A 144,179-nucleotide genomic window follows, 5' to 3' on the forward strand; every position below is an offset into this window, starting at 1 on the left:
GAAAAAAAAATAATTTTGAGTCCTGGTCTACTTGTGATAAACCTGCAAATTTATTCTTGAAGCAGTACATCCAATATTCACTTTTTGAATAATTCAAATATGAAGATAAAAAATTCAGCGAAGTATAAATTTTATACATAATGTGAAAAGAGAGAATGATATTTCGCCCCAAGGCAGGTAGGTTGTAAGAATTTGTGACTGAATGTATTGTTAATGTACACACATCTCATTAGTCTCCTAGGCATTAGTCAACAACAACTTTGTTTTCATTGTGAAGAATTCCTTCACATGGTCTTATGTCACCTAGGTAAGCCTTTAAAGAAAGTCAATAGAAGACGTAAGAGGAGGGTGAACATTCAAATGAAATACCAAAAGGTATATACCAAGAATTGTTAGACATTAAATCTGTAAATAGCTAGGCTTCTGTGTTGTTGAAATGTATGTGTTTACATGTTTACCAAAAATGAATACTTTGATCCATTTCATAGTTGAGAGTTCAATAGATCAAAGCTAGCTTTGGGTTTCTGAGCTGTTATACGTCTTTGGTGGGATGAATATTTCACAAAGTACCTGGCAACAAATCCCTCAAGTAAAAATCAAATATACAGGTTCTTGTTTATTTTTCAATGAAATGAAATGAAATGAGAGGCTGTTCTAGTTGTCATGGCTACATTGCCTTATTTACACATACGTATCTTCCAAAAGTATATATAAATGTTACTGCATCAAACAGTTACTGCATCAAACAGACTAACGCCTCAATCATGGGTTAGTCCCCTGCCTTTGTTAATCCTGTTTGCCCAAATTGTAGGTTCTTATGTACTCACATCAAATACCACCCTGGTAGATAGAGAAAATGTCAGCCGATACATGTACATTTAAAGTTTTTGGCATGTACTGTAGTATGTTAGATGCAAGCATGGGAAGATTTGACATTCTTCTATGAAATCTTGAAAAATCATACATTTTTGTACCAGTATTGCAGTTTGTATATTTTTAGGCAAGTGACTTGAAAATTGCTTGTTTTCATTTTGAACATTGAAAAATTGTACATTTATTGTGAGAGTGTTGACAATTGTATGTTTCTGTGCGAATGTGCTATTTTCACTGTAAATGTTGAGAAATTGTATATTTTGTGCATATGTTGTAAAATTATACATATTTTAATTATAATTTTTGTGTGTATATATTGTAAAATTAGATATGCATTAAAGAAATTATAATTATAAAATTATAATTTCTTTGTGCATATGTTATAAAATTATACATTTTTTTTCATATATTATAAATAAATATACATATTTTGTGCATTATAAAAATTATAATTTTGTGTGCATGTTTGAAAAATTGCACATTTTATGCAATTTGTTTCAGATCTGTTACAGGTCATAATGTTGAAAACCCTTCCATTTTGTGCCAACATCATAAATATTTTTTTTTTATAATTTTAAACTCAAACTGATTATTATTAAGTATTTTTTCCTCCTTGCTTATATCAATTGTGTTTTCCTTTATTGAAATTAAATGATCAATGATTAAAACTGTTGTAAATAAGAATTATTTTATCTTTAGAATTAAAAAAATAAAATATTAATGTTGCCAGATAATTTCGAAATAAGTATATTAATGTACTGAGGTAATAAAAATGTAGGTGATGTCAAACATAAATAGGACACCTCCAAGATCATAATTTTTCAGAAGGATTAATTATGTTAAGAGGAGAGTAAAAAATGACTACAGTTATTCTGATCCGTCTACTACAGACCTTGATCAAAATAAATAACTGTATTTTACTGTCCTATTTATTCATCAAGCCATGAACAATATATTTTCCATTGATATATTATATTAAAATGATAAATTTCACAAAACCGTTCTGCAACACTAACTCGTAAACAAAATTTTGACTGTTGAAGCCAACTGTAACAAGTCTCCCTATAGTATATACAGTCGAACCTCATTAGTACGAACTCGGTTATAACAAAAAAATGTATGCGACGAACACTAGTCAAAGGTACCGATCTCATGCTATTGTTTGCTATGTAAATCACAATGTTTAGAACAAACTCAATACATGTATAGCGAAAACCCATTTACAACGATCTGGGGGTTTTTTGACACCACCTACAATGAACATTTTACTTTTAAAAAAGTGCTACAAAAAAAAGGAAACTTCAGTGACAACATGTACTTGTAATATTATTATTTAGTATTTCTGCAGTTTATATAATCAGAAAATTTGTGAAAACTTCATGTACTTACTGGTCGGTCTGTACACATGCAGCTTTAAAAATTTCAATGGGGATTTTATTTGACGAAATAATTAGTTTTTCCCAAATGTTAGATTATAGTTGTAAACAAGAAAGGTAGTGAATCTAAAAATGGGGATAGCATACTAACATATTAAGCCCTCATTTATGTCAAGTGGGAAAATCAGCAAATCTTTACACAGCATTTTTTGGAGAAGATATATGACTAATTATTAGTGCTTGAAATGGCATGAATATGTTGGAGTGACTTTTAAGACCTACCATTCATTATAAGTGTAGGACTTTCATAAATGCAATCATACGACATGTAATATCTTTATGAAAACAGTAACAGAGTGTATGTCTTTCATGATAAAACTTAGCATTCTACTAAATCATTGATACAATACACAATGTATATAGCAATAACAGCCTACTTAAGGTGCTAACACCTGCTTGAGTCCCTGACCAATCTATTTTTGATATGATGGATTTCTTAAAATACTCTTTTTTATTTTCTGTGCATGGATTACTTCTTGTTGACTATACTGTCGTAGATTTTTATTTTCTATGATTTTTTTTTTTTTTTTTTTTTGGGGGGGGGGCTGTCATACCAAGCTTATATCTTATTTTGTGTAATTTTAATTTGTAAATTAGAATATTGGTTGTAATTTGATAGCAGTACTAGGTACTGGTTATTTGGTGGTAGTGGTGGTGTGGTGGGGGAAATTAAGGGTCTGTTTCTCTTTTTCTTTGTGGGGAATGGGGTGGGGGACATTTTTGCTTAATATCTCCCCAGAAATCAGCAATCAGGGGTACATGGCTGGCCATATTTTCAAATCAACTTCGTATTATATATTTGGGAGGTTAGTATTTTTTGAATCAATGTGTTTTTCTGAAGCAATTACAGGAAATGTGTTTTATACAAACAAAGGATATTTGATATACATGGTGTATTGTTTTCCTTTTTACAACTATAAAGTTTCCTCACTGCATCTAAGTGAGCTGTTGCTGTATATAATATCTTGATTTTACAGTGTTTTTTTCCTGAGGTTTTGGAACCCAAGTAACAGCAAGAGATAATGGGGTAAAAGTTGCACAGTTTCCCATACAATCTACCATCCAGCAAGCAAATACTCATGGCCTAAGGGTTAAACTACTTGTCTAGCAATTCGTAGACACAAAGGCCCCTTAGGTCACTCGTATTTTCCTTGGCTGCACCAAGAAAAATATTGGGGAATATTAAACATCTAATTATAATGCAATTCACAATTTCTCGTGAAGGAAAGTGTGTGTCATGCTGTCATCTGGACTGTGCTTTGCCACCAACAGCATAATTTGATTGCAATGGAATCTATTTCAGCGAGTTACGTAAGATTTCTTGATGCATCTGTGTGAATCTACTGCATTGTTATATCAATGTCCTTGCTTGAGAAAATTCCCATAATCCCTTGTCTATGGTACGAAATTGACATACAAGAAATTGAAATGTATAACTACACATCTGTGTTGTGAAATCCACAAAAAACATTGACTGTTAATGTAAACTATGGAAATCTTGCAGCCAAAACACATCAAACCTCCTGGGCAAATCAAATTCTATGCAACATATTATCAATCCCATGATGATAAATATTCCATCCATTGCTTAGATGTATATAGTGTATAATTATAAACACATTGTACTTTAAAAGTGTGGGGGCTTTTTTGGGGGTATAATTGTGAGTTGTTATAAAATATGTACAGATAAATAACAAGAAATTTAAATAAAAACCCGATATTGTACATGCTTGAACTGGTGTAAGCTCTTATGTACATTCGTGTATGTATGTGATGAGGTGTGTAAACTAGGCTGGTCACATGGGGTGCCATTTCTTTGGATGAATATTGTAGTTACTAAAATTACTTGGAATGGATTATGAATTAACACTCAACTCAGCTGCTATATCGTTAACTCAGCTGTATTTGGGACTTGGTAGAACAGAAGTTCCTATGTGTAATTATGCTTTAAAATGTGCTTATAGAGGCTGCAATAGATTGTATACTCCCCAGGAAGTTGAGGAATTTATACTATAAGCTTTGAACCATCATGACTGTGTTAATAGTCAACCCAGCTGTATAATTGGGGACCTGTTAGGACAGAAGTTGCAATGTGTATGCTGTAATCCTCTGTGCTTATAGAGGCTGTGGATTAATACTCCCCAGGGAGTTGAGGAATTTATACTACTGCAGGGGGGGGGGGGTAATAAGCCTTGAACCACCACGACTGTCCTTTAGTCAAACCAGCTGTATAATTGGGGACCTGGTGGGACAGAAGTTGCTATGCATGTGTAATATGTTCTACATGTAATCCTATGGGCCATGAGGCTGTAGTGAATTACTCTCCCCAGGGAGTAGAGAATTAGTTAAATGATAAGATTTGAACCATGATTGTTCTTCAGTTAACCTCAGACCACCCGGTGGACAGAGAGTCAACCCAGCTATATGATTGGGGACCTGATATGATATAATGTGTATACATTAATCCTGTGTGTTTATAGAGGTTGCCATATACCGGTAATATATATTGTACTCCACAGGGAGTTGAAGTTTTATAGGACCGTTGCACAACAACGGCATCCATTATGGAAAGAAGCTTTACAGTGCTTTTCCCCAAAGTATGTCAAAGTCATTAGTTAATGATATATTAAAAAAGTAACAGCATGCATACTACTTTAACAGATTCTACCAACTTTCACTGGTTGCTGGCCATGGATTTTTTTTTGCACTTTTACCTTGTGTAGTAGTTACTGTTTATATCCAGAGCCCACACGGTGTAAGTGATGTTTGTGTGTTATCTTTATGGTGTCTATCTCAACATTAAAACCTTGTGATCATGCAGGTTCACTGATCTTGACTCGCTTTGGGGAAAAGCACTGTAATAAATATGTCCTACAGTGCCACTATTATATTTTTTTGATAGATTTACTGAGTGCATGTTTTACTGTGTTGTCTACCTGTGTACTATGTATATACACTACTGCTACTCGTGTTATCAGTATCTGTAAAGTAATTTTCCGATCGCAACCACTCAATTTCTTTATCCACACCACGTACTTCCAATGCAATAGATACATCAATACATGACAATAAGTCAACCTTTTTTGTTCTATTTTGATAGGTACTGAGATTTGTTGATAACCTCAATGTTTTATTTGGCGCTGACATTATACTTTTTGATGGAAATGTCACCTTCAGCATTTTAATGGGTTTTTTTTCATCATGTTAGTTTGTTGAAATGAATTCCCTATAGGATGGGTTGCTATGGAAACACACGTTTCTAGTCCATAGTCACGAATACTACCACATTATCAGATAGTTCTGCCCAAAAGCTGTTCGCATGTCACAATAATTGAAATTTGTTGGTTATGTTATATTGTCGGCGAAGAATTATTCATGACATGCTATCAGGATATGCAAATTCGGTCTAAGAAGGTTATTTTCAGACAAAACTGTTAAACTTTAAAAGTACTGGTTTGAAATTTGGTAGGTACATCTTATGTGTACAAACTTTTAGCTATGTATGAACTGGGGTGGGGGGTGAGGGGGGTTATACTGTATACTTACACATATTGATTAAAATCTATGTAGCCGGGGGGGGGGGGGAGACTATATACGAAAAGTCTTGAGTTCATTTCGGGGTAGTCTAGTTCCTATACGATACGTTATGATTATTACGATCATCTCCACTTTCCTATACGACACGTTACCATCATCATGATCATTACTAGGATCATCCCCACGTGTATGGTACGTCAAAAGTCGAACTCGTAGTATTTGTAACGCGTCACATGGAGATGATAGTAGTAATCGTAACGCCGTGTCTTATAGGAACTAGACTAATTTCGGAGGGGGGGGGGTTGAATTTTTTGGAAGCGCAAAGGCGGGGGGGGGGCAGCAGCGAATTTTTATTATAACCCCCCCCCCCATAAATTCTGACCGCAGCCTAAATATGAATGCCGAGGTCTTACCACAGGGGACTCGAATCAGTTAGTTATGTTTACAAATCAAACAAACAAATAAATAAATAAATAAATAATGACAATCATCAACAATAGAGTAATCACAAATCAGTATCAACAATAATGTTCACTGCATCCACGATAAATATATTAAAGTATAATTAATTGATTTTTAGGTCTGCATAAAAATCAGCGCCCTCAACGGCGTTCACGATTTCATCATATATTTTTACTACTTATGGATAATACACGTATCGACCACTGATTGACATGTACAATGTCTATATATTGTGATTGTCAGTGAATATATTGTGGTTGTCTGGTCGAATAATGATACTACAGTTACAATGAACATATTTATTAGTGCATTCTGAACCTGACCGTAATCAAAATGCCATAATTCAATGAAGACTTCGATGTAGATATAATGTCTACTCTGTCTTGGTAGAATTTTTGGACAAAGTAAATTATAGCTAGGATATCAACAAATGCTCCTCAAATTCTCATATATTACATTGTACTCTTAATGATTACACAATAGTTACACTGCTATCACACTGTCAAAGCCATGACCCTGTGAAATTCTGTTTACAGTACGATAATTTATTCATACACGGAATTTGAATGGCAATGTTAGCATTAAATCGGCCTTCAGTCATTCTAAGGGGCGGGGAGGATTAACACGAGGTCACCATCCCGTTTCAATACCCTATCACAGAAAGTACTGTCTTTGTCGCGTCGTAAGTAGGGGACATCGAAAACATAGCTAGGTATCGTATCTGTGATCGTGACATTTTGCTATAGGCCTATGCATTTTCGGTAAATATTTATAAATTTTATTCAACCCTAAAATGAACAAAATTTTGCTTAGATCAATTAAAACAAAGACAATTTATCCCTTTCCATCAACCACGAATACGTAACCTACAGAGTCTGCATTAAAACGAGAGATGATGTGAACATGTCGGTAACTTTATTTTTGAAAATACTATCTTATGATGAAAGAAACTGATGTACAGTGGAAAACAGAACGTATCGTTGTGTATGATGACATCATTGTCATGTGACCATCAATTCTTCGTCAGCGAAGTTTCAACATATCATTCTTCATTTTCGCCATGTGCAATTTTTTAAAATGATTTTTGTAACCAATATAACGTATATCGCCCAAACAAGTTTTTTCTTGTATAATAACCATAAGGGATACATCAGTAAAAATACCAAAATGGCTCCACATAAACGTATGAAGATGTGCAAAAAGGGATAACATTTTCCTAGCGTCCTCCCAAGACTTTTTACGTAGATTCTGTGAGACTGTCTAGCGGCTCCAAAATCGGCAACACCCATTGTGATGAACGAGAAGGCTGATGCACTGCATGTCCAATCTTCTGCGTGCGCATTGAGAATCGTCCCTACTCCAACCAATGTACCAATAAATATAATATGAGCAACGATAAAGTCAGCTGTGGAGAGAAAATAACAACTTATCAAAATTATATAACATGTCTTACAAAACAGTGGGTAGGGTGGAATAGGGTAGAATGGGGTAGGGTGGGTCGGGGTAGGGTAGGTTAGGTAGGTAGGCAGGCAGGTAGGTAGGAAACTACCCTAAAATCTGCAAGTATGACTGACACCTTGGACCATAATCGAACCCGTTGGATTTGGACAAGAATCATTGATGATAATTATTAATACGATGAAAACGTTACTGTACACGAAACTGTTTGGCCCTAGGCTAGCTTACACCTCATTAGGTGTACGGTCTGCATAATGATTTGGTGAACTATATGCTATGCCATTGAACGTCGAGGACTTTAATACCAACATATATCGAATCTTCCCCTCCGGCAGATGCTTCACAAAAAATGGAATTTTTGTTTGGTGTGTACTATATGAAAACATGCAGCTACGTATGATTCGACAGATCAGACGAAACTTCAGATATAGCCAAATCAAAAATATACTTTTTCCTTCCGAAAACAAGACATCAGAAAATAGGGTTGATAGGTGGTTTTGAATTTTATTTATTTATTTATTTATTTATTTATTTGGTGTAATTGCCAAAAAAACAAGATATTCATTGGTCACAATACTTCAATTTATGATAGTTTGATGGGGTACGTGTAAAAGAAGTCGATGAACACAATTATATGTGAAGTAGATTGTACTGTACAAATGCAACTTACAGGCTGAAAAGACCGGGTTTCTCGGATATACAGTTAGCACTTCATCAACTAAAACCTTTGTGTTTCACATTTCATTTTCAAGTAGTAAATTATCATGGTAAACGAAGCTGTACAAAAAATTAAAATCCAAAATACATACCCATCTGTAGTTTATACGGCAACTTTATATAAGGCGTCGCGTGTGACAAAAATCACAAATTGCTTGACGTGTCGAGGAAAAACACGTGCACTGTAATCAGATCTATGATTGAAGATGATTTTGATTTTTCCCGATTACCAAATTCACTCACGTCAGTCTGTCAAACCCCAAATTGCTAAACATTTGCTGTTATGGACCAAATGCGATGTTATGACAAAGAACTTATTTTAGCTACTTTTCATAGCTCACATACAACTTTTACTTACCAATGTGCCGACAAATTCGCCTTGACCTTATATATCGATATGATTAAACGAGAAAAAAGCGGGTAATCAGCTTCCTACGAAAGCCGTAAAGGGACTGACAGAAGTATAAGTTTTTGACCAAAATCCATATTTTTACACTTAATTTACTTCTCACTGACAAGATCATCATGAGCTGATTTTTTCTTCATCTACACACTCCTAAAAACATCCAAGCAAATTTCAGCACAATCTGCCCACTAGTTTTGAAATTGAAGTTGTTGTTTTTTTACCAAAAAGCCTAATTGCATACCACTGAGGGGATCATCATGAAGAATTTTTCAGTTGCAAATACCTTAAAGTACACCCTCACCAAAGTTCAGATCAATCTGCTCAGTGGTTACGGAGCTTTCACCAAAAATCACATTTTTGACCCAAATTACACACCTGTGGTGTGATCTTTTTTATTTGAACAATTTTCTATCTATTGTGCTAAAAAAATGAACGTCCGCCTAATGCATAAATAATATGTTAATCATCTATGCAATCTCAAAATTAATAAGTTATTTGAAAGGGTAAGGAAGAGCTTACTAGTTTATGCATGATCGAATGTTTGTCCAGTGTGATAATCTCCCAGCAGATGAGAGATAAAGCAAACTGTTAATGTAAGTCTCAGATTTATAAGATTAGGAATGTTTTAATTTAGATGAGAGGGGAAGAATGGACAAGGCGTCTTTATTTAGTCATTAAAGAAAAGAGAGAATTACATACAACCTCAGACTGCTATAGTGGTCTGAGATATAGCTGAGGGCAAAGTAACCAGGGAAAGAAAAAGAGATAGTTTTAAAACTCAATGAGTGAATTGATCAATATCACACACAAAATAAGTTATATTGCACCACAAAAATTGATCATTCAATCGATCAATCGTTCAACCAAATAATAAATCAATCAATCAATAAATCAACCGATCGATCGATCAACAACAACAACAACAACAACAACAACAACAACTCAAACAAAAACAAACAAAAACAAACACAAAAACCCGAAAAATATTTGCTTGTACAAAAATTACATAAATTGAGGCAGATTTCATATAGTTGTCAGGAATTTTTTATTAAATTGCTTTTATTGTTTTAATATAAACAATACAATGTATACCTCAGTGTTGTCATCAAATCTACATTCAGTCTACATCAACAATATATATTTGGTGAGCTACTTGAACATTTTGGTGCAAAACAAAGTTAAATTCATGAATTTAGAATGAACAATATATACGTTTGTACAAAATGTCTGCATACTTAAGGAACGTAGTACGCCATGGCCCACTTCTTTTCAGTTTAAGACCCTAGCTGGTTCACAGACAAGATATAATCTTGCCTTCTGGTAAAAGCTTTTGGAAGTTCAGCTTAATAAAGAGATATCATTTCAGAGGTGTATCTTCTTCAACACTAAATAGACATGGAGTGACAGTGAAGGCAATCCTAGCCTGCAACCATTTCAAGATACTTAAAGGTCAATCAGGAATGATATGAAACAATGTGTTCACATGACACGACTTTGTTACAATCCTTCATACCTCGCCTAGGAGGAAGGGACAAATAATTTTGTACTCCTCAATGTCCCCCAAGTCAGCCAAACCCCATTATATATAGGAAACACAGACTCTATATAATCTATATCACCAAGCTCCCTGATAGTCATTACCTCTACAGAGGATTTTATTTGTGTTGTGTATGTAACATGTACGACGTCAATAGCAACGTTGTGCCATCTAAAAACACCCCCTTTACACAATCACCCCCCCTCCCGGGGGGGGGGTACATATACTAATAACACTCTTAACTATTTTCAAGACAAAAATATTCCAACTTTTGTGGATGTATTGATTGAAATGGTCAATGGAAAAACACTCCTGTGTACTATATATACAGTTTATCCATTACATTAGCTGCACATAATCAGACCAATTATTTTGGGATTGCCTCCTAATACCTAGCCCCAATACCAACCAACTACAGTACCATATAATTGCAATTTTTGAAATGGGAATCTTGAATTAAAAGGATTCAGTGATCATAGTGTTGCAAACTGACATCAGCTAAGTTATCGCAGAACAGACAATAACGGTGAAATTCCTACATATATCATAAATAATTAAGGACTGTTTAGAACTGATTATTATTGTAACCATGGCAACAAAGTAATATTTCACTATCAAGTTATCTGTTTCATTTCAGTATTATTGTCCTAGATTTGAGATGTCGCCATATGTCTCTCTTAAAAGAGATTTCTTTCATCCAGAAAATCATCTTAAATTTCAGAACCATTGTTTTCCCCATGCACTGCAGTTATCTGTCAAAAACAAATCAATGGTAATAGACACTCATGAATTACCATTGCATGAAAAATTTACGAACTAAATGAAAGCTGTAAAACTGATAAAGTTTTATTTTGGGTTGATGACTTCAGACTTTTTGTATTCATGAACAGGAGAGAACGGTATTGATAGGTAATCCAATTTGCTGACGATATAGACTGCAATGAATTAAATATCTTACCAACTAGCTTGCATTCTTCATAATTTATTGTCTAAGGTTGGAGGATATGAATATAATTGTGCATTCCAGGGAGCTTCTGGGATGAATAGAGGCACATTTATGTTTTATTTATTGGGTAAACTCTTCAATAGAATATTTATCTCATTATTTATCATCATGCTACTGTACTTTACATTCATTTTCTAATTTTCTGGTAAGGTTTTAGAATCGTAGAAAAAAGGGGAATTTTGTTAGATTCACATTTTCTATGGACCTGTTCATAAGTTTGATGGAAGAAGAGGATGGTTGGTGTGTTAACATTGGCAGATTTAATCTTTTCATCCCTGGATGGACAAAATCTCTAAGCCAGCACCTTCTCGGCTAAAACTAGTACACACAGTAGCCCTGGATAGCTTGTATACATCTCATTGTTCTTTACCCCCCCCCCCCCCCCCCCATGAATAAGAGGATTATCTGCATGCAGACTGAGTGAGTAATGAATTACATCATAAAGATTTTTACAATTTGAAAATCCTGCAGCAACAGTGTTGGCCCATAGTCATTAAGTTACACTAATGCTGAAATATTGATATTTTCTGTTAGAATGCCGAGATATTTCTTAAGATGTACTTGGAGAATAGTCTGTAAGGTACGTTGTGATGGGGGTGCCCTCACCGGCACATCAGTCAACTCAGTTCAGCAGGCCAGTACGGGTGGAGGTACAAAACATATTTTACAATCGACTCAGAGAGCTGGAATATCCACTGTCTGTAGTAGTGTGGTACCAATTACTGAATATTTGATGCTATACAGGTGACACTATACAACCCTAGTTCTGTAGCAGGGTGGATGGTTGAGTCCATTTGTTAAAAAGCTGCATACCAAATTTCTCAATGCTATAAATGAAATCTGCTAAAAAACCTTGACATAACTAGAACTAGTTCATCTAATATTCAACTTATTTATGTTATTATTGCTCATGAATGTAAATGATTACCTAGAGATAAAATCCTCTCAATACCTCAAAAATACAGAATTTGTTGACAAACTCTACAATTCTTTGGAGCATTTATTTATACTATTTACACTGAATATAGTTTATGAGTACAAAATGCTATACACTTCAGTGTGAAACAGCTGCTATGAATATTCAGTGTTCAACCGTTGAATAACATATTTCTGCTATCTCCCATGATGCAATAGCCCATAGCAAAGACACCCTATAAACGCACACGAGCAACTTGATGTTGCTCAGAAATCGCAAATAATTGTAGGTGATGTAAAATCATGAAATGGCTCTCGAGAACCCATACTTTATGAAAATGTCTATTTTCTGGATTGGTATTCCTCTTTCACTGTAAAGAGAATTTTGATTAAATATACCTACAATTTTAATCAGATTGCTTCAAAATAAGTTGAGAGCGGGGAAGTTTCTCAGTTGCTAGAAATGCAAAATTAAAATTTTTGAAGACAGTAAATAAAATATTGGATAACCGAGTTTATCATTCATCTATGACGTACCGTATGTTACACCTGGTCTACAAACACTTGGTGTTCGTAAGTTAACGTAATAAATTTCTGTATTAGCAAAATTGGAAGACTTGATTAAAAACAATGCTGGAAACATAACATAGTTTTAAAAATTATTTATTTATTAAATAAACAATAAACTACAGCATATAGCACTTGTTTGCGATGAAAATACTGTGACAAATTTGTTGGATACAAGGTCACCCCAAGTAGAGTCCATCTCAAATTCACCAAAATGAATGGTGTGAATCAAGGCTCGGGCGTGTCCTTTTCTTGGCGATGTTCACATATAGTTTGGCAGCTGTTAATCAAGACTGGCACATGTCCTTTTCTTGGCGGTGTTCACATATAGTTTGGCAGCTGTTAATCATTGCTGAGATATTTTCTTTTCTTAGCTGTATTCATGTATGGTTTGAGTCTCCATTCAGTGTCTGCAGTACCAGCATTATCCAGTGTACCAAGTTTAATTTCATATACTGAAATATATAAACCAATAAATAATTGGTTTTCTGTGTGATTTAACTTACATCATGCCAATATATGAGAGAATGTGAATGTTTGGAGTTGCTCAATATTCATGTTTTGGTGACAAATACACTGGAACACACACCATGACGGTAATACTAATGCACATACATCTATGCTGTCACAAGTATGAATGCACACACACACACACACACACACACACACACACACACACACAAAGTATGAATGCACACACACACACACACACACACACACACGCAGCCAGGCAAACAGACAGACAGACAGACAGACAGACAGACACACACACACACACACACACACACACACACACACACACACACAGCCAGCCAGCCAGCCAGCCAGACAAAAAAAAAACCCTGAAATACAGGTTTATACTGAAATTCTGAACCTTAGAAAGTGGCCTGGTTTACTTTAGTATTTGTTTTGTGTTTATCTTAGACGAAAAATAACTTGTCATCACTTATTCATCTCTATATATTTATTTTTAATTCTCTGTATTTCCAATTTACGATTGCAACACATCCAAAGGTACTTTAATTTGTTTAAATGTCAATCACACCTCAGAGTGTTTCATATGATACCTGTTAAAACTCTTCAGGGGATATGTATATTTGAGTGAAAACCTTATAATTCATTCACAAGCCATGCTAATGATTCTACCAACAGTCACTACATTTTTTGTTCCGAAGAAAATACTAGAAAGTATTCATATTATTTCGCCTGTAACCATAGTAACCAAATTCCAAAGAGCTATTGAACCAAAATACACTGCCATAGTAATGGAAAGTCTGCGGGATGTCACTGTCATTGTTGTTGATTTTTTGCACCAAGGGTAAATTACTGTAAACCTAGATATTTTCATGACTAGAAAATTTTGCGATTTTTTTAGTCTTCAGCTAGTTCTCAAAGACTAATTTTTACCAGACTGGCACATTGCGTTCATGTGAAAAAAAAAAGGCATTTTACTCTCTAGCTATTTTTGCATTTTAGTTTTCCAGCACAAATAAGACTTTTAGTGAAAATTTCCATATATTCATTTCTATATTGACAACATGATCTCGTTTGTACATTAGCTGGCGACAAGGAGGTTGAATATTAAATATTAATCTGTCATCTTCTGTAACCAGATATGTTGGCATCAATGAAATGATGTCCTGAGTCATATTTGGAGTATGTCTGTTGCTTTGTCTATTGATACAATAGAATCTGCCATCAAGACAAGATTACAGTTTTTGAAGTACGAGTACAAAATGTTTGTTGAATTATAGAAGTGTATTTTTTTAAGGATGGTGAGTAGGAAAAACCTGCCAGAGTTCTACATGTAATGTATTTTACCAGGGTTCCACGCCAGTATCATAGTTTGTAGATATATGGAAATCTGTGTAAATTTTAGTCGAATTCCCTTCTCTGTTATTATGGTTCCCAAATCTTTGTACAAAAAACTAAACCTGTATGAATGTTGTAGGTGGTTTACAGACTATGCCTTAGTTTATGGTGCTTCATGCATACACAATTCTGGACAACAACAGGGTATACAATTTTTGAAATTTTGACTAAATCATAATATCTGTAAGTACACTTATTATAACAAGCCAGAAGATTTCAAGTCATGTTGGGATTTTGGTTATTACAACTTCACATCACACCTAGCCCTGATACACCCTAACGTATTTTAACTAGTTTATGAAGCATTGGCCAGAAAGCACACATTTTTATTTTTGGTTTTTAAATTTACCCGCTGTGATATGATGCAAACACCTTCATCATGTGATTGGAACCAACAAGGAGAACATAGCAGTACCCATGTAAATGTGATTAACATATTATGAACATAACATCGCTGTGAAATTGTAATCTAATATTCCATATTCCGGTTACTGAATATGTGACCATTTCTCTTGGGTAACCACCACAAGAGGGCACACCAGATTTGGCAAAGTGCGGGCTAAATTTTGTGTCATGGCCACTGGCTGCATGGCAGTGCATGGCAGAGTGAATGAAATGTGTATGTGAAAGAACGGTGTGTGTTCTTATTAAAAAGAGCATTAGAATGGTTAGGCATGTATTATAATATGTATCATAACGGAACTGCAATAAAATTTGTAGAATTTTATGATTTGACAATACTCACATTTCATTTCAAACCTCGGTCCCACTTCTTGTAATTCGATATCTTTACCATTCTCTGTTTTCTTGTAAGTGTGGTGTCTGTTGTTCAAAAATACACTGAATGTTATCAATGGCATAAAAATAATGTGAATACTTTCAAAATTGTCATAGTTTGCTGTAGTCTTTAACCATACACATCATTTACGGAACATTAGTGAATATTTGGCAATATTTGATCAGGGATATTTTAAAAAGTTGACTACTACAGTGTTACAGCCTGTAGATTGGTAGGTAAGATTATATCTACCCAGAATCCCAACTCAAAATATCATGTTAAATATATAGAGATTTCAGATGATATCTATGCAAATTTAATCAGATTCCTCTCTCTGTAACTGAAGTTTACAAGTTATATAGAGATTTTGGATGATATCTATGTAAATTTTATCAGATTCCTCCCTCTGATTGCAGTTTAAAAAGATATATAGAGATCTCAGATGATATCTATGCAATATTATCAGATTCCTCTCTCTGTAACTGAAGTTTACAAGTTATATACAGATCTCAGATGATATCTATGCAAATTTAATCAGATTCCTCTCTCTGTAACTGAAGTTTACGAGTTATAGAGATCTCAGATGATATCTATGCAAATTTAATCAGATTCCTCTCTCTGTAACTGAAGTTTACAAGTTATATAGAGATCTCAGATGGTATGTATGCAAATATAATCAGATTCCTCCTTCTGTTTCCAAACCCATACATTATCACAACAAATAGACACTACTGGTATTCTGTAAAACATAAGCTTTACTAAAGTAACCGTGGTGAGAGACTATGCTAGAATTAATTCAAATTTATCATATTCCTGTAAAGCCACAGTAGCTATATGATTTCACTACATGTACTTTCCATTAAATTTTTACCTTGTTGAAAAAAAATAAAAATCTTTCCTGGAAACAGTTCAATCCTTCTGATCAGCTGAACTGCTTCTTTATTACTATGTACACTAGCTTGATGTCCATATGTAAACTGTCATGTAGCATGTATAGACCTGATTTCTTATTTATCAACAAATTATAAATGTGTGGGATGTTATGCATAATTCAGCGAGTACAAAAAATAACTACTGAGGTAAGTGGAAAATAAGAATATAAAAGAATGAATGAATTTAATTTCTGATAAAAAATCTACAAATATTTTCTTGCACAACATATAGTCAAAGATCATCCCTGGCTAACAGTGAAATGTACAAAAACTATCAACACACCTGAATGAAATGTGATCATCTTGATTGGCAAATGTAATCACTCTTTTACTTTCGTCCTTTGGAACAGGAAATAAATACCTCAAAATATTTTTAACCTGGAAAATGAAACCAGAAAAGTGTATTACAATTGTTATGTAAGTTATGTAAAGCTGAGCTAATGGCTATGAAAAAGGTAGACACACTGGTGGTTTTTATAAAAAAAAATTGACCAGTGATCCTGATGAATGGCGCCCTCACACAACAAATATACATGTACATACGTCTTCTGTTTTTTTTCTGCATTCTTGACCAGGACACTGCAGTGAAAAATACTACATGTAGTACGTCTTTGTGGGTGCTACCTTAAAGGAACAACGGATATTTCAGTCTGCAGTACATTGGATTCAATTATTTTGTAACACTTTCTACATACTAAATATTGTCTGAAATAAATGAAAACAATTGTAAGATTTTGTTTCATGTTCAAATTACCTACCCTTTCCCCTAATTTGGAATTAAAATGGTGGAATATAAGATGTGGATAGGCTTCTGACATGGTTCCTACATTTGGTATGTCATGTCTCATGACAGTATTAGACAAAGTGAAGTAAGCTGTGGGTCCATACGGTAAGTGACAAACTATCATACCATCTGAAATCAAATACAAGTCACAGATTATGATATCTTTCTCAGTTCTGTATGGAATATGGCTGACATCTGCATTACTACAACAGTGAGCGAATAAAGGGAGAGATCAATAGTTCAATGGCAAACAAAAAACTAAATTTCTTTTTTTTTAAGTTGGGGAGTGGTGGGGGTGTTGAACCTTTTAGGTCGTATCCGACAAAAATGATTTTACTTGTAATAGAATCTGTTTTGTACCTCTGGTACACCTGGTCGCGCTTAGGCAGCACCACTGTTGTTAGTGCTCGTATCGTGTCCTTTATTTTTCGTTACTGTGTTCTTTTTTTGCGTACGTGGTTTGGTGTTCGTCTTCGTGAATGTATCAACGTCCGTGCACTGTGACTTTTTCGCACTAATTTTGTACAGTTTTGTGTAAATTGGTGATTTTCGTCGTCCTGGCGTACACGTTCGTCAAGGTTCTACTGGGAAGGACTTCAATTCAGAATGGTTTCATTTGCATATTCAAGGAGCAAGCTGACAAACATTCTTACATCCTTATTGAATAAGCCTGTAATGAATCGTTTGAATGTCACCACCTGGCAGAGACTGAAAGAATTGAAATTGTGTAGAGTGCGGCCTACGAAAAGAGGAATTCCAGCAGGTAAACCAAAACAATATCCCATCCCTGTAAGAATCACCAGGCGGAATGTACACAAGAGGTCACCCCATAATAACGTGTACGACGCTCAAAGGATTATTATTACACCTGAACGTGTACCTGAGAAAAAGTTGATTAGATCCTTGCCGAACTTTCTACTTTGCAATGCAAGATCACTGGTTAGGAAGGTTGATGAACTACAGACTGTGTGCAATATGAATAGTGTTCAGATAGCGGCCGTGACAGAAACCTGGTTTACACATGAAAACAGCGACAGTACAGTATCAATGGATAACTATCGCCTCTTTCGAAGGGATCGATCTAACCAACGAGGTGGCGGGGTAGCTTTATATGTTAATGAGTCTTTGAACCCTAGGCCATTAAATAATCATATTGACGGTGTGGAATCCATCTGGTGCACTGTACGCCCGCCATGGTTGCCCAGAGGTCTGAGTCAATTGCTGATTGGATGCGTTTACCATCCACCTGGTAATGACGAAAAACCATTGACTAGTCATATCATTAATGCTATTGACACGGTTACATCTAAATCACCCGAATCGGGTGTCATTGTCCTTGGAGATTTTAATAGGATGAACATTAAACCAATTGCGATTAATTGCAATTTAAAGCAAGTGGTCAAGATCCCTACACGAAATGATGTTACATTAGACCTGATTGTTACTAATTTGCAACAATTATATAACTCTCCCAAATCAATCGGTCCACTGTGTTCCTCAGATCATGCAATGGTTCTCTGGCAAACGGCTCGTGCCCCACTCATCCCAGCTGAATCAATCACAACTCGTTCATTTAAAGACTCCTGTAAACGTGAATTCGCCCAATGGTTAATGAATCAGGACTGGCAGAATGTCTACAGTTGTCAATCTTGCGAGGGAAAGACATCAGTTTTCCTGTCAGCTATTTCAAATGCAATCAATAAGTATTTTCCCCTCAAAGTAGTGAAAGTTCACAGATCAGATAAACCCTTTATGAGCAGCCAAATTAAACGCATGATCAAAAACCGTCAAACAGCATTCAATAGACAAAATTTACCCTTGTATAAATTCTGGAGGAACAAAGTGAAACGAGCGATTCATCTTAGCAGGAAAAGTTACTACTCAAGAAAATTAGAGAGTTGTAAGGTTGGAGACAGCAGACAGTGGTGGAATGAAGTCAACAAACTATGTGGTCGGAACAAATCTAGAAATGTACCAGAACTAGAAATAGGGGAAGATCGCTTGCATGGTACAGTGTTAGCTAATGCCATTAATAGTCACTTTGTTAACATCACTAAGGACTATGTTCCCCTCAACCTTTCTGGTTGTGTGCAGGATCTTCCTGAGGATGACGCTCTTCCTATTGTTACCTATCAAGGTCTTGTTAAACTGCTGAAACGTCTTCCTTCAAACAAAGCTGGGGGACCCGACCATATTTCAAACAAACTCTTGAGTGAATTCGCAGAGGAATTTGCACAACCTCTAGTTGATATTTTTAATGCGTCATTCCGAGAAGGTGTTGTACCACAACAGTTTAAGGATGCTACGGTTGTACCGCTAGCGAAAACATCAAACCTGCTGTCTCTTGACGATTTCCGCCCCATTTCCTTGACGAGTAGCATTGCCAAGGTAATGGAAAGTTTGATCGAAAAGTGGCTGAAACGAGAGATTGTTGGTAAAATAGATACAAAGCAATTTGCATGTACCAAAAAGTCTTCTTCTACACTTGCCCTTGTAGACATGGTTCAAAGCTGGATTGAACAACTCGAAAGCCATGGTAAAATGGTTAGAATCTGCTTTCTAGATTTTAGTAAAGCATTTGATAAGATTGACCATAACATTTTAATAGCCAAACTTATACAACTTGGCATTAATAGCAAAATTGTGAATTGGGTGGCGCATTTTTTATCTGGGCGTCGACAACAAGTTAAAATAGGGAATTTTCTATCCAGTTGGAAAGGAATTCGGGCAGGTGTCCCACAGGGAACTAAACTCGGGCCCATTCTTTTCACAATCATGATTAATGATATTCAAGAATGTATAGAATGCTCACATTTTGTATTCATGGATGACACCACTCTATCTGAGTGTTTCAATCGAAGTTCGTCTTCATCTGCTATGCAGTTACAATTAGACATGGTGAACAACTGGTCACATATTAATAACATGAAATTAAACCCCAAGAAATGTAAAGAAATGGTTATGTGTTTCGCAAAAAGTGTTACTGATCCCCAGCCCCTCATGCTCGATGGTATTTCCTTGTCATCAGTTGAAAATTTTAAATGCCTTGGAATCACTATTAATAATCAGTTAAAGTGGGAAAACCACGTTAATGAAATTGTTACCAAAGCTTCCATGAGATTACATATTCTACGGATATTATGTCGGTTCGGTGCTAGCGTAGAAGACCTCAAGCTCATTTATGTATCCTTAGTTCGTTCAACTCTTGAATACTCATGTGTTGTGTGGCAGGGGGGTCTAACAGAAAAGTTAAAGACGCAAATTGAGCGTATTCAGAAACGGGCCTTGCGGATAATATATCCTTTTTACAGTTACAATGAATCACTGTCCTTGTTGAATCTCGATTCACTTGAATCTAGGCGGAAACAAATCTGTCAAAAATTTGCTAAGGATGTAATCCAGTCCAACCACAAACTCAACTATCACATCCCAACTCCAAGTAATCATAACTATGCAACCAGAAATCGTAACCGTGTGAATTTTTCATTTCGCACAAAACGCAAAGAATGTAGTCCGATAGTGTACTGTGTAAATTTGTTTCGCAATAGGTAAAGTGTTTACTACATGCTTTTCCTTGCATTCTCGTGTTTTGTGTATTTCATCTGTAAATTGTGTTTTGGAGTTCTGTGTCAATTTTATGCTGTTGTAGTTTTACCATGTGAGAGATTCCTTTTTAAATTGGTTTTGTGTATTTCTGTAATTTGTGTTTTGGGTTCTGTGTAAATTTTATGCTGTTGTGGTTTTACCTTGTAGAGATTCCTTTTTAAATTGGATTCAATTGTATATTTGGTTTTTTTTGTAACTCAGTGTAATTTGGCCTTTTGGCCACAATGGCTGGGATTAATAAACCATTATTATTATTAAATACAAATAATGTAAAGTCGAGAAATGGAAGAATTTTCGCTATAGTAAATGCATGCCACTACAATACTTGTTAGGAACAAGGGCTTTGTATTCATAGTACTACATACCACTACATACCCACTGAATTTAACTGTGCTGTCTGAAACAATTATCAGTTTGGCCAAGTTAGTGGGGGTGGGGGTGGGGGGTGGGTGGGTGTGTCTAGAGGCCTGACTCAAAGAAATTAGTTTTTATCCTACATTGAACTATTGATCTCACTTCTAAATGCCCTTAAAGTGAAATAAAAACTTGAAAGTCTGTTCCCCTTAAAGATAAATAGTTCTAACCACTGTACATAGCATCAATATGACTGTAATTGTTATGACCAGTCACATGAGGGCAATATAACATTATCATCACTTTACATGTAACAATTTGACAGCATTGTGCTTATCTAGATTGTGAGTTTCTTCCTGTCATGTATTTCTTCACTTCCGATGGAAAAAGTGTACTCAAATAACCCATTTCAACATTCCATATATGGGGAGGTATGTAGACAAGAATTGACAGTCAAGTCATGTCCTTCAACTGTTTCAAACGTGTAAAAGCAGATGTGAATCGATAAATTTCTTGACACATATTGTACTTATCAACCAGATATTTAGGTTCACACTGAAGCCACATTTTCCACCATGCATGGAATTTGACTTGTTACCTGCTGATCTCTTATGTTCATGAAGAATAATAAGATGTGACATCATTTGGTTTCCTTACCTGGTGATCCCCTATGTTCATGAAGAATAATAAGATCTGTGACATCATTGGCACGACAGGCTTGTACAATTTGGGTCATTTCATAATTACCACGGTTCATCCTTTGGGCTGTTGGCAATATTAATTTCATTTCCTGAATGGGGCAAAAAATTGGATGATAAAATAAGTAAACATTTATCCAATGAATGAATGAATAAATAAATAAATAAATGAGAGTGAGTCAGTGAATGAATGAAATAACGTCATCAATAAAGGATCACAGACAGTTTTCAAAAAAGTAAGACGCAAGAATTAAGTAATTTACGTCATGACTTGTGCAGATAGTTGTATGTTTGCTGTCTACTGGTCTAGTAGAAGGAAAATAAATATAGCTGTTGCAAAATATCTTACAAGACAACTTTTTCAAATTGTATGCCACAGGAAAGGAAAGGCTGAAAACACTATAATGTGTGTAAATGCAGATATTTCCAGGCATAATTTTCTATCCAGGATGAGACATTAACCACACTCTGTAAATAAGATTACAGTATGAATGGACCTTTACAATTTCCAGTACATGTCCTTTCAGTTCAAAGTATAACATAAATAACACTTCAAAGTATTTATTCAGTTTAAGGACAAGTTTTGGAACATTTACCATATCATCATGCTGCATCATGATTTTATCAATTATATCATCTCTGAAATTTTCAAACGAATCCTAGCTAGGGCTGAAGGTAGTGACATATCTCACAGGCTAATTTAGGCATTCTTGCAAACCAGAGCTGTTATTTCTCCCGCAAACTTCGAAATAACGAGACTCTGGCATGGACGGTGCCGTAAAAGAGGCCGTGGTTTACGACGATGAATTTAGGGAATTTACCAACAAATGTTTTTTTTCAGACTACATACCTTTGAAAACTGTTTAAGTTTAGAGCTTGGATCTCTTGATGTTGTCACCATAATCTTTGGATCTTCAACACCTGCCCATCTGTATTCGTCATCCACATGGGAAGTAACTGCAGTACAATAGAATACATCAACATATCATTATCTTATAATAAGATTCAGTGAAAATATACTGTTCTGACCAACTTCCGAAACCATAATATGAAACAGAATTTTGTTCATAAATATTGCTGTAACCCTGGTTCCATATTTGTAACCAGGAGTCAAATATATTTGCAAAAAAACACTGGAGAACACATATTATATAATCAGTTGAAGTATGCAGAGTTGGAATCTGAGTTCATGAGACTTACTAAGTTTACCAATACATTTATTCATTGGCATTTAATAATTTGTTTTGATTTCCTTAGAGTCTAAATTGTAAGTTATTTTGTTACCTCCTTCTCCACCTTCATCATCATAGTCTAATGTCTTCTGTATACTCAAAGCTTCTTTCCTCAAATCAGTTGGTAGTGCTTTGTCACCTGAAAAGACACAATGCACGAAGAAAATGTTTTACTTTTCTAGTTACAAATTGTTCTTTGCTTTCTATCAATTTGTTGGATTTTAATAATTACAACAGTAGTAAATTGAAAATATAAAGCAAATGTATATATATATGGACACATGTGGAAGACCCAGAGATTGGTATAGGGAATTCTGCAATAACGTTTGATGCAATGTGATAATGGTACATATTCAAAAGTTGTCCCTAATAGTACACTTTTTTTCAATTTTTACAAGGACTTAATGAATTAAGAGTGTGCTCTGTTTTCAAATTATCCTTGGCTGAAAGAATGATGACAGAGAAATTTTTCGGAAAATTGACCATGCTTCAAAACAATACCATCAACCCATCATCTACTGCTTTAAGTGTCATATGAATAGTTCATTTCACAAACTTTGTGAAAAGCATACACACTTTCAAGTGCTTCTCTGATTTTTCTTTTCCTATCAGCTGTCTGCCTTGCTTGGTCTTCAAGAGATTTTCTGTACAAGTACTCTCTTCGAAGTCTGGCTTGTCTTCTCAACTGGAGAAAATAAACGCATTTTGATTTTGAAACATTTGAATGATTGAATAATAAAAACATTACAGTGTATAATAGTAATGGCAATAAAGAGACTTTATAAAGCACTCCAGGTATTAACAAAAAACAAATTACAGAAATAGAAGTCAAAGTTTGACAAAAGGATTAATGTCAACAGAAAAAGGTTGACTCAGAGAAGAAAGAAATGTAAAGAAATGAGGTTTGAGAGCAGACCAGAAAGATGACTTAGTGTCCAGATGACTATGATTGTAGAAAAGTTTGTTCCAAGTTGAAGGAGCAGTGTAAGAGAATGACCACTCATTCATTGAACTTCTTTGTAACAAGACGAAGACGGGTATCGAAAGAGGACCGATGCAGATGTTGTCTAGGGGAGCATACAACTGAAAAAGATATAAGATGATTCGATACCACGTTGGCATCCAGACTAATGTAATGATAAGTCTAATTCGTGCAATATATATTTGGCACACACAATTTTGATAAATGACCCACAGCTGTGAAGATCCAACTAATGTTGTTGATTTGTTGATGTCTGTTATATTTGCAATAACATAGTCTTATATTTTCAATGCCGTGAAAAAGAGTTAAAATCAACGAGTAAAAAATATAATTATCATGGGACTCATGCTCCTTCATCACGTTACTTTTTGGTCGTGGGTGCTATGGTCAAGTGAAGTTGACTGGAATTGTAATGAAGACTAGACACGTGTTGGATGTTGTCGCAATCTACAACAGTGACCACTGTGCAAGGGGACATGGGTATCATTCTCGAAAAGAAGAAAATGGACCATACTGAACGTTTTCGAAATAAAACACATCTGACACGAGTGAAGTATCCGTCAGTGGACAAAATCGTGGGTTAGTAGTGATCAAAAAATGAAAACACACATGTACTCACCATCTTGATTCTGTCTCTGATATACGCATGTGCCGTGACCTTAAAAGTTAAACTTGATCTGATTGGACAATGTTTTCACAAGGGGTCACCTTTAACCAATCGTAGAAGGTCTTTCATGAGGATAAATTCAGACGTCATGCTTTCGTTCAGGTTGTAAGTTTTCTGTTAGTGTGTACTTGGACAACAAAACAACAAAATGGTGAGTAAACTAACAATTTCTGTCGTAATATCTCATATTAGGTTCTTCAGGAATCCTCTAAAGACAAGTTGATATATCTGACTTTACCAGGTATTCGTGTTATCGGGACATTTTTATAACGACGTTAGCTCAAGATGTAAATTGTAATCTACATACAATGTCAATGACAATGGGATACATGTCACTTGAAAGCACGTTTACATATACTTTAAAATATGAAAGAAGTATGTAATGTCCATCTATATATTCGTAGTTGAAGAATCAACGTCCAGGCATTATCGTTCAACTCACCCCGGTTTTTCATTTTTCATGAGTTTAACATGCACACATAAGTTATCCCACACCATAATATTATGTACATACAAACACACACACATACACACACATATTCAGGAGGCATAACTGTTGTTTTGGCAAACACTAAATTCCATCAATTTATTTCCTCCCTTTTTAAGGCGAGAAATGCAGAGAAGGCAATGTAAGTATGATCATGAAACTATAAACATGTCCTTTCCAGACATTTCAAATAAGTTTATGGTTACATCAGTTGATTCCTACAATAGTTACACTGATAGTAGACTTAATAACAATAAAACATGAAATATATTACTGTAGATGTTGTTAGCATGGTTCTCCAGTAACACATACATGCCACCATAAAGGACAATGCAGTTACTAGAGACCTCCCCAATTTTTACACTTGAGTGTAGTGAAATAATTGTAATTTGACTTTTGGATGGTTTCCTCAAGAGTGTTCAATCTTTGTTTAAGGAGAAAACTGTTTTGGATTTAAAACTAGATTTTAAGCTTTTCATATATGTGTAGATGGAGAGAGGGGGCAAATGCTTTGATAAGATCTTTTATAGATCCAGACGATAAGTAAACTGAACAATCCATTGTTGTTTGTGCTAAACTAGCTTGTGCATGTTGTGGTCACATAAATCGAAAATAATGATGAATCTTTCACTGTAGACAATTCTCTGGTTGGGATGTTTGTTTTGAAAATAATCTCAGCAGGTGGGAAGAGCAATTCTCATTTTAATACTACAATACCATTTTACCTCATGCTAGAGGGTCAAAATAGAACAAGAAGGTTGACTCATTGTCACACATGCCTATAGTAATGCATGTGAAGTGCATGGAGTGGAAGTTATAGTGTCAACAAAGAAATTGAATGTTCATTATTTTTATGATGCAACTAGGTAGTAATATACCGTGACTATTTCAGGTACCGAGAATTAATGTACATTTTGTATATGTATCATCTTTATCATTTATTCTGATCATCACTACACAGGACCACATTGGCACGTTTTCGTGCAGCACAACTAGCCGATGTAAAAGTGAGAGAAAGGAGGCCTTACTTGGCATCAGAATGTGAAGATCTCCATAAAGCAGAGAAATGGAGAAGACAAATTATCGGTGAAGTGTCCAGAAAAGTAGCACAAATACAAAATGGTAGGTTACCGGTAAATTGCTAGTGTAAAAATACAAATCTACAATTAAAATGGAGATCAAATAACATTTATGTAAATTTCCATATGGAAAAAATATTGAAGGTTTTCAAGATAACTGCTAGGCACTGACAAGTTCAATACTGTGACTACACATTGAAATCAGAACTATTTGGATTGCTGGAAAACTGCAAATACTAGTATCAACCCAGTAGCAATCTTGTTAAAATCTGAAAATCTGAAATTGTCTCGATTTCTTTTGCATATAGTTGTTTGTTTTCTGCCGATGTGGTTTTTTAGTTGAGGATCCATCAGTACAGTTGTGATGTGCAACTGTGAACAGTGCCCTCTCTTGTCAGTTCGATTCTATTATTATTGAATAACTTTCATGTTGTTGCCAGTATTATTTATACATGTTGTTTTCCCTACAGCTGGTCTTGGTGAATTCAAAATCAGAGATTTAAATGATGAAATCAACAAACTACTTCGAGAGAAGAGACACTGGGAGAACAGGATAGTGGAGTTAGGGGGACCAGACTATACAGTAAGTTTTAATTTGGTACACTTGGCACACAATATTATAATATGAATTGTACTTTTGTGATGATTGTATTTCAATGTCAAGGTCATTCTATTTTATGGGATACCAGTAATGGGAAATCATTTTTTTTCAGATCTAAAGTAGTTTAACTTAAAACCATTCACCTTCTTCAGCCACAAGTCCATGTATAAGATAATGGCTGTAGCAGGATTAGGGTTAAAATGTCTCATCATAGATCCTCCACCAAGAAGGAGGGTCTATGTTGGTGGAGGGTCTATGGTCTCATGCATGAAAGGATTAACAGAGTTTTTTCACTGACACATCACTGGGCAGTGGCTTAGACATTGTAATGTGAAGGACTGTTTTGTATCATACAAACTTGAATCCATGGGCAATAGCTAACAGTTTTAAATATTTAAGTTTATATACTCGTACAATTATGAAGATTTTGGTTTCCTCTCATAACACACTATGACTGGTAGATACCTACTCTATGTCTCCTATAAATTACCAGAAACGATAAAGTAATAAAAGAACATGGGTTGCTTGCCCTTCACTCTGGGAAGAAGCCTCCTGATCATGCTAATTATGCAAATTATTATGCACATAGAAATTCCCTTTATGTTGTTATCTTTGAAGAACACTGCATATAATGCTGATGTCAAATATTTTCATTTTGTGCAGAGCTTTTAAGCAAAGTATAATAACATTTGTTGTAAACAGCGTCATCTATCATAGAGTGAACAAGATTGACAATTTGCAGTCAAAAGCACTAAGTTTATCAGATTACGTTTTGTGTATTGGTTAAATTTCTAGAGTATATTATCAGGGTTTGTTTAAATTGTGCATTTTATAATTGATTTTATTACACAGAAAATTGGTCCCAAGATGTTGGATCATGAAGGAAAGGAAGTACCGGGGAACAGAGGTTACAAGTACTTTGGAGCAGCCAGAGATTTACCAGGTGTTAGAGAACTTTTTGAACAAGAACGTAAGTCAGATTTACCAGGTGTTAGAGAACTTTTTCTTTTAAATGTGTCAGAGAACTTTTTGAACAAGAATGTAAGTGAGATTTAACTGGTGTTAAAGAACATTTTGAACAAGAATGTAAGAGAAACTGAAATAGTGCATTCACATTTGGAAGAGTATCATATCCTCCAACTCTCAAAAAAGACATCATTTTTTCAAATGCTTCCAGCAGATGTTGTAGTTATTAAATTATTTAAGATGCTTAAACTATTCAGAAGGTGTTTGTTCCTTAAACATCCTTTGATGTGTATTTGTTATCATTTTCAACAGCTCCAGCCCCTCCAAGGAAAACAAGAGGAGAATTGATGAAGAATATTGATGCAGATTACTATGGTTACAGGGATGAAGATGATGGCGTTTTAGTACCACTGGAATTAGATTATGAGAAACAATGTAAGTAACGCCGTTTACAGGATGTACCCACATTGTAAGAATTCAAAACCAACATGAATTCACATCCGGAGTAATAAAATTGTCCTCTGTGTATATGACCATAACATGTGTACAAAGACAAGAATACTAGTGATTAATAATAATGATAATAATAATAATAATGATAAAGCAAATTTATAATGTGCCTGTCCTCCATTGGGGGAAGGGGGGCGGGAGGGGGGTATGAAATGACATGACACATGTTAGGATTTTTTCCATATGAATAGTATGCTTTATCTTTTAAAATGGACACCTACAAGAATATCTTTTAGGTTCAGAAATAACATCATCAAATGAAATGTGGGACTCATTGTATTTGTGCTAAATTACGCCATCTTTTGTTTTGAAAGAGTGGTTATCTTAAAGTAAGATGATCTTGTTGTTATTGCTGTTTGCAAAGTATGAATTGAAATAAGTTTGTCTCTGATCTGATAAGTCACATGTTGCCTGTCTTAACAGTAATTGCAGAAAGAGTAGCAGAGTGGAAAGAACACAAAGAGGCGGCGTTGTCAGGGGATACAATATCAAAAGATGAAGAAGACGAGGAAGAAGACATTTATGCAGTAGAACCAGAGTATGATGTAAGTATATTTATACTGGTATTTAGATTGCTATGTCTGGGTTGCTAGTCAGTAACATGTGCACTATCAATTGTTCTGGACTCGTGTTATTAAAACCTATCCACTCACAATATTATCAACATCCAATATCCAGTATCCAATATCTGTAGTAGTTATACATTAGATTATTAAGTCATCAATAAAACATAACCTAAAGTCACAGAATAGTAACTCTGATGGTGAAACAAAAACTACTGTCAATGTTAGATTGCTTATTATAGGTCCTATGTATTGTCATTTGGAGTCATGATGGTCAAATGGGTAGAGTGGCTGGCTTGGAATCTGCAGGTTGCAGGATCGAGCTCCATCTCTGCTATTTGTTTCTGAATTGCTAAAGTCCTTGGGCAAGATTTGAACCACGATTGTGCTCCAGCCAACCCAGCTGTATAATTGGGAACCTGATAGGATAGAGGTTGTAATGTGAATGCTTTAATCATAAGTGCTTTTGGAGGTTAAATGAACTGTATGCTTCGTAGGGAGTTGAAGTATAATGGGCTGTTTTGCCATTATAGATCCATGCCTGATGCATTATAAAAACACATTGCATTTAATTTATGATTATTATTATAATTTATTGCAGTCTGACGATGAAGGTAGAGAAAGAATGGAGACTGAGGAAGGTCAACCCAGATATGTAGCTCATGTACCCGTCCCAACACAACAAGAGGTAAGTATGGTATATGTATCTAACACACTGTGTAACTCGTGTACCCGTCCCATCACAACAAGAGGTAAGTATGGGATATGTATCTAACACAAAGTGTAACACATTTACCCGTCCCAACACAACAAGAGGTAAGAATGGTAGATGTGTCTAATACACTGTGTAACTCGTGTACCCGTCCCAACACAACAAGAGGTAAGAAGGGTATATGTGTCTAATACACTGTGTAACTCGTGTACCCGTCCCAACACAACAAGAGGTAAGAAGGGTATATGTGTCTAATTCACTGTGTAACTCATGTACCCGTCCCAACACAACAAGAGGTAAGAATGGTATATGTATCTAATACACTGTGTAACTCGTGTACCCGTCCTATCACAACAAGAGGTAAGAAGGGTAGATGTGTCTGTTACAGCATGTGTGCATAGTCAGGTATTGAAACAACATTTCTTCTATCATTGTATCTTTTTTTTAAATCATTAATGATGACCTGTTTATTTGCATTCAATGAAAAGCATTTTTTTCATAATAAAATACTTCCTATGTTGAACTAGGAGGGAAGTATGCATGCAATAATAGCGTTTCTGTAAGCAACTTGGCACAGGAGTTTTCATTTGGATGTGTTTTGACATGTATTTATATATCATATTATTAATGTAGAGCATGGTGCTTGTTGCGTTTCGATCGTCTCTGTTTAAATGATCTGTTCTTTCATTCCACAGGTTGAAGAAGCTTTACTTAGGAGGAAAAAGATGGAACTATTAGGAAAATATGCCAGTGAAAGTTTGATGCAACAAAGTGATGAAGCCAAGACGTTAATGGGACTTTGAACTTTTCAAATCATCAGTGATCCAGTATATGTATATACATTATATTAATTTGTATATCTATATATTGGTATACACTGTGATGTTTAAGATCAGGACAACAACACATACTGCTTCCTTTCTGGATAAATTTGCATCAGAGAGCTATGTGCTGTTTCTTTGCAGCCAACACTGGTATAAAGTGTAGAAGAAACAGGCACATTGCGTGGGACATTTGTTGTGAATATTATTTTAGGAGATTGTACTACATTTGTATATTATTAATATTATACACAGAGGAAGAAGTTATTTCTTAAATGTCTATGTTTCAAAACCAGAAATGACAGAAGCAAAGAAAGGAAAGGCAAGGAAATATTACAGTTGTAAGAATTGGTTGAGAAGCATGTAGTATTGTATGATCTGTGACAATTTATGTTTGTCATCGTTATGGAGAGATTTCATAGTTACCACAGGGTTCTCTCGTGAAAACTGTCAGCGGTCTTCGAAAATAATGACCGGATTTCTAGAAACGCAACAAATTTGTAAGGCTAGAATCCATTCGTACACTAGCCTATAGTTGTATTGAGAGCTAAAGTATCGCAGCTGTTTGATTAGCAAAGAATGTTATCAGAACTATGTATCTGGACTTTTCTGTTCACTGCCAAGGAACAAATGCCTTTTCCAGAACTAAGTTGGAATACTTTTCTACAGAAATTTGTGAATATTATTATTTTTTTTTTTAAAGTGTAACTGAACAGTCAGTATTATTGATAATGAGTATGTTGGCAGATACAGAATTAGTTTTGATGAAAATAAGATGACAAAATCCAAATTGAAGAAAGGACAAGACTTTGTTCAATCAAGTCTTGGATAGATAAATACAAATCTTTTTAAAGGAAAGAATTTTTTTTACAGTTTTTCTCAAAGAACAAGAAATAATAAACTCTGAAGGTTTGGATAGACACACTAGTCTGCCAAGGAGTGTACAGTTTTTCTCAAGTACATGTACTTATATACTAGTCTTCCTTGTAATTTGTTATTTCCACCAAGTGGGTGTTGGACGGCTGTTGTGTGTTCACCCCATTTGTATGTTTGTTTGTCTGTATGTATGTATGTACCGTATGTATGTATGTATGTATGTATGTATGTATGTATGTGTGTGTGTGTGTGTGTGTGTGTGTGTGTGTGTGTATGTATGTATGTATGTATGTATGTATGTATGTATGTATGTATGTATGTCTTCTACATTTGTGGAATCTTTGGCTGATGTTTCAAAACACTCCAACATGGCATGGTGTGTTGCTAATGCTCTGGCATCACTGAAATGTACTTCTCGAAGTTCTGTTAAATCACTTTTATTACCTGGAATTATGGAATAGATAGAAGACTTTTTGTAAGCATTAATTTTAGAATCACGAGTGAATCAAATAATCTAGAAAGTATTATTCATTTCTAGGTTTGTACAGCGCATTCATGGATGGATGGACGAATGAACAGAAGAGTGGGTTGATGTATGTATGTATGTATGTATGTATGTATGTATGTATGTAAGTATGTATGTATGTATGTATGTATGTATGTATGTATGTATGTATGTATGTATGTATGTATGTATGTATGTATGTATGTATGTATGTATGTATGTATGTATGTATGTATGTATGTATGTATGTATGTATGTATGTATGTATGTATGTACGTACGTATGTCTGTCTGTCTGTCTGATAGCAGCATATATTTAAAAAATCGTGGATGGATTTAGAGGAATATTTGTTTAAAAATTGCCTATCAGTCATGGACCAATTGATTAGATCTTTGTGGAAATCCAGTGCAGGATCTGAATCTTGGATGCTATGACATTCCTAGCATTACACTCTGGAATGCCTTTTCTGGGTTTTTGAATAGTCTAACTGGTTTTTTAGTAGAAGTACCAAGTGTTGGTGGAAGTATGTGTTCTACACAATGCCCCCTTACATGTATTGTATTATGAAGGTCACTGAATAAACAACCTTAAAGAAAACCTTGATCCATTGAAGTACCTGTATATGTGCAGTTCACGGTAGTTTATATAAAACTTTTAAAAAAAGGTTACCTTCCGATTGTACAAGTTTGGACAAATTTATATCTGTGTTCACATGAATTGGACTCTCCTGAAACTAGCCTGAATTGTTAAATATTTGAGTGTGTTTGACTCCCAGTCTTGTAATGTTCAACTAGTAAATCTAAGGCCACCCCACCCTATAGGCAGTGAACTAATGTAATGCCACAGGTAGGAGGCCTTAGTGTAAATGATTTTATTATCAAATCATAATTTAGTGTATGTGATTTTTTAATATGATGTCCATTTAAAATGTCTTTGCTATGATCTCCTAATTCAGGAGAAAATTCTGGTACTCATTATTTCTAGTTCCAAGAAGTTTGTCCTCAGTATGTAATGTAAACTGTACAACCTTTTCATCCATGAGTTGTGTAATTTTTTTTTTGCCATACATTTCATAGAATGTTAGCAAAACTTACAAAAGGGGAATTGATGAAGTATAAACAAGACATTTTGACTTTTGTATGTAATCTATAACATCAAAAAGCATTTCCAGTAAGATTTCCTTGGGGTCCCCACACCTTTGAAATCATAAGATCATGACTCAAATTGAAACAAACCAAATACAAGCACAAACTTTTACATTTAAGGTGAGATAGGTTTATGTGGGTTTTTTTGTAGAAAAATAATATTATGTTTGGCAATTATCTATCTTCAATAACAGGTGAGGTGGCCTACAGGAAATCTTTTCCACATTTTCTTGTACTACTGTATCACTTTGTATTTTAGTTGTGACATTGTTCCTATGATGTCATAACCTTTTGATCTTCACATTTATTTTGTAAATATTGCAGATATTAATTTTGATATTTTGAATTATCAGTAATAGTAGTAGAAGTGAGAAAAGAAGCTTCATGGGCATATATTTTTTTGGACATCAGATTTTCATGATAGAATTAAGTCTATGCATTTCAACTATTTGATTAAAATCTAATGTAGGAATATGGCTAGATTCCTTTATATCCTTTGTGTACTGTCGTGTGTTTTTTATTTTGTTGTTGTGGGAGTGATCACCTGTAGGTAGAGGAGATAGCGCCCTCAAAGGCAAATAAAATGCATATGACAATATACCAAGAAAATACAGGAATCAAGGCATATGCCTGCAGTAGATTTTAATATGATTTTATATTTTACATGCACTTACCTAATCCTGTACATTGATTGATATGGAAGTAGATTATAAAAATTGTATGGAAACAAAGTGTGGTCACTGTTCCTTTGTTTGTGATAGCGAATCTGAATCTTATAACAAGTATAACGCTAACTACCGTCATCAAGTAATCACTGAAACTTACAACTTTGTCATCAGCTTTACAAAAAAGCTTCACTGTTATCAGATACTGGACAAGCCTCAAGTCACAAAACTTTAGTCTCAGTTTATCAGCTGAACCTAAATCTACACTGTTATCAGGTGAGAAGTCATAGAATGACAGGCTACAGTTATCAGCTGCTCTCATTTCAGCAATGTGATCATTTCAGCGAACAGCAGAATTGTTGAGACATCAGTCCAAATAGCCAAGAATACATGTAAACAGTTTTCACACTGGTTCATAACAATGCAAAGGATGGTGTCAAATTTTATCTTAAAAAGGATTGACTCTGTCTGTACACCATGACGAGCGCCCTCACACATCGGTCAACCCCTCCCACGACGTATCTTGCAGTCTATGTTATGATAGGTTGTAAGTATTAAGAAAAGTTACTTACATAGAATCTTATTGACTGCACATAATTAACACACTTAGATCATTCCAAAATAGAGGGTATAGGACTTTAGTGCACACATCTTGTTGGGATAGCAAAATTCCATGTCCACTCTTGTCTATGATTTTCTACCAAAGAAGACATGGATCACTCTGGCACTGGTTCACTGACCTGTTTGTTTTTGATTTTCAACATGGTGTGAATTGATAAAAGTTTTAGATTAGATTATAGATGAAGCGCCCTTGTCCACATTTCAGTAATATTTAAATTAGTTTATGATGTACCAATTCTATCTCAAATTTTATAAATAGAAATTACAGAGATTGTCATGGTGTATTTGTAGAATCTCAAAACTAAACCCAAACCCTGTTCTACTATTTAGTGCTACAACCATGTTGTACAGCTATACATTGAGAACTACTATGGAAGTGTATGACTACATCATATTTTGAGAATGAATGTTCATGAACTCTGGGTTCATACTTTATAGTACAAATGAAAATTTCTACTCACAGAGTCAAAATATTCTTGGAAGTGAATCTCAAATTTTCACTGACATCTCATCAGCATTGTCAGGGATGTACTACAATACAATATAATATATATATATATATATATATATATATATATATATATATATATATATATATATATATATATATATATATATATATATATATATATATATATATATATATATCATATTTGTTTGCAGTTCCTTAGATTGATTGATTGATTGATTGATTGGTTGGTTGGTTGGTTGGTTGATTGATTGATTGATTGATTGATTGATTGATTGATTGATTGATTGATTGATTGATTGGAGTTCAAGAAAGACAAGTCAACATTTAATAAAAACTTCCTGACATTTCATCTATTCACAGTCAGCCTTTACTAAGAGCTGAAATAGTCAAAGGAAAAATGAAGTACTATAAGCTACTTGTGCCATGTACAGTTGACTGGTACTAGTTTGCTCAACAAACCAAGTGATTGATTGATTGATTGATTGATTGATTGATTGATCGCTTGATCAGTATATTTCAACTAAAGGTGGCCAAATTTGTCAGCTGAAACTTTTTAAATACTTTTTTCTCTTCAACTATATCATTGAAAAATATTCCAATGCGATTAATTTTTTATTATTATTTAGAACCGCTTGACTTGTATGACCTTGAATATTGTAAACAAATTTTAGATAGAGCACGTGAGGTGGAACATGTCACGTGGACCCCATTCAGTGTGTCAGACGTTGCATCTGCATTGCATTGCACTGGTATTGTTTACATGTATTTCCCTTCATCCAGACGGTCTTTGCTTTTGTATTTAATGTTAATTCTGAAGGGTGATGTGACGTCACTGTAGCAGTACGCGGAGCAGATGTATCACGTGGTTACAAAAAGCACTCTGATTGGTCACGCCCACTTCTAGAATATTATACCGGCGGTGTGTGTCACGTAACACATAACGAAACTTGAAATGGCGACCGTTTCGACTTCTGGTCGCTGTATTTACCGGCGTTTTTCGTCGTTTTTCATCTCTCAAAATGACATATTTGTTAGATCTATAAGGAGGAAAACCACAGGATCTCAGGTGAGTAAATCGATGGTCAGATAGGCAGTGGTAAGCTAACCGGCAAAAAGATGACGAAACCCATCGACGTGTGTGTATTACTATGGTGTATACTGTGTATACGATCTAGCGATCTATTGTCGTTCGAACAGCTGATTTTCAAAGCCAACGTAAACAGACATTCGTGTCGATTATGTTCTTTTTATGTAGTCAATCGAATGCAAAGAACTGTCAAGTAGTATACTAAAGTTTTGTTTTTCGAAACGGTAAATTGGGTTTTTCTGGATCGGAAATTTCCGCCTAAATGGATGGACAAGGATCAAGGATGTAGACGTTCATATGCATAACAATCCCCTTGCGATTATCAATGTAACTGTGTGCCAGTGTCATGCAAATCCGACCTTCAGATGTGTTAAATACGTTAGCCTAATATAGAAACACTTGTGATATCTGGCAGCTCAAAGACTTGTAAAATAATAATGTACATTAAGTTGAGAAAATTGAAACTTTAAAATGGCATGCGACTCAGCCAACTGCCCATGACGTCAGACACCCTCCTCGCATTCAAAGCATTGAGAGATCTTACATCTTACAAAAGGTTGTTTATCTCCAGTTGGACAATCCCCTTTCTGTTTTTCCTGGCAAATTTACAATATAAGCAGCAAAGGTCTGGTCACCTTGCTTGTTGATTTCAGATTTGTGTACAAAACTACAGTGGTTTATGTTCTTCAAAATAAAAGTGGTACATTTGCATAAACTTGAACTATGACAAAGCCAGACTATCAATGCACATGTGTATGTTCTTTGACTCTCATACCAAAACGTTCAAAATCACTAATACATTGTTTTCCTATAAACAGAAGGGTCATATTTTTTTTCAAATGTAATAAATCTACTTAAGCACCAGTCTGCGGTGTCTAATATGGAATTAATATTAAAAAAAATACTTATTTGTAGATAAGGCCTTATAAAAAAAAAATTGTGATTCCGGTTATGCTCAATGTTAGAATAGGTAGGGTATGTAGGTTTTTTATTTTATTTTATAATTTTTTTTTTTCTGTGTGAGTGTCTAGTTCAGGTTTTTCATTGTTTTCAAAATAGTCTCCGTGTTGTTTACTAGTATTTCTTCCTATCAGATGTACAGCCATTACAGATTGGAAGAACAGTTTTATATTGTCTTTTTAGGTCAATGTCAGTTTCCACATCCACTATTTCTCATGAGACTTCCCAGTTTTTGCAATTTTTTTTTTCTTGAATACGTAAAATTTTTTTAGGGTCGGCAGTAAAAAGCTAGGTGGGGGTGGGTAACTGGAACCAAACCATTATTTTCTTAGGCCTAAGTGTAAATACATATTGTCAATTTAAAATGAAGGCAGACAGAAAAATCTGATATTTGAAAAGTTGATGAGCTTTGTTTGTGTCTGTTAGATTCTATGGAAAACAAATTGGTTTTATGCTTAAAGTGGCACAAGCTGAGTTTATAAGCTTTTTACTCAAGTGAAAATACTTAAATAATTACCTTGATTAAAGTATTTTAAAATGATTTTAATGTCAGTCCATGCTTTCTATAACATTACAATTGTCTTCTTGTGTTGTTAAAACAGTTGATTGCATAGTAAGGATTTCTTGAAATTTTTTTTATACGTATTATAAATTACGTCATCGGATTCTTTGCAAATTATATCTGGATACCAGGTTTGAGTTCAATTAATTGCCAGAGGTGGCTATAAGTATGCTTCAGTAAGATTCAATACTGCAAGTACCTTTTACATATGCAGCACGGACTACGCCCCAAACACAGTTTATGCCCCTTTAAACATGTCTTCTAGATAGTTTTTGTAACTTATCCACATTCAAACAATGGATCTCATTACTGCATATGAATTCTATACCTTTTTTTTGTGTATTATTTTTAAGACGCTGTCATTTTGAACATTGAGAGAAAAATACCTAAACTGACAACTTTAAGTATGTTTTGTGTTGATTTCCAAGTGCATCTTGTATCTTGTAGGGTTTCGCAAAACACATCACAAAAAATATCAGCTCAGGGAGGTCTTTAAATACACAGCCAAATTTTGGCATATTGTTTGACATCGATGGTGTTCTTATGAGAGGGAAACAAGTTCTACCAGAGGCTATAAAATCATTCAAGATACTAACCGATGCCCAGGGACAATTCAGGGTACCAGTAGTTTTTGTGACTAATGCAGGCAATTCATTACGACAAGAGAAAGCCAGGCAGTTGACAGAAAATCTTGGCGTTGAAGTAAGTACTTTTAATTAGTAATCTCTTTTTGTTGAATTGCAACTATTTCCAAATAACTGCTCTCAGGATTTTATGTCCACTTTCAAAAGGTTTTCATCTGACCCAGTAAACAGTCACCATGTCTTTAACTACAATCATGAATTATTCATGAATCGGTATATTAATCTGCATATTAATGAGGTCTACTTTCTGTAAAAGGTCAAACCATTTATGGTGTCTGTGGTCAAACTAGCTGCAATAATTGTAGCGTTTTGCTGTGGTTTGAGGGTTTTTTTGTCTGTTTTGGCGACTTTTTAAGTTTTGGTGTTTAACCCCCACCTTAGCAAAACCGCAGCAAAATGCTACAATTACTACAGCTGTGGTCAAACTGACATTTACAGACAGATAACAATTTGCCTGGCTGACTGATGGTCAGACATAATTATTGGAATGCATTGTAACCTTGTACTAGATTGCCAACAATCAAACTCTTGTTGGAGGACAAAAATAAAAGCCTAGAGAAGAATGCACACAAAAGATCATGCATCAAGTTCTACTGACATTTGCATGACATAGAGCCTGTCTTGAAAGCAGTGGCATTCAAATTTATGTCATCGACACATGAATCAGGTCTTAAAATCCTTGTCCTCACTAAACAAAAACCCACTTCCATTATAATAACGACAAAACGTCTCATGCTCTACTTGTCAGTGATGCTTATGAACTAAAAACTTTAAAAAGTCTGTTCTATCACATTTTGAAAAACAATTCCAGTATTCTTTTGATCAGAACAAAAGATTTGATGTTGCTTTTACATGTAATACAATACCAATTACTTTCAGTTTGTTTTGCCTGTTGTTACATAATAGCCTGCTTGGTGATTACATGTAAATCTCAGTTATGTAAAGCACTAAGCAGCATATAGCAGCACACCCAAATAAATATATGAAGTCCTTTTTGGCAAATATTATAGCTACATTTGTAAAATGATGTATGTTTGGTGGTTCACTCATGGGACATTGCGTTTTTGACACAGAGCTGGACATACTTCAACTCTAGACTAACAATAATGAGACAAAATAAACACAGCAGGATCCTTTGCTCAATCACATTGAACACTGATAAGCATTGCTATTCTTCCATAGTGCAGTAAAAAACAGACTTCTAATGAAAACATTACACATGGACTTGATAATTTTAATTCTTTATTTTCTGATATGTGATAATCAACATTTCAACTTGACTACTTCTGCATCCCCAGGGCCATTGTGCCTGCAGACACTTATGGAATTGTTTATTTTGCATTTGAAGTTGTCTGAGGGTGTGTATTATGTAAATGAGTGAAACACCAAGCCTACATCATTTTAGCTGTAAACTTTAAATGGTGTATCACAATGCTCTTTTAGTATGTAGCAGCATTTTCTGAATTGTTTAAAAAATATTTGTCATAAAATACTTATACGTATTATAATGAGCATTGTCTCTTTCATTAGGTTTACACAGAAAGTGACAGGTGTCCTATTTGCAACTGTCATTTTAAAGGTACACGATTCAGTCCCAGGTTCTCACTTACTATTAGTGGAGCCATAAGAATTAGATAGACTCACTCATTTGATTAGGACCAGCTTTTCTTTATAGCTGTACCAGACAACTGTTTCTTTCTCACCTGAATCATGAAAGTTGAATACAAATCTGAACTATATCTTGTCCGTTTACAGTACTTACTGAATGTCTAACTCCGACAACTCTCGGCTTAGTTACGATATTTGTAATCAACCCCAAACTGTAACTTTAAGCTTATCAAGTGAGTGATTTTCAAACGGGTAATATTAATAACTTGCTAGGGAAAGCCGGATAATCGTGTGGATACAAGAGATTGCGAAATAACAAAAGAGTGAAACTCGGCTGTTAGCAGAATTCAAATCTAATATGAAAGCTTGATGTGGTTTTAAAGGTATTCTAATTATGTATGCCTTATATCTAATAGGTGAATAGTTGAAAATTAAGTATTTTAAATTATTCAAAAAATGACACACAAACTGCTTATTTTTAATGTATTCTTGTACTATACATGTTAACCGCATACCTTGCATACCTCCAATTATAGCAACACCCGGTACTATCTGAGGTACATTCAGTCAATTGGTTACCAAACAATATCATTTGAATAGCTGTACTCACAATATATCTATAATTAAACTCATTAGTAGTATAATCAATTTTAGACAGAAGAAAATATAATTACATTATCAGTAAACATAGTACTGGTAGTCCAAATCAATATGAATGAAATAAATCATATTTTCTGATGATGAATCTCACTGGAAGTTGATGTAATTCTATCCTATACCAGTAGCATATTTGACAGTCCAACTTTAATTCTCTCTGTGGTAGTACATATACAATGTACATTGTGTTAATGAATAAACACAAAACTATGTTCACACTGTTGACCAAATTTTATATGTACTGAATGAATACCTTTTATCTTTCCTGTAAACAAAAGAAATTAATATGAATACCTTTTATCTTTCCTGTAAACAAAAGAAATTAATATGAATACCTTTTATCTTTCCTGTAAACAAAAGAAATTAATTTCAAAATAAATGTAATTATTATCATGATATAAGTAAAGGAAATGAAATAATACAATGAGGCACGTTTCGCATTGAGTTGCATTTCCTACTAATACCATGGCTATACCCTTGTGGTGATGACATAGTGATATACATTATACCTCTCCATTCTTATCTCATATTCACATTCAAACCAGGTCACAGTGGTTGGTTGTCAGGGGCAACATGATATTAGCCAGTAAGCTTTCACCAATTTGCACTCTTCCTATATCATACAGTGAATTTCAAAGTCTTGCTATGTAGATCAATGTAGTATGTAGTATTTATGTTTACATCAAACCATACAACCTATAAATATAATTTGATGTCATCAGGTGACATTTTACATGTGATGAGTATGACTACGTCTATTTCAATACATAAAATGTAGGCTTAGAGTACTAATACTACAGCTGTTCAGAATGTTTCCTGTATTGGTAACAGCTTTGTTTTGCAAATAACACCAACAGACTGGTTTGTGTTTACATCTATATAAGGCATTATACTGCCATGCTGTGTGGAAATAAACACATACAAGTATTAGTTTTGTATATTTTAGCAGTATTAAATATAAAGTAAAAAAATAATAAAAAAAAATAATAGCAATAACATAAATGTACCATGATGATCACTGGTACTTTGCCCCTTGGTTATTCATGTTGTTGCTGTTTGTTAACTAAGATGGGATTGGAATGAGTTTCTTTCTTTATACGTATGTACACGTACATACATATATACATACACACACACATACACACACACATACGTACGTATGTATGTACGTACGTACGTACGTACATGTACGTACATACGTTCGTATGTACATAAGGTCATTTTTGGTAGATTTCTCAAGAATTTTGTGACTCATTTAGTCACACCATTTTCTGTTTAATAATTGAAGATATTTCTATTTTTACCCTTTAATAGATATCAGCAGAACAAGTGGTCATGTCACACAGTCCTTTGAAGATGTTTGAACAGTTCCATGACAAACACGTACTTGTATCAGGGCAAGGTCCAGTCACAGATATAGCAAAATTGTATCCTTTTTTTTTTAAAACAAATTTTGTTTTTTGTTGTTATTTATTACGCAAAAACTCATATCAAATATCAGTCATGTGAATTGTTAGTGTCCTTGTTTACGTTTACGATAAATATGAACTTTTGGACCGTAGGAAAACAATGTCAGAACTTGTTTCATCAGACAGAAAGAAATAGATTAGTGTTTGAGGGTGAATGGATTTCAACCCTTGACACTCTAATCTGTTGTGGTATCTTGACATTTTGTATGCAAAACCACAAAGTGATTTTATGTACAATATCTTGCACATACTTGATATACACACAACTGTGTTGTGCTATGATGCAATGGATTGCATGGTTTTAAAGTAACTTAACCCCCAATTCAACTATATCTGAAGCTAGAGTCAACACATAGTTTGTTAAGAAACACAGTAAATATATTTTATTGATAGCCTAGAATCTAAGTGTATTCTCATGCGGTATTTTAGATTCTATGCTAATGTATTGAAGATTGATCTTGTAATTGAACTATAGGTAGAATTTAATGCAAACACACAGTGACAAGACAGGAGATAACATTGATATGTTATAGTTGTAGTCAGGTACCAATAGCTGTGTGCTTATTATTACCATGTACATCCAATAGACCTGTGTAAAGTCCATGTGTGTATGTGTGTGTGTTGTGTTTATTTGAAAGATGTCAAAAGAGAAAGGTAAAAGGAGTGAGAGATGACACAGACAGACAGACAGACAGATGCAGAGACAGCCAGACTGACAGACAGACAGACAGACAGACAGATAGACATATAGACAGACACAGACAGACTTAAGGCAGAGAATATCAACACAAATTGATATACATAATATCCATCATGGTAATTTTAATAATACAACCGTATTGTTTATAACAATATGAAATAACAACATGCTGTATATTTCAATCTTAACCATATTGTACATGCTGTATATTCCTTAACCATATTGTACAGTTTAGGTTTTACAAATATCACAACGATAGACGAGCTTAGAGAAAACTTTCCACTCCTTGATATGGTTGATCACAGAAGAAGGAAATTTGATGTGAGTATACAATGCTGGTGTTCATTTCTTTGTTTGTGACTCATCTTAGTTATAAGATATACATGCAACCCCTCCCTTACCCCATTCCCCCTAACCCTCATCATTCCCCCCCCCCCCCCCCCAAAAAAAAAAAATGGCAATAACATAAATGTACCATGATGATCACCGGTACTTTGCCCTTTGGTTATTCATCTTGTTACTGTTTGTTAACGCAGATGGGATTGGAATGAGTTTCTTTCTTTGTGTATTTTGAGGTGAAATTAAGAAACCATGTCTTTATATACAGTCGTCTAACAGTACAAAGTTAAACTAAACCTATGGAGGATTTATAGCTTTAGGAAAGTTTGATATCATCTTATACAGACATAGACTGAAATATTAGACTGTGTCTGCTTATGTAACCGCAAGTTGAAGTTTGTGGTTTATACAAATGTGGTAGTCTAGAAGATATCAATCCGTCAATTCTCTTTGATCTCCACACCTCTCCAAGTCTAATCAAATGGATGACAATCTAGTTTGTCCACATACTGACAAAAGTGTGAACAGTGCATGTCAGTAGAAGTCCATCACACGCTGACAGGGTGCTTGTAATTGGGTAATTCATTATGTTTAATAAATTATGTTTACATTATAACACCACCTGCAAGTTTGAATGTAAGTCGCGTGTGGATGCATGGACTCGTCAGGCTCCAATTAGATTAAAATACAGCTGTTGTTCTACATACCATACATCCATTTGACTAGATGGAGAGAGAGAAAGAGAGATCAAAGAAATTTGAAAGTGTGGATAGCTTCTAGACTACATAAGTAGAAACAAGAATGGATCTTTCAATCTAAAACAGACATACATGTAGATAGATTGGATGAACAGAGTTACTACAAACATGTAAATATTATGTGTTGTCATGGGAACGTTACTTTTTGTGACCCCAAAGAAAACAACTTCATATTAAAAGCTAAATGTATTGTACTGATCAAGTCATTGTATAGAGAGTCCAAGGTGAGGTCCCTGAAGGTTTTATAGTCTGGAACTTTTATTGTCAGATTTCAACCACACTCGGCTATATTGTATATATTCAATGACAAACAGGTTGATTCAGATGGAGCTGGTTTGGCTTTCAAGACTTTTTTCCCCCCAATCTCTAAAAATTATGACAAAGAAGTATAGTCCAGTAACTATATTTGTGGTTGTTTTGTATGATCTCTCTCACCATATATAGTCAAATGGACAAATTCTGCCAAAATGTAGCTAAATCTCCTGCTGGGGAAAGGGTGAACAGCGCTTGTCAGTAGTAATCTATCACACATTAACAGGCGGTTGTAATTGGTTACCTTGTGTTATTCTGTTCAGTTTACTACAAATTCAACCTTCAATTTGAAAGTAAGTCACGCGAGGACACGATAATGTCATCACGTTTAATATCAATGCTCTAAAAGCATTAAACTACTGCTGTTGGTGGTGGTTAGAACAGAATGCTGTGCTAGAGAAATCCGTTGGACTATACGGTGGAGAGAGATCATAGAAAATAAACACAAGTATAGTTACTAGACTAGAGAAGTAATGTCTTGTGTGCATGTACACACAAGTGTGATCAGTTATGGAATGAAGTGAAAGGGTAGAAATAGTGTGAAAGTAGAAATATGATTAACGTTTCCATTGATTTTTCACTAGACTATTCCTTTCAATTTTAATGTTTACCATAGCCATTGGAAACTCTCTCTTTCACGTCTATTTTCAATCTGATTAAAATCTGATGTGATGATAGCAGCTAGATGTCTTCATTTACCTCTATTTCCATTCGCTTTTTGTTGTTTGTTTTGTTCCGGGTGATCACCACATCAGCGTTTAATCAGATTGGTCCGATTCAGTTGAGTAAATATCTAGTACAATAGAGTATGTTTATTCAAATTTAGAACGTCTTACTGGTATGTGAAAATATTGAGTTAGAATAGCCACTCCGTTTCAGTTTGATCTATTTTCTGCCATAGGAATTACGTATGGAAATTGATAATATTAATAGGGAGGTTCAGCTGATGTACATGTAAGCATCTTTAAATGTTGGTTTTGAATGTTGCTATAGCTTGAACCATGGAGGTATTAAGGCCTCAGCCCCTTTATACCATGGTTGAACTATACCATTATTTCTAGCCTCTCTTTGTCACAAAGTTTGTATCTACACTACACTATTGTGACAACTGTGAGGGAGGTCATTAACCTGTCTGTCCCAGTCACAGTTTTACAACTTGTAGATCAGGTGTTGTAATACTGATTCACTAGCTTTTGTCTTTGCCTCTCTCTTACAAAGTATCTCTGTATTGTTATAGGGGTCATTGACCACTTGAACTGTCTCACTTTTGGATCACTTGTGGTTACATCAGCTGTCTTGTCTTATTTGTCCAAGGTTATTTGCATGACAATGAAGATCAGACAGTATGTCAATAATATGCCCTGTAAATAAATTAGATAAATAAATTCAAAATTTGAATTTTTTTGGCCAAACTGCAGAGATCGGGATTGAATAAAAAATAGGAAGCCATTATCATTAGTATCTGCTATTCTGAAAATAATTAGCTAGGCAGTGGCATAATCAATTATTATTAATTATGCATGTTACACAATGAAATTAAAATCTGATGTGGTGAAAGCTGTTAGATGTCGTAATTTACCTTTATTTCCATTGCTTTGTGTTGTTTGTTTTGTTCCGGGTGATTGGTGGCATCACCCAGAACAAAACAAACAACACAAAACTATATTGAAATAGAGGTAAATAAAGACATCTAGTCGCTTTCACCACATCAGATTTTAATCAGATTGGCATGTTACAATATCACGTTTTTTGTGATCAATTTCATGAAAATATTTGCAGTTAATTGCAAATTCCCATAAGTTGAAAAAACATGTACAAAATATTTCCACATATCAAATCTGTACAACAAGTATTCACGGTTTTTCTGAAAAAGTCTGCACATAACATTTTATGAAGAGAGAAGACTATAGACATTATTAGTCAAGTTACAAATTAATTCCAGGGCAGTGTGCCCTTTAACATGACGTGCCACTGATGCACACTAGTTGTCTAGTTCCTATATGGTATCCTTACGATTTACACCTCCACTCACATGGTTTAGTTAGAGACCATTTTGGCATCCAGACGATGCACACAATTTCTAGTGATGCACCAAAATTTGGTGTTCCCCTATCTCATACTTAGTGGTGACTCACAAGAAATCCCATTTTTATCACATTTTGACTCACAACAACAAAATTTGGCTATAATTGCATTAGAGGGCACAGAGGTTAGATAGATAAAAAAAAACCAGTTAAAAGTCTTTAGTTTGTTTATATAGCACTTCAAGATTTAAGCATTTAAGTTAGTGTTGTAAGATTTATTGAAGCACTTGGAGGCAGACAACAGTTTCCTGCTCTATCTCATGTCGTGTACAGAAATGTACCACTACCAAGTACTGCTATAGAAAAAAATGAAAAAATTTGATTAAATTCAAACAAGTTTATAATGTAACAAAATCAAACTTTATTGAAACCTTTCACATCTGGCATTATGTTATCATTTCTAGACATCAAATATTTCAAGCAGACATTTCTAAGTACCACTTAACATTTGCTTAGATTTCATGCCATGACAGTGAGACACTGTATGTGTTGTTACCAGGAATGACAAATATTGCATCATCTGTTCCTCCTTGGAAAACACAGTTTATCTCTGTGTGAACTTTGTATCAGTGAACTATGGTGTCTCAGTGTGTGGTTTGTTGAAAGTGAGGTAGTTTACAATTTAATGGTCAATGACAATGTGACTCAGCATTTTTTTATCAAACTGACCGACTACTTAGTCTAGATGCTACCAGTGGGATCACATCATGTCTTGAGAAGTCATCAGATTGGATAGCACTAGACTAACATTACTAATTAACTGTATGGGAGGAAATTAAAATCAGTACTTGTAGGTTTACATAGAATGTGTCTTCTATTTATACCCACTATACAAGCAAAAGTAAAAGTGAGGTTTGTCATAAACATGTGATGTGTGGTGGATTCCTGTTACTGATTTCTTTGGAACTACTACTTTAGATTTTTTATGTGTATTTGTTAAAGTTGATGGTACCAGTAGTATATCACATAGAGAACTTCTGTTCTATTCTGTTCTGTTCTATTCCATTCCACTCCATTCCATTCCATTGAACTCTGAGTTTAAATGTCAGGGGTTAACATTAATTGGGGTGGGGTGGGGGTCACAGATCAATGAACTCTGACTAAATGCCAAGGGTCAACAGAGTAATGGGGGGGGGGGGTACTGCTCAGTGAACTCTGACTAAATGGGGGTGTTATAGATCAATGAATTCTGAGTTTAAATGTCAGGTGTTAACAGCATTATTTCTACATGTGTGGCTGTGTATGTATGTGTCTGTCTGTCTGTCTGTTTGTCTGGTCTGTCTGGTCTGTCTGTCTGTCTGTCTGTCTGTTTGTCTGTATTCTACCCACGTAATGACCAAGATATATTTTCTTTCATCTCTTCCAGCCAAATATTTTGAGGTCACACTTTCCCAAACTAGAGGCTGTAGTGTTATTTGGTGAGCCAGTCAGGTGGGAAACCAGTCTACAGTTGATACTAGATTGTCTACTAACGAATGGTCAGCCATCAACAAACTGTAGTATGGTTCCCAATCCCCATTTACCAGTACTCGCATGTAATATGGATTTACTATGGATGGCAGAGGCTGCTATGCCAAGGTGAGTCATCAAAGTAATTGATTCATATCATAATCAAGTGGATCAGTTTATACAAATGCAGAACTCTGTACTCCCAATCTATTAGACAAGTATTTTATCTTAAGGATCTCAACCAGATTGTCACCCCCCACCCCTCACCCCCACCCCTTCAAATTAACAGGAGCCAAGACAAGGTTGAATTTATCTTTAGCTGTGTTTCTTTACGCTTAGAGGACCAAGATATTCATTTTGACAAAACTCTAGTACACTTTGCAGCCGGCCTCTCTGAATTATAAATATTGACAGATTAGACTGATACAGGCCTACTGTACACTGGGGTGAGGCATTATGGGAAATAAACAATGGTAGGAGCTTCACATTTCTTGAAAAAAATGGCCACACAACTTTGGTGGAACAACAATGAAGTGCCTAACATTGTTTACTGATTTTAGCTCCCCTATCTACTTCACCAGATACAATATATTCAGAAATATATACATTCCAAATGTCAGGTGTTAATAATTTCAACTACATTATACTACTTATGTGTTCTGTGTATTTGAGATTCACCTAAGTCTTTCCATGGGTAAAAACAAAATAGTAGTTCTAGAAGAAATAGGTGATATTGATGCTTTTTCCCCCCATTTAAACATTCATGTTTATCATTGTATTCACACAGGATGGGTCATGGTTCATTTCTATTATGTCTGGAAACTCTTTACAAGGTGAGTGTACAATCACGCTATGAAACTTAAGACATATTTTTTATTTCCCCATTCTTTGGCTAATTTTGACAGCTGTTGTTTAACCTCGAAATGGTACTGTGTAGTGTATAGAGATCACTGTATTTACCAATAAGCTGCCGTCAACCACTGCCATGTGGTATCAACCAATTAGTTTGTAGGAGAACATCATAGAAACAGTAGCCTACATCTGTAGTCTTGAGGGGTGGCTGACATTGTTTCAACAATTTGAAGATCTTTGATTTTTGAATTTCATGTGCCATCAAGTCTACACACAGTGTTCCCTTTTGATTAAGCAGCACTCGAGTACACCTGCCACCCCTTGAGACTACCAGTACGCTAAAAAACAAGAGACAGTTTAGAGTATATATCTCCATGATTTATTTAGTGAGTTGCTGCAAACACCTCAGTAGATACATGTAGATATACAGTTGGTGGCGGCCCTCTCATGAAGAGATAGCCAACGAGGGCAGAATGACAGCTGATAAGAGCAGAACAACGCAGTGTGTCTTACTCAGTTGAGAACCTCTAAGGTGTTGATCAGCCATGATTGACATCGCCTTCATAATAGCTCCACAGTCTGTATGCCACAACTACTCAGTCCAGAAAGTATGATGTAAGTTGTTCTAACTTCACTCTTTCTATGTTTTGCTCTAGAAAATTACAGGTCTTCCGATGAAGTACACCGTGTTGACAGGAAAGCCAAGTGAAATAACATATCATCACTCTGAACACATAGCTGCACAGGTTGCCAATAATATGGGACTAGAGAGTCCACTCAGAACGCTATACGTAATAGGGTAAGCTGACCTTTAATCTTTGACCTTTCAACTTTGTTGTATGTTTCATGATACATCACAATTCAATCCATTTCTGAACTATGAAACTAAAAATTAAAAAGAGTAAAAAAAACACCATATTATTAGACCTTGTATAATATGAAGATAAAACTGTCTATACATTCAAATGCAAAGAGTACTTTTTTATAATCGAAGCCTCTAGCAGATCCATTGGCAGTGACAAAGAAAGTTGCTTGAATATATTAGTTTGAGGCAGATACATTTAAAATACACATCTTAAAGATTTGAACATTCTAATATATTGCCTTTCATTGTCCAACCACATTTGAGGTGGTGGGGGGCTTTGGCAGTTGGGGATGTTGTATATTGTCACACATAATTACGCTGTAAAAAAAAAGTTACACTATTTCTTTGAGTCAAAATGGTCTACTATTTGTTTTGTCCTCCACTAGAGGATGTTATTTCTTTGATAAGAAGTCACTCTAGGAACATCCAGGAAAGTACGGATTTTCTTGTTTACTTCCACAGGGACAATCCGATGACAGACATCTACGGTGCTAACCTGTACAACCAATATCTAGCCAGCAAACCAATTAACATGTTGAAATCAACCTCAGCCAAGACAAAACTTACAGCAGCACACGGAAAAGAACAGACCACCTACCTCTCCACCGTCACTAGCCACATAGGAGATGTCTCAGTAGATCACACCTTTGAGAAGTGTGCCGAGAGTATGGAATCGGTACTCGTATGTACGGGCGTTTATTGTGAACAGAGAAATCAACATATGGATGGTGTTGATCATGGACACAGGGATTTCCCGTACTTAGATGAGTTGACTAGACCATCACTCATAGCAGACAATGTCTATGAGGCAATCAAGGCAATATATAGCAGGGAGGAATTTAAATAAGGAATGCTATAGTTGGCATTAGGTGGTCAGATAGCAATAGTTCTGTTGCCATGTAGTTTTAAGATGTATTGCGTGTCTCCCTGCCCCCTGACAACATGTATTTTGTGCATGTTTTGTGCTAGACTGACATATTCATTGTTATTTGCATTCACATTTGTGTTCACATTACAGTCACGTACACTTTGTGTCCACATTGCGGTCGCGTATGCTTTGTGTCCACATTACAGTCATGTATGCTTTGTGTCCACATAACAGTCACATACACTTTGTGTTCACATTACAGTCGCGTACACTTTGTGTCCACATTGCAGTGGCGTACGCTTTGTGTCCACATTGCAGTGGCGTACGCTTTGTGTCCACATTGCAGTGGCGTACGCTTTGTGTCCACATTATACTCGCGTGCGCTTTGTGTCCACATTGTTGTCACTTATGCTGAAATGTGTCCACGTTGTTGCTGCTTACGCTTTGTGTAAGCAACAGTGATGTGGAGTGCCAACAACAATAAATAGTTCAGTCTAGTTTTGTGTATACTACGGGGGTGGAGGTGGGGGTGGGGGATCATTGTCATTTGTCTACCCCAGTTCTATGTAGAAAAAATGCTTCATTGATGGCATTTAGTTATTCTTCCATGAAACACCACATACTTTAAAGGCCAGTATGTCTTTCCATAATTTAAAAATGAATATTATATTTCAAACGTAATCAATGATGAAGGGAGCCACAGTGTAACCACAGAAATGATGCCCAATCACGCTATGCATCTTTGAACTGAAAAGTCAACTATAGTGCTAACGAGTAATGTATTCTCCTCAGAAATCAATGATAGAGAAGTAGGACTTTTAAGTTAAGAAAAAAAACATGTGCTGTCATTTTTATTTGCTCCTTTTTGGTTTGAAGAAACCACAGGGCATTATCACACTATGCTATGATTGCCTTGAGTGAACCCTGGTTAAGTACTGTAACAGGGTTATTTTAGACATGGGTGTACATATACAGCCTAGAGATTTCTCGTTGGTTATCAATTCCAATGCCTAGAGTTACATCTTTTTCTGGCACAGTTTTCTGTGTGATTTTCTGTTGTAAACATTACTACAGCCATTTTAAATATTTTCAGGAGGGGGGGGGGGGGTGTAGTATATTGCATAAAAAAGGGTCATTCCACCTGCAGTGAGGGTCATTTGAAAGCCAATGATAAGTCTCTAGGCTAGTGTATGTGTGGATGGGTACCTGTTGTCATTTCAGATACACAAGGCACAAAAAAAATAGAATCATAGATTTAAATTCAGAACATAATATTTATTTCTATTACTAAATTATGAGTAAATGTGAACAGGTGTATCTATACACTTTATGTGAAGAGATGCAATTTCTGTGTAATTTCTGATTTTAGAGAGAGGGTGGGTGGGTGTGGGGAGGGGTCATACTTACAAGGAGACATTGGGATTCCTTTCCTTTAATTGGATGCAAATATAATATTTTGTTTCAAAGAATGATGAAAAGGTGATATGATTTGGTTCAAGTTGTGGGGATTATGTCATAATGTGTGGATTTTATAAAAATAGAAATGACATTCTGGGTGGAAGTTTGGCTCTTCAATATGAACAATTATGTTATGTAACTTCAAAACAAGTGTAACCTTACACTTTTGGCTGCAATATCTTGGAAATCTAATGTCTTAATTCCTCTGACTTTGTAAACCAATTTCGTTTCCTTGGTCTGATGCTGATCAGACTAGGCATTAAATATGATTGCATATCACTTTCATGCAGGTCAGGAGCCTCACTTTCAGTATGAGGAGCCTGACTTTCATGTTTGTGAGGAGCCTCACTTTCAGTATGTCAGGAGCCTCACTTTCAGTATGTCAGGAGCCTCACTTTCATGTATGTCAGGAGTCTCACTTTCATGTATGACAAGAGCCTCACTATCATACCATGACACCGTGAATAAAAAAGTTTGTGATCAATGAGGTAGACTGCCTATGGTGCTGGATCTATAACTGCATTAGCTCTCATAATATACTACATAATTATACTACATGAGTTAGCCTAGTTACAGATCAGTGCTGTGGGCGGGCTAGCTAACGGATCGCAAACAGTTTTTATATTGAACTCACCCCATGTCACATAATGACATTACTATCATAGCAAAAGTTGGGTTGTTATTCTATGAGACAACCAATTGCACAATATCCTGTCAACCAATTATGTAGAGTAATCTGAAATATCTCCCCCAAGGTACGTGCAAATACTAACAGTAGGATATTTTTAACGTTATTCGATTATCTGCACTTTGACCTCTGTTTGTTAGAGGATGAAATATCACTTTTAGTTTTAAAATATGCATAAATTAATATTTATAAGATTACCACAAAGATTTTATGTTGAGGTGTAAACAATAGCAATAATTTAATCTGCAACAAAAAAAAAAGTGGAAGAAAATGATCTCAAGAAATCAGGTTGTAAAATTAAAAGTTTTTAACATTCCAAGATTTATGAAAATCTGTACTTTAACTATTAACAGGTTTCACTTTTTTGTTTTTGAATTTGTGACAAATTTACTTTCAGTCATAAAGTGCAAATGGTGATTTAAAGTTTCAGTTCTTTGTTTTTACCTCAATTTGTGTTGTGCCTGGATGATTTACAGTGTCAGAGTTTGATTGGTTGTATGACTGTGAATATCACTGTGATGAGCTGTGATTGGCTTTCACCTTTTTCTATTTGAATATTTCCCATAATTCCTTGTATATTAAAAGGTCAAAGGTTACAAAGCAAATTAATTAATTCAGCTGGACTTGTGAGATTAAGAGTGATAATAGCACTTTTTATGTATGTTATTTATTTTTTTAATTTATGTTTTTATTTTAATTTAATATTGAGTAATGTATAAACACAAGGAATTATGTGAAATATCAAAGATAGCAGCAGCTGAGTGAACAATTGTACAGATTATATATTGTGACACCAATAGTCTATTTTTTAGATTGTAAATGAAAGAACAATAGATATAGCCAGCTGTGCTGAGTGTTACTACAGTGTTGTTCTCTCACAGTACAACACTGTTGCGTTACACTCACCATACCAGTATATAGGTAGTCTGTTTACTGCGCTGTCGAGATACATCGTTAGTTGGTCGTACCTCCTAGCCCTCGTATTCTCTGCTTTATCGTGATTACATTGTCAAGGCTGATAATAACGAATTGAAAATTTTCACCTAACAGCATGATCGATCACAGTGTGTAGTTCCTTTAACCATGAAAACCAGTCAAACTATCCTTATTCAAATGAGTCAGTAACTAAATACACTCATTACACTACAGACGGCAAACCATGCAGTGGACATTTCATGTAAATTTAACCCTGGGGGTGCTCAAGACAAATGGAGAAGAATACAAGGGCTAGGAGGTACGACCAGCTAAAGATATATATCTTGACAGTGTAGTAAACAGGCTGGTAATTTAGCCAAGAAAGCTAGCAAACATTTCATACAAATAAAGTGAATTGTAATATTTCTAATCTAAAGAGCTATGTCATGCTGTCAAAACTAGTCTGTACAAGCAGTACTGCAATGTTGTCTTGAAATGAAGGCATGATATTTGCTATGACATACCATGTACCAAAAAGAAAAGAAAAACTTGCCAGTTTGCGTGCAATTCTAGTTTTCATCATGTACATGATGTATATACAATATAGTGTCACTGACTCCAGCCTATGATGACATTTTGCACCAGCAGTAGTTCTGGGTTGGGAAGTTATGTATTGATAGAATTTGCATAGCCATATCACACCGTTGAGGGCGCTAATCATGGATGTAGAGAACTTGTCAAGGAAAGTGTTTGCTATATGGAAAGTAATCATGTAATCTGATTCTACTGAATGACACTGAATAAATTATATACTATCTTACAATCAATAACCTTGTGGCATTTGTTCTCATACAGCAAATCATTTTACATGAAATGTATGTTGTCATAGGCTCCGTACAGTCCCTACAAATCACCAATACAATAGATGGACAATTTCTGCTTTGACTAAATATCAATTGTGGGTAGTGTCTCAAAAGTAAATATGTATATTTGGATACAGTAACCTACAGCTTGCATCAATATAGTAATGTGACAAGTAAGTACATAGTAAGGATAGAGATAACATTTCTGAGACTATACATATATAAATATATAAATTGCTATTATACTGCTATTATATATAATTACCTTCATGTATCATGTAAGTGACTCAATCCATATACAACAAAGTAGAACAGGCAGAATATGTGGAAGATCTCTCCTGTCCCATATACTGTGTAAGGTGTACGCCATGTTGGGGCGCCCTCACACATCAGTCAACCCCCTTTATAGAGCATGCATGATGTCACAACGAATTTTTCTACTACCCCATCAGCTAGCTGCCACATGTTGACAATGTAAATACTTTACAACATACACGTGTCATAGTATCAATGTGTGAGGAATATAATTACTATTACTCATGAATTAGTCTGTAAGATTATAAAGATATGACATGTTGTGCCACTCCTATCAACCAGCACCCAAGACTGACTAGGCTTAATAACAACACAATGTATCTTAGTGTATATCGTGAATATAATTTTTTGGAAATTTTTATTTCTAAAATTCTTTTATTTATACATTTTAATGATAACACTCCTTTATCATATAATTGGATCACCTTTTACTTCCTTTTTTTTTTCATTTTTTTTCCTTCAATTTTTTACCTAATATTCTTTGGCAACTGTTTGGTATTTATGTCCACATTTTTTTTTCTTTTTTTTGCAATTAATAGGATAAACCCCCTATTCTGTTGGCAATGGATTGATCTAAGTCCATAATCGCTTCTGGAGACTGAACCAAAGTCAAGGGAACAGGGGTAGAGTTGATAAAAAATCACAGAAAATTCTGATTCAATAACCACAACAGCCCCAATATCCGTAAACTTCACTTGTCGCTTGCTGAGACAGTGTCAGTGATTCTTCTCCTGAATCCAAGATATTTCCTCCTCCATGTCTCTTCATCAACACCTTGGCCAGAATCTTAAAAGTTCCTTCTACATTCGTGGAATCTTTGGCAGATGTTTCTATACAATCTAGCATATCATACTGTTTCACTGTTTGCTTTGCTTTGGCAATATGTATTTGTCGTTGATGACTTAAGTCACTCTTATTCCCTGAAAACGTAAAAAATATATTTTAAGATAAAAACAACAACAAAGAAACACAGTAAGTAAACAGTACAGGTTTGAACTAAAAACAAAAGTTACCCATTTAGCACATATACACCATAAGAGGGCGCCTTACATTTGCCATATCAAGTAGCCAAGCAGCCAAACAAGTCACTGAGTTATGCCAGAGCCCTGAAACTAGCTAGACCATCGTAGTCGAGTTATATTACAGCAATGTTCGACCAACTGTATCTCTTAGTCTGTCTCAAGCTGTGCTATCAGTGTATCAGTGGGGTCTTAAAGGAATACATGGGTTTTTTGTTCAAAACCAATGCTTGCAATATCCTGTATAGGTCTGCTAGATACCTGCCCAAAAGTCGTTCGTTTCCAATTCCAGCATATATCATGTTGTTCTCTGGCAAATAGTATTTAAATCAAGCTTGACTATCAAGTCTCTGGGCGAAATCTATCACCATGATTACAAATTCTTACCTATAAGTAATACTAAAGGGTCTCCACCACGCGATTTTTCACCAATATTATTTTTGACTTCGTCTAACCATACAGGTATACTATCAAAAGTCTTTTTTCTTGTGATGTCGTATGTTATAATAACACCATGTGTGTCGTTATAGTAGCTGCGAGTCATTGCACGGAATCTCTCCTGTCCTGCTGTGTCCCATACCTGTAACTGTATAATATAATTACGTTCATTAACAAAGTCACTTGTGAGCTAACATTCTATGCAAAATAAAGTTATTATATATTTACGAATATTAAAAAAAAAAAACGTCTGAGGTCTTTCTGCGTAAACACCGCTTACGGTATTTTTTGAATATTCGTAAATCATTATTTTGTGGTTCATTCGCTGGGTGTGTCGAATTACAGACGTAGCTATAGAACACGCAGACAAACGCAGTTTTTAATGTGAAGCTGGAGTATATACTCACCACAGCCCCCCCCCCACACACACACATCCACCCACCCACCCACCCCAACCCTCCGAGAACACGTCTCGCTTAATTAAAGGATCCTTTTCTCGATTTTGGAGGATATTGCCGTAAGTTCTTGAAGAACATACAACACTTCAAGTTCCCAAAGCTATTATCCCCAGGGTCCACAAATAACGCGATAGCCCACACTTGATCTGTATGATTTTTAAGAAAAAATATATAGCGAATAATCTATATTTCTTATTCACTATATATATATTTTTTTAAATCATACAGATTGATTCGAGTGCCTATGTGATAGCCCATACTTCACAGCCATGCCGTGACCACGTCGGTCACTTCCGGGTTACGAAGTATGCCACAGTGCACAGATTGTTCGTGTTGTACAGATATGACAAGATAAGACGTGGTTCTTATGAACACATCATTCACTTACCTTGACTTTCTTACCACCAAGACACAATGTCTTTACTGTAAAATCGACACCGATTGTGTTCTGCTGCTTTTCAAGAAACTTTCCTGATTTGAAACGTTTCACGATAGACGATTTACCAACGTCCATATCTCCTATCAGAATTATTTTGAAAAGGAAGTCATACGCCGTGTCGTCTGTTTTGTCTCGCTGATGTGAAGACATGTCTGAAATCCCGATGACTTTACTGAATACTTCAGAACATATGCACAACCGCGACCAATACTACAGTAACACTATAGCTTCTCTCGGTCGGCGTAACCATTTTGCATGACGTCATGACTCATGATCAGTTCGGGTTTCCCCTTACTACGTGCAACACTCAGAATAGATACAGTAAACAAAACACAGCAGACTTCGCATGTATTTTGAATGAAATGTACTATTTATTTGAAACATGAATACTCAGTTCTTCTATGGTCACATAGCAACCGATTTCTTTATTTTATTGTTTTCCTGTGATTTTCCATTTCTTAATTGTATAAGGGACTGGTCAGTTTCTTCAGCCTGGGGGGGGGGGGGCAGTGGATTCTTAAATTGGGCCGACAACAAGTCACTGACCCCCTATCTGTAAAACCAAAAACAGGCTGACCCCCCCCCCCCCCTATCACTTAATTCTATATATAAACATGATGACCCCCGCCCCCCATATATATAATATTCACATGACAGGTATTTGTTGATCATGACTCAGTGTGGACTGCTTGACTGTCTTGCATCTACTTTATAAGATCCCGGGTTAGCACTAATTATAATTATTGACTACACAGGGTAAATATATTCCAAAAGGAGTTTAATAGCATGTTGACAGTGAAAGGTATTGGAAAGCTTGAGCAGGGAATATGTATATATCTTTTATGGGGAGGGGTCCTAGGAGGGTCTCCCCTAGAAGCCCTGGAGGTTTTTTTACTCTGAAAAGTCAATTTTGAGACTATTCACTGAGACCCTTTCAGACAATAATTTCCAGGCTTCGTGCCAACCTTATTTTGTGCTTCCCATGTGGATCTGCACTCTGCATGCCATTGGCTGCACAAACACGAGAAAAAAGAAGACCGAGGCAGGGTGATTCAAACTCACCAGAAAAAAAAAATTTGGCCTTAAAATAGGTTTACAATGAGCGCGGAGTTCACAAACAGGTGAAATAATTATCATCGTTTCAATTTCGTCAAATATGGACTTATCATTTTCAAATTTCACACACTGATGCGCAGATGAATAAAAAGAAATCGTGTCTTTTTAGATTTTCGATTAGAAGTTTAGGAAGTATTATATTGACCTCGATCCTCGAACCGTCTCCTTTTTACCCTTGTTCATTTCCGATTTCTCTCGATAACAAACTACCGCTGTTTGTTGCAAGGCTTGTACATAATCATTTATCTAGCTCTGTATCTCAGGATATAAATACACTCTCATATATTTATCAAGTGTAATAATCTATAATTTATACCCAAATGTGTGTGGTCAAAATATGGAAAATAGACCAAGCTTCGCCTAGCCTACGAAGAAAATTTCGCGACAATGTATCAATAATAGTGACCTATACATTGACCTCTACACGTGGTGGGACAGAAGGAAGTTTACAACACGCACATGCCATATCCCGGGTATGTAGGGGATCACGAAAGCTCGCTCGAGGATGGCAAGCTTTCCTGTGCTGAGAATAGGAGGCGTGGCGGGCATTTAAACAACATTTTTGACAACTAACTTTCATTGGGACTTGACGAATCACAGATATAGAGCTAAATTTCTTGCATAAATCCTTACGGAAGGTATTCAGTTTAAATCTGGTATTAGTTGAAAGTTTGAAGTTGAAACATCATTTAGCATTTTATATGTTTTCCGTCGCTACATTGTCCCGATGGTCGATGTAAAAACTCCAGTCCCTGAACTCTAGTAAAATTGAGCATTCAACACTGATAACATCACCATTTACCGGCCCTAACAAAGTGATAACAGTACTCTTTTATAAAAGGCTCCCAAACCTTATTCTGTTGTCGGCATTCTGCTCTCCCACGATGGTGTGTACACTTGTTTGGTTTCGCTAGGGGTCCTGCTTGCATAAGGCGTAAGTCGTCCCTTGCGAGCGTGCACCGTCTGCAAGCAGAACTAATGGGGGTCTACGAGTTTCCGACACGTATCCATTCCCAATGGAACCCACGGCCATTATACATCCCTGTACCAGTATAGTGATGTCCAGCCAATTTAAAATTAATGAATTTATAGTTTATTTTTCAGTAGATGTATTCAACCAAAAAATAGATTATTTTTCATGTCTCGCCAACTATACTATAATATTAGTCACTAGTTACACTGACTCGAGTGAGTGTTTACGTATAGTAACCCTGCACTGCTGCAGTTGAAATTCCAACAAATTATGCAAGTTGAATAAAAAACTATTTACGCCATGAAAGAAGTATCCATGGTAACATTACTATAAAGTTTCAATGAGGGGTTCTATTTTTGTACCTAAAATCAATAAATACAATCTAGTAGCATACATTGTAGCTTTTGGTTCCAGCGCCACTAATATGCAGAGCTCGAGGTACATATACTGGATGTCGTGTTCAGTGGATATATATAACTTTGCATTAATTAATATTATTTCCTTATTTTCATCATTTCATTACTAGTATTTTTTGAATCATTACCTGGTCAGTTTAGCATCTACAATGTACCTGTATTGTTTAGGGTAGTGTAAAATATATTCATGACACACCCCCTAACTCATAATGTGTATCCATAATGCATTCATAAAACTGAATTAGGTGATAACAAAAAATCTTAAATTATGAGATTATGTAATTTAAGAACATACTTTTAAAAAAACCACCTACTTGTACCTGCACACAAATATAGTTCAATATTTTTGTGTTTCATATACCCATGGAATGAACTTCACCTATTCTTGGGAACTTAAGGGGCGAGATCAATTATTCAAATGTCGGATAAAAAAACTAAATTCCTTTAGTTTTGGGGTAGGGGAGTTTGACCCATTTTAGTTCTCTTCCAACAAAATCGATTTTGCTTTCAAGTGAAATTATTTTGTTTTGCACCCCAAAAATATTGTGCTCACGCTACCCATTCGCCACTAAAGGGTCAAATGGCGAATGTTTTTCAAAATTCTCACCAACCGAGAGTCAATGGCCGTTTCCCTGACTTTACCATACGTTTATACATTGTAACTGTAGGTTTGTTTAAGTTTGCTCTTGAAGGATCGATGCTGTATTTTGACAATGAAAAATACTTAAAATGGTTATAGTAAAATTGGTATTCAACGCTCTAAGTCTCATTTATACTTCCTTGATTACCGCCAGTTGCTTTTTTTTAAATCGGACACAGTCATGGTTAAATGAGTACTTGCTAAATAGCTAGTCATACATTTCACTGAATCAGCAGTTTAATGTCAAAAAACCGGTGATGCTCTATTAACTACAACAACCCCGCTTTTCACTTTTCTGTTTTGAATTAGAAGACGTATAGTCCAATGAATAGTATCTTCCGTGCCTCTTCTTCAGTTCTGTCGCCATCTTGATAAATGCTTCTTCTACATTTGTGGAATCTTTGGCTGATGTTTCAAAACACTCCAACATGGCATGGTGTGTTGCTAATGCTCTGGCATCACTGAAATGTACTTCTCGAAGTTCTGTTAAATCACTTTTATTACCTGGAATTATGGAATAGATAGAAGACTTTTTGTAAGCATTAATTTTAGAATCGCGAGTGAATCAAATAATCTAGAAAGTATTATTCATTTCTAGGTTTGTACAGCGCATTCATGGATGGATGGACGAATGAACAGAAGAGTGGGTTGATGTATGTATGTATGTATGTATGTATGTATGTATGTATGTATGTATGTGTGTGTGTGTGTGTGTGTACGTACGTACGTACGTACGTACGTATGTATGTATGTATGTATGTATGTATGTATGTATGTATGTATGTATGTACGTACGTACGTATGTATGTACGTATGTATGTATGTATGTATGTATGTATGTATGTATGTATGTATGTATGTATGTGTGTGTGTGTGTGTGTGTGTGTACGTACGTACGTACGTACGTACGTACGTATGTATGTATGTATGTATGTATGTATGTATGTATGTATGTATGTATGTATGTATGTATGTATGTATGTGTGTGTGTGTGTGTGTGTGTGTGTGTGTGTGTGTGTGTGTGTGTGTGTGTGTGTGTGTGTGTGTGTGTGTGTGTGTGTGTGTGTGTATGTATGTATGTATGTATGTATGTATGTATGTATGTATGTATGTATGTATGTATGTATGTATGTATGTATGTATGTGTGTGTGTGTGTGTGTGTGTGTGTGTGTGTATGTATGTATGTATGTATGTATGTATGTATGTATGTATGTGCGTCTGATCTGCTTGTGTGTATGTCTATGTATAAATGTATGTATGTATGTGTGTGTTTGTATCGTGTTTATTATTGTTATCATAACATTATAACCAATATCAATAATGCATTTAATATCAAGTAGAAATGAAAACAAAATGTTTGTAATGAACTTGAGATGTATTTGTAAATCATTTCATAGATATCAATAAAGATTTCAGTGTCATAGAATAATATTTAAATGTATCAGCAGTATATAGGCCTCCATTCCCAGCTAAGAATGAATACTGTACCCTAAGTGGAGGAAAGCACGTTGTCAATAGAATAGAAGCCATCTTGATCAGTTGTCCAGCTACGTCACATTTCCACCCCAAAATCTAGGTAAATATTCATTATTGACTTTATTGATACTAGCGATCGGTGAGCACTATTACTAAGGCTACTGATTACCAAGATCAGTTTTGATACAACGGACTTTACAATTACTTTTTGTGGTGAATAGAATCCATGTGTTACCACATAGTAAATGCATGTTTCTTATATCTGTTCTCTACAGTTTACCAGGAGGAGAATAAAGTTCGTGAAGTAAACGAAAAGTAGGGCTGGTGTCTTTCTGAGTAAGCAAATAAGGGTAGAGCTCGCATCACCAATCTAGGCTGTCTTGTCGACCCCTTTCATCCAAGATCCGGTGTCGTCATGGGTCATATACTTCTTTGTTGGCTAGGTCTACCTAATTTCAATAAGGTAGATGGTCATGCCAACAATAACATGGCTTTTAAAGGTTTTTCCTGTGCATTCTGACAGAGAAGCTTTTTTTCTTTAAGTCTACTTTTCTCTCTGTATGTAATTCTCTCTTTATTGACTTATTAAAAACACCTTGTCCATTCTTCTCCTCTTATCTAAATAAAAACACCCCTAATCTTGTAAATGGCAAAGAGATCACTTACACTAACAGTTTGCTTTATCTCTTATCTTCTGAGAGATTGTCACACTCATTTATGCATTAACTAGAGAGCTCTACTTCCCACTAGTGTGTGCATAATTGACTTTTTGTCTGGTGTGATAATCTCCCAGAAGATTAGACATAAAGCAAACTTTTGCGTAACTGATCCATGCTAATTATGAGATTAGGATTGTTTTAATTTAGATAGGAGAAGAATGAACAAGATGTCTTTATTTAGTCAATAAAGAGAGAATTATGTACAACTGAAAGAGAGAAAAGTAGCCAAGGAAATAAGAAAAAGGTTTATATCACCAAAAAAATGAGCCAATTGATCAATATCACACACACAAAATGACGTTATATTGCACCACAAAAATTGATCATTCAATCGATCAATCATTCAATCAAATAATATATCTATCAATCAATCAATCAATCAATCAATCAATCAATCAATCAATCAATCAATCGATCAATCAATCAATCAATCAATCAATCAATCAATCGATCGATCAATCAATCAATCGATCGATCGATCGATCGATCGATCAATCGATCGATCGATCAATCAATTACATGCTCGCTGGCCCCTGTGGTTATCCCAAAAATCTTGCCAAACTGTCCCTATTTACTCATTTGAGACCAATTCCTTTCCCACATCACAACTGACAATTGATTCACTACACTCTTGTCAGCAGCGATATGATTGATGTGTTTTGATGTTACCCAAATATAACTAACCTTAACACAAACGCTGATTCTAACCGATGTGGCAGCACTGGGATGGGGAACCCATGGCAGAGATGGGATACCAAAATGACAAAACAATGCAAAGCTAGACAATACAATTAGTCAAAGTGAAAACGTGGTCCTCCCCTAATCCCGTTTTCTAAAACTTGGCTCTCCCCCGACAATCGATTTGTAAAAAGTGACCCCGCTTGTAATTACTGAAGGCTCCCTAGCCATAACAAATTTATATATTATATACTAGTAAGAGTTCTGCAAGCCCTGGAGTGATAGAGGATGTTAAAGCCTCGAGGTTCTTTCTTTTTAAATCAAGAATTTTGTTCTCACCTATGAGCATCTGTACCACATTTTCACCTGCATACTTTGTAACATCTTCAATCCATCTTGGTACATTATCAAACGTCGTTTTCTTGGTGATATCATATACTACAATAACACCATTTGCACTTCGGTAGTAGTTACGTAGCATGGAACGAAATCTTTCTAATCCCGCTGTGTCCCATACTTGCAACTTAACAGAGATAAAAAAAAATGTCAGAAATATTATGATAACTATCGCGTTGTTCGGGAGGGATAGAGACGGGAGTCAAATACTGAAACAGATACTGAAACCTGGAATCATCACTAAAAACCTGTGAACTACCGACTGAAATATGTTCATTCGAATAAACTCTATCCTAAGGGAATTCATTACAGTCGTTTAAAGCATGGTAAAGTTAGACCGACATAGTTAATTAGTAGTACCCCTGATATGAATTCGTCTTGCTCTGAGATCGACGAACAACCTTATAGCAACAACATACCATGAATATAGTATCTCATACGCGATAGCTTTTCACTACCGACAATTACAGTTTTTATGGCAATACGGACAACTCGCCATTTTTGATTAAAAGAACCTGTTAAGAATGAAAAAAAATGTTCAGGGTTGGGTTATCAGAAACACAGTTCATTTATTATTTGGCCTCAAAGTGGTCCTCTATAGTCGTATTTCCATCATAATAACATCTTAAGTGTTCATAAGATGTTGACATATCAAGACACCATGGTGTTCTTACCTTGACAGGTTTATCTTCAATACATAGTGTTTTCAAGGTGAAATCGATACCAATTGTGGTACGTTGTCTCCGAAAGTTTCCCGCTTCGAATCGATGTATAATCGACGTTTTGCCGACTGACGCATCACCCACAAGAACAATCTTAAAGTAGAACTGGGCTTGGTTATCGTTTTCACGCCGACAATTCGACGACATGTTCATGATGTTTTATCCTTTAATTTGCAAATTTAGAAACGTAAGGTAAACCACAATACTTAATATTTAGGTGTAGTAATGTTACCCCCCCCCCCTCCCCCCAAAAAACGCATACAAAAAAACAAAAAATAAAAACGCGAGTAAAATGTTGTAGTAGCATATAGAAAGTAACTGCATGCATTGAATAGATTATTGACGCACACAACCTTTTACCAAGCAAAACCATAGCGGTTTTACTTGTGCACCAATACGACCTCAAAGTCCATATCCATTATCATACAATATATATATATATATACATATATAAATATGAAATTACATGAAAAATAACTTGCGACATACTCAAACCACTCTATAGCGATGTATGCCCAGCACGTCGTGGAGTATACTAACCAGTGGAGTATAATAACATCGATATATGTGTACACAACATGCAGTTGCCCCTACGAACATCAGAAACTATTGACCTTAGGGACCGGGCAGTTCTTCGGTCGGGGGTGGATTTGTGGGGGTCACCATGTTTTTGAAATTAGCGGGGGGGGGGGGTCATGCTAGTTTGAAAATTGTGGATCGGGGAGATCATTGTGTTTTGGATTGTGATGGAAGAAGAAAATCCTATTCTACAATGGAATTTAGCCTTGTCTGAAATGTGGTACATGTAAATATTTGTTCTTGTCCCTGTTTCTTCAATGAGTTCTTTAATATTACTTATTAATTCAATCATAACTATACATATACATGTATTACCTAGCTACCACACTAGTTACAGAACATGTTACATGTCCAGTAAATGCTTGGCTGTTTCACAATCAGTGCTTCACTTTATATTGCACTTTGGGGCAAAAGTGAACTTGAAGGTTTCGTAATTGCTAGTTTATAAAAGACGTTAATCTAGATTGTTCTACTCGTCAGTATGAACTTGTCAGAAGGGATTAATACACTTTCTATTTTGGACACTACATGTTATTGACACTACAATTCACCACATCTCATCAGATTCCAGTTTCTATTATATACTAGGTATGCCCACCTAAAGTTCTCTAACATACCAGTGACTTTACTATACATGCAATATTAATGCCCCTATACCTTTGTTACGGGCCCATTTTTATGTGACATGGGAAACTCAACCACATTTAAATCAGAGGCACCACCAACCTTTTTACTGTCATAAAAGAATTAAACTTTTCTTAAATATTTTCACCCTATTCTAATTTGAGATAATTGTATTTTAAAGATGTGAAATGTTTGCCAAGATAGTCCAAAATTGCCTTAAATTCCAAATTTCCCCTACCAATGATACTACCATTAGATGTGCTGACCTATACTATAATGATGCCATTAAACTTTTTAAGAACATATGTCAACCCTATATGTAAGTTATAAAGAATAGTTTCTGATACTTGATGGTGCTGTCTTGTAAAGTACGGATAAAGTTATTGCTTGAAAGGGTCTGAATAGCCTAAATATTGGCTTTACAGTACAAATCCTCCAGGGCATCTAGAGGGAGACCCCCTCGGACCCCCCCCCACGTGAGGTAGACATATCCCAGTCTCAAGCTCTTCCCCTACCTCTTACTGTGAAGACGCTACGAAACTATATTTCAAAAGTATTTTAACCCTATGTAGTTGCTTTTTACATGTTGGTGCTCTCTTGTAAAGCTTGGAAATTATTTTCTGAAAATGTCTGAATGGTCTCAATATTGACTTTTCAGAGTTAAAAACGGCCTTGGCTTCTAGGGGAGACCCCTAGGACCCCCATGAGAGATGCACATATTCCCTTCCCAAACATTCCCCGACTTTTCACTGTCAAGATGCTATTAAATTCCTTTTGGAATATATTTTCCCTGTAGTCACTAACATAATTATGATACTGCTAACTCGGGATCTTATAAAGTAGTTGCAAGACAGTCAAGCAGTCCACACTGAGTCACGATCAAAAAATACCTGTCATGTGAATATTATATATGGGGTGGGGGGGGGGTCATCATGTTTTAGAACTAAGTGATAGGGGGATCAACCTGTTTTTGGTTTTACAAATAGGGAGGGTCAGTGACTTTTTGTCGGCCCGATTTAAGAATCCACCGCCCCCCCCCCCCCTCGGCGGGAGAAACTGACCGGTCCCTTAATAGACAAGCGGGTGGGTTTCACAACCTATTACTTATTGATATTCTAATCTAATGGCAAAAAAAGATTCCCGCCAATCGAATGCCTTTTTAAGTAGATCACAGGTTATAACCCGTGAGCAAATTTTCTTTCTTTCTTTCTTTAGACGTTTATATCATAGTACAGTGTACTGTACTGATTACCATTTGAAAAAAACAACATTCCTAAGTTAACGGACATATAGTGGCCTATACAATCAGTTCACTCAGGTAATTATGTCAAATATGTAATGGCAGTTTGTCATCAACCTGGGACAATCATATGGGACTCCCAGTTTCGCCAAAACCTAACCTAGGACCGCGACTGTTCCCTAGTTGCAATCTGAGACTACAATCCAAGTTCCAATCTAGTAGAACTGTACGTGTCCCACGCAGCTGTTTTAGCCTACTTGGAGTTGTTTCACTTCTGTATGAACAAATATGTATGTTTCTGATAAACAACGTTTCTTGGTGGTGCCTTTTTGTGTATGTGCATGTGCATGTGCATGTGTGTGTGTGTGTGTGCGTGTGCGTGCGTGCGCACGCATGTGCATGCGTTTGCTTGTATGTATGTATGTATGTATGTATGTATGTATGTATGTATGTATGTATGTACGTATGTGTGTGTGTGTGTGTGTGTGTGTGTGTGTATGTATGTATGTATGTATGTATGTATGTATGTAGGTAGGTAGGTAGGTGTATATGTATATGTTACCAAAGATGTCAAGGGAAAACAACTTCCTATGAACGACAAGGGTGCAACGTCCATGGAGGATTTGTGACCATGGCAGTCTTCAAAATACCAAGTTTGGAACCGTGAGAAGAAAACAATATACCAAACTGTAGACGACTGACTGTGAAGTCATAAAAGATATGGGTGTTTGAGACACACACAATCCTTGTTTGAGACACACACTATCCTTGTCATAATAGCGGTCGGTACGAAACGCAGGTACAGGCCAGGTCAGACGAGGCCACGTATCGATTGAAGATTTTTTTTTATATTCACATTCAGATCCGTCATTATATTTAATGTAGATTTACAATTAGTTGTCAGCTCTACAATTACAATTTTCACATAGATTTCATACTCATTCTTGTACGTACTGGGTGCTTTCAAGAGTAAAAACGTTTTGCAGGCACTTTTTATCTTGTTGCACATGAAAGACAAAAAGATGGCAGACACTCATACAGGGAAAGTTGTCGCATGTTGTGCATTTTGTGCAGTTTCAGTATTTATTGATTACACTGAACGATTTGCCCAACAAAAATGCACCATCATTGCAATATATTTGGGACAAGAATGTACAAATTGGCTAAATGAAGTGACAATTGTTCGTTCAAGAAAATAAACGTCTTGAGATATTAATGCAAGTGCGTCATCCCCAAAGATAAATAACGATCTAGCGGGTGACTCTGTTTCACATTGGAAATCTGTCACCCTAACTCAGAGTAAACCTTTGAAGCCAATTTTCAAGCACTCCATGGCTTTCAGTAATGTGAATGGTTTGAAATTTTATGAGACGAATAGGCTTCTGCATGACCTTATTTTCAAAAAAACATTCACAGTGGGAGGGGATACTCTTCTGTCACACCCTACCCACTAGTGATTATGGGGGTGGGGGGGGTGCTCTTTCTGCCCGAAAAAACCTGCTAGCTAAGTATCACCAACCAAGCATAGGTTATGCAGCCTGATATGAGACACATCTCATAATATTAAAAGCCCACATTTACTTGTAAAGAAATATATTATTGTTATGAATGGACACTGTCGAATTCCAACTGTTATTAATATAGTGTACCATAGAATTGTACATCAGTTCTCCACAATGCAGGAATCGGGGTAGGGACAGGGTATCATAGAATTTCACATAATTCTGCAAATATGTGTAGTCTGGGGGGGGGGGGTGCCTACCGAGAGGGGCGCTACGAAATTTATTGGGTTCATCTTTTTGGATGGGGGATAAAATAGTTTTTTTGAGAGCAAAGGGTGGGGCTACGAAAAAAATCTAACTAAGATATTTTCTTCTCAGCCCATTCCCCCCCCGTCGTAAATTCTGCTCGTTCCCTGAGAAGTGAGTTGATAACAATTCATATTTTAGTTCACAAGTAGATAGGCTATTACCATTACAGTGTAATTTGCCCCAAAAACCTGAAAGAATTGAATTGAATTTTAGACACGCAACCTAGCAGTCGAAGTAGCTCCATTATTTTTATTTTTGTCAAATAACATTTACAGGATGTGGGCAAGGTGAACCTCAAATGTTGCATTAGTTGAGCATTGCCTAGAAACAGTTCAACTATGCTATAATTAATAATAACCATAGCGGTGAAGTGTTTGTTGTTCTTGGTTAATATCACCTATAAACCTGGTTAAGAACATCACTGCAAACATATATTCCATCATAATTAGCTTATGGCTTCAAAATAAAATTTCTTCCTTCTATGTTCACTATTATGGTTATCATTCTTTACGATAATAACTTTTTTCCAAATTACCAAAAACAAAACAAAAACAAAACAACCCAACAGCTTTGTAGCACAACTGTAAAGTTTGTGATAATTTAAGGAAAAAATGTTTATCCACATGCTAATCTATCCTTGTTACCCATAGCAATATGCACATCATTTTAGTATTGTACATGTTATGTAGACTTTAGTTTTTTGGGCCTACATACATGCAGTAGATTTTGAGATATCGTGTCCACAGACACATACACACACACACACACACACACACACACACACACACATGCAGACAAAAACATAACATAACCTCCCCTTACGGGAAGTAAAAATAGAAAATGATTCATATCAACTTGACATGAGCAAATCTGACTAGACTCCCTCAAAGGCACATGCACACCAAATATCAAAGCAATCTGACCATCACTTTCGGAGAAGAAGTCAAAAATACCATTTTTGACCAAATATAAAAAAAGAATCGCTAAAACTGGAAAATTATTCATATCAACTTGGCATTAAGAAATCTGAATAGCCGTCCCAAAAAGAATAAAAGTATGCAGACCAAATGACCACCGGTTTCGGAGAAGTCAAAACAATTTGCTAAATATAGAAAATGACTCATATCATCTTAGCATGAACAAACCTGACACCAAATATTAAAGCATTCTGATTGTCCATTTCGTAGAAGAAGATGGACAACATTAATTAGTATGCATAATTGGTAGTTTTTAGTAATTAGGCTACATTTTAAATTCAACATAATTTGGTACATGCGTTAACCATAACAAACACACATGTTTTGTATAGTTTGTTGATGTGGCATATAGAAATAATTTGCATAAGTAATGATCTTTAGACTATATCCTAGGAATGCAAACTTCAAATTCCATAAAATTTAAAGCATGTTGACATAGTGTTTAGTTTTTAATGATTTGTGTATTTGCACAATTAATTATTTTCGGTTATTAGGCTGTATCTTTAGAATGCATACTTCAAATTCAATTTAATTCATTAAACATAACAAGATGCATGTGTTATAATGCTTGTTGATGTAACTTACAGTTTGAGTAATTTGCATAATTAATGAGCTTTTATAATTAGGCTATATCTTAAGAATGTAATGTTCAAATGCAAAATAACTTGGTACATACATCAACCATAACAAAGCACACATACCCTTCAAAGGCTGTTGGCATATATTTTAGTTTTAAGGACTAATTTGCATAATTATAGATTTTCGGTAATTAGGCTATATCTTAAGAATGCAACCGTCACATTTCATTTAACTTGGTACATACATCAACCCTTACAATTCACACGTATTTGATTTACTTTTTGTGTGGTTTTTCAACGTGATGTTTAATTTGCATAAATAATCATTTTTGATAATTAGGTAATATCTTTAGAGTGCAAGCTTTAACTTTCGGATCATTAAGTATATGCATTGATGGTAAGGAATTGTGTGTGTCATGATGTGTCCTTTAAAGCTTCTTGGTGTAGCTTATAATTTTAATGGTTAATTTGCATAATTAATGATTTTATTTAATAAGGCAATCTGTTAACTATGCAAGCTCCAAAATTAATACAGTTTCATATAATTTATTTTCCAATTAAGGGATACATCGTGTATAATAGCTATAGCTCAGAATGTTGCATTCTAACAATGCCTAGGACCAATCTATGATTCTGCCCTTATGGTAATCTGGTTGTTGTTTATGACGATTCGATGTCTACATCTTCGATCGTGAGTTCACGAGTTCGACAAATGTCAAAAACTAATATACATGTATTAACTACAACAACCCCGATTTCCCCTTTTCTGGTTTGAATTCAAAGAGTTACCAGACGTATTGCCAAATGCGTTGCATTTTCCATGCTTCTCGGTGAGTTCTGTCGCCATCTTGATAAATGCTTCTTCTACATTTGTGGAATCTTTGGCTGATGTTTCAAAACACTCCAACATGGCATGGTGTGTTGCTAATGCTCTGGCATCACTGAAATGTACTTCTCGAAGTTCTGTTAAATCACTTTTATTACCTGAAAAAAAATCACAAATAATATTTGTTTATATGATAGCTAAGAATGATTCCTGCTAAATTTGTAAACAGGGTTCTCGACAACTTGATATCGTCACTATAATATGCAAACGACCTGGTCCTCCCGTAAATATCAATTAATAAAAGAAATGTGCATGTAGCGCCAAAATCCAACATGACGTAACTGTTCTATGGCGCTGAACAGGAACAAGTATAGTAGATCGTAGTAAAGTTAGAAAGTGGCATAATGTTCCATAAGAGGGATACTGCTCGCGAGAACGCACACTCACCATATGGCTTTGTATTACAACGGGGTACATGAAGTAGGCTTTTGTTGTTTGAGCCTCAGACGACTAAAAGAATTATTTAGTGGTCCGAAGTGAACGAGTTGCGGGCCGGGTTTACTGTTAATCAAGTCAACCATCACGATATGTAAAGCAACAAGATTGGTGTTATTGAAAGCCTTGTTGTTAATCAATAGCACTTTGTATTGCATCCTGTACTGGACAGGTATACGTAGTCAGTGAAGAGCAAAATATGTTATCTGTTTTCTGTGTACGTGACACAATCCTAGCTGCTGTATTTTGGGCATGTTGAAGAGGGATAATATATACTACGGACTGCTGTATCATTTACAATGTACTAAAGTCGTCTGTGTCAGATTATTGTCGATGTTGTGCAGATTTTTGGTTTATTAGGTAGTACTACGTAAGTTTTGTATACTGAACGATGTTTTCATACGCGGTAACAGCTTCAATGATTAATTGAACATTGCATTTGGTGACAACGCGAGTTATAGAACCTGGTGAAGACATGCTATGTGATCAGTGTCTATTCAATATTCATGGATCAGTAAACACGAAAAAAGTTATCCAAACAAACACGGGGAAAATGGTACTCAATCAATGTTCTGTCATGCCAGCGGCTGTGCCTCATATCAATCTGACACTTCAAGGAAAGTGGGCAAAACAGTTTTAAAGGTTACACGACCTTTCTATTTGTCCACGTAATATAAAAACGTCAAACTGCATTTATCGTGTGTGCAATCCATAACGAATTTACTTGACAGGAGGAAATGTAGAACACGCTTTGTTTCACAACATTTCAAAATGTGCTACATGCCACATACCTACAAGCATCTGCAACACATTTTCACCTGTATACTTTGTAACATCTTCAATCCACCTCGGTACATTATCGAACGTTTTTTTCTTTGTGATATCATAGACTATGAAAACACCATTGGCACTCCGGTAATAACTCCGGGCTATGCTGCGGAATCTATCTAAACCCGCTGTGTCCCAAACCTGTAACTACAAACAAAACAACGGAAAGTTGTGATCAAGTTGTCATGAATTTATAATTACCGTGTTTGGGTTCAGACATGACGCTGTTTATACATGTCGCCAAACACCTAGTTAGAGACAATTTTATTGCAGTAGTTGACATGGGCGTCAAGACAATAATTTAGACGCGCTTTTAAAACTTTACGCCATCTCGTTTCAATAGGTATTGCTATCATTTTTCCTGAGAATAAGAGAGTTTAGTGATAAGGACATCATATTTTAGATAAGACGGAAGAATGTCATGACTCTACATGTTTAGTATTTTAAAAGGTAGCGTGACTGGAAAACAATTGTAGTCAAGGCGTCCTTGATAATAATAATAATAATAATAGTTTTATTTCGAGAGCAAGCTCACAAACAAAATAAATTGCACGAACAACATAAAAAACAGACACAAAAAGACTAATTTACAGTACACATTTAAAAACATTCAATAAAGAATCTTCTCCAAAATTTACTATTAAAAATGACAAAATCTGACAACGATGCAGCAATTAAAATATTATTACTCTCTTTAAGTCTAAAATAAAATTCAGATTTCAGAATACGCTGCTTATTTTCAAAAGTCATAATGAAACTACGAACAAACATGTTAGAAATACTAACACGCCTCTTTATACCAAGTAAAATTCTAAAAGCATTATTGTACGCAACTCGTACATCATTAAAACACTTACTGGTATAAACTCTCCAAATATGCGAACAATACATTGACGAACAATAAGCTTGAAATAAAATACATTTAACAGAATATGAACAATTCCAAAAATTACGAATAAGAGAGTTAGCCTTGGCATAAAATGATCTCATTTGACGTCTGATATCGTCATTGTCATTACCGTCAGAATTAAAAATAACACCTAAATACGAATGCTTGTTTACAAATGGGAGCACTGTATTGTTAAGCTTCACCTGAGGAATGTTCGAAATATTACATCTTGGTGGCATAATAGACAGGCATTTAGTCTTCTTGGGATTGAAGATAATATCGTGCTTCATAGCATATTTACAACACGTTTTTACAAGACTGTTGAGACATTTAACTGACGGACATATCAAAACAATATCATCAGCATACACGAGATGGTTAATACATTTACCTCCAAGGTGACAGCCAATCTTAGTCCCAGTTAGCGAGCTACTTAAACTATCTATATACTAGTACACTGTAAAATGACGAGGCGATAGAATGCCACCTTGTCTAACACCATTACTTATAGGAAATTGCTCAGACAAGACGGATCCCCATCTGATACAAAATCGTTGATGCTGATACCAATAAACTAAAATTCTGACGATGAAAATAGGTACATTTCTGTCAAGCAATTTACGAAAAAGTGTCCAGTGCTTCACTCGATCAAAAGCCTTAGTGGCATCTAAAAAACACAGAAACACTGGCGTATTGTGACGGTTATAAAAGTCAATAATTTCTTTAAGTAAAAAGACACACATGTCGGTAGAGTGTCTTTCTTTAAACCCAAATTGGTAATCAGTGGTGCTAAGAGAATTATCACATTTACGGAGTATCATAATTTCATATAGTTTCGAGATGACGGTAGCAATGGCGATAGGACGGTAATTACTTGCGTCGGTGACATCACCAGTTTTGTTTTTAACAATAGGCACTAAAATAGTGTCCAACATACGAGTCGGTAAATAACCATGAACGTGAGCAGCTGTAAACAAACATGAAAGCAAGATATGAAGGCGACCATTAGCATATTTAATTTGTTAAGCGGCAATACCATCTGGCCCTACTGCTTTCCCATTGGCCAAACTGTTCACACATTTACAAATATCGTCTGGTGTGACAATCAGATATACCATTCCGAACATAACGTTCGTTACTGTTGTTGGCCACAGATGACAAAAGACTGGCAAAATGATCACGCCACATATCTGCAATGTTATGGTGACCATTACAGACGCCTACAGATGACGATAAGGGAGAAGACTTTTTGTTTCTACTGACAGTCTTCCAAAACTGTTTGCTGTTACCATTAGAGAGGTTTCTAGCCAGAGCATCAGCTTTCATTTTATTCTCATTGACATTCCAAATTTTCATGTATTATTAGTGATTTCGACTTCTGGCTCTGGCATTGGGGTGAGGCAGTGAACTCCTGGCCCTGGCCTTGGGGTGAAACCGTCTGGCAGGACCAGGGGTGAAACCGCCAGGGCCTTGATAAATAAAGTCTATGGCAGTCTATACCGCATATATCGTCTTGTATGCAGTTGATCATTCCACTATAAGTGCTGTTGAGATTTGATAAAGTAATCGTTGCTTTTATCTTTTAATGTCATTCACGAAGTCTAAGAGTCTCTTTACATGTAGTGTACAAGGGGTCCAAAGTAAATTCATTATATTTGCTGGCGTGTGCTTGTTTGTCTGTCTGTCTGTCTGTCTGTCTGTCTGTCTGTCTGTCTGTCTGTCTGTCTGTCTGTCTGTCTGTCTGTCTGTCTGTCTGTCTGTCTGTGTGTGTGTGTGTGTGTGTGTGTGTGTGTGTGTGTGTGTGTGTGTGTGTGTGTGTGCGTGCGTGCGTGCGTGCGTGCCTGCGTGTGTGTTTTAAGAACTCATGTCACCTATACCGGTACGACATTCCCTGGAGTTTGTCTATATTTCACGTTAGATATGCATATGCTTTAAATAGTATCGTGCTTTTTCTGTCATATTGTTTGAATCTTTTTGAATTTTTCTGGAATGCTGGGTTTAAAGAGATACAGATAGATTGATATCTGACTCTTAGTCTTGGTCTATGCCACATGTTTGCGACGCTATTGCAAATTTATTCCCGTTCCTTCGTCCATCACAGGCAGGCCTAGCTGTCTATTTCAGATGGGTGACTTCAGACACTGTTTTGTATTTCGCTAAACAGATGTATATATGCTATTTTGCTAAGTTCATCGTGAGGTCACCTGGGGCAGTGACCTGTTTAACCCCACCTTGAGTCAGACGTGTTCAAGCGTAGGTTATTGCCTATTGGTTATATCATGGAGGGTGGTACTTCCATGGTTATATAGTGACCTTTTTAAAGCGTCAATATTTATATAGTGTTCCCTTACACAGTGATCTTAAATGGGAATCAGCTATACAAATCTAGGTATGACATCATTTGGTGTAAAACGTACAGCGAGGTCGTGATTACATACTAGTGTAATAGTTTGGGTTTGGGTTTCGATATACATTATGTAAGTCAGCTGCCGGGGTCAGTTCATTCCCGACCAGTACGGTCCTACATAGCAGCATGCCACGGTGTGTTTGCCGATTTAATATTTGAAGACTTAACACCAAAACAGAAATCATTGTCTTACCTTAACTGTTTTATTACCAATACATACTATTTTCACAGTAAAATCAATACCGATTGTACTACGTTGACTGGCGAATGTTCCTGATTCGAAATGCTGTACAATTGAGGTCTTGCCCACTGAAGTGTCACCCACAAGGACGATTTTGAAAAAGAAGTCCGCATGGTCTGTGGCCATGGCATCGGGAAAATATGACGACATACCAGACTCTCGCTCTATAACCCTTTAACGCGGAAACCACCAAATGGATTATGTAGTTGCCAACGTGACACCAGTTTCAGCTAACAAGTTAAACATCGGATATTTCCAAGTTAAAAGGCAGGTTTGGTATACATGTACACTTATACACGGTCTAATAATAGTTGATGTACAGTGGTCAATATCAATTATCGAGAGAAGCCCTAATATGGCAAACCTTGTGGACGTACTTTCTCTTTGTTTTTACGAACCGTCGACTGAAAGAGTTCCTCCAGGTATAGACAGGTATGACGTTTTGTTAGGGGTCGGGTTGCTTTATATTCATGTATTCATTTGACCACAGTGAAGAAATACAACAATACATGTACAACTGTATTCACAAATTGATTGAACAAAGAGACTAGACTAGAAACGGGTCTAGAGGACTTCTTTCGGTTTTGTAAGTTGACAGGTTGTTGTCAATCTCAAGTACAGGTGCTGTCATTTTTCATTCTAACCTCTATTGACTCAGCACAAAAGACTGTGATGTAGGTTTGGACACCATCTTTGGTACTTTTGAACATTCCTTGTCCGCCGTAGATATATTACTTGGATCTGCCACCATCAAAATCTTTACCCGTACTATGCTCGATCGAATTCTTGCCAGTTTGCCAAATCTTTTCTATTCACATCAGATCAATACAAAGTCGTCCCGTATTTACTTTTTTTTGTCAATGTTTTATAGTAAGTTTAGTATTTAGTAGAACAGTAAGCCTAGTAACTGTAAACTTTGAACTTTGTGCGGTATAGATACTGTTAGTGTGCTGTATAAGTTTATACTTTCCTGTAGACGGTTTTTGTGTATAAATTTATTGTGGTCTATATTACTTTACCTTTCACCTTTGAATATCTTTGTTATCATCGATCCGTAGAGTTGTATGTCGGGGTCACAGGTCAGGCTAGCCTAGTTGCAAGCTATTCCCTGGCTTCCCACGATACTGTCCTTCTCTCCGTAATATAAGATACAGGTAGTGTAGTGCGTAAACAGAAGTCTTTTGGTTACCATTCCATTTCTTTTACGATTGGCTAAATAAACATTTATTTATTTATTTATTTATTTTAAAAAGGCAAATACGTACTTACTTTAACAATTTAGTATCAAGTCCAGGATCTTCAAGTTGAATCTTCAAGTTGACACTAGTCAAGTATGTGTTGGCCTCGAGATTTCTATTTTGCGCTAAATGAAAACATATTTACTAACAACTAAGAAAATAAATATCACCATCGAAAAAATAAAAATTGACCAAAATCCTATAATGGGGTCGTGTTTACTGGTCTAGTAGTATATGTATGCAGCCACAATGTTTTGAGTATCTATGGATTTCGTTGATTTCCACAATACTCCTTATATCCCGGTTATAAGTGACTACTTACTCAAATCAAGTGTAATTAGTACTTCAAATTTATCTACGAATATTTATCAAAATGTGAGGGTTTATTCTTGAGAAAAAGTAAATACTGGGTAGACGAGAAACATACTTAGTAGATAAGAAATGGTGATGGTTGTGACCATGCATGGTCGTTGTCATGGCATCATATTGTTGTGTTGTCATCGTCACTACCAGGGGTCATAGCTGGGTTCATAGGGTTTTCGCTATATCTCATCATTTTGTAGGGACCCCCCTCGTTAAGAGAACAAATTTACGTATCGAAAAAGAAGTTACATTCCACACTATCCTTTCTTTTGTATCAAATTTGGGCCTGTGATGGCCTTAGCCTGTATAAGATACACCTTGGTGGGGCGACCTCACACATCGGTCAACCCCGGCCTTTCATCAGAGTAGGCCGGTGAGGGCGGACGATAATGGATCTTTTTTTGAGGCACAAGTCGAGTTTATAAAGTTGACAGTCTTCTATGAAATTACAACTTCCTTCTGGCATTGTTAGAACAGTTGATTGCCTACTAAGAATCCTTAGACATTTTTATACGTATGAAAAATGACGTCATTGGATCCTTTATGAGTTATATCTTCATATCAGGTTTGTGTTCAGTCAGTTGCAAATGGTGGTTAATATGCGTCAGAAAGTAGACTACTACGAATGACCAAGTTCGCAGCATAAATCTCCCCAAAAAACGTAATATAAATTCTTTCCGTCAAGATATGCCTTGTCAGTCAAGTAAAAAACAAAAATCTAATTTAAGGTTATTTAAAAACGTTTATTTATGAAAAGAACCAAGAGACCCTAAAAACGCCATCACTTCAAGCCAATACGTTGAATATTCAAATGAGTGCTCAACGCTAGAACAATTTCTTTGAAATATACAGCCAAATGTAAACTGAATGCCTTCCGAAAACTGAATGCCTTCCGTAAACTGAATGCCTTCCGTAAAGACAAAACACAAAACTGTTCATTAGTATCTCCCTTCATTATCACAATTTGAAATTCTCAACTACCATACATGGTATATCCCAATTGGCAAATATTATCAATTATGCAAATAACTCATTGAGATGAAAAGTACACCTTATATTACACATGCTCTTTGTTTTGTTAACTATGTGTGTACAAATTTATTAATATTACACGACATTTGGAGATACAAAAATGTAATCATTTGTGCAAATGACGCATTAAAATATACAAAAACTTTGTTAGAATGTACTGTATCTTTGTTATAATCAGTGTATGTTCCACATTATCTGAAGTTTGAAGCTTGCATTCTTTACGTATGGCCTAATATTTAGTAATAACCAACAACTATTAATTATGCAAACATGTAAAGCCACATCAATATGCTTTGTAGGATAACTGCACTTTGTCATCATCAATGCATGCATCAAATTTTATTTCATTTCAAGATGTTACTTAAGATATTGCCCAATTACTGAAAATCATTAATTATGCAAATTGCGCATTCAAGCTAAAAGCTACATCAACAGGCTTTGTAATTGTATATTTGCAGTTATCTTATTATCAATGTGTGTACCACATTCTATGAAATTTGAAGGTTGCTGGTTAGTCAAATTACCGAACATCTTTAATTATGCAACTGAAGCCAAAAGTTACGTCAACGTGCTATTATAGGACACATCCGTTTTATCATCAATGCATAATTACACCATATTATATATGGGATTTGAAGCATGCATTCTTCAGATATTGCCTAATTACATTTATGTAAATGTATCATTAATATTCATGGTATGTATACCAAAATCTAACAAGTTATAGCCCAGAAATATGTGTGCACCAAATTTATTTTGCCTTGAGTCAGGGAATGATGAAAAGGCATACATACATACATACATACATACATACATACATACATACATACATACATACATACATACATACATACATACATACATGAGCAGACAGATAGACAGACAGACAGACAGACAGAGGGACAGACAGACAGACAGACAGACAGACAGACAGACAGACAGACATATCCCCATAGCATAGAATAACATTCCCTTATGGAACGTAAACAAATCCTGGACTATGTGCAATGATTTCTAAATCTGTGAAAAGTAGGAAACGCCGAAAACAGTTGAAAATGAAAGTTATGCAGTAGTACCGCAAAGTCTGACAAGATAAATTGATAAAAAAACACTATATGTGCTAACCGTCTTGAGTACTATACACCAGATCCATATAGTGGTCTGTTGTAGTACTGGCTATTGACATGGAGATTAACATGGAGAGTTCTCTAGGGTAACATGACCACTTGATCGACTCTGGAATCACAGATCTGTGAAGACACAATTTATGTATATGTACTCGGGGCCGTGAAAAATAGTATAAGTGAAGTATTTCTAGATTTATAAGAAACGTTGACTGGCACCAACAGACTGAGGTATTCTTTGTAGTATTAAAGTAGAATATTCACCGTCAAAAATAATTTTAGAAGTGACGTTTAAAACTCTCCCTCTTTATGGCAACGCTAATTGACCGATCGCCCTGAGCACTGTAGCCACGCCCCCCTTAGTTACCGTTGCTACTACGACAACTTCGCACGTTTTGCATGGTTTGTCGTAGGTAAAACATGGCGTCCAACGTGGCGATCGCTGAAAAATGCTATTCATAATTTGAGAGTTCTTTATCGTTCCACTGCCACCAAGGCAAAGATGATGTATCACAGGCTTTCCTACGGTCGACACATCGATGGAAACAATTTATTTTAGTTCGGGTAGTGTCAGTTCATCAAATTTTATCGAAGTCTGAGAAACCACATGGCAGATGCATGTTGAATAAGATTTTACATCATAGCCGTCCCCGTTCCTGTACAACTGGGTACGTATTTATTTATTTCACTGATGTTTTCATTGATTTTCACATTTCATAGCAATACTTTTTGTTTTATAATAAATTCCACTAGGTGACCGTGATAAATCATCAGATGAGAAGTAAACTAATATGATTCACCGTTGCATCGCTACGATATAGAATATTATGAATAACAAGTTTGTTATTGACGAAAAATGGTTTGATTTGTATCTTCAATGGTATTACATAACAATCACACGTCTATTCCATCAATACAAATAAATGCAAAAAGTAGAAACAGCACAATTTATAGCATTTTACGGTATGAGAGGTCACTTGTTTGACTTGCAGGATACGATGTATCAAAAAGTTGAAATAAGCGTCCTGGCCTGCACGGTATGTAATTTGTTGATGTACGTGCAGTGTAGAGGCGTATAGTAGGCAAACTGAAGGGGAAAAAACACCCTTGAATTCACAATTTTAAATGTCAGTCGTGCCGACCGTTATAACTGCAAACCTCAACGATTTTCTGAAATAACAGTCGCCATCAATTAACTATTCACTGCACACGACAACGCAAGTCAACTACAACGTACCATATATCATTTCTATTCTAAATTCTATTTCTTTCACAAGCATTGCAGTTGCACAGTGAAAAAAAAGAAACTCATATTAGACTTGAAAAAATAGACACTCGTTTAAGTTTACCTCAAACTGTAGTTATTTTGCAGATTATTTACTGTCTGATACTCTCAGAGTATCAATTTCTGATAATCATAATCATAACAATAACTTATGGTAATAAAAAAAAACGTTCTTTTCTTTCTGAAGTCCAGTGGATCAACAAATACTTCCTAATTTTATGTTAATTTTTTTTCTAGTTGTATATTTATTTCAAACTTGCCTAGTCAGTGTTAACTTTGTGGCACTGAACAAGGTGTAGCTCTCCAAAAATGGATATTTCTTTGTCTGGCATTTACAAGCAATCATCCATTACTGGCACCCCACACTGACAAAAGTGAACCAATATGAACTGTGAAGCCAGTGAAGCCCAGATATTTTTTTTTAAATGGCAAATATAGAGACGCAAAAAATAAATTCCTAGACCATAGAATTTGTAAAGTTCGTTTGCATTCAACTACACAATAGTAATTGACATTTTTTTTACAATCTCTGATTTATTACACAAGGAAAAGAACTTGAAACTCACAATTCATGAAGTGATTTAATTATCCAACACCAAATACAAAATCTCCTTAAAATGACAATAACAAGTCCAATGTGTGTTTGTCTTTGATAATGTCTTGTAATATTTATAAACAGAAAATAAAATCCAAAGGAATTGTTACTATTGATTGTCATGAAATAAGGTGTAGCAAAGTATGATAGGAGTTTTCATGTAGCTTGTAGAATATTTTTGATACATAAGCCATGTTATCCATCAGCTGCAAAATTCCTAACTTTAAATCAGAGACACTACAAGATCTCCTTTTTAATTCATAGTCAGAGGATTTCAAATGTTAAGACATTTTCATGTGGTTACTTTATCACTCTGCAAACCAACATCCACTAGAAACCACTCCTGAAATTACAAGAAAGGAGATGACATTATTATTCATGTTTCATGTATATTTTTGTTTTATTTTACAGGAAGAACTTCTGTATCTAATATTCAAGGCATCAATCGACTGCAACATTGTTTGTGGAGATGTTGTTTCTAAAAAATATGAGTTGACTGTTGTCAAGTTGCTATGACAGCAATGGGTAGCTATGCTGAGATCACCATTAGGTGTTAGATGGATTATCAACACACAAGTCATCAAAGGAATATGAATAAAGGAAATGTATATGCATCAACTTAGAACACTAAGTCTTCTGAAAATATTGAAAACAATCGTTCTTTTTTTATTTTCAACATTTCATAGTGTCACAACAGTGAGATGTACATTATTATGTCTATGATGCATGACACACGAATATAAATTAATTACTTGTAATAAAATTTCCTGACAATCTGAATGAAGTACCATTTTTCATTTGTTTTGACATGATATTACTTTTAAACTGTTACTACAAAGGGTTATATAGTAACAAATGTAGTAATGTTGTTTCACTATATAAAAACATTCTTTTCGCTTTAATTTCTGGTAAAGGTCACCTTACTTTTACATGACTAAATTATTACACTAAATGGGAAATAAGGTACCAGTTGTACACATTAAAATAGGCCACTACTGTACAAGTATAAATACTTTCCCCATATACAAATCATCTTTGTTTTTTGTTTATTTACTTACATTTGTTTATTCATTTATTTTGGGGGTTGCTCTTGCAGAAGATATTTATCACATTTCTTGCTTTTATTATTTCAATAAAAAATTTACTGAAAATGAAATGGATCAGATGCACAAGTAGTGATGTAAAATATTTCAACAATATAACTAATTTTGAGCCATGTCAGTGGTATTTACAAATTCTGATATCTAATTGCAATCTTGTTGCTTGACATTTTTGTTTTGTATCTGGATTCACTAAAGCAAACAGGAAATACACCTAGAGATAAAAGACCTCTTATTCCATCTAAAAGAAATTTGATAACTTCTTTGTCAAAGTGGTAATAGTATAAAACAGTCAAAAATAAAAAAAATGGTAGTTACTAAAATGCATATATAGCCTATGTAGGCCCAACAATATTACATATACTTTCACCATTAAGATATATCACATTATGATAAAAATTCAGTTATTGATGTGATTCCTGAAACCAAAGAGTACATAATGGGGAGTAATGAATATAATTATAAAATATAAACAATAAATAAAAACATGCAGGTCACCCTGTGTGTCAATCCCGTCAAAAGGTCACAGATTGAAATGACGACTTTCTTTCAAAGGGCTGTATACCGATATTACGGGAAGGCCAGTATAAAAAATGAAGAAATGGTGTTCATTGATGTTACCAAACTATGTCCCTGCACATTTACAGTGAAATTTCATTTGATTAATCGTGTTTGCCTGTCAAACCATGGATGGATGTAGTACGGCTCAAACACAGGCCGAACCATTCACTGCATGCACTCGTACTCAGAAATACAAGTTTGACTGTCGACAATGGATTTTTGCGGGCCAAACTTGAGAGAGGAATTTTTAGCATTAGATGTGAAAATATACATGAAGTCTTTAGTTGAGTATAAAATTTGACACACAGAAAGCACGGGGTACACCGCCAATAACTGCGTATGGCATGGGTATCACTATGACACCATGACATTGCACGTACATGCACGTCTGTACGCCCATGGTACGCCAGAAACTACGGCAATATCGTATGCGGTATGGCCAACATTTAATTTGGCCGCCACCATGACCGACAAGATAAAGCACTAATCATAGGCAATTTTGGGCTGAAAAAAATCTAATTATATGAATAGATCGGTGAAATAGTTTGACTCACAGTAATATCAACATACATACCTCAGAAAATGCACGTAAATTGCCGTAATGGCGGTCCATCTTCTTGATCGTGTAGGTCAACATTGCATTGTCGATATTTTTTCGGCTTCAGAAAGTGTAAAAATAATATTCAACCTCTCTATCCTTCGGGATAGTGATCATTTATATTATACAGATCCCATGACTAGTATTTTACGATAATTTTAATGTTTGTAAGCAAATATTATATACGAGAACCGATCGTAAGGTCAAGGCCCTTGCATTCAATACACGCTGAGAACCTACGACAGATTGCTTTGTTTGTCGTAGGCTGTGACACGTGCAAGTGCACATGGCGGAATTACGCTCTTTGATTGGTCAATAGAATCTGTCAATCAATCTCGGCGATCGGTCAATTACCCCCCCCCCCCTCCACCCCACTTCCGTTGCGTCAGCTGAAAAAAATGTGCTCCGATTTGCAAGAATGTTCCTCACCCTTTAGAAGGTTGGAAGACAGATAATGCTGTGATTGACATGTCCATTCATAAAGAAGAACGACATTTGTCCGAAAAGTAAGCTTTTCCAAAGATAATTTTTAGACCGTCTACAGAACTACATCTCTACTCCAAGTCTGGTCATGGCAGCATTGACGTATTTCCATAACAACAAGAGAGGTATTCTTCGGTCATTCATTGCAGTTGAAGCACACATCAAACATTCTCACGAAACCAGAGCTGTTATTTCTTCCACGACACTGCAAAACAACGAACCTCTTGGCGGTGCGTCTTGGGCCGTGGCTGAAGAGGCTGTGGTTTACGACGGTGATGTTAAATTGCAGTCTCCACTTCTGACATCCACTGAATCACGTGACCCAGAAACAGACAATAGAACTGCGCCGAATATATATATATATATATATATATATATATATATATATATATATATATATATATATATATATATATATATATATATATATATATATATATATATATATATATATATATATATATATATATATCCAGGATATAATGGCTTGAATTGTGCTTATTTATTTGCAGCATCCCTGACTTCGTGTATCCCCACCAGAATTTGCCGAAACCCTAACCGTCCCTTTCCCTGAGTGTGACAGACTGCCTTGTTCATGTCTCTTCTTGAGTTCTGTTGCCATTTTGACAAACGCTTCCATTACATTTGTGGATTTTTTGGCCGATGTTTCAAGACAAGCACACATATCATGGTATCTAGCTAATGCCTCGGCATCTCTGAAATCTACTTCTCGATCTGGTAAATCACTTTTATTTCCTGGAAATAAAGAAAACAAGCCTAATAGATACTAAATCGAAACTGAATTTTTTATCTCAGTACATTAGTCTATTTTGGTCTGCACATCTAGAAAATACGAAAAATAGAGTCTTCCACGCTTGGAACTGTATCTTTGTCTTTGCAACATATAAGCTTAATGATGGTTATATAAGCACACACACACACACACACATATATATATATAAATATGTTGCAAAGAATATATATATATATATATATATATATATATATATATATATATATATATATATATATATATATATATATATATATATATATATATATATATATATATATATATTAATGTTGCAATACCATATCATTATTGTTCTTACCTATAAGCATTAGTACAATATGTTCACCAGCATACTTCTTTACGTCATCAATCCATTCTGGTAAATTATCAAATGTTTTCCTTTTTGTGATATCATAGGCAACAACAACACCGTTGGCATTGTTGTAATAGCTCTGTGTTATTGTACGGTATCTTTCTTGCCCTGCCGTGTCCCATACTTGTAACTGCAAATAAGTCATGAATTAAAACAAGGTATGTTAGTTTTTCTTAGGGCACGTTGTGAATTAGCCTGTAAGCTTAAGGTACGCCGTGCACGCCGTGACACATGAGAGAGAGGCCGGTGATATGAGGGCGGAACGTCACGTATATATATCTTACAGTCTAGTTGTGAATCGGAATCGGGCAATCTCGAAAACCATTACATCTTTCTTCTGTGATTGCATTGAAAAATCAACGGTGCCGCAAGAGAGGGTGTGATATACGACGATGTGAATCTGAATAGCCTACGTGTGTAGTTTACATAGTTCATGCATGCATTCCAAACACATATTATTAGTCCCACCATGGAGGTGTAAGCTTATACCTCCATGGTCCCGCTAGCTGTTTGTGACTGAATATTTCAGAGCAGGAAATTGAGTACAAAATCGGCTTGAACCTTCGACCATAGTGACAGTCACACCTCAGCAGGCAATGTTCAATGTTTGATGGGATTGTGTTTTCCAGTATAGAGAGGTGAATGTTTGTTTACTATGAAACCATCACAGGCACTTGTTACCCGAGATATGTTTTGAAATGTAGGCCTATACATATTTTTGATATATTTGGCCGATAATATGTGAAAGGGGTAAAATAACACGGGTTTCTAGGGTTAGTCCACACATCCGTAATATATATTTGTATATTAATATTTTATTAGGCCTATATTCGGAAACCATATTTCAGGTAACAGTGTCAGGTAACATAAATGGTGCAAGTATATGTGGAACCAATCTCGTGTACACTACGAACTACTTCTAATAATAGATATATAAATTACCCCCTAAATAATATTTTACACCAATAATGATGTCAGTACTAGTGTATAGTAATATTTTTTCGAAGTCATAATCTTGACAATAAAACAGTTTCATATTTTACTCGTCGTGACATGACTGGGTACGGATGAAAGTGTACGTGTTTGTGACCCTTGAACTATATACCCTTAAATTTGCATATGACATGACATGACATCCACTTCCTATGTATCATTGTTCTGTGTAATCAATATTGGTAAACCGATAGAAGCCGGGGATAGAAGACACATTTGTAAAATCATAGTGTAGGTCGCAGTATGATGTGTTTACCACACAGCATCTATTAATTAATGTCGCTGCCAGGCTACAGTGTTCGAAAGGCTAAGGTCCAATGTTAAATTACAATGTATAACTTCCATACACAAACAGGCCGTGTCCCACCCATCATTTCCGCCATTCATACGTAGTACGTGAATGGTGATCCTTGTAGCTGAGTTTATAGTGTCTGTCTACGAGACCCTATGTAGAAATTAAATTATATATACTCACCTTAACCTTTTTGTCGTCAATACTCAGTGTTTTCACAATAAAATCAACACCAATTGTACTTTGTTGTCTTTCAAATCTCCCCGATTCGAAACGTTGTACCACTGACGATTTACCAACAGTGGCATCGCCCACTATAATAACTTTGAAAGAGAAATCGGTCGGTTCACCCATTCCAAAGTCACAATATGAAGACATTGTCAATTGAAAGAGTCTAAAATACTATGTTGGTGTCTGTAAATATTACAGTTATTACATTATCATCACCATTTTGGTCTGCGTAGTGGAGAATGACGACACTGCTATACCTGTCTTAATTATAACGTGACGATAAAAGAACTCCCAGGTTGGCAGGCGAATGTTAACGAGGTCATTCTGACCTTTGAACCGTAAGTAATCGTCACATAAACACGGACAGTTCCGTTCCCACAAACCACCACGTATGGCAGAGTATGACGTTCAATGATGTGAAAACGTGACGATATCGATAGAGTGAAAGCAACTCAGTGCGAGTACATACATAAATGGATCGGATACGTTGTTGGTGTGCGCTGACCTTGTCAATGATGTGACACAGGGGATATGACCCACAGGCACTTGTTTCGAATTCCCGCGATATGTTTCAGAATACGATAAAATATCGATAATATATCGAGATACCTGGCCGTTATGATTATGAACGGGGGTAAAATAACACAGGTTTCTAGGATCGCTTAAGTTCATAAACACTGGCACTTGTTTCCCGAGATACGTTTCAGAATACAATGAAATATCGATATATAACATCAAGTAGCTGCAATAATTGTAGCTTTGTTTTTATTTACAATACTTTTTATTATTTTTTAAATTTCATGCCCCCCCCCCCTCCGAAATGAACCCAAGAATTTTAATAGCCACCCCCTCCCGGCTACACATATTTTCATCTGTAATTATACAGTCACCCCCCCCCCCTTTCAGATATGTACAGTGTGGTACTTTACATTAAACTAAAAGTGGAAATCAACTTCAGTGTTCATACACAGCAATGAGAGATTTCTTTACAAATATATATGGGCTTTGCGAAAAAGGTCTCACAGTCACATTGGGCTGTAACCTATACTTGGAAAGATTTGGTCAGCTGGGTTTTCTCTTTCAATGACATAAAATTTCAAACCATACACATTAGCGAAAGCCATATAGTACATGAAAATTGTTTGTATGGCTATATTACCTACACTTTAACTTACCTCTTGATATATTCAGAGATATTTTGGCAGACACACACATTTGTTTGGCTATTGAGTGCTCTTTAATTTGGTTCAAATCATGAGCAAAATATTTTGCCCCCCTTTCAGATCATCAGAATTTTCATGCCGCCCCTTTAAACCCTCAAATTTTGTTCATGCCCCCTCCCATTTCTCCCCCACCCCTCCGTAAATTCTAACACCTGCCTTATTTCGTTATGCTTTTTATTTTCTTACGGGGTTTGCCAATTAAAAACTAGCGGATGACCGATAGCGACGGAGTGAAACTGCTACAGTACTGCATCTCAAATATTGAGATATTGCGGTACTTGGCCGATGATATATGAAACGGGTAAAACTTGGATTTCTAGATCGCGTAAGTCCACACACAGCGAAATATACACGACGTGTGGACTGTACGCGATCCTAGAAACTCATGTTATTTTACCCCTTTCATAAATTATTGACCAAGTATCTCAATATTATCGATATTTACTGTAAATTGTATTCTGAAAAATATCTCGGGAAACAAGTGCCTGTGTCCACACGCCGTGAAATTTCGGTATGTGGAGTATTTTACCTCTTTCATATTATCGGCCAAGTACCACAATGTTATCGATATATATCGTATTCCAAACTAAAACATATCTAGGGAAACAAGTGTCTGTGATGTAACCCCTCTGTCAAGTCATGTCGTACACATGACTTGACGTTTCATGCTTCCTTTTCTGTTCCATGGTTCGAGTCCAATGAAGTAATAATAATACATCATCTGTCATGTGATTCCACTATCAGACGGAAGCAGTACTTGGTCTACTACAGCTTTCAATATTAGACTGTTCTGTATATTGAATGTCAGTTTCCCATCTATTCCCAAGAAGCGTGTTCCAAACAAACAAACAAACAAACAAACAGACAGACAGACAGACAGACAGACAGACAGACAGACAATTAAATAAACAACCACGGGGAGGTAAATAAAAAAATGAACGGAGAAAACAAACAATAATCAATATACATAGATTAATGAATAATGTTTATATACTTGAAATATAATATATACCAAATTGTGTTGATGGACACCCGTATATATATCTTTATGGTATCTTGAATATTTTGTTTGTTTGTTTGTTTATTTATTTATTTTTTATTTATTTATTTATTTATTTATTTATTTATTCATTTATTTATTTATTCAATATGGGTTCAATATGGAGATAACCTAGAGAATGATACAACATTCTGTTATTTGGTTATATGCAATGTCACACACACACACACACCTGATAAGTTTAAGAATTGTTTCTGCTAGGTTGTCTTAATTAGTGTAACATTTGTATGAATATTGCAAATTAGTTGAAATCTACAGCATTTGCTAACAAGTCTTTACTGATTGCTATAAACTAATAACTCGCACGAGCGTTATCCTCTTATCTAAAACAACACATCGTCAGTAGTAAGTTACCCCCTCCCCTCCATACAACAATGAACACCATGGGACTTCACTCTTTAACATGACAAGAGACAAGCTATGCCCTCTTAATACAGTTAAATACGACAACAGTATAATTCAAGGAGCAAAGAATAATCATCACTCTAGACAGTGTACAAAAAGGTCTGCTCTGTCACAATTAATCTCACACTATTACCAGATAAACTATACTTCTTGCTTACATCAAACTTCAAATATGGAAATAAGGTTACATACATTATAGGGAGAGAGTTACTCTCCCTAAAAAATAGTAAAATTATACCAATGTTTTCAGTTCAGACTAAAAAGTTAATATGGATAAGTTGGCCAATAAAACAAAGTTTTTACACAATGCCATAACATTAGTATTAACTGTCCAGTAATCATTAATGTTATATATAAATATATATATATAAATATATATATATATATATATATATATATATATATATATATATATATATATATATATATATATATATATATATATATATATATATATTTATACATCATCATCATGATGTATATATATATATATATATACCACTGCGGTATAGAGCACTGTCTTATAGCAGATTGATACTCACCGAGTTATATATATATATATATATATATATATATATATATATATATATATATATATATATATATATATATATATATATATATATATATATATATATATATATATATATATATATATATATATATATATTCATGTGTTTATATACTTAATTCAAGGAAGCCATACCTCAGAGTTCCACGCTTTAGCAATCTTCAGATGGCTAAGATAGTTTGTCAAGGTCGATTTGTTCATGTAGGAAGTTGGTTAATTCATAGCATAACAAAATAGATCTTTACAAAATAATTTCACAGTCTGAAGATCGCAAACGCATGAAACTTGTGAGTTACGGCTCAGGCCTTCCTGTAACTTCTTGGATTAAGTCTATATGCTCTGCTACTGATATTGCATTGAGCACTGCCCTCTCCATTCAGTGAAACATCTTTATTAATATATATACATATTAATGTGTAAAGTGTTTCTGGCTATAAAGACATTTAGCTCAGACTTTGCCGAGCGGCATCAGTAGGTCCAATCCATAATACTAATAATCACTTATGTCCAGTCAAGTAACCCAAATGGTAATTGCAGGGCCACTCGGTAAAGTTTGAGTAAAATGTCTTAATCAGAAACACTTTACTCTTCATTAAACATGTTCTGCTTAGCGTACGTGTGTATATATATGTACAGCATATATATTTTACATATACTAAACATATATATATATATATATATATATATATATATATATATATATATATATATATATATATATATATATATATATATATATATATATATATATATATATATATATATATATATATATATATATATATATATAGTTTTGGTAGTACTGGAACTCTTTCTTGGGTGTAACTCGGAGTTTCACGCATATTGCGATCATCAGACACAGAGTGTCTGATGATCGCAATATGCGTGAAACTCCGAGTTACACCCAAGAAAGAGTTCCAGTACTACCAAAACTATTACGCTCTGCCACTGCGGTATAGAGCACTGTCTTATAGCAGATTGATACTCACCGAGTTATATATATATATATATATATATATATATATATATATATATATATATATATATATATATATATATATATATATATATATATATATATATATAGTTTTGGTAGTACTGGAACTCTTTCTTGGTTGTAACTCGCATTGTGCGATCATCAGACTCCGAGTTACACCCAAGAAAGAGTTCCAGTACTACCAAAACTATTACGCTCTGCCACTGCGGTATAGAGCACTGTCTTATAGCAGATTGATACTCACCGAGTTATATATATATATATATATATATATATATATATATATATATATATATATATATATATATATATATATATATATATATATATATATATATATATATATATATATATATATATATATATATATATATATATATATATATATATATATATATATATATAGTTTTGGTAGTACTGGAACTCTTTCTTGGTTGTAACTCGCATTGTGCGATCATCAGACTCCGAGTTACAACCAAGAAAGAGTTCCAGTACTACCAAAACTATTACGCTCTGCCACTGCGGTATAGAGCACTGTCTTAGCAGATTGATACTCACCGAGTTATATATATATATATACATACAGGATAATAGATATAAGAACACAAAGTTTGTAACTTGTTCTTGGCGATGGGGATCTTCAAGTCACACATGTATCTCCTACTACAGTCAAGCACCAATTCTTTGTTATCCCATCATAAACACAGAAAGTTAAATATTTTGTACTTAAATATCTTTATTACCTTGTTAAGTTTCTAAAAGAAGTTACATGGTCATATTTAGGACTAAAACCAAACAGTGAACTGAAATAAAAAGTATACATACATACATACAGTAAACAAATCTTGTCCAATCTATTTGCTGAATATTTGAAAGTATTTATATACTCAGAAATAAATAATCTCTCTGCTGACAAAATAAAATGTCACATCTTCAAGTAATCATATTTTCATGTGCAGTATACAGACTGTCTCAGATTGCCCAATAAACTCAGGAAACAAGATTTTTGTTAAGGTACAGAAAACCCCTATCTTTCCCTAAAATTGCAAATTCACAAAATGTTTCCCTAAGCCGCAGCATGCACCCTCATGTCATTTTACACCTTTTTGATAGTACTATCTAGTTAAGCGTAAAAAAAAATATTGTTTAGTTCCGATTACATTCAATTTTAAAATAGGTTGGGGTAGATTTTTTATTTTATTTTTATTATATTTTTTCATGCGTGAGTTTCTACTTCAGGTTTTCTATTGTTTTCCAAATGATCTATGTGTTGTTTATTTCTTCCTATCAGATGTACAGATTGGAAGAATAGTTTTATATAGTCTTTTTAAGTTGATGTCAGTTTCTGCTCAAACTATTTCTTGCAAGACTTCATGATTTTTGCGATTTTATTATTATTTTTCTCCAATATGTAAAAAAACGCTTAGGGTCGGCGTGAAAATCTAGGTGGGTCGGGTAACCGGAATCAAACAACTTTTTTTATTTGGCCTTAGTAAAGGTTTCTTGTGATACTAGTAAATAAAATGTTTTAAGATCTTCAAATGGCATTTTATTCACAGCTACTTTCTGTTTTTCAAATTTTTTTTAATGTTTACATGGAAAGAATTTCTATTTATTTTGATGATTTGAAAAATGCAAGCATTCAAGTTAGTATAAAATTGGAATTCATGAAATAATTACTGTGCTATTCCTACCCATAAAATATTTCTCAAGCCTCATGAGCATATGTGACAAGCTAAGACAGTCCCTTTGGCAGTACAAAACACATTAAAATGGCTGACTTTAATAAAAAATACACTGCCAAACTTAAGAGTGAAATAACATCATAAAAAGAAACATTAGAAGTACTTGTGCTATCTTTTCTCACATTACATCTCAAAGCAGTATGGGAAGATTGTGTTTAAAAATTATTCACAGAATCTACATTTGTAGAAAATAGTCCGACTCTCCTGTGCTTTTTGATGTTGGCTGTTGTCTTCAAGTATATTGCAAACATTTTGATAAAAACATCGTAAATGTGCATTTAAACTCAAAAGCTTAATGAATAGCAGTCTAGCATTGACAAAACATTCCATTTGCAAGTACACAGCAGCAAACAGTTCAAATTAACAAGATACTTGTGCTAATATATATTTTAAGAAAATGTTGATGTTTCTATGTGGTATACTTTGGACGTGTACTCCTTACACACTTTGCTCCTGCATTATTCACTTTGTGACTACTGACTCAAACATGAAAACAAATACTACATTGTTACTTGGACATTATTAATAATATTGTTATGATTAGTGCATCTGGGGTTAAAGTTATTCAAGACAGAATTCAAATCATGGAATGGGAATATGTGATTTGGGAGGGAGTTTGTGTCACTTAGGCAGATACTAAAAAGTTGGGATAAATGCATGTAATATATATGAAACAGGCAAGACCTAACCAATTTTGATTCATGGTTCAACATATTGCGACAATAATTTTAGTTTGTGTTTATCTTATATAACCAAAAGGCTCAAATACCAGGGTATTAAAGAATAATTTCAGTTTTACTTGATATTTATGAGTTGGTGAAGTTTTGCTTTCTTCTCAGGGTGGGTACCTTAATCTAGTTGGGGCAGAGGATATATATGCTAGTGAGTGTGGTAGGTAAACAAGATAAGTTATCCACTTTCTGGTGCTATTTTATGCTACCACACTAGTTCTATATATGACACTGGTAATCAAGCCTTTCGTTTAATAAGATAGATGCAAACTAAATCTATTATTCTGTTCTGTGACCCTGTGATCAACATAGTGTAAACATCGGAAGTCCCAAAACAGCACCGCAAGTTCATCGAACTACTAGTTTTCAGAGACACCTCCCTGCTGAGACTATAATTAAACCAATATCCATTCAATAGCTTATCACCATTGTATCTACACCTTGCAACAATAGTTTTAGTTGGTGTCTATCTTAGAAAACCAAAGGCTCAACTACCAGGGTAATAATATCAACACAATTCTTATCTTAAACAGTTTCCCTGCATCTAACTTCCTGACTTTGATTCATATGTAAAAAAGGTATAGTCACAATGACTATCGCAAATGCTTGTCTGGTTCAGCTAGTCAATTAATCTGCTTGAAATGGTAAAATAATCCTATAATGATCGCATCTCCTTAAAGTAATTTGCATTCTTTAACCAACTGGCTACATGCCTCTAACTACTTACAACTCATTTTACTTTTGGGCCAAAAATAAGAAAAAATCAGCAGGTTTTATCTACCAACTGATATTGTTTATTTCATGGCTACATTAAGCTATGTATGACGTCACCCCCATCCCCCCCATTCCCAAGTGGTATGAACTATTTTGAAAATAAACCATTAACAACAGAAATTTGTGAAGCAAAATATGAATATAGTGAGTAAAATTACATAAAAAATAATTTAATTTGAGAGTTATAAGTATAATCTATAGGAATAAATAATAAAATAATGAAGTACAAGTAGGTAGCCTGAGTGATTTGGTCAAATAACGTCATGATTACGAAAGTAAACAACAGCTTTACAGAAACATAAAGTGACAATCAAAATAATCATCTTTAGAAATACATTTCAAATGTCAGAGAAAACCACCAATTGTAAAATTGAACAATTTCAGATAAAATAAACGGTAAAGTAAAATAGAATGCAACTCACAATTCACAAATACCAAGCAATACACAACTGCGACTCACAAATTTCAAGTGAAGGTTTACATTTGCTCTTGTACTTTTATGCCAAACAGTATCTTTTTGGAATACATTTCTTGACCTCTGCAAAGCTCTGAATCTAAAATCTACCGTAAATATGAGCACCGATTTGTTACAATATATACACATCAGTAGTACTTGTAATGCAAGTCTAAATATAACCCTACACTTGCTGCTTCTTGGAAAACAGGAAATAAACTGGGGTCTGAGCATACTTGGACAGAAAAGGATTGTATGTTGCTACCCTATTAAATGTTAGTGGTTAGAAAATATGCTAGGTTGCCACTTTGATAATGGTAGTAGACATCAAGTATTTCTAATTTGTAATAGCTGTTAGCAATATCGCCTTTCTCAATTGGGATAAACAAGATAAATGTTAAAATTTTCCATTCCAATTGAGATAATTATCACAAATGGGAAGATTTTATTATTGGGATAAATTGCCTTTGAACTCTCTGGTGCACGTAACTATGACATGGCACATGTAGAAACAGGTATGTATGCATTCTACTCTCAACAGGGCCCACAAAATAGTCAGGGGTCAGACATAGGTTGTCCAGGGCGATTTACGGTACATGCATTTGAAGAGTATTTTATCTGAAATAATTGTCATAAGTCCTATCCGTTTATCCTGATCTGGATAAAACAATAGTACCTGTCAATAATTTAATTCAAAACTGTTTATCCCGACTGGGATAAATATGACAAGGAACCTTTTAAGTTTTGATCTCGATTGGGAAATGTGGGATATATGGGTATTGAAAATATTTCAGTAACACTTGGGTCAGTGTTGCTGTCATGGAATTGCTATTTTTAATGCTACAGTTATCAAGCCATAATTCCACATATATACATCATATGTTTGAATTGACATGACAATGACTTCTCTGGTCAGTTTATGTCACAACAAAAGTTGATGTCTTTATTTCTGTAGCACCAGACTTACATGATTTAATTCTGGTGCCACAGAGATGAAAAAAAAAGACATTTTAATCATCTTCTGATTTCCTAAATATAATGATCAGGGCTAACATGTGTTAAAACATCACATTAACAGGACTTGTACAGGTTAAGATTTCTGTAGATACAATTAATTAGTATAACTAGCATGTGGTAAATTTCAGTATAATATCAGTATAAACATATGCTATTTTGTGCAGTTTCCTGAATTATCAGTAACACAGCTTGCACATATTAAATTTCTTTGAATATCAGCTTGTACAATGCATTATCATATCATGTCTTTGAAATTAGTCCAGAAATAGTCACGGCATCAGGGTAGTATGTGCCACTACTCATCTTAGACTTAAAGAGAGTGATCATACCCCCTTTACTTGCCAATAACATTTCCCAAGGATGAATACAAGAAACCATTGGGAGAGTATAATATCTTAATACCTGTATGTGGAAGAAAATGTTACCCTTGTTAAGTTAAACAGCATGAAGAAATTCATGTTTGATACACAAAGACTGGAAAATGAAAAACAGTGTGTGAATGGCAAGTTGGTAAATATACAGAGTAAATGACTATAGCGACCCTGGAGTGATGTGCAAGGGTTTGGGGTATACTATCACAGAAATGACTGCTTTCAATCTTTTTTGTATCACATCACAATACGGTCAGACTCAAGAAGATATAACTTGTATAAGACAATAAGTGAACTTCAAACTCCAGTGTTACCATTATGCCATGCAGAAGTTGCAACATTTGTATACAGTATATGTTAAATAAAGTGATGAAAACCCAATAACCAAATAAGAAATGGAAGTATCTATATCCTACCAAGTCATTACGCCTGCTACACTACACTTGCTACTTTACAACTTCTAATGGCACATACTAGGGTGCCTGTTTTTAAAAAAATTGTCACCCTCGTCAAACCAGAAATCGGAAAGGTTACAGCAGAATACCAATCCAGCAGCACTTCTCTCTGAACACACATCTACACCACCCCAGAAAGACTTTACTTCTTGTAAATGACATCACCCTGCAACAACTTCATCATAAAATTTGTAAGACGATCCTCTATGAAATAATTATTGTTCAATTTTGAAATGCCTTGTAAAGAAGTCAATTCTTGGTACATATTGTAAATTGACAGATTTTTAAAATTTTTAAAGTTAATTATGAATGCTGAGTAATTTGGCTAGTAATGGGTGACAGGTTTGTTGCACTGAAGCACAATATATACATGTAGATGTGGTGTTATTAGAACACAAAAACAGTCTCTGCTACTGACACTTTAATGTCATTGCCACTTTTATCAGAAAGTGACTTCATTGCTAATGACACTACAACACTGTGCCAGAATTTTAAACTGACCTTGTTTGCCAACGGTTTACCAACTAAACTTTAACGGTTACAACATCAACTATCACATCAACGGTCATACCCTGTATAGTGTTTTGAAAGATGTAGGACATGAAAATGTTTCATAATACAATACGGACCAAATATTACTAAAGTATGGATCCTGTACTATACCCTACATCAGTATGTTAGAAGACTCAAGTGATGTATACATGTAATTCTTTTTTCTTATTTTGGTAATATCAAATTGAGATTTCTATAGTATTCACATTTACAGCATTTTGTCAGGTAATCTTAAACAGAGCATGACTGAATTCAGGAACTGCGAGTGATACAATACATATCTGCAAGTTATTCCTTTCTCACTTTAGATGGGGTATTGATGCATATCTTTTGAGTAACTTCCATAGAAAGGAATAAAACATTGAGTCTGTTCCTTCATTTTTAGGTATCGCATGGTCAGGTCAAGAAAACCAGAAACTTCTACTCTTGACCTTAACAGTTTCATAATAATCCTCATAGATACATGTACTTACATATATACACTGTGAAAAACTGTCACAACATCTGAAGAGTACTTGGTGTTGTTAGCCACTCTGTAACAATGTGACAGCAACGCAGGTACACTTCAGTCATTGTGACTAATGCATGAACATAACTTCAAACCTCATTCCTGACACACATGTAATGAATCAGTCCATCAAGTTAACAACTGCTGGACTGACTCACAATCTGGGAAACAAAGGCTTGAAAAGTACACAAATGAGTCTCTAACTTAACTACAACATCCCCAACTTCCGTCAACTCGTTTTGAATCTAGTGAAATTTTAGGTGACTCGTCTCCTGCTTCTAGTGAGTTGCCTCCTCCGTGCCTCTTCTTGAGTTCTTTTGCCATCTTGATAAATGCTTCTTCTACATTTGTGGAATCTTTGGCTGATGTTTCAAAACACTCCAACATGGCATGGTGTGTTGCTAATGCTCTGGCATCACTGAAATGTACTTCACGAAGTTCTGTTAAATCACTTTTATTACCTGGAAATAAAGAAAAAATTCATATATCAGATGATGTATGATAAAATAAGAATGAACAACTCACAACTCAATCTTTGATCTTCAAAACACATCCATATTATATACTACAGTAGATTACAGATACATGTATATACATGTACATTTGTATGTAGTCCATAGACTTGTCTTTGTACAATGTACGCTCTAAAAAAGCTCACTACACCAAGTTAGAACCATCACAACAAGTCTCTCGGCTAAGATATATATCACATGTTATTTTTTAATGGGCATGTACAATGTCTATTTTGTGGAATTAGAGTTTATTACTATGGTCATTCATTTAGTTTACTTAGCAACATGAAGCATTCACATGAACAATATGTTGACATAAACACACAACAGAAGAATGGTATTTACACTGATGCTCAAAGAGCGCTATTGATCGAAAATCATAGTCTATTTAAGTCAGGAAGTGCTGTTATGTGCAGTGTTACACTAAACTTTAAAGCTTTATATGATAATAATGCAGGCATATAAAACATAGTTTTGTATCTCTACTGCTATACCCCCAGGCAATCCTACTAACTATTAAAGTGACCACACGTCATATAGTGCCAAAGCTCTGTTGAGGGCTTGCTGTGCACAGATGTCTACTTTTGTTCAGCAACTTTCCACGCACAGATCCGATATATTACGGTCACATAAGACTATCCGTTGTACAATTATTTCTGTAATTAACACATTTGTTTTGGTGAATATATCATCATAGTCTTTTAGATAAGCCAATGAAGATATTTCAAGACATCCTTGATACTGCATATATAACAAAATCTATAACAAAACCTCCCTTTGAAATGTTGACGTATTTATAGGATCTCAGCATCTGACAGAAATACACTTATGAATGCATGATACATAGCCAATTATGTTGTTGGACATTGGATTCTTGGCTTAAAGTAGATGTGAGGGGTCATATGTCATTGCTTGCATATACATTTAGTTCATTCCATAGTTACACAGAACACTAATCTACTTATGAACACAGAAATCTAAAATATGTGACAAACAAGGTGCCAGGTTTATAATAGTTTCATTTTGTAGAGAAAACAACATGTAAAAGCTATACCATTACAGACTTGAGATTCAGAATGTGAAACATCCCTCTAAAAATCTGATTACAAAATCAAATATTAGTACAATTCTTCCATAAAATCATATCAAATAGTACAAAATACTAAATTTTCATTATGGGGGATTTATTTTCACTTTGTGCTCATAGTTACCATGCACACCTTCCCAAATTAGGAAAACTAGGCCTTGTCAAAGCAGCTAACTTTTCTTTTATGTGAATATTAATTTGTTGAATATATTGTACAAATGTACATGATGTCAAGGCAAACTATACTTATAAGATACTTGTATTACTTCTAAAGATAGATGGGAGTTCTCTTGATTGGACTCCTGGTAATTACTAACCAGACTGAACTTCTGTGCAAACATTGGTATGCATTAATGTTTTCATATATACATGTATGTATGACTATGATGTAAAAATGCTGCCGTCAGAGTGAAGTCTACGATGTAACTAAACATATTTAGCTTTTGGGTCTTGGTTAAAACTACAGTTCAGGATTCTCAAAAGGTGTGTAGAGAGAAGTGTGTTCTACCCAATGTTTTCTTGAGAACAATAGGAAACCATTTTCATAAATGATATTTGTTCGAAATGTAAATTTATCATTCCTGTATTGTTATTTTAAAGGGAGAACCCTGGAGTAGTGATACAAGAACCCTGGAGTAGTGATAAGTTACAGTACTATTGATCAAAACATGCCAAAATCTACATGTATTATCCCTGAAGCTTTTTGAGAAGTTGAAATATAAAAATATTCATGTACAATTTAGTATAATGTAATAGCAGTTAGGATTGATTTCCAAAAGAGATATGAAAGTGGGTATTTCTTTTGAGGTATCTTTTTTTGCAAGATTATATATTTCAATGTTTGCCATATGACAGGTGTTCTTAAATTGACACAATTAATGCACATGTGTGTTATGACAATTTTAAACATATGTCATGTGGCACACTATTAAAATACTGACAGCATTTCCTTCTAAAATAGAAATTCCACACATAGGTTATTTATAGGCAAGTGATCATGGCTATTCATCTGTGTTGCTCTGTTTTTGTACATGTATGACCAATGGTTCAAATAATTATGTTTCATTTCTACCGAAGTTTCTCAACATGTTGAGTAGTCAGGTCAAGTCATGCAAATATAAAATCTGACAGTAGAATCTTAACAGTTACCATCAGTATCAAGCAAACCATGATGTACATTGTACATGTTAACTGTGAGAAGTTGTATCTTAGACCACAGATACTGTTACTGTAGTGCTATGATACTATGCTCCTGGTATATGTGTGTGTCTGTGTGTGTGTGTGTGTGTGTGTGTGTGTGTGTGTGTATGTGTGCGTGTGTGTGTGTGTGGGGGGGGTTATTGGGTTAGTTTTGATGACAGACTAAAGACATACATTTACATCTTTCAAAACTATGATTTTGATTTGGTATTAAAACTAACTACAAGATGCTATCAGTAGGCTGCAGCAAACCTTTCATAGTATTCCTCTCACGGAAACAATAACAGGGTTGTGGGAAATTCAGATATATTTATATAAATTAGTCATTCTACAAGAAATGTACATACGATCGATAGTACTACTTACCTATAAGCATCTGTATGACATTTGAACCTGCATATTTCTTGACATCTTCAATCCACCTGGGTACATTATTAAAAGTTTCTTTCTTGGTAATATCATATGCTATAATAACACCATTTGCACTGCGGTAGTAACTCTGTGTTATTGTGCGGAATCTTTCTTGTCCTGCTGTGTCCCATACTTGTAACTGTACAAACAAGAAAAGAAACATATTTCACATGATGGATACAATATGGTAAAAGGAACACACTTTACATGTACATACAATGTATGATTTATACTTCAACAGTAAGATCAGAGTTACTTTGAATTCAATATCCATGGTGGATGGACTGCAAACTTCTTTACTTGCTCTGTCTCGTAACATTAATTGAATAATGTCATAGATTCATGATTGCAGGAGGTCAAGAACAGTACTACAGTAACACTTCATGTATATAAAGGCCTGTACTGCACAGAACCTGATGTACATGTACATGTATCTTGGTGTGACTGTTCGGTCTATCACAACCTTTCATGATTTGAAGTGTCATGTATACATGTATTGGCTAGATGACAAAGATTTGGCCCTAGATTAGACCATTGGTGGTATGAGATGCTCTTTGAGTTGATATAACATCCCTCATCAAGGACAAGCGTAGATTGATTTCAGACTGCAGTCACACACTTCATGTTTACATAGGGCATCCATCTCTCATGCCTATGAGTCATACAACAGGTAAGCCAAGAAATTACATAAACTATTTTTATATATATGCAAGGTGGACAAACACAACATTCCAATGAATCACAACCCACACCATAGAAACATACTGCTCATTTCATGAAGAAAAGATTTCAGTGATCCAAAATCAAATGCACTTTCATCTTGTCACCAAACCATTATTTAACAATGAGTCTCTATACTGAACTAACAAGGTCTATATCATATCTCCAAGTCCAACAACACACACAAGCCTCGGAGTCATTGGACTATTATACGAAATGTACTAACTGACCAATCACTGTTTTATTGAGACTTTGACAGTCACACACACTAAGCACAACAACTACAGAACAGTGTCCACTTGTACATTGTATTGTCAGTATACAAATCTGCTGATCTCCACCATTCTTCACACTTACCCCTAACTCCCAAGTTTGGAAACAAATGTATATATCTATTGTTTGGGCAGTACACTTTCAATATTTTAGAGTCTACGTATGCAAGAACCAGTATTGGTGCTTGTACGTCTATGATACAGATACATGTAGTCACTTTATTCTGCTAAATAGTCCATTTAAATTAGCACCCCTATTCCACACAAGGTAAATCTAATTGTGATCTGATAGCAGTTACATCACTTTTATTTGTAAATTCTGGCGTCTATTTGCATGGAGTGAAAATAGATGATTGTAGAGCTATCAACAACTACTAGTAGGACATTGCCTACAAATGTTTTCAATCATGAATGGTTAACAGAGCATAAACAAAACATTCTCTACAATAGTTTGGTATAACAATTTGACATGAGTTGTACCATTTAATTTAACTGTACATTTATCACTCCATGCAATGTATGTTTTCTGTTGAAATTAAGAATGAGAAATCTAACAAGTGAAATAATAATGGAACGTTCTTATATTCAGATTAATACTAGACAACTGTTTCATTTAATAGTTGTGTTCTTGTATCGACAATATTACCAGTCATGTTTCCATTGACTTGAGGAACAAATTCGTCAGAATTTCTTTGAAATTGATTCATTATTATCCATAAAACAGTAGAGCATTATACCTAAAAGTACAAGCAGGTAAATTCTTCATGTCAATGGAATGCACTTCCGTGATTACAAATACAAAGGTGTTCAACGAACATCATTTGACCGACCACTTCCGGGTTATTCCACCACACATATGCTATATAGTGTTTGTTTATGTTAATTCTCACAAAGTTCTTATTTTTTAGTTTCTACCATTCAAAGAGACAGACAGCAGACAGCTAAAATAACCAGAATAGTGGTCTTACCTTCACTCGCTTGTTGTCAATGTGTAACGTTTTCATCGTAAAATCGACACCGATTGTGCTGTGTTGTTTTTCGAGAAACGTTCCCGATTTGAAACGTTGTACGACACATGTTTTACCGACTCCTGCATCACCTATGAGCACTATTTTGAAAAGAAAGTCAAAAGAATCGTCCGTTTCAACTTGGTGGTACGCAGACATGCCTTGGGTTTCTAAATTTGGGTGAAATTCGTCAAATGTGAGGAAATACGAATGTAGACCTTCGGAGTTTGAATGATGTCATCCACGTCACTGCGCACACTCAGATGATACAACGAAAGGTATGACGGGATAACACTGAACCACGTAAAAAACCACTGCACTGTGCCACATGTACATCATGACGAAGTGCAGTATCTGACGTAATTTTGAATTTTTTTCCACATGCAAACATGCTGACAGTGATATGATTATAATAACTGGCCAGTGTATGCGTTTGGGCCATATTTTTTTTATTTCATTTTTAAGCTTATTGAAAAATCTCTTGTTTTTTGTTCGTTGATTAGTAAATCAATATTCATGTTTCCTTCTCTATCACTGTAAAATGCATTCAGAAAGGGTATTAAACTGAATGTTTACTATACCATGAAGGAAGGTAAAGTTTAAAGGCTATGTCAAACTTGCAGAGTACTTGTACTTTTTCTTGTCTTTTTTTATGAGTGTAAGCTGAATATATAAGCTTATGTAGGCCCACTCTTTCTGTTTGTCTTGAACTCTTTAATTTTTTAAAATATAAATATGATATAGATCTCCAGTAAAACAGTATACATTATCATTGAATATATATATATATATATTGTTTGACAGAACTGGAGACCCACCGATGAAGAGGAGCTCAGTCTCTTCGAAATATTTGGGTTAGAATTGTATGGTTCATGAAATTATTATATATATATATATATATATATATATATATATATATATATATATATATATATATATATATATATATATATATATATATATTATTTATTTATTTATTTATTGCATCCCTTTCGTATCAGTGGTTCACTAAGATTGTTAGGAGCAGCACTAAGAAAAAATTAAAATACATACACTACTAAAAAGACGAGTAAAAACATAAACAGGAATAAACAACAAAATAAACCAAAGTGAGGTAAGAAGATTGATAAAACGAAAATAAAAATTTATGCTTCAAATGTTAGTTGTCAGAAAATCTAACTGCTAAACTATTCTATATTAGTTTTTACAAAATCTTTTCTGTTGTCAATAAGGTATTGTTTGACTAGTCTATCTATTTGTTCACTCATTGTAGTGTTTCGTATTATCTAATAAATAGAGTAGTTCTTTCCCTTGTTTAAAATTTTGATATAAGTTCAACTCTTTATTGTTGAGTAATAGTTCTTCTGTCCCTTTCATTATTAATTAAGATCCGTCGTTGGGTAGAATGGCTTTCACATATTAAAAGAAAGTGTTCAAGTGTCTCATCAGCTTTTCCACAACAAGGACATGTACAATCATCATTACAACTTTCCCATTTTCTCTTTTTCATATGCAAGACCGAGAGAATATGATCTCAATTGTGACCCTTTAAAATTTCAAAAAAAAGATTTAAGATACTCTTCTGGTTCTAAAGTTGCTTTAAATTTACGGTAATGGGTCAGACTAGATTTTTTTGTCATGTTTTCTTTCCATTTGAGCCCATCATCATTAAATATGAAATGTTTGATTTTATTCTCTGAAAGAGTTTGAATTTGGTTTTTATCAATATTAAGTTCTATCAATACATTATTTACAGTTTTCGGCCAATTCCAGGACAGTTTTGTCATATTTCTTTCAGATTCTTCACTAATGGAATTTATGTATAAATTATTAGTATTGGTCAAAGTTTATATCCGTAAATTTCCAGTTTTATTAAAACAATATTGATGAACAATTTTTGTATTCATAAACATTTTGCATTCATCAAAGTCACCTTGCATCTAGTGATGACATTTGTCTTTAAAGTCCAATCCGTGTAATCAAAACCAAGCAGAGCAAGGGGGATATGTAGTGCCAGTACCCTTAGTATCCTTAAAACTAAATAATCAACAAGGGAAGTGAGATATCTTCTTGAAGGCAGAATTCGAACGATTTCTCTATCATGGTTTGAAAAAAAAAACATTCTTTTGCTGACACTACTTTATTTTTAGTGGCGTGCATTTACTATATCAAAAATTCTCCCTTTTCTCAATTTGACATTTTTCAAAGAAATATTTGCATTTAGGGGTACAAAACATCCGTTAAAAGTGAATCGATTTTGTATGATCATGAGATATCATGAGAACTAAAATGGCTCAACCCCCCTCCCCATAAAAGAATTTCGTTTTTATCCTATATTGAACTATTTGATCTCGCCCCTAAGGAACCGGTCAGTTTCTCCAGCCTGGGGGAAGGGGGGGGGGGCGGTTTATTCTTAAATCGGGCCGACAAAAAGTCACTGACACCCCTATCTGTAAAACCAAAAAGAGGCTGACCCCCCCCCCCCCATCACTTAATTCTAAAACATGATGACACCCCCCACATATATATATATAATATCCACATGACAGGTATTTTTTTTATCTTGACTCAGTGTGGAGTGCTTGACTATCTTGCATCTACTTTATAAGATCCCGGGTTAGCACTATCATAATTATAATTATTGACTACACAGGGTAAATATATTCCAAAAGGAGTTTAATAGCACCTTGACAGTGAAAGGTATGGGAAAGCTTGAGCAGGGAATATGTATATCTCTTATGGGGGGTCCTAGGGGGTCTGCCCCTAGAGCCCAGGACGTTTTAACTCTGAAAAGTAAATTTTGAGACTATTCAGACATTTTCAGAAAATAATTTTCAAGCTTTACAAGACAGCACCAACATGTAAAAAAGCAACTACATAGGGTTGAAATACTTTTGAAATATAATTTGATAGCATCTTGACAGTAAGAGGGGAAGAGCTTGAGACTGAGATATGTCCACCTCGTGTGGGGGGTCTGAGGGGGTCTCCCTCTAGAACCCTAGAGGATTTTTACTCTTAAAGCCAATATTTAGGCTATTCAGACCCTTTCAAGCAATAACTTAATCCATGATTTACAAGACAGCAAGTATCAGAAACTATTCTTTATAACTTACATAGTGTTGAAATATGTTCTTAAAAAGCTAAATGGCGTCATTATATACATGTACATGTAGTAAAGGTCAGCACATCTATAATGGTAGTATCATTGGTGGGGGAGAGTTGGAGATTAAGGCAATTTTAGACTATCTTGAGAAACATTTCACATCTTTAAAAGACAATATCATCTCAAATTAGAATAGGGTGATAATATTTAAGAAAAGTTTAATACCATTATGAATGTAAAAAGGTTGTTGGTGCATCTGATTGTTGGTTGAAGGCATGAGTGACCTCTGGGGTGAGGGAGTCCTTCGGATTTTCCCCCTGGCAGATCTGGACTTTCTTGCTTCTATTAAGGCAATGTTTAGGTCGTTCATAGCCTTTGAGGTAATATTTCCAAGCTTCGAAAAGCTAACGTAAATGTAAGTTTTACATTAGTTTCCCATATCACATAAAAATGGGTCCGTAACATTAGTATAGGGGCATTAATATTACATGTATAGTAAAGTCAGCGGTATGTTAGAAAACTTTAGGTGGTCATACCTAGTGTATAATAGAAACTGGAATCTGATGAGATGTGGTGATTTGTAATGTCAAAAAAACATGTACTGTCCAAAATAGAAAGTGTATTAATCCCTTCTGACAAGTTCATACTGACGAGTAGAACAATTTAGATTAACTTCTTTTATAAACTATCTATGAAGATTACCATTACGAAACCTTCAAGTTCACTTTTGCCCCAAAGTGCAATATAAGTGAAGCATGGTTTCTACATGTTGTATTCCAGATTGAGTCGGGAATGCTATTCCAGACCTTAGTGGCAGCGTATTGTACTGTGCAATGGCCTGCTTTGTGTTTGATTCTTGGTATTGCTAAATCTTCCCTATCACTTTGGCGTGTACCATAATTAATTATGAGCGATCGATGTCAAGAAGTTATGAAATGTTCTCGGTAGTCTACAATGCAAGGTGTCGTGTACAAAAAGTGCAAGTTGTACTTTATGCTGTTTGTATATGTCTAAAATACCAAGTTTTCTAAAGAGTGGTGGAGTATGTGCTGTCCAATTGCTAAAGGTCATGATGTGAACCAACTTCTTTTGAATCAGAAGAATGTCATTTCAATATTTAGGCTGTGCGTTGCTCCATACTTGTCTGTGCCCTTACCTCCAAACAAAATGGAGGGGGGGTGGGGGCAAATGAAGGGTGTGAAGTAGCTAAATGGTTCAAAATTGAACAGTTACGGGGCAAAAAGCTAGATCTAGCACGTAATCGGTTTTTGTCATTTGAAGTGCTAGATCTAGCACTTCGTCAGTTTTCGCCGAAATGCTAGATCTTGCACTTCGCCAGAAAGCAACGAAGTGCGGGACTGTAAACAACGAAGCGCCTCCAACGGCTGGATATAACGTAGTCGTTCGCATCGATAAACGTCACATACTAATACATGCGTCATGTCAGTAGTGTTCCCATGTCCGTGTCTAACATGTCTCGCCGAGTGTCCAGATATATGTGTTTATTTCCATACATTTCTGTTGTTATTTGGTGTGCTAACTCGATAGTTTCTGTGCCCATGTCGGAGTAGAGTTGTTTTTGTAGTATGTATTGTGTATTTCACAACATCTCACATTCCATAATGCAATCTTTTGTGTCGACAATGGCGGTGCCCTCGTCTCTTGTCAAATGATCGACTTGGTGGTAATTTGTCTATTGTTTGAACGGGTTTTGATACCTATTCTTTCGGCACGCGTAATGTTCTGTATGGTATTACGGAATGGGGTGTTTACAATGGCGAGTTTTATCACCTCTAAGTAGTTCTCTGGGGTTTTTTTTATTTGTTATTGTTGCTGTCTGTTATATGTGATTTTTGCTTGAAAGGACGTTTATTTCTCATTATGTATCAGAGTCTCATTTTGGAAATAAATGCAGAAGTAGTCGCCTATCTTGCATGACGGGATGTATTTCAATCATTTGCCTTGTGCTATTATTTCTGTTAGGGAGTGTCCAGATTTTACTTCCAGGGGGACCCCGGAGGATTTCCCTTTTTCCTTGTGTATTGTTTTCATGCCCCCCTACAAAAGCTTGGTAAAAATTGATGCCCCCCCCCTGCAAGTTCTTGATTTTTTTCCATGCTCCCATAGACTTACACACACACATACACAAACACACTATGTATACACAATGTACATATGTATGTATGTATGTATGTGTGTGTGTGTGTGTGTGCGTGCGTGCGCGCGCGCGTGCGTGCGTGCGTGCGTGCGTGCGTGCGTGCGTGCATGCATGCATGTATGTATGTATATTATATCATTAGAAAGGAAATTTTCTAAGCTTCCCAAATATATATTGGATAATACAGTCCGTGCTTGCATGTGTCATATGGAAGACAATGTGTTACCCCTACCCTCAACCTTTCGACGCCATTCTGTGACGCACATGTAATTTGAAATCGAGGCCAAACAGGTAGTGCATCCCAAAATTTTCACTGTTAACATTTTGTTTCTCATTCAGTAGACTCCAATGAACAAAAAATACCTATGTTGGAGGTTTGTGGGGGGGGGGGGGTGCACGGTAACCCCCTCTGGCCCATGGACTATATGTATGTATGTATGTATGTATGTATGTATGTATGTATGTATGTATGTATGTATGTATGTACAGAGAAAATAAAAAAGCTGTTCAACATCTCAATTTGTTTTCGGTGATGGGCAATACATTGTATATTCTCATGCGGCCTTCACATATCAGTAAAATGGCTGCTATATTACTATACACACTTTGTTTTAATATTATTTAAGGGTGTTTCTTTATATTTTCTAAATACACGTGACCTAGTCTAATTCCTATATGTATGTATGCATTACAATTTACTATGATCATCTCCTCTCAGATGATGGTAGCAATAGTAACAGTTACACGTACATATAGGAACTAAGTTACATTTAACCATGTACATTTGAGTCAATCCCAAATTATATAATATCTTATACAGTGGTTTACTTGGCTCTGATGATGCATACATGAGTGAATTAGATTAAACTAAGCTGTTGCATATCCAACTAGCACTAAAGGAATGAGCAAAATTTATGACAATGGGAAGGGGGCTGAGAAGTCATTGGGCCATCAAAATTCTGATAGTCTGAAATTGTGATTTGTGGAACCAAATTATTGCATATCCACAATATATCTTTCAGCTTTGCCACAGCAAACTCCACTTTATAGTGAAGTGGACTCTTGAACATTCTAACAGGCTGTCGTTGAATTAGCAAACCAGAGACCATACATATCAAAATACACACATCTACACCTCGCCTTAATAGACAAGTCACCAACAAACATTCATCATTGTTGAGTGCAGTGTCAAGAATTCGTAATTACTGTGTTTGGGTTCAGACATGACACTGTCGCCAAACTCGATAGAAATGTGGGTGATCGTGTATATATGTCTCCATAAATAAAAATCGAATGGAACAATTCCCATCCCAACAAATTAAAAAGTAAAAAGCTACAATTACTCATCACAGAGAGTTTAGATAAAATATATGGGTTAGTTCTATTACATTTCGTCCAACTCTACAAATATAGAACGTTGAACGGAAATTCTCCTTTATAGACTCTCAAATCGAATGAGAAAACAATGGCTAAAACTATACACATTTAGAAAAAAATATGCATAGATTTTAGAATACATGCATTTTATGCAATTTTATGGAATTTTAGATTTTGTTATTTTGCCCATTTTTTGGCGATTTCTAGCTTTTTGGAAATACTATGATTCCCTTTTTGAATTCGTTGCAATGTAGTCTATTCACATGCAAAGCTTCGTCTGGAATATATGGTTACACTGAAACTCTCATTACTCATTCGTTACTTAACATATATCCGGACTTAAAACTCCTTAGTGAACGTTGGATTTTTTGGTGACAGCTGATGGTATTATCACCAAAAAGTAAACATTTTTAATTCGTTTGTGCATACACCTATCACATAGGCACACAGCTACTTCCAGTGCAGAATATTAAATATACGTAGCGCAAATATAGTAGACTTATTTATTGATTCGCATAACAATATTGATCGCTGTCGTGTTATCTGGCCACCATGATGCCGTCTTCACAGAATAGGATAGGTTCAAAAGGGAAATATATTCTATTCATAGTAATCGTGGTGTTTGTCTTATATGTTGCATTGGAAAGCACGGTAAGTACACAAACTTTTATTTAGCCATTGTATCCATTAGGGTAAGAAAGCTTGTACTCGCAGTCTTTACTTTCAACAGAAGCTATTTACCCTACCCACAGGCTGAAACAGAACATCATCAGTCTCGATAAAGTATTGCAAGTTCCTTTTAAACATGTGTATGTATATATATATATATATATATATATATATATATATATATATATATATATATATATATATATATATATATATATATATATATATATATATATATAACTCGGTGAGTATCAATCTGCTAAGACAGTGCTCTATACCGCAGTGGCAGAGCGTAATAGTTTTGGTAGTACTGGAACTCTTTCTTGGTTGTAACTCGGAGTTTTACGCATTGTGCGATCATCAGACAACTCTGTCTGATGATCGCACAATGCAAAGTTGTCTGATGATCGCACAATGCGTGAAACTCCGAGTTACAACCAAGAAAGAGTTCCAGTACTACCATAACTATATATATAACTATATATATATATATATATATATATATATATATATATATATATATATATATATATATATATATATATATATATATATGCTCATTACTTGAGTTTACACTCTTTGTTTCCATATATCACTCAGTAAGCACAACATCAACAATTTTCACGTACTTATGTTACAAACACATACATGGTATAGTGTTGAGCAGAGAAAGCGTTGGTTTATTTAACAAATAGCCAACATTCATAGACATTTCTTATCCATATCGAAACTTTACAACTAATTTTTACAATGTTAATATCATTCCTTCCAGACAATGACAAGGAGTGTAGTGTCTCATACACAAGGTGTCAAACCACCAGTACAAAAGTTTGCAGACTCATCTGCCCAAACGAAACAAGGCTTACATGTTTTTAGGGAGAAAGAGCCAGTCTCTAGCGACGACATATTTCCGTACATAAATTATAGTCACTTTGGGATGGACTGGATTAGCATCATTAAGGAATTTGAGTGGTCTTACAGTAACTTGAATCGGGGTGACACCGTTAAAAAAGAATTAAATCCATTTGAAGCAGAAATCGACTCCTTTGGGTTAACTTCACTCTCCAAATCAAAGTAAGAAAAATTTCCTTTTTTGTATTTTAAGTTTGCTTCATGACTACGACAACTTGTTCGATACACCTGAATATACTAATTTCTATAATTTTTAAGTTGTTATCTTCTGTGTCTGTGATATGAATTATGAGATTGCCTTAATGTTGGAGAGATGGTGAATGAAGTGTATATTTAGTGCCATATTATCAAGCCATAAAGACAAATAAAATTTTGAACTAGCGAGAATTGATTTCATAATGTTTTCAAATTATGGTGTTCTATTATCCTACGATTCTATCTATTAAATTTGTCTGTCTGTCTGTCTGTCTGTCTGTCTGTCTGTCTGTCTGTCTGTCGGTCGGAAGGTCGGTCGGAAGGTCGGTCGGAAGGTCGGTCGGTCAGTCAGTCAGTCAGTCAGTGCTTGTCTGTCTGTCTATGTGCATGTATGTATGTATGTATGTATGTATGTATGTATGTATGTCTGTCTGTCTGTCTGTCGTCTTTCTTTCTTTCTTTCTTTCTTTCTTTCTTTCTTTCTTACTTTTTCTTTCTTTCTTTCTTTATTTCTTTCTTACTTTCTTTCTTTCTTTCTTTCTTTCTTTCTTTCTTTCTTTCTTTCTTTCTTTCTTTCTTTCTTTCTTTCTTTCTTTCTTTCTTTCTTTCTTTCTTTCTTTCTTTCTTTCTTTCTTTCTTTCTGTTAGTAGATCCTATCCTGAAATGTCACCATTTTGTACTTCAGGTTATCACTAGTACAAGACAACGCCTTCAGAAAGGGTGATTACATTCAAGTCATCATGGAAGCCTATGATGAGTATGGTAATAGACGCTTACGTGGAGGAGACTTTCTACAAGGCTTGATGACCAATGAAAAGCTTGGTACAAGAACTGGAGGGAGGGTATTTGATTATGGGAATGGCACCTATAGTATATATTTCTATGCTGCGTGGAAAGGGGATGCAACCATAGCCATCCATTTAGTACGCCATCGAGAGGCCATCTTATACCAAACGTTTTTAAATACCTTTGAAAACAAGCGTCTCGGGTTCCAGGCAAAATTCACTAATGGTGAACTAGCAGAAATAAGAGATTGTACTATAACTAATGGACTCGGAATTTGGAAGGATAAATGTGGTTTTGTCAGTCCTTCGTCTTTAGGGAAAACAGCCTTTATTTGCGAAAAGCCCGAGAAATTGTCGTGTGAGGACTTAAAGAGCACCACTCATAACCTCGGTGACATGGTAATTAATACAGCAAGGGATACCGAGGGAATGTCGTATCTTTTCGAAGGGTAAGTACAGTCGTAGTGAACAGAATATTTCGAATAACAACTCTTATTGTCGAATACTGTTAAGCACGAGATAGTTACAACTGATAATATATCAAGTCAATATTGCAGTAAAAAATAATAAGACCAGGAATAAAATAAAACGGTACAATGGGCAACCTAGCCATTAAATTGGGTAAAAGGATGAATTGTACCCCTTTCTAGACATAGTGGACAGATGCGTTGCAACAATAGCCCTTATCTAAAATTAGGGTCAGCATGGACATTTTACACCTAATACATCATCTAAATGTTGTAGTAAATATTTACTGCTAACGTATTAAAATCGACCAGTTAATACTGTTAAAATAGATGGAAAATGGTAAACCTAAATGATCAGAGATAACCTTAAGGTGACCATAACCTTACTGGAAAAATCATAAACCTGAGATGCACCAAGATGTCCCAGTTATTATGTCAATCGTCCTCTTTTGACCTCTCCTAAACTGCTTTGAATAACTCATTCAGATGTTAATATAATGATATTACCTTAAAATATATAATCGTTATTATTTACCTTATATTCATCTAATACATATACAGCTCTACTAACTCCAATGTGGGAATACTAGGCAACTGCTAGGACAATAAAAGTGACGCAAGTTGCCACCAAACATTAGGAACGTTAGCTGTGTCGCAAACTTTGGTTCTGTTAGAGCAAATTTGACATGCAAATGTATAATTTTGTGTGTTTTGAATTGCTTTAAAGTGCTTTTACCTAGTAAGTGAACCTACAACCCAAATTACAGTTTGACCCTATATACAACTTTGGGAAAGTATTCAGCCTTTCCCTGTGTGACATTTTTAACTGGTGTTTTGAAGTTGAAGATGCATGTTCTTGAAATATGAACGCCACTCCACGAAATAAATGCATTTTCATAAACTCTGAGTCCTAGATGAATGGTCAATTGACAAAAGACGCCAAATTAAAACTATTTTTGCATCTAATGTTCTATCAGTAGTACACTATTGCATCACGAGTCTTAGGTGACATGAATATGTTTCAGATAAAGGGAAAATATTTCTGACTTCTATTAGCTTTATTACTTTCAGATGTATGTTTTAATAGCGTATTTCCCGTTTTGGGGCTTGTTATGCTAGAAAGGATCATATAATATGGGCATTAGCTTCATGAAACCCGCTTGTTTATCTTCAAGTATTATTTTGTTACATTTGCAACTCAGTTGGCCATTTGATGTTTGGCCTTTGTATGTTATTTAACTTTATTTGTAAACGAGTAAATACTGAACACATCCATCACGGGTAATAAGCAACTAATTTAATCATGTGTTTGATTTCATTGAATTTCTTTACACAGAGAAAAACAAAAATCTGCGATTGGAAATCCAATTAAAATTAAAATTAAAGGTAAGCATATCGATTGTTCCTAAAATGTACACAATAAGAATTTCCAAAATGGTGAATAAGTATATGGAGAATGGTGTACAAATATGTAAGGAATAGTTGATTATAATATTTACATGCACATATCCATGCAAAGCTATTTCAAAGCAATGTGAAAGATCTGCAGTATGTATTGCTTTAACCAACCATTGTCTTCAATCAATCATATTTCGATTAGCTAATAATAAACATTTATCTTGACTATTAAATGTATTTGTAATTTGTAATAACTATACATTGTTTATTACTATATATTGTAAATACATTGATGCCCAGAACTGGTCAACGTACATAAATGAAAGCCCAAAACTCCGAACATATTGTACTTTTAAAGTCAGTATTTACGACAGAGAGTTATCTTATAAATTTAGATGAACCACACCTTCGTAATATTCTCTGGAGATGCCGTCTCTCAGCATATAACTTGCAGCCTCGGACTGAAACAGGTAGACACAATAACACACACACACACACACACACACACACACACACACACAGAAGATTTTGTAATTACTGTAAAACATCAGTTGAAGACGAATTTCACTTTTTACTCTGTTGCCCACTTTATTCAGACATTAGACAAAAATTCATTCCATTGTATTACGGTAACCAGCCACATCTTGATAAGCGTACAAGACTTATGAAAACCACCGATATTCAGACAAATATTTCACTTGACGAGACACCTTGATTTTTATGTTGATCACATTCCTTTATTATTTCATCCCAGATTCTAATGTGACACCAAAACCTCCGACATGTGGACCTGACCTACCGGTTCCACTGTCCAGTGGTTATTGGAAGGACAACCTGACCTTTGTACCTTTAATGTGTCGCAGTCAACAATGGCAGAAAGAAGACATGGAAAAGTGTCTATTGGGAAAAGAAGTATATATGTATGGAGATTCAACCGTTGGCCAAATTGAATCATGTTTGAGGGCTCTTAACGTTCTACCATCTGAGTTATTACAAAGGCAGTACCTTTTTCTCAGGGGTGGCTCTCCTATACAGTATGTTGAGGGTATGTTTTTTGAAGGTGATTACATAGATAGAATAAGAAATTGCACTGCTGTTACCCCCGTGGTTGTGATGAATTTCTGTTTCCATTTTGGTTCCTGGACAACAAGAACTTATTTGGATAGAATCTTTGGAGCGAAATATGCCATTCTCCGACTTTTCAAACGATGCCCAGAATCTATTGTCATGATTAAATTAGCACACCCACGAGATAACGCTGACAGTGTACAGAAAGTTCATAGCTCTAACTACAGATTTCATGACATGAACAGAATGATCCGTCGGGTCTTTGGTGGCATTGGTGTCAGCTTCTTGGACATCTGGGATCTGGTATCGTCCCATATCTCCGAAAATCAGGTCCACATGCCTGGCCCCGTAATAATGCAAGAACTTCATCTCATGTTATCGTACATTTGCCCAGAAATGGTGAAGAAATTGTCATACTGAAAGACCATTGTCTGAAATTAGTCGTATTTTCGTCACCCGATATGGGAGTCATATCTTGTTGGTAGGATGCATGATTGCCTCTATGTAACTTTAATTAACTGTCAGTAAAAGACAGCTAAACTTACTGTCACAACCCATTATTTCTTTCCTTCTGTTTGGTACTGAAAATCACATTAACATTCAATCTTAATTACAAATCAAAATAAACCGTCTCAATTATAACTTAGTGGATTTTATGCTCTCCGGGGATTTGTCTTGTCTCAAATCGATGCGTGGGTGGTTATTGGCAAATGGCATTCAATCAAGTATAATGTTTAGGTAACAAGAAGTATTGCGAACCATTAAATGTTGCTGTAGTAATATATGTAGGCAACGAGGGCTTTGTATTCACAGTAATATATTCTACTGCATACAGATTTGAAATTGACTGGGCTCTCAGAAACAAATATCAATTTTGTCCAATTAAGGTGGGGGGGGGGGGGGTCTGAGGCCTAACTGAAAGAACTAACTTCATTATCCTACACTTGTGTTACGATCAAGAAATATCATATTTGGAATTTTGGCATATTTTACCTAAATTTCACCTCTGTACTACTTATTGACAACCAGGAGCTAACAACAGCATGATCAAATAATATGTTGATTTATCTACTAATCCTGTACTAATTACATTTATCTCTAGTAGCTAACAAATGTCAAGTGTTTTGATATAACATATATTAGTACTTGTAAACAAGATAACTTGTTGATTATCGAATTCAAGTTAATACTTAATTTTCCGATAGCGTGATCAACATTTGTCTTACACGTGAACAATTTACATATGGCATGATCTTAAATCTCAATCTTAAATATTTAGATGGCAAGTTCACCATGTCTTCTAGAACAATGAATCTAGGTGAGGGATCATTTATGTATAGCAAACTATGTTTACAATAATGACATCACCATAATTTCAAGGTGACAACTAGAACTTATATGTGAAGGACATGGAGAAATAAACTTTACTCTTAGATTTTGATTACAACTCAACTGTTGGTGTGCGGTGTCTCTCTCTGCCTGAGTGCAAGAGCGTACGTGTATGTGACGATACCTAACAGCTAAGCTCGTAGAACCTGGTACCCAAGAAAGACAATTAGAGTGGAGAATAGTTTACGTTCTGTCGTGCTACTCACAACTACCATACTTGGACACTGAAACGTTATATTAAGCAACCCCTAGACGTAACACTAGCATAAGTGCAAGAGATGTAATTGTTTCAACCATGTACTGCACATTGAATGTACTGGGTTTTCTGTTTGTGGTATTTTCTTTTGTGCTTTGTGTGTGTGTGCTTTGTGTGTGTGTGTTTGTGTGTGTGTTTTCTACTTTTTATTCCATTTCCAACCTCTGTTACACACTCTAATTTGCTGCGAAGTTTGGAATTTTTACAACCTTTACATCAGTGAAATCCTACTCCAGAAATGAGGTAATCATACCGCAATTACTTATTTTGTAAAATGGTATGCAAATTAGGGTAAGTAGTGTGCACAGGTTTCGCGCGCAGCATATATTGTGAAATAATATGCAAATAAGGGCAATTGGTATACACAAATTTCATAACAAATTTTGTAAATGATGTTGAAAAGAGAGTAATTGGCATGGTGCACACAGATCTCAAATTTCGTGAAATGGTATGTAAATAAGGGCATTTAGTATGAATACATATCATACTGAGATAAAAGTAATTGGTATGTATCATTAAGGAACTAACAAGGTGTAGAAATAGCCACGTAAATATTAATTGAATAAACGGTTAAATACGAGTCGTGCTATTGTTAAAATACAGCCATTGATAGCAGAATATTAAACAAGCAGACATAATGTTCTGTCAGCGACACGTGTTGCACAGTAAACTCAAAGTAATAATCTCCCCATAGTCTCATTTAGAAGAATTATTCAAATTGAACAATGTAGAGGAGCAAAATTGATGTTATGTGATACCACTTCTGTATTTCAAAGTACATATACATTATATGTACTGTATTTATTTGGTATAGGAGAATAGTCTGCTGTGACACTTGAATAGTGATTAATGCTTGTTGTGACATTCCAATTATCACATGTGCATATATATACATTTCATTTTATTATTTACTTTTAATTTTCTTTTACGAGCACACGCATATAATTATGTATTTATTTCCTTTCGATATGTTCACCTTTTAAAAAAAAATATTTGTGTCTGTTTTTACAAATTATTTTTCTTATAATATATTGATGAATTGTAGCGCACAGTGATTGTTAAATTTTCAAAATGAAACACAATATGAGAGAACCCAAAGACCTCACAATGGATAGTAGGACTTACAGGAGTTAGTTTTGTGAGCGATGAGGTGTATCCTGTTACAGTTTCATAGTTATTTGCTAGATCAACAATTGTGAACGCCGGGAAAAATATTGATTCTTTTTAAGTAAACACAAATCTGTCCTGAAAGTGTTTAAGTAGGGGAACAGGGGTATATCCATAAAAATAAATACAACTGTTTTCAGATTTGCACAAGGAGATTATAGGAATACTCATTTGTGTTATCTCATCGCAAGTACCGGCTTTACCAATTTTGGTCTCACTATAACACGAACACTCTTATTCAACTCGATTGAGGTGAAAGCCAGTGCCCCGTAGCCTGTTTGCTCATGACTTTGAAACTGTACTAAACGTTAAGACAGTAATGTATCGCTTTACTACATACCGCGGGAACTGTGCATCAACCTGTACATTGATACATATCGGATAACATATTTTATATTTCCAAACATTTACAGCGCTTTCTTGGGCGTTATCTTATCTTTACTTTAATTTATATCTTAGAAATACTTCCGTCTCCTTCCATCCTCGGAGCATTACAAAATTACACGAATCCAATACATGAAGAGTAGGCACTAGCAAATAAAGTGAAACGTTTGTTTGTTTACGTGCGTGCGTGCCTGCGCGCGCGCGCGCGTGTGTGTGTGTGTGTGTGAAACATTGTCTCATGAGTGAAACACCAAGCCAACGTCATTTCTCCTTTACAAGCAATGATTGCTATGATCTTTAAACATCATGGTGTTTATTTTATTAGTACTTTATTTCTGATGTTATATTGATTAGCATCTAAATTCATAGTAACAGTTATTCCAAAGTGTTTACTATGTATGATACTTTATTCACATATGTACAAATGGATATAAGGATCAGTTACACCTTGATGAGGAGGTGGTATGTGAATGTTTACAGCTACAATGATGTTGGCTTGGTGTTTTACTCGTGACACATGACATTTAATACACATCCAGACAACTTCTAATGCAAAAGAAACAATGACATAGGCACCGTGCAAAGTGGTGATATAGAAGTAGTGACGTTGAAAGGTTGATTATCAGTTAGAAAAAAAACAACTGAAGCCATTAAAATCATCGAGTCCATGTGTAATGTTTTTATTAGAAGCCTGTTTCTACTACATTGTAAAAGAATTACAATGCTTATCAGGTGTTCAATGTGATTGGGCAAAGGATCCTGTTGTGTTTATTGTGTCTTTGTTATTGTTAATCTAGAGTTGAAATATGTCTAGCTCTGTGTTAAAAACGTAATGTCCCATGAGTGAAACACCAAACATACATCATTCAACTGTAAGTCAATAGGACCACCTGGTACGTGAATGTGTATTTGTGGATACTACATCCCATCAAATTTTCTGAATTTTCTGCATGAGTCTCGAAATGTCACAGTTTGTAATGATACATCTTATCCTGGGAAAGGTTCTTTTTAAAATTGCTACACTACTAATTATAAATTAGTGTCATAATTATAGTGTTTAATGATAAATTGTTTTCTGTGAAAACATACAGTTCTCTATATATGTTTGTTCCTCTATAATTCTATGTTGCCATGCATTTTCGATTCGTAAACTATCTATGAGGATAGGGGTGGACTACCCTTCCTCGTTATACTTCAAGTCCGGAGATTATTCTTTTCCCCGTCATAGTGACTTGAGTATGTCTAACTATCAGTTCTGTTTGTCAACATATTGTTTGTGGGTGGATTTGTTTCCTCTTTGTTTTTCACATCGCCGGGCTTGTCTTGAGGTGCTCATGACCGCCATCATTCAAGTCGGTTCGCGTTTTATCTTCGTCGTTACTAACTTCTATTTGTTAAAGTTGATCTTGCACGTTTCATTTTTTGCTGTTATCATTGACTCTTTCCATTCCACAACTTTGCTCTGCAACTTTTTGTACAGGTTTGTTTCAAACGGTGTTTCTAGTTTTCCTCTTATCATATGTTTAACAACTTTGGTTATAGCTAGACTTTTACAATTGTAGCGTGATTGCGCTTGTTGGTATATTTCTTCATTTTAGCTTTTGTCATTTCATCCTTTTCTTTTATGGTCGATTGTGTTGTTGTCATGCCAAAGTATGTTGGTAGTTTGATGTGTTCAGCTGTCGGTGGATAATTTCTATGGCTGCTGGTAGGTCAATCGTACAGTGTGGTGTGTACAGTTCTTGTTTTCATGGTTTTCTGTCGGAATGATCGAATGGCTTTCTCTAGCATGGGCACGGATCTGTCGGCTTCGCTATTGGATCGGAGCTAGCATGTGTTATCTTACGGTGCTTGAATCCCATATATTCTGCAAATTATGTGGGTGGTTTCACTTGGGTAACAGCAACACAGCAAAAAAACTAACCACCCCATCAATAGATAATAATCGCCGCTCCCTAACTAAAAACTTGTCAATCTAAACGTATACTAAACGTAGCTTTGGTCTTGTAGTCAGATGACCATCTTCTTCCTTGATGTACAGGAAAAAGAGAACGGGGACAATAGATGTGACATATGATAACCGACTTGCAGCTTTCTTCTTGTCGGTGATAAGATTTTAATCAGGTTTATTTTATAGGTATTTCATAATATGTAGCCCAATGAATGTAACTGTAGTTGGAAAGGTAAGCCAGGGTGTGTTAGGTATGGTAGAAGACATGCCAACTTATTCATGAAGAAAGTTCATCGTGCAAAGATCTTTGAAGGGAGTTGTTGCATGACTAATAGTTGAAGTTGAAGTGGTCGCTATTGGTCGCCCCTTAACTCATGCAATCTATAATCATTATCTACTGGTCAAAATCACCAGCATCACAACACGGAAATCAGTGAATTCGAAGGTACAGTTTCACTACTTGCTATTAATTTACAATACAGCAACTAAGCTACTCGACGCGAATATAACACAGAATGTCCAACGTAATGGACAACATATGCATGTAGAAAAAAGTAGTTGTCTTTACTTTTCTCACAAGCTTTTAATATAGAATGGAGGGTTGCTGTAGTGGTCCATGTACTCGAACACAGTAACGTCACAGTCATATATAGCTAGTACCAATGCAAAACAACGTGGATTCACGCATGACTATGAGGGCGCTGTTCGGCTTGGACAAAATATAGAGACAACGCGTATGTAAATCACTTCCTTTCTTTTCTGGACTCAATGAACACTTCTCTTAAAGTAAATTTGTAGTGAGTAAAGAATTCGGAAAATAAAATCGAAAGCTTCGTTACAATGCCAGATTTGTAAGTTTTAATTATCCATGTCCATGGCCAAAATATTCTCTAAACAAGTGCCAAAACCCAACATACAATTATTTTCAAGTTTCAAAGATAAAATACATTTTGAAACGTGAGTTTGAAGTGTGTCATGTTTTATCAAATACATACATCTTTAGTCTTCGGATTTTAGCTAATGTGAAACACTCACGATAGATGTTTTGAACATGATTTGTTTTCTACTTGTTTGCTGTGGTTTGATTTTCATTGGCCAGATGAATGATAAATGGGTACTTATTTTGGATTTTTAATTCTTAAGACAACCCTACTGTGTTTTCTTACTTGTAAAAACAATGTGAAATAGCATCTACCAAGTCCGCGTTTGTAACCCAGTAAAATTGCAAGTAGCTAAAATCTATGTAAAATGTTTGTTATCGTACGCACAATAAGAAACGCATTTTTAATGTTTTTCAATTTATTAATTTACACACAAGGATTTAGTATATGTAGTTTAACATTATTTTCCAAGTATGAAACATAGAAGAGTTGTTTTATGAATTGAAAATCCAAAATAAATACATGCCTATAGTCACTTGAATTGGTGGAGGTCAAAAACTTAAACACATGTTTAGGTAATAAAGATAATAATTATAAGTTTCATTCAGTATGTATATATCATTAGCAAATAATTATTCTTCACCCAATATCACGACTCTTTATCAGTTCGTCAACTGCCACCAAAATAAGAATGTCAACGACTTGATGACAAACTGGCTTTGGATTTAGCCTCAGTATGCAGTAACGCAATGCTGTTAGTATTTATATTTCTTGATGCAGTTGTTATCACAGTCTGCGACGATAACATGTCCATCATCTGTCACAGCCAATCCATGTGGTCTGTTCAGTTTATCATGTTGACTTTCAATGGAACGGATTAATTCACCATCATAGGTCAGTACTAGTATTCTGTGTGGGTCAGCAGTTCCTTCATCAGCTACTAGAATATGATTTTCACGGTCTACAGCTATACCATTGCAATGGTGTAACTTGTCTACATCTCCTAGGTTTGTTATCTTCCTTACCATCTCTCCAGTCTCTCTGCAGATCACTATCTGACCTGCTACGTCACTGACAAGAACGTCATCATTCTGACCAGCTGTTACAAAGTGTGGAGCACCCAGTTTACCACCCCGTTCTTCTCTACTACCAATCCTGATGATGAATTCTCCATCCTGGTTGAATACAAAGATACACTTTGCTTCGGGATCAGCTACTAATATATGACCTCTTCTATTGACAGCAACACCATATGGCTTGACAAAGTCTTTGTGGGTGAATTCTTTTATTTGATGTCCATCATCATCATGGATGTTCACAATTTTGTGTTCCCACGACACTGTTACAATGTTACCACTTGGTGTTACTGCAACACCTGTAGTATGTATGTAAGGTGTTTTGATGTTTGATTTGTGATTAGCATCCTTCTCAATGATTTGTAATCTTATATTTGCAGCATCAGCGACCAGTACATCACCGTTCTCTGCAACCGTAACTCCTACTGGTGAGTTGAACTCTTCAGGACCAGTACCTTTCTTGCCTACTTTCCATACTGGTCTACCAGTATCGACTACATCTATCACATATGGGTTACCTTCAGCCGGGATACCATACAGATATACCTTCATAGAATGGGGTCCTTCTTTTGTTGGTCGATACGTCACTTCATATCTACCATCTTCTTTGTCATTTATCTTTATATCTATGTATTGTCCTGTTGGATCACTAACCGTGATTTTCACTTGCATTCCTGGAATTCCCAGTGGATTGCCTGTTTGACCCAGTGGTGTTACGATTGTTGTACAGTCTGCATCCTTTCCAGTATTATATGTTGACACTCTACACGTGCATTTACCATCTATAACATGGAAAATATCTACATTATATGGATTTCCTTCTGCTTCCTTGTTGTAAATATGGACAGTTATATGATGTCTTCCTTCTGTTTTCGGTTTGAATGTCACAATAGTTCTCCCATCAAGTTGATCGTTTACTACAAAGTGAACGTCTTGCTGATCTGAATCACAAATTCGAACTTTGATAGGTATATCAGAAATACCCAATGGAGTACCATCCTTGTTGAGTGGAGTGATGGTGGCTGTACATTCCTTGTTGATTCCTCCATTATGTGTTGACACTTTACACCTTACTTTGCCCTCAGCATTCAATAGTGTGTTGACGTTTAGAACATCAATAGTAAATGGGCTTCCACTTGCTTCAATTTCAAAAATGTGTACCGTCAGCGTATGTTGCCCTGGTTTAACTGGTCTATAGCTCGCCAAGTAACTGCCATCACGGTTTTCCTCTACTTTTATATCAATAGGCTGGTCATCAGCATCTCGAACTATAGCCTCTACCGGAACTCCTGGTACAACATTTCCTTTCTTGTCAAGTGGAAAAATGGTTGTTTTGTATTCAGCATTCAACCCAGCATTGTAAGTGGAAAATTTACACATCATTTTCCCTTCATCGTTTTTCAGTCTTTCTTTGTCAATCACATCTATTATGAAAGGAGTTCCTGCAGCGTCAATCTCAAATATATGGATATTCATCTTATGCTGGCCTTCCTGTATTGGTGTATAGGTTGCTGTGTATGTACCATCACTATTGTCAGTAACATCGCAGTCTATATGTTCACTGTTTGGATTTTGGATGGACACAAAGACTGGTATTCCAGGCAATCCTAGTGGGTTCTCCATCTTATCTAGAGGAGTGATGGTAGATTTATATTCTGTCCCTTTGCCAGCATTGTATGTTGACACTCTACACATAGTTTTACCATTCTCATTAACAAGTTGTGCAACTTCTATGACATCTATAATGTATGGGTTTTGTTCCATTGGAACACCATGTACATAAACAGTCATACGATGTTTGCCAGCCTTAGTTGGAAGATATCCAACCATGGACGTTCCATCCCCAACATCTTCTAGGTGATATGTTAACAGTTGTCCATCCGGGTCATGAATAGTGACATCAATCATCATTCCAGGCACACCAAGTGGTTTACCATCCTTATCCAGTGGAACAATGGTAGATCTGTACTTTGTACCTAGTCCAGCATTGTGTGTCGTCAATTGACATGGCATCTTACCATTATCATTCAGATGGCCTAAAATATCTTTCACTTCGATGTAGTATGGATTGTTTGCCAACGGACTATCATAAATACACACGGTCATTTCATGTCTGCCTTGTGTGATAGGTCTGTAAGTTACTTCATAGCTACCATCACCTCTGTCTTGGATCTTTGTGTTTATCTCGTTATCATCTGAATCTTTGATTGACACTTGAAGGGGTAGGACTGACACACCAAGTGGACTTCCATCCATATCTGTAGGTGTGATGATTGACGTGCATACAACATCCTTTGTTGCAGTGAATGACTCAATTGTACACGTCAACTTCTTTTCAGGGCCAACAAATACTGAATTCTTTGTTGATATATCTGGTAGTGTGGAAGGATGAAAAAAGTGTGGATACTCTGCAGTCAAAGATTTGTGCTGTTTGAAGTCCTGTGAGGAAACGTTATCAAGTTGTCGACAAATGCTTGCCTTGGTAGTCAGCAAGTCAAAATCACCACTATGCTGTACAATGTTTTCACTAAATCTGCAAGCTCCATCTGTTCCTGCTAGCTGTATCAGGATATCTTCTTTCTCCACAAGTAAAGATGCCTTCAGAACATCTTCCCTGTCTTGTATAATTGACAACATATCCTTCTCACGCTTTTGAAGTACTTCAATCCAATTTCGAAAGAACGATTTGACTCTGGTCTCTTGTTCTTGACTATTCTGTACAACATTGGTGTTTTCTTTGTTGATTTCGATAAGTGTGTCTCGTAGATTTTCGCGCTTCTCTGCTGCAGTTTTTATCTTTCCCTTGATAATATTTTTGTATTTCTCCATGGCCTTTCCAATTTCCATCACCATATGTCCTTCACTTCTTGGATGGGTTATAAAAGCACACTGTAGACACAGTGGTACTTGGCATTCATCGCTGTCACAGTACAAAGTAATTTCATGGTTTTCATGGTTTCTCTTACTGCAGTGCTGTTTAGGACGGATGAATGATTCTATAGTTTCCCATGGATATGACTTTAGATCAGAAAGCGTCAATATGTCATGAGCACCAAGAGCAAATGTATGTCTGTGTGCATCATGACAGAATTGACACAAAAATGCAACACAATCTAAACAGAATGACACTGATATGTCACCCTTTTCACCATGACAACTCTGACACGAGATGTCTTGGCCCTTTTGCAGGTTTTGCTGCTTCTCATAGTAATCTTTCTGATTCAAAATGGTGGCACTGGTTTGGAAACCTATGTCACCTTTTTGTGGTGTTGTCGTAGACTGTGAACATATTTGACACTTAATCACTTCATCCTTGCCAATCTGTTCAATCAAACAGGGTTGACAGAACACGTGGAGACAAGGAAGATATTTTGGTATCCGGGTACTTTCATCGTATTCGTTGCTACAGAGCCTACAGGTCAACACACTGGGATCGAAAGTAAACTTCTTTGAGGGGTCAGCTGTTGCCATGTTTGACTTAGGTATTCACTGAAAAAAAAGCAGCAGAAAATTTAATCAACTGGTTGTAAAAAACACATTTCAGCTTTTTGTGCGCCAAATTGTTTAATAAGTGAGTGCTATGAACTTTTTACGTAAAGGTTAACATGTAAATTAAGTGCTACGTTTACAACTCAAATGGATATTAAAAGTGTGTTGCTTACTTGGTTTAAAACAATAGTACCGTAAACTTCTTCAACTAAATTCGAGAAATCCGAACGTTTTGATCCTGGTATTACCATTGAAGGAGAAAGCCACTGTAGGGAAAAATATATGTTTTCGTATCAAATGAGGCCTTCAGATTTAAAAAATTTAAGACCTGGGACTTGCTGACATCGAAGAAACATCTTGTATCAAAATACTATCATATATGTAAAGTAAAATGTTCACCTTTGATTGCCTTTACTTAACTGAACTGTTTAGAATTTCGTTTTCCTTGCAATTGAAAGGTTGTAAGTGTATAAGGTTACCAATGAATACATTCCTCTCAAAGAAGAGGGTCTAATAATACTTTAGTACTTAAATGTACCGTTTACAAGTGGAGGGCCATGAGTTAAGTGAAGTGACACGCCATCGCGCGGACATACGATGGTGGCTGTATTTAACCCCTTATGGCCGTATGGCCATTTGTGTCTGTGTATTATGTAGTGTCAGCTTACCTGATGCAGAGGCCAACTGCTCCTGTACAGTTCATCTACCCTGAAATGGTTCGGGACTTATGGTGAGATACACATCACTTTCCCTGTTTCAAGGTATTTGGATAACTCTCTATTAGTGCAATTGGTTCAGCAACGTACAACGTCTGGCAAACCAATTATTCTGTGAGATGAAGAAATAAGTGAATACATTAACCATAATACATATCACTCCGATCGATATTGTATTATATATTAGTGACGACATTATAAGGGGCTTCACACTACCAGAAATAGTCCGGATTGGGACCGCTTTAACTTTTGGTCCTCTCTAAAAGTACTGTGTGAACGCGTTAAATCGGTCTAAGTCCAACTTTTTAAAGTCCAGATGCAATAGGTGGACTAAGTCCCGGACCAGATTTGTATGTGTGAACGCATTTAGAGCGTACACATATCGAGTAGTTTAAAGATTTCATTGTATACATAAACAATAACTGTTATCTACAGAAAATACAGAAATATACAGGTGTGTGTGTGTGTGGGGGGGGGAGTGTCATTTTGGAAAATGTGGTTTTTACTGGTCACTTTGGCTTTGGGTCAGTTAGAGAAAACCCATGTCCAAAACACCCCTCTCCCCCCCCCCCCCCCAGTCAATTAAAAATGCCCGGCTCCTAAGATATGGCCTAATTACTAAAAATCATTAATTATGCAAATGACTCATTAATATCAATGGTGAGGTGAAAATGATGGACGTACTCAACCAGTTACTACAATCTTCAGACTATCTTTATTAGTACCAATGTTTCGGCAATACAGAAATTGCCTTCTTCAGGGTAAAAAAAAAACCTAATAGATAAAAATGGATAAAATCGAAAGTTACAAAATTGCACGTTGTACAAGTGTGGATATAAAATGTTAAAGACTTGAAAGTAAAAATATAATTACAGCAAGGTGAAAAAATTGCACTAATCTAGATCGTGTGGTGGTGTCCGTGGATGGTGTCCTGAATGACAATGAGAAGGGTACCCTTAGTTAAGTTTTTAAAAAGACAGGTGGTAGGGCCACCTATCTTGGAAGAGAGAGAGAGCGTGTGCCAATAGGCGGAGGAAACTGAGAAAGAAATGGAAAGGAAGATGATAGTGTGCCTGACTGATATATGAGAGTTCATGTTGTCTTCTAAGTCTCGTTTTTGCAGTGTGCATCTTACATAAACCACTTATTTGGAAATGAGTAAGTTTATGCCTGGGTTGATTGAAATGTTCTGATACAGGAGTTGATTTGTTGTTGCGAAGTATGTAAACATGTTCACAAATGCATCTCTTAAATTCTCTTTTGATTTCCACGATGTACTGTTTAAGACACTTCTCACAGGTGACGTTGTAAATGAGATTGCGAGTGGGGCATGTGATGTGACCTGTGATATTATGAGTGCTGTTGTTGTTAATAATGGTCATGCTGGTTACAGTGTTACCTTCGATGATAAATTTACATTGGTTACATTGACCACAGCGTTTAGTGGTGCCAGGATTATCAGATATGTTTTTTTGAGGTAAGAGGTAAACCAGAGGTAAGAGTGACGATCTGTGGGTTTGCTATAAATGGATGTGACAATGTTGTTATCTTGTATCGACATGAGAGTGCCTAAGAAGGGAACATTTTCTGAACTGTACTCCATTGTAAATTTGATAGTTGGATTAATATGATTACTATGTTGGATGGAAGTTGTGTAATACTGTTACACAATGTGTCCAAATGAAACGAATATCATCTATGCATGTATCTTCCCCATCTGTTTGGTTTGAGATCACTGACTTGCAATACTTGATTCTCAATTTTGCCCATGGTAAGATTAGCAGATGATGGTGGTGCGACCTTTGACCCCATGGCTGTGCCATGTGCTTGTAGATAGTAATTATCATTGAATGTGAAATAGTTGTGATCAAGAATAAAATTTGGCATTTCTATGATCAGTTCTGGATTGTCTATCTTATACTAATGATCTGTGATATAGTCTTTTACAGCTTTGAGACGGAACTCGTGTGGTAAGTTTGTATTTAGGGATTTAACATCCATGGTGACAAGGAAAACTAATAGTTTCATCAATAAGATTTTTGACACAAATGTATTTTGGTATTGTGAGTGTGTACCAAATTATATAGCACTTGAAGCTTGCATTCTTCAGATATAGCCTAATTACTGAAAGTCATTAATTATGCAAATGACTAAATAAAACTAAATGCTACATCATCAAGCTTTTCAGTGTTTTGTTATGTTTGAAGTATGTACCAAATTATATTGAATTTGAAGATTATATTCTAAAAGAGATTGCTCAATTATCAAAACTCATTAATGATGCAAATGATTCATTACCACTACAAGCTACATTATCAAACTTTATAGGACATATGTAGTTTGTTATCATCAATATATAAAGAAAATTATATTGAATTTAAAGTGAGAGTGCATTCTTAGGATATAGCCTAATTACTGAAAATCATTAATTATGCAAATGATTCATTAATATATAATGTTCATCAAAACCTAATCAGTTCTAGCCATCATTGTAAAGAATATGTGCACCATCACACAGACAGACAAACAGACAACTAGTGTCCCTAAAATATCACCTTCCCTTACGGAAGATAAAACTTCACGTAATAAGGCGGTAGGTTGTTTTGAAAAAACAGTATAGATTAAAATAACTAGTCAGACACACACACTTGTACTCACCACGCTTGATTGACCGTGTTTAGTATGTTGTTTCTAGCTACTATTATTCACCATGTGTAACGTTTTTAGAAGACATGTACTCATTGATAGGTCCTGAAAGTAAAAGTTCAAATTACATTAAAACTAAAGATCGATAACCTACAGGAATACTACAGAAAGGTATACAGGAACGTCCCGTACCACAGTGTTAAATTTAATCATTTGAGGTTTATGAATAATATGGTTCACTTCCTTGTCGAGTTTTCAATTTATGCGTCGTCACACACTTGTATTGCTAGGGATTCTGAAGCTGTAGTCATTACGGAAGCTGTGTATATTTTTGGCTATTTCCGTTTTCATTTTGTTATATGTGCACTTACCTGCTATCCTGAAAAACCTATGTTGAAACCAACGACACTGTATTGAAAGTTTTGACAATTCATAAACCACTATAGTAGTTTTAAAAACACTACAAAATGTCCCTTCCACCATGACAACCACGAACAAACATGAAGACATACGCACCTCTAGTGTAATGTGCATTCGGTCACACAAGAACTGTTGCTTTCAATACAACTGCATCTTATTGGATTTTGAAAGTCATGTGACTCCTTCAAATCACCTTCCTTATACCTTGTGAAAAAAGGTCACGTAATGTCAAACGTGAAACTATACTTTGAAAACCATGGAACGTGTCTAGCCTCCTTGTCTCATAGTGCTGTGAACTTTGACTTATGCACTGAGGTAAACATGAACACAAATAATTATACCACAGTGTACGTAGCAAGGCGTCACAGTAGACGAACATTTCATTTCACTCTGTTTTACAGAATGAACCTCAACACCATAAAGATTTATACCACAGTTTACATAAAAAGGCATCACAGTAGACGAACATTTCATGCTACTCCACCGAAGTTCATTCTGTATTACTGAATGAGGTGATGATTATATGAGGGTGATCATTGTATTTAAATAATAGTAAACACACATTCCTAAAATCGTTTGCTGCAAACTAGTCATGCATATGACCTTTTCATAGCACTATTTCCTAAATAAGCATGTGAGTAGTAAATTATAATGCCATTTGGCGTATGGAGTAAAAATGGTCCTAAGCATTGTACCATGATAGGCTAACATAGTTCATGTGATTCACAACATAGATAAACAAATGATGAAGGATAAAGGTGGAAGAAAAGTTTATCAATAAAAATTATAATATTCAATTTTCAGGCTATTGAGAAGTATTGAAGGACACCCACCATCTTTCAAATGTGTTCTTTTTTTCTCTCATGACACTAAGTTTGATGTTGATAGTTTGTAGTGGTGGTGCTTTTAGAATGGCCAGTCTCATCATTGATATGAGAACCAAAAGAATGTAAAATTCTGTCGGCATCAGCACGAACGACTCAAATTATAGTGACCCATCAGTGAACGGCTAAAAATGTTGCCACCTCCTCACCTAAGCCGTCATCTAGGACGCTCTCACAGGGTAAATGCCATGTGTGTACATTTCACCAGTAAAGTTTGGCGAATGTACGGTTTTACGTGTTATCTTTTATACTACTTGTTGCTAAAGATTAGTACATCTCTGCTTTTCCCATATTTTTTTTTAGGTCACCAGCTGTTCTATCATACCATGATCTGTACACCTGAAAATTCGGGGTTCAAAGGTATATCATCATTGTAATATATATTTAATAGCCAATGAAAAGCGATGGTTTGACACAAAAAGTAAATCAACCTTAGACCAGAGTTAATCTGAATGCCTTCCGTAAGGCCAAAGGCTTTAGATTATTGTTCCTACACACAATAATTTTGAAAACATATGTGGTTAGTTATGTTTGAAGTTAGTCTGGATGACCAACCTGTGGTTCTAACCACACAGTCTGGTCAAATGCCCTCAATCAGCACACATTCCTGTGCTCCCTCCTGCTGTGTTCATATAAACATGGTTATGTTGATGGGTTCCCATGACATATAGTTTTAAAGGACTGTCAGTGGAGTCCTGGTTGGACATTGGACATAGTCAAAACAGTTGTACCAAATGAATATTTAATGAGTGATGACCACAGCCCATTATTACTAGTGACATGCTCTGTTCGAGCTTTGCTCACCATGGGGTTGAACCATAATTAACACCTTTTGTTAGGGTCTTGACTATACTGTGAGTGGAGGTATAAATCTTAACGATACTGTATAGGAACTAGATTAGTTTGAAGTATGTACCGAATTGTATTGAATTTGAAGAGTGCATTTCTAATGAGTCATAAAACTAAAAGCTAAATCAACAAGCTTTTTCAGAACATATGTGATTAGTTATGTTTCAAGTATATACAAAATTGCATTTGAAGTATGCATTTGAAGATATAGCCTAATTACTGAAAATCATTAATCATGCAAATAAGTCATCAAAACTAAAAGCTATATCACAAAGCTTTTTAGAACCTATACACTTTGTTATGGTTGATGTAAGTAGCAAATTATATCGAATTTGAAACATGCATTCTTAAGATTTCGCATAATTACTGAAAATCATTAATTATACAAATGAGTCATTTAAACTAAACGCTATACATTATCAAACTTTATATGGTATATGAACTTTGTTACCATCAATGTGTGTACCAAAATATCGTTTTGTTCTTCCAGCTGTAATTCGTTTTAAGGTCATTCAAGAACTGTTCAAGTGAATGGGTACCCACCTTATGTCTTCATCTATCTCTTCCAAATCCCCTCTCAGTCTATCAGAGGTTGGATAAAAATGTATGTGTGTCATCTTTGATTTTAATGTGTTGATGTCTTTGCAGTTTCCTGTTTTCTCAGCTAGACTGTTCTCCTTTACAGCAACTATCTTCTGTTGTCTCAGTCTATCTATTAGCACTTTAGCATTTACTAGACATCCTCTCATATACACCTCTTTTCCCTTAGCGAGATTTCATTTATCAAACACAGCCTTTCGCTCACATGATTTGTCGTTCCTCTTCCATCACTTGATCCAATGCTTTGTCTAATTTCAGTTTCTTACCAGGACAATCGTATAGAAGTCCAGTTATAATGCGTTCCGCACTAGAGGTCTCCATCAATTAAATTATAATCGTCGAGCTTAACATGGACTTGTTCCTGGTTGTCCCATCTACTCAGTGTCTTGCAATTCGAACATTGGTATTTGCTTGAGCCGAAACATACTCTTCCATCACATCAACAAAAAATTGTACATCTTCTTTTTTGTCAAGATTTGTTGTTGAGGTCAAGGGGTCCTTTTCATTTATGGCAATATTGAACAGTTTAATATTTAGGGTTGTCGTTGGTTAAACCACCTGCCTCTTACCACTGCACTACAGCTGAGGTTTGAGCCTCTTACCACTGCACTACAGCTGAGGTTTGAGCCTCTTACCACTGCACTACAGCTGAGGTTTGAGCCTCTTACCACTGCACTACAGCTGAGGTTTGAGCCTCTTACCACTGCACTACAGCTGAGGTTTGAGCCTCTTACCACTGCACTACAGCTGAGGTTTGAGCCTCTTACCACTGCACTACAGCTGAGGTTTGAGCCTCTTACCCCTGCACAACAGCTGAGGATTGAGCCTCTTACCACTGCACTACAGCTGAGGATTGAGCCTCTTACCACTGCACTACAGCTGAGGTTTGAGCCTCTTACCCCTGCACAACAGCTGAGGATTGAGCCTCTTACCCCTGCACAACAGCTGAGGATTGAGCCTCTTACCACTGCACTACAGCTGAGGTTTGAGCCTCTTACCCCTGCACAACAGCTGAGGATTGAGCCTCTTACCACTGCACTACAGCTGAGGTTTGAGCCTCTTACCCCTGCACAACAGCTGAGGATTGAGCCTCTTACCACTACATTTCAGCTGAGATTTGAGCCCTACTCTGGGTTTGATTAGATTTACCAAGCTGTAAGTAAGAAGCTTAAGGTGTCATTCAGTTTGATTCTACCGAATAATGCAAGTTTTCCCAACGTACTCCGGTTTCCTTCTGCTCTAACACAGAACCCTCCTCCTGTTATTGAGGAATGTCTGTTGGATGGTAAATCAATAAATCAATAAATAAATAAATAAATAAATAAATAAATAAATAAATTCTCATTAACAGTCCATGCTGGTTCTTTATTGCGATATCTTCTTTTGATGCAAAAGCTCTTCTCACTTCTGCCATCTCACTTTTTCTTGATTCTATTTGAATCAGTATGTGTAGTAAGTTTTTGTTTTGACGTTTTCGTTTCCATCTCGAATTTCTCGTTGGACCATCATAAATTAATTCTTCCCTTTATTCTAGTCATTTCTCGTGTGACATGGATACCAATGATATCATTGTATTGACTTCCATTTCTATTGTGACGTGGATACCAGTGATATCATTGTAGTGACTTCCATTTCTAGTGTGACGTGGATACCAGTGATATCATTGTATTGACTTCCATTTCTAGTGTGACGTGGATACTAGTGATATCATTGTATTGACTTCCATTTCTACTGTGACGTGGATACCAGTGATACCATTGTATTGACTTCCATTGCTAGTGTGACGTGGATACCAATGATATCATTGTATTGACTTCCATTTCTATTGTGACGTGGATACCAGTGATATCATTGTATAGACTTCCATTTCTAGTGTGACGTGGATACCAGTGATATCACTGTATTGACTTCCGTTTCTAGTGACGTGGATACCAGTGATATCATTGTATTGACTTCCATTTCTAGTGTGACGTGGATACCAGTGATATCATTGTATTGACTTCCATTTCTATTGTCACGTGGATACCAGTGATATCATTGTATAGACTTCCATTTCTAGTGTGACGTGGATACCAGCGATATCATTGTATAGACTTCCATTTCTAGTGTGACGTGGATACCAGCGATATCATTGTATTGACTTCCATTTCTAGTGTGACGTGGATACCAGTGATATCATTGTATTGACTTCCATTTCTAGTGTGACGTGGATACCAGTGATATCATTGTATTGACTTCCATTTCTAGTGTGACGTGGATACCAGTGATATCATTGTATTGACTTCCATTTCTAGTGTGACGTGGATACCAATGATATCATTGTATAGACTTCCATTTCTAGTGTCACGTGGATACCAGTGATATCATTGTAGTGACTTCCATTTCTATTGTGACGTGGATATCAGTGATATCATTGTATTGACTTTCATTTCTAGTGTGACATGGATACCAGTGATATCATTGAATTGACTTCCATTTCTAGTGTGACGTGGATACGAGGGATATCAATGTATTGACTTCCATTTCTAGTGATTCATGATTTTATTATTATTTTTCTCGTATACATAAGAAAGTTTAGTGTCGGCAGTGAAAAAGTAGTCGGGGTCGGGTAACTGGAACCAAACAACTTTTTTATTAGGCCTAAGCACAGTTTAAGTATTTCCCCCAGTTATTATTTACCATTGTAGAGCAGCATTAATATACTCCTTATACTCAATCATGGTCATGTGTATTGGAAATGATTATTGAAACTCAGTTTCTCGTTGCATAGTGGTTAAGAACTGTGTCTAATAATTATATGCATCATAATCTCCATAGAAGGGCTCATCTGCATCATAGGTAATCTCCATAGAATTGATTATCTAAACTAAACACAGACACCATGCAAAGTGATGTTGCTAAGCTACATGCTGACAAACACCATAACAAACACCTTGTTACCAAGCGACAAGTTGACAAACACATCAAAGCCTTGTTGCTAAGCTACAAGATGAAAAATACAACACAAAGTACATGGTGTTTGTCAACATGTAGCCTTGCAACAGTGCTTTGTATGGTATTTGTCATTTTGTAGCTTAGCAACAGCGTTTTGTGTGGTGTTTGTCATCTTATAGCTTAGCAAAAAATGTTGATGGCTATTAGTCATTCTCAGATAAAGAAAATGAGATGGATATGAACTTGGGTACAAATCATGAATTAATTTTAATTTTTTGAACTTGTCAACTTATAGACATAAAAACAAACTATATTATAAATAATGTAAACCATATATAATCTCTATAGAAAGGCTCATCAAGATGATATATAATCTCCAAAACAGTGATCACTTAGATCATAAATAATATGTTATCTATCATACACAGCTTGTTAATTAGGAATTAGTCTTCTTTGAACATGTTTTTATTAAAGGTAATATACAATCAAACGTTTAATTACAGTTGACTGGGTAGATAGTTGACGATAAAAGTTATATAGAATACAGCAACAACGTGACATGATTTCCTAAGTGGATGTATACAGTCATCACTATATTCATTTCTTTTCAGCTTGAAGATTTCAGGAAAGGCAATACTGCCCTCGTTAAATTACATGGTTGCAATGAAACGTTTTCATCTGCGATGTTGCTTATTCGAATTCCATACGACCTTCTGATAACAGTGTACAGTAGAAGACATACAGATACCATACGACGACAAAATATGACAGGTGAAGGTTAGTATCTCTGTCTTTCACCAACTGTGATGTGTGGAACTTCAACTTGGTGAAAACCTCGGTGACCGTATGTTTGTTTTACTAATGTTTTAATTTGTTCATACTGAGGAAATACATTGACAGAAGTGGCCTTGATACTTCGAGTCGGAGGCGAGGAAAGGCACAACCCTTAGGGTGTGAATATTGTACAGTTCAATGAAGACAGGTATTGGGGTATAATTAATGCCATAAGGATCGAAAACTGTTCTTGGAGATTTTTCAATTCGAACAATTTTAATTGAATGTGTGTGCGTGTGCGTGTGCGTGTGTGTGTGTGTGTGTGTGTGTGTTTGTTTGCGTGCGTGCGTGTATGTGAGTGTGTGTGTGTGTGTGTGTGTGTAAGAAACATTGTCTCATGAGTGAAACACCAAGGCAACTTCATTTCTCCTTCACAAGCAATGATTGCTATGCCCTTTAAAAACCATGGTGTTTATTAGTACTTTATTTCTGATGTTATATTGATTAGTATCTGAATTCATAGTAACAGGTATTCCAAAGTGTTTACTAGGAATGATACTTCATTCACATATTTACAAATGGATATAAGGATCAGTTACACTTTGATGAGGAGGTGGTATATGGATGTTTACAGCTAAAATGATGTTGGTTTGGTGTTTCATTCGTGAAACATGACATTGATACACATCCAGACAACTTCTAATGCAAAAGAAACAATGACATAGGTGCAAAGTGGGGATATAGAAGTAGTGAAGTTGAAATGTTGATTATCAGTTAGAAAAAACAAAACAATTGAAGCCATTAAAATGATCAAGTCCATGTGTAATGTTTTTATTAGAAGCCTGTTTCTACTACACTGTAAAAAAAATTGCAATGTTCATCAGGTGTTCAATGTGATTGGGCAAAGGATCTTGCTGTATTTATTTTGTCTCTCTTATTGTTAGTCTAGAGTTGAAGTATGTCTAGCTCTGTGTCAAAAACGTAGCGTACCATGAGTGAAACATCAAACCTACATCATTTTAGCTGTAAGTCATTAGGACCACCTGGTACGTGAATGTTTATTTGTGGATACTACATCCCATCAAATTTTCTGAATTTTCTGCACGAGTCTCGAGATGTCACAGTTTGTAATGATACATCTTATCCTGGGAAAGGTTCTTTTTAAAATTGCTATACTACTAATTATAAATTAGTGTCATAATTATCGTGTTTAATGATAAATTGTTTTCTGTGGTAACATACAATTCGTCTATATATTGTTTGTTCCTCTATGCTATGTTGTCATGCATTTTCGATTCGTAAACTATCTACAAGGATAGGGGTGGACTACCCTTCCTCGTTATACTTCAAGTCCGGAAATTATTCTTTTCCCCGTCATAGAGACTTGAGTATGTCTAACTATCAGTTCTGTTCGTCAACATATTGTTTGTGGTTGGATTTGTTTCCTCTTTGTTTTTCACATCGCTGGGCTTGTCTTGAGGTTCTCATGACCGCCATCATTCAAGTCGGTTCGCATTTTAAATTCGTCGTTACTAACTTCGATTTGTTAAGGTATTCAGGTGATCTTGCACGTTTTATTTTCTGCTATTATCATTGAATCTTTCCTTTCCACAACTTTGCTCGGCAACATTTTGTACGGGTTTGTTTCAAACGATGTTTCTAGTTTTCATCTTATCATATGTTTAACAACTTTGGTTATAGCTAGACTTTTACAATTGTAGCGTGACTGCGCTTGTTGGTATATTTCTTCATGTTAGCTTTTGTCATTTCAACCTTTTCTTTTATGGTCGATTGTGTTGTTGCCATGCCAAAGTATGTTGGTAGTTTGATGTGTTCAGCTGTCGGTGGATAATTTATATGGCTGGTGGTAGGTCAATCGTACAGTGTGGTGTAGATCTGTAGTTTCTTAGAAATGTGTACAGTTCTTGTTTTCATGGTTTTCTGTTGGGATAATCTGCTTTCTCGAGTGTGCGCACGGATCTGTCGGCTTCGCCATTCGATCGGAGCTAGCATGGTGTTATCTTACGGTGCTTGAAACAGATAATAATCGCCGCTCCCTAACTAAAAACTTGTCAAACTAAACGTATACTAAACGTAGCTTTGGTCTTGTAGTCAGATGACCATCTTCTTTCTTGATGTATAGGAAAAAGGGCACGCAGAGGACAGGGACAATAGATGTGACATGGAGCTATCTTGGCTTGGAGCTATCTTCTTGTCGGTGATGAGATTTATTTTTATATTTTATAGGTATTTCATAATATTTAGCCCCGTGAATATAACTATAGTTGAAAAGGTAAGCCAGGGTGTGTTAGGTATGCTAGAAGACATGCCAACTTATTCATTAAGAAAGTTCATCGTGCGAAAATCAGTGAAGGGAGTTGTTGCATGACTAATGGTCGAAGTTGAAGTGGTCGCTATTGGTCGCCCCTTAACTCATACAATCTATAATCATTATCTACTGATCAAAATCACCAGCATCACAACACGGAAATCAGTGAATCCTAAGGTACAGTTTCACTACTTGCTATTAATTTACAATACACTAACTGTAAGCTACTCGACGCGATTACATTATTACAACACAGAATGTCCAACGTAATGGACAACATGCATGTAGAACAGAGTACTTGTCTTTACTTTTCTCACAAGCTTTTAATAGCTTGGAGGATTGCTGCAGTGGTCCATGTACTCGAACACAGTAACGTCACGGTCATATATAGCTCGTACCAATGCAAAACAACGTGGATTCACGGATGACTATGAGGGCGCTGTTCGGCTTGGACAAAATATAGAGACAACGCGTATGTAAATCACTGCCTTTCTTTCCTGGACTCAACGAATACTTGTGAGTAAGGAATTCGGAAAATAAAACCGAAAGCTTCGTTGCAATGCCAGATGTGTAAGTTTTAATTATCCATGTCCATGGGCCAAAATATTCAATAAACAAGTGCCAAAACCAAACATACAATTTTCAAGTTTCAAAGCAAATAATTATTCTTCACTAAATATCACCACTCTTTATTAGTTCGTCAACTGCCACCAAAATGAGAAAGTCAACGACTTGACGACAAACTGGTTTTGGATTTAGCCTCAGTGTGCAGTAACTCAAAGATGTTAGTATTTATATTTCTTGATGCAGTTGTTATCACTGTCTGCGATGATAACATGTCCATCATCTGTCACAGCCAATCCATGTGGGTTGTTAAGTTTATCATGTTGACTTTCAATAGATCGGATTAATTCACCATCAAAGGTCAGTACCAGTATTCTGTGTGGAGTGGTATCTGGTATATCTGCAACAAGGACGTGATTGTCACTATCTACAGCTATACCAGTACAATTTTGTAACTTATCTGCATCTCTTAGGTTTGTTATCTTCCTTACCATCTCTCCAGTCTCTCTGTAGATGACTATCTGACCTGCCATATCACTGACAAGAACGTCACCATTCTGATCAGCTGTTACAAAGTGTGGATCACCCAGTTTTCCATCCCGTTCTTCTCTACTACCAATTCTTCTGATGAATTCTCCAACCTGGTTGAATACAAAGATACACTTTGCACGAGGATCAGCTACTAATATATGACCTCTTCTATTGACAGCAACACCATATGGCTTGACAAAGTCTTTGTGCGTGAACTCTTTTATCTGATGCCCATCTTTATCAATTATGTGAACATACTTCTTATCCCATTCTACGAAAATCGTGTTTCCATTTGGAGTTACTGTGACACCCGTTGCCCATTTAAAAGGTGTTGGAATTTCATTTTTGTAGAGGCCATCTTTGTCAAGTACTTTGAGTCGTTTATTTCCAGCATCAGCAACCAGTGTATCACCACTCTCTGCAACCATAACCCCTATTGGTAAGCTGAACTCTGCAGGACCAGTACCTTTCTTGCCTACTTTCCATACTTGGACTACCTGCGTCTGCAACATCTATTGTATATGGGTTACCTTCTGCTGGGATACCATACAGATATACCTTCATACAATGGGGTCCTTCTTTTGTTGGTCGATACGTCACTTCATATCTACCATCTTCTTTGTAATTTATCTTTACATCTATGTATTGTCCTTTTGGATCACTAACAGTGACTTTCACTTCCATTCCTGGAATATCTAGTGGATTGCAGCTTTGATCCAGTGGTGCAACGATTGTTGTACAGTCTGCATACATTGCAGCATCATTTGTTGACACTCTGCATGTGCATTTACCATCTTGAACATGGAAAATATCTACATTATACGGATTTCCTTCTGCTTCGTTGTTGTAAATATGGACAGTTATATGATGTCTTCCTTCTGTTTTCGGTTTGAATGTCACAATAATTCTCCCATCAAGTTGATCACTTACTTCAAAGTCAACATCTTCCTGATCTGAATCACAAATTCGAACTTTGATAGGTAAACCAGAAATACCCAATGGAGTACCATTCTTGTTTAGTGGAGTTATAGTGGTTGTACATTCGTTGTTAATTCCTCCATTATGTGTTGACACGTTACACCTGACTTTGCCCTCATCATTTAATAGTGTGTTGACATCTATAACATCAATATTAAACGGATTTCCACTTGCTTCAATTTCAAAAATGTGTACTGACATCGTATATTGCCCTGGATTAACTGGCTTATAACTAGCCAAGTAACTGCCATCACGGTTTTCCCCAACTCTTACATCAATATGCTGGCCATTGGCATCTCGAACTTTAACATCTACTGGAATTCTTGGTACAACATTTCCTTTCTTGTCAAGTGGAAAAATGGTTGTTTTGTATTCAGCATTCAACCCGGCATTGTAGGTGGAAAATCTACACATCATTTTCCCTTCATCGTTTTTCAGTCTTTCTTTGTCAATCACATCTATTATGAACGGAGATCCTACAGCATCAACCTCAAATATATGGATATTCATCTTATGCTTGCCTTCTTGTGTTGGTGTATAGCTTGCTGTGTATGTACCATCACAATTATCAGTAACATTGCAGTCTATGTGTTCACTGTTTGGATTTTGGACGGACACAGAGACTGGTATTCCAGCCAATCCTAGTGGGTTCTCCATCTTATCTAGAGGAGTGATGGTAGATTTACATTCTGCCCCTCTGCCAGCATTGTATGTTGACACTCTACACATAGTTTTACCATTCTCATTAACAAGTTGTCCAAAGTCAATGACATCTATTATGTGTGGGTTTTGTTCCATTGGAATATCATATATATAAACCACCATGCGATGTTTGCCAGCCTTAGTTGGAAGATAGGTAACCTTGTATGTTCCATCCAAAACATCTTCTAGGTGATATGTTAAAAGTTGTCCATCCGGGTCACGAACAGTGACATCAATCATCATTCCAGGAACACCAAGTGGTTTTCCATCCTTATCCAGTGGAACAATGGCAGATCTGTACTTTGTGCCTAGTCCAGCATGATGTGTCGTCAATTGACATGACATCTTACCATTATCATTCAGATGGCCTAAAATATCTTTCACGTCGATGTAGTATGGGTTGTTTGCCAATGGACTATCATAAATACACACGGTCATTTCATGACGGCCTTGAGTGATAGGTCTGTAAGTTACTTTATAGGTACCATTACCTCTGTCTTGGATCTTTGTGTTTATCTCGTTATCATCTGAATCTTTGATTGACACTTGAAGAGGAAGGGCTGACACACCAAGTGGACTACCATCCGTATCTCTAGGTGTGATGATTGACCTGCATACAGCATCCTTTGTTGCAGTTAATGACTCAATTGTACACGTCAACTTCTTTTCAGGGCCAACAAATACTGAATTCTTTGTTGATATATCTGGTAGTGTGGAAGGATGAAAGAAGTGTGGATACTCTGCAGTCAAAGCTTTGTGTGTTTTGAAGTCCTGTGAGGAAACGTTATCAAGTCGTCGACAGATGCTTGCCTTGGTAGTCAGCAAGTCAAAATCACCACTATGTTGTACAATATTTTCACTAAATCTGCAAGCTCCATCTGTTCCTGCTAACTGTATCAGGATATCTTCTTTCTCCACAAGTAAAGATGCCTTTAAAACATCTTCCCTGTCTTGTATTATTGACAACATTTCCTTCTCACGCTTTTGAAGTACTTCGATCCACTTTTGAAAGAATGATTTGACTCTGGTTCCTTGCTCCCGACTGTTCTGTACAACATTGGTGTTTTCTCTATCAATTTCTATGAGTGTATCTCGAAGACTTTCTCTGCTGCAGTGTTTATCTTGTCCGTGATAATCTCTTTGTATTTCTCTGTGGTCTTTCCTATTTCCATCACCATATGTCCTTCACTTCTTGGATGGGTTACAAAAGCACACTGTAGACACAGTGGTACTTGGCATTCATCGCTGTCGCAGTACAAAGTAATTTCATGGTTTTCATGGTTTCTCTTACTGCAGTACTGTTTAGGACGGATGAATGTTTCTATAGTTTCCCATGGATATGACTTTAGATCGGAAAGCGTCAATACGTCATGTGCACCAAGAGCAAATGTATGTGTGTGTGCATCATGGCAGAATTGACACAAAAATGCAACACAATCTAAACAGAATGACACTGCTATGTCACCCTTTTTACCATGACAACTCTGACACGAGATGTCTTGGCCCTTTTGCAGGTTTTGCTGCTTCTCATAGTATTCTTTCTGATTCAAAATGGTGGCACTGGTCTGGAAACCTATGGCACCTTTTTGTTTTGTTTTCGTACACTCTGAACATATTTGACACTTAATTACTTCATCCTTGCCAATCTGCTTAGTCAAACAGGGTTGACAGAACACGTGGAGACAAGGAAGATATTTTGGTATCCGGGTACTTTTATCGTACTGGTTGCTACAGAGCCTACAGGTCAACACACTGGGATCGAAAGTAAACTTCTTTGAGGGGTCAGCTGTTGCCATATTTGACTTGGATATTCACTGAAACAAAATAACGGAATATTTAAACACCTGGTTGCAATAAACACATTGCAGTTTTTGCGTGCGAATTGTTTTAATAAGTATTACCTTGTACACAAAGGTTAGAAACTGAATGTGTTGCTACTGTTAAAACTAACTAGGATTCTAAAACTGTGTTGCTTTCTTGGTTTAAAAGAACAACTTCTTCAAATAAACAAAAAAAAGAAAGTTGTGGTCTGTTACCATTACCATTGGAAAAGAATAAGCTATGGGGGAAAAAATAACATAGTTTCGTTTTCACTTCCATTGGGGGTTATAAGTGTATTTAGTTACCAGATAAATATTTTCTTCTAAACAAATAGGATCTAATAATAGCTTTATTTAAATATACCAGTGAACTGAAACCACGCCTTTCTATGTATGTATGTATGTATGTATGTATGTATGTATGTATGTATGTATGTATGTATGTATGTATGTACGTCTGTCTGTCTGTCTGTCTGTCTGTCTGTCTGTCTGTCTGTCTGTCTGTCTGTCTGTCCTTATGCATGTATGATACTGCATTATGGATATCACTTTGTATCCTGACCTTTGCAATGACCATGTCTTAAAAACCAAATTGTACCCACTAACTGGGGAAGCTTAATAGTTAGAGACCTCAACAGCCTGTCTGTCTGTCCACTATGTGCACATGGTTGTATGTGTGTGTATTATATAGTGTGAGCGTACCCAATGCAGAAGCCAGCTGCTTCTGTACAGACCATCTACCATCAAGTGGTTCGGGACTTAATGATTAGATACACATCATTTTCCTTGTTTTAAGGTTGTTGGATAACTCTCTGTTAGTGCAATTGGTTCAGCAAATACCACAGCCGGCAAACCAATTATTCTGTGAGATGAAGAAATAAGTGAATACATTAACCTTAATACATAGCACTCTGATATATATTGTATACCAAGTTGACGTGATTACATCTTGACTTGAGGATTATATATTGGTGATACATTATTAAAGTAATGTGCTACCCCATCAATTGTCCAGTGTATGAGAAAATTATTCAATCAAATCTTATCAAATGGCAAGTATCAAAAGCAATGGAATACAAGCCACCTTGTTCCATTATATAAGTCTGGGGACATTAGAAATATGAATAATTATAGATGTATAGCATTGTCAAATTCTGTTTCTAAACTTTTAAACATAATCCTGAACAACTAACTGCAGCTATATTTTGACAGCCATAATTATATCCAAGACACACAGTTTGGGTTTTGCAAAAACTATCGTATAACTGATTGTATTATTTATACTTAAATCTTCAATTAATAAGTATGTATGTAGAGCAGGTAAAATCCAATATCTATTTGCTTGCTTTGTTGACCTGCGCAAGGCCTTTGACAGTGTATACAGTGTATGACGAGATGGAATGCTATATAAATTGCTTAAATCAGGTGTCACAGGATAATTACATAGCCTGATTTGACCAATGTATTGTGAAACAAATTATGGCATCAGAAAAGCTCACAGTTGTACTAACACTTTTCCATCTACAAGTGGTGTTAAGCAGGGGTGTAATTTAAGCGCACAGCTCTTGTTTAATATTTTTATAAATGACCTTTCGGATACTATTTATTCTAATCCTGTAAATCTAGACAACACTTTATTTAATCGCAGACGATATTGTTATATTATCTGATTCAAATGTAGGCCTTCAAAATAGTCTAGATAAGTTACATAACTATTGTAAGAAATGGAAACTTAAAGTAAATACTAATAAGACAAGTTATTATCTTCAATAAGCTAGGTCGAGTGATTGATAGTGATCATGATTTCTACCTAGGTATAGAAAAGTTACAAATCGTACCATCCTATACATACTTGGGAATTATCTTTCAAAGTAGCGGTAAATTTAAACTAGCAATTGAAAATTTAGTTATGAAAGCACACCATGCACTAGGTGCACTGAGACAAACACTATCCTTATATAATCATACATTTTCTCCAAAAGGATCTCTTCAACTCTTCAAAAGCAGTCTTGTCCATTCTTATGTATGGTTCAGAAGTTTGGGGAGCTTTTAACTTTGAACTATACAAATCAAAACAATGTGAAGAACTTGATAATGAAGTTTTTATTAAACATTTGTTTAGTGATAAAAATCTTTTTGAACAAATACATTCTACATTTTGCAAACAAGTGTTGGGTATTCGCAAAAAGTCAAGTAATATTGCCTCAAAAGCAGAATTGGAAAGTTATCCAGTCATTGTGCAAATCTGTAAACAAATGTTAAATTATGAAAACAGATTAAGGAATGGAGAATG

At 35.5% G+C, this 144,179-nt stretch overlaps 9 protein-coding genes across 13 annotated transcripts; 3 read left to right on the forward strand and 6 right to left on the reverse strand.

Moving 5' to 3' along the window:
* Positions 1-13,193: 13,193 nt before the first annotated feature.
* On the reverse strand, positions 13,194-23,303 carry LOC144436670 (U3 small nucleolar ribonucleoprotein IMP4-like). The gene is made up of 7 exons (XM_078125516.1): positions 23,223-23,303; positions 22,789-22,895; positions 21,898-22,030; positions 17,255-17,409; positions 16,780-16,874; positions 15,532-15,608; positions 13,194-13,369 (listed from the first exon to the last, which is right to left on the reverse strand). The coding sequence occupies exons 2-7, from the start codon at positions 22,837-22,839 to the stop codon at positions 13,257-13,259; spliced, it is 624 nt and encodes a 207-aa protein (XP_077981642.1). The 5' UTR covers positions 22,840-22,895; positions 23,223-23,303; the 3' UTR covers positions 13,194-13,256.
* Positions 23,304-24,898: 1,595 nt separating this feature from the next.
* LOC144437732 (pre-mRNA-splicing factor ISY1 homolog) lies at positions 24,899-31,537 on the forward strand. The gene is made up of 9 exons (XM_078126745.1): positions 24,899-24,970; positions 25,426-25,448; positions 26,268-26,428; positions 26,856-26,968; positions 27,839-27,956; positions 28,265-28,387; positions 28,886-29,007; positions 29,627-29,713; positions 30,433-31,537. The coding sequence occupies exons 1-9, from the start codon at positions 24,968-24,970 to the stop codon at positions 30,538-30,540; spliced, it is 858 nt and encodes a 285-aa protein (XP_077982871.1). The 5' UTR covers positions 24,899-24,967; the 3' UTR covers positions 30,541-31,537.
* Positions 31,538-35,770: 4,233 nt separating this feature from the next.
* On the forward strand, positions 35,771-51,426 carry LOC144448631 (haloacid dehalogenase-like hydrolase domain-containing 5). Of its 2 annotated transcripts, XM_078138941.1 has the most exons (8): positions 35,771-35,908; positions 37,899-38,153; positions 41,675-41,787; positions 42,760-42,850; positions 47,389-47,600; positions 48,259-48,304; positions 48,980-49,122; positions 49,651-51,426. In XM_078138941.1, the coding sequence occupies exons 1-8, from the start codon at positions 35,795-35,797 to the stop codon at positions 50,033-50,035; spliced, it is 1,359 nt and encodes a 452-aa protein (XP_077995067.1). In that variant the 5' UTR covers positions 35,771-35,794; the 3' UTR covers positions 50,036-51,426. The 2 variants fall into 2 exon arrangements, with proteins under 2 accessions (XP_077995067.1, XP_077995142.1); XM_078139016.1 differs by lacking the exon at positions 37,899-38,153.
* A 3,385-nt stretch (positions 51,427-54,811) lies between these two features.
* On the reverse strand, positions 54,812-56,884 carry LOC144440442 (ras-related protein Rab-43-like). 2 transcript variants are annotated; one of them, XM_078129821.1, is made up of 3 exons: positions 56,599-56,884; positions 55,702-55,894; positions 54,812-55,215 (listed from the first exon to the last, which is right to left on the reverse strand). In XM_078129821.1, exons 1-3 carry the CDS (start codon positions 56,797-56,799, stop codon positions 54,953-54,955), a joined length of 657 nt encoding a protein of 218 aa, XP_077985947.1. In that variant the 5' UTR covers positions 56,800-56,884; the 3' UTR covers positions 54,812-54,952. The 2 variants fall into 2 exon arrangements, with proteins under 2 accessions (XP_077985947.1, XP_077985940.1); XM_078129814.1 differs by having other exon boundaries at positions 55,702-55,900.
* A 3,175-nt stretch (positions 56,885-60,059) lies between these two features.
* Positions 60,060-63,933, reverse strand: LOC144434445 (ras-related protein Rab-43-like). The gene is made up of 3 exons (XM_078122896.1): positions 63,739-63,933; positions 63,008-63,191; positions 60,060-60,298 (listed from the first exon to the last, which is right to left on the reverse strand). Exons 1-3 carry the CDS (start codon positions 63,931-63,933, stop codon positions 60,060-60,062), a joined length of 618 nt encoding a protein of 205 aa, XP_077979022.1.
* Positions 63,934-70,168: 6,235 nt separating this feature from the next.
* On the reverse strand, positions 70,169-102,660 carry LOC144440984 (ras-related protein Rab-43-like). 3 transcript variants are annotated; one of them, XM_078130500.1, is made up of 3 exons: positions 75,234-75,688; positions 71,708-71,891; positions 70,169-70,579 (listed from the first exon to the last, which is right to left on the reverse strand). In XM_078130500.1, exons 1-3 carry the CDS (start codon positions 75,429-75,431, stop codon positions 70,332-70,334), a joined length of 630 nt encoding a protein of 209 aa, XP_077986626.1. In that variant the 5' UTR covers positions 75,432-75,688; the 3' UTR covers positions 70,169-70,331. The 3 variants fall into 3 exon arrangements, with proteins under 3 accessions (XP_077986626.1, XP_077986617.1, XP_077986608.1); XM_078130491.1 differs by lacking the exons at positions 71,708-71,891; positions 75,234-75,688 and adding exons at positions 100,371-100,554; positions 102,376-102,660 and having other exon boundaries at positions 70,172-70,579; XM_078130482.1 differs by lacking the exons at positions 70,169-70,579; positions 71,708-71,891; positions 75,234-75,688 and adding exons at positions 91,330-97,666; positions 100,371-100,554; positions 102,376-102,660.
* LOC144438337 (ras-related protein Rab-43-like) lies at positions 84,138-86,776 on the reverse strand. The gene is made up of 3 exons (XM_078127412.1): positions 86,295-86,776; positions 84,773-84,956; positions 84,138-84,416 (listed from the first exon to the last, which is right to left on the reverse strand). The coding sequence occupies exons 1-3, from the start codon at positions 86,487-86,489 to the stop codon at positions 84,163-84,165; spliced, it is 633 nt and encodes a 210-aa protein (XP_077983538.1). The 5' UTR covers positions 86,490-86,776; the 3' UTR covers positions 84,138-84,162.
* A 6,923-nt stretch (positions 102,661-109,583) lies between the features above and the next one.
* LOC144438327 (NXPE family member 3-like) lies at positions 109,584-115,956 on the forward strand. Its single transcript, XM_078127402.1, has 5 exons — positions 109,584-109,703; positions 110,494-110,795; positions 111,514-112,062; positions 113,417-113,466; positions 114,233-115,956. Exons 1-5 carry the CDS (start codon positions 109,605-109,607, stop codon positions 114,964-114,966), a joined length of 1,734 nt encoding a protein of 577 aa, XP_077983528.1. The 5' UTR covers positions 109,584-109,604; the 3' UTR covers positions 114,967-115,956.
* Positions 115,957-141,145: 25,189 nt separating this feature from the next.
* LOC144434455 (E3 ubiquitin-protein ligase TRIM56-like) lies at positions 141,146-141,862 on the reverse strand. The gene has a single exon (XM_078122908.1). The coding sequence runs from the start codon at positions 141,860-141,862 to the stop codon at positions 141,146-141,148; it is 717 nt and encodes a 238-aa protein (XP_077979034.1).
* Between the last annotated feature and the right edge of the window lie 2,317 nt (positions 141,863-144,179).

Source organism: Glandiceps talaboti, chromosome 1, assembly GCF_964340395.1.
Source record: "Glandiceps talaboti chromosome 1, keGlaTala1.1, whole genome shotgun sequence".
Taxonomy (NCBI): Eukaryota; Metazoa; Hemichordata; class Enteropneusta; family Spengelidae; genus Glandiceps; species Glandiceps talaboti.

Bases quoted from the DNA above. Each gene is read 5' to 3' on its own strand.
- LOC144436670 (XM_078125516.1), bottom strand. From the start codon at position 22,839: ATGGTGACAACATCAAGAGATCCAAGCTCTAAACTTAAACAGTTTTCA. The intron at 22,031-22,788 runs GTATGTAGTCTG...TGCCCCATTCAG, and splicing joins AACTTAAACAGTTTTCAAAG to GAAATGAAATTAATATTGCC. The intron at 13,370-15,531 runs GTGAGTATTGTC...TATATATTTCAG, and splicing joins ACCGAGGTTTGAAATGAAAT to TATATGAAATTAAACTTGGT.
- LOC144437732 (XM_078126745.1), top strand. The intron at 26,969-27,838 runs GTAAGTTTTAAT...TTTATTACACAG, and splicing joins TAGGGGGACCAGACTATACA to AAAATTGGTCCCAAGATGTT. The intron at 27,957-28,264 runs GTAAGTCAGATT...CATTTTCAACAG, and splicing joins AGAACTTTTTGAACAAGAAC to CTCCAGCCCCTCCAAGGAAA.
- LOC144448631 (XM_078138941.1), top strand. From the start codon at position 35,795: ATGGCGACCGTTTCGACTTCTGGTCGCTGTATTTACCGGCGTTTTTCG. The intron at 35,909-37,898 runs GTGAGTAAATCG...TGTATCTTGTAG, and splicing joins GGAAAACCACAGGATCTCAG to GGTTTCGCAAAACACATCAC. The intron at 48,305-48,979 runs GTGAGTGTACAA...GTTTTGCTCTAG, and splicing joins GTCTGGAAACTCTTTACAAG to AAAATTACAGGTCTTCCGAT.
- LOC144440442 (XM_078129814.1), bottom strand. From the start codon at position 56,799: ATGTCTTCACATCAGCGAGACAAAACAGACGACACGGCGTATGACTTC. The intron at 55,901-56,598 runs GTAAGTGAATGA...TATATTATACAG, and splicing joins TTGGTGGTAAGAAAGTCAAG to TTACAGGTATGGGACACAGC. The intron at 55,216-55,701 runs GTAAGAATTTGT...TTACGTTTTCAG, and splicing joins CCCTTTAGTATTACTTATAG to GGAATAAGAGTGACTTAAGT.
- LOC144434445 (XM_078122896.1), bottom strand. From the start codon at position 63,933: ATGTCGTCGAATTGTCGGCGTGAAAACGATAACCAAGCCCAGTTCTAC. The intron at 63,192-63,738 runs GTAAGAACACCA...ATCTCTGTTAAG, and splicing joins TTGAAGATAAACCTGTCAAG to TTGCAAGTATGGGACACAGC. The intron at 60,299-63,007 runs GTGAGAACAAAA...CCATAATTCCAG, and splicing joins TGTGGTACAGATGCTCATAG to GTAATAAAAGTGATTTAACA.
- LOC144438337 (XM_078127412.1), bottom strand. From the start codon at position 86,489: ATGTCTTCATATTGTGACTTTGGAATGGGTGAACCGACCGATTTCTCT. The intron at 84,957-86,294 runs GTGAGTATATAT...ACTTATTTGCAG, and splicing joins TTGACGACAAAAAGGTTAAG to TTACAAGTATGGGACACGGC. The intron at 84,417-84,772 runs GTAAGAACAATA...CTTTATTTCCAG, and splicing joins TATTGTACTAATGCTTATAG to GAAATAAAAGTGATTTACCA.
- LOC144440984 (XM_078130482.1), bottom strand. From the start codon at position 102,573: ATGTCTGCGTACCACCAAGTTGAAACGGACGATTCTTTTGACTTTCTT. The intron at 100,555-102,375 runs GTAAGACCACTA...TTGTTTGTACAG, and splicing joins TTGACAACAAGCGAGTGAAG to TTACAAGTATGGGACACAGC. The intron at 97,667-100,370 runs GTAAGTAGTACT...CTTTATTTCCAG, and splicing joins TGTCATACAGATGCTTATAG to GTAATAAAAGTGATTTAACA.
- LOC144438327 (XM_078127402.1), top strand. From the start codon at position 109,605: ATGATGCCGTCTTCACAGAATAGGATAGGTTCAAAAGGGAAATATATT. The intron at 109,704-110,493 runs GTAAGTACACAA...CATTCCTTCCAG, and splicing joins ATGTTGCATTGGAAAGCACG to ACAATGACAAGGAGTGTAGT. The intron at 110,796-111,513 runs GTAAGAAAAATT...TTTGTACTTCAG, and splicing joins ACTTCACTCTCCAAATCAAA to GTTATCACTAGTACAAGACA.
- LOC144434455 (XM_078122908.1), bottom strand. From the start codon at position 141,862: ATGGCAACAGCTGACCCCTCAAAGAAGTTTACTTTCGATCCCAGTGTG.